We start from the raw sequence: 143,218 nt of genomic DNA, 5'->3' as shown, positions 1-143,218 counted from the left end.
TCGAGTCATAACCGAGTGACATTTTGCGCGGGGTTAGACCCAGACCTTGTATAAATTGGGCTCGAGTTTCCCAGAGACCGCGCAGCGAGGTAGAGCACATTCACTCTGTGACTGACGCTGGGACGCGACCCTTTGGACCCGCGCTGTCAGACGGCCGGCCCTCTCGTCTTCCGGCACGTTCCGCGACGAGCCCCCCTCGCCCCCCCCCCGCCTGGCGTTCTCCAGCGCCGCGATAGAGCGCTCTGCATATCAACAAACAGCCCTGTCAGCCTCCCATTGTGCCGGCTTCACACCTCGGGGCACTTGTGTGAAAAGACAGGCCGGGGGCCCGAGGGCTCGGGTCCGATTACCTGCGCTATCTGCGCGCGTGACAGGCGGGAGTGCGGGGAGAGTGCCATTAGCCCCCGCGTAATTACACATTCGCTGTAATTTGCACACGGTCCCTTACAGAGGGCCCCCGCGTTCAAAGGGGACGGAGGCTAGCGTAAGCTTCTCGTTGGCGAGCGGCCCGCCGAAGGTAAGCGCTAATTGCCTTTGAAAGCCGCGGCTTTCTGGCGACTGTCCGGCCCGCGTCCCGTCCGACCCCACCCTCTGCCACCTGTCCCGTACGCGTCCCGTCCGACCCCACCCTCTGCCACCTGTCCCGCAGGTGCACCCGGCTCCGGCTCCAGCCCCTGGCCTACCTGTGGCGCCGGGACCAGGAGGCGCTCCTGGGAGAGATGATATCATGTGACCTCCACGCCCTCATCATCAAAGTGGCGGCTTTCGGTAAGCGCGCGGGGGCGGCGGCCGTGCGGGGGTAGTGCCCCGCCCTCGCGCCGGCGTCTCCCGCCGGGGGCCGATCGCGGTCGGCGCACGTCCATCTGTCGGGAGGCGGGGCTGGGGGGGCGGGAATGGAAAAAAAATAAAATTAAATAAAAAAACGAAAAGCCGAAAATGATCAGTCAGGCTTCAGACGAACCGTTGGGGCTGGTGCCAGGGGCGAGAGAGAGAGAGAGAGAGCGCCAAAGTGGAGAACAATGCGAGGAGATAACAGGAGAGGCTAGCAGTTGGAAAATGAGCACGGATGATTATGTGCCATGTCAATGAAGGCTGTCAATAATGGCGCACGCCCCCATTGTCCTGGAAGAAAAGGCCGAGGGGTTTTATTTTTACCTTCTGAAATACCTTGAAACGTGCGGGGCGTGCAGCGAAGATTAAAATCTCGCGTGTCTCATTTAAGGTTTTAAATGGCTTTGCGAGAGGGAAAAGGGTTAATGTATTGTCACCTGTTTTGTGCGCTCGGCCGTTGTGGCACTTTCGGGGGAAAAAAAAAAAAAGTGGATCGAGTTACTGAAGTATTGAAGTAAGATAGCTTTTTTTTGTTAAATGGGTGTGCGCAGATAACTACCTGTATCTACTTAACAATGAAGTTGTTTTCTGTGACAAAGGAAGTGATAAACGATAATTGCTCCTTGATAGTTCTTTTTATTCTCAGAGTGTATGTCACAATGCGGACGCTTCTTTCTCGCGTGCGTCGCAGGGAACGCTTGTTGGGGTAAGTTGTCGTAAGAGGGGTCGGAGTAGAGCAGTGACAGGCCGCGCGCAGCTTTGCGAGCTGGCGTAAAAGAATCCTGGGGTCTTCTGATGGACGTCCCGCTTTTTGCCTTTTGTGAATGGCTCGGGTGTTAATTGTGCATAGTGTTAAACAAGGAGAATGTTTCTCACTACAGAAACTTAACAATGCGCCTTTCCGCGTTTGAAGAGGGAGACAAAGCGCGCGTAATTACGTTGAATCCCGGAGTTCGTTAGCAACCGCTTCTGGTGTCAAGTGTTAAAATGAGAACGCTCTGGAGACGGGTTTTCAACATGACTTTAAACTTTTTGTGAATTACTGAGATTGGCGTATTCAAACAGCGCTGTCAATTTACTCGTTTTTTCACGTCTTCCAGGGCAGAGCGAGCGCTTTTCTGGCGGTGGAGAGGTGGAGAGCCGCGCTCTCGTCTTGTGTATTGAGCGCCGGGGAGGCCACACTTTTTCTTTGATATGAATGATCATACAGCACATCTTATCTGTCCTGGGTGAATGGGGATGAGAAGAAGAGATGTAATTATGCTAATGGCTCCTTTTAGCTCACCTTCATCTGGTCGCCGAGACAAAGCCTCTTTGTGTCTCGCCCAGGAATGTTGCTATCTCTGAAACATCGAGAGTCTGGTGAAATTACCCCGAATAATCCCCCCCACCCCCCGCCCACAAAATCACCTTGCCTCAAAGCCCAGTCAAAGACTGACAGTGCCACTGAGCTTTCAGCCTTTTCTTAAGGCAAAGTCATTTAAAAGCAAATTCTCTGCATTTTTGAAGATTATAATGAGAAAGAAAAGCTACCCCAGGTTTCTGTTTCCCCCCCCCCCTCTCCTCTCTTGTCTTTTTTTGGCTACAGGTAAAAGGGTAAGATCTTATCGTCCTTGGTTTCTCACCTGCCCTGAGGCTGATGTAATTAGAAATGAGAGAATTGAATAGTCAGAGTGCTCTGGGGCTATTAGGCTCCACTCAAATAATTGCAGCTTTTATTAGAGCGAGTTAAGGCAATGGGGTGTGTTGTTATAAGTATTGGGTGACGCTGGGCATATCTGAGAGAAGGTTACTTGCACAGACCTCAGGTGTAGATTATAGAACGGTCTTTCCAGGTAAAGGGTGACTGGTGCTTTTAAAACACAAACCCTCGCCGAATCCCTTCTCACTGTTTATTGGCTTACAAATGCATTTGAGCAACTTACACTGTTCCACAAGTTTTCCTTTGGACGCTGCTTTTGGCGTGACTCGTTTTCATAATGTGATACTTTGCCATTCGTCTGGCACTGACAGAAAATAATTAGCAGCGTAATTTGAGTTTGAATCCTGTTTTTTTTTTTTACAGTCTGACAAAGACAGCTAAAATTGTGGATGACTCATTATCGTAATCATTGCTGTCCTTTTCCCCAGTTCATAGTACAACTTGAAAAAAAGTATGGCTGCCATAAAGTTTTCACAGGTACATATATATTTTTATTATATTATTATATTATATTATTTATTCATAATGTGTTCAAAAAGTTTTGTAAAAAGCACTTACAAGTCATTTTAAACATGAACATAAGGTGTACACATTGAACGTAAATGATCTTCAGTGGTCTAAAACATTACAAAAAGAATACCATACAAAAAGGACATTCTGTGTATTTGACCATTTTAACATCATTTTGATATTTTAGTACATTTAATAATGTTACATTTGAACTAACTTCACAACAAAGTAACTATCAGAGATTTTCTCAGATAACCTGGTGCAATATGTATATTTGTATTGAGTTAAACAGTAATGACCATTTGCAAAGTCATCCTTGTTGAAACTGTTTCAACAACCTTGAAGGAGGCAAATTTTGGATTTATGGTTTGAAAGGAAGTGACCCTGTAATCAACAGGAAGTGAAGACTTGTTGCCATTCCAGTGGCTCAGGCCATTCACAGTGGCAGCAGTACTGGAATGTTCTGTTGATGTTTGTGGTTTTAAAAGCAATAAAACATTGTGAGCCATACAATTGCATAGCAGTTTTGGCCTTGACATTGTTTAATTTCCCCCCGCTTTGGTTAAACAGTCTGTGGATTCTAATGGGTGCGCAGGAAAACTTAGCAGGTTTCCAACTGTGAAATGAATGCACTGTATTACAGTAACCAGAGGTGGATTCAGTAATATTAGGGCCCATTTCAAAGTCTTTACTTCAGCCCACTTCTCCCACCTGGGGCTGTTTTAGTTACAGTGCAGAACACTGTAACCCTGAGCGAATCAGTGCCATTTTCTCATCATCTCTCTTTGCCCTCATAGGAACTTATGTGCGGGAGAGAGAGAGAGAATGTTCGTAATAACTGCTTAATGCTTTGGCAAAGTGAATGCTGATTTGACACACAAGCAATGCTCATTGTGTTGAATTGAATTGATCTGCGAGGCAGCTGATTAGATGGTAAAAATGACCATTGCTGGTGCATTTTTAAATGTATGTGTACTGTTTCACTGCAAGCAAATTGTATGCATGCTTTAGAACTGGAGTGAACATCTTTCGCATTATGCTCTTGATGCTCTAGTGCATATTTTAACCAAAAGAGACCAGCCATACCGGGCAAAATAAACATCATCTACAGTCACTGTATAGTTTTAGGGACAGTGCATGCATTTTGTGGTAAAGCCATTAATATTACCTTTTACCACCAGAGCGTTATTACCCTTGACCTCGCTGAAAATTTAAGTGTAATACTGTGTACAAAATAGATAGTGGCCTACTGCACGTACACTCTATTTTTAATTCTTTATGTGCGTAGGTAATTCCCATAACAGGCCCCTTTTCTCAGAGTTTGGATTAGGCGCAGTAAGATGATCTTGCGCTTAAGGGGTATTTAATCACTTTTGAAAGTCAATACGAGAATGTAAGTAGTGCGCAAATTACAGTTATGCCTGTGTGGCTGCTTGCATTTTTTTTTTTGCAAAAGCACCACCATTGTCCTCAGTGTTGGGTGAGGAATTTTGTTAAGTATTTTTTTATACACATTATTCTTGTCTGCGACTGTCAGTCTCGCTGTGTGTGTAAACAGAGCTGAGAAAGTGAGAGGTGTCACACTGTGACAGGCCAATGGAACAGCCATTCTGTGTCGTTTCCACGGTGCCTGCTGTTTCCGTTGTTATTTTGAATTATGGCTGTCATTTGAATAGCTTTAAATCTTCACAGTATTGTTAATTTTATTTATTTTTAGGGTCAGCTCAGCTTACTCTTAAATGTAATGTGAAATATGTTCTGTATTTACGCCGTGGAAAGGCTGATTAATTTCTACTGTACATCTTTCCGCTGGTGTAGAATTCTAAAAGCACTATACCTTAATTAACAGGTAGGTTACCCTGGAGATTAAATGTGCTGTGTCACCTTGGGCCAAGTGTTAATATTTCAGCCATGCAGTCAGTGTGATTTAGTCTCTGGTATCATTTGAATATGTAAAACTTCCCTTTTGTGTTATTAAAAATGATAGCGTCATTAATATTTCTATTTATTGCCTTTGTCGTATCTCTTAGGACTTGTTCACAGAGGATAAAATCCTTGGAAGACCGGGAGATATACATCTTATGAGGTTATAATTGCACTAGTTTTTATTCATTGGATAAAAAGATTAAATTTCAGATGTGAAAGCATGTAGAATAATCTCCTATTATTCTACTTGCAGACTCTGAATTTCAGATAAGGACTCAGGACAAATTTGGCATATACCAAAATCTTATCGTCTCGTGTTGTTTTGCGTTTTTCCTCTCTTTCAGATTGGGTGATAGTGAATGTTATTGTTTTCAGTAAGGTCTTTGAGTGCGTTGTTCAAAGGATGAACTAGCTCACCTTCTAGCGGGAAGATGTTTATTTCAAGATTTAAAAGCTAAAATGTTACACATCAAGAATTCAATTTCTTTTCTTTCTGTCTGAAGGCTGGGATTAGAGCCAAGCTGTCAGGTGCGTGTCAGATCTTAAGAATATCCGTGAATGGCTGATGTTTCAGCACCGGTATTATCTCAGATCTCTCTTTTTATAATTTAGCTTTATGCATGAGGTGGGACAAAGAAGCAACTAAAAGCAATAGTACTTTCAATTAAGCAGGCAGATCTATCCGGGCTTTACTTTTTCTGCTTTTTTCTTACATTCTCTTGAATGAAGTGGGGGAAAGTGAAAAATTCCTTTGTGTTTCAATAATTGCTTGAGATTTGCAGGTCTAACAAGAACTTTGAAAAGATTATGAATTGAGAACATCTTTCTTTAGTTATACATTGGCTTTGAGGGCTTAAAGAGAACAGAAGGTTCTGTTTTTTTTTTTTGTTGGGTTATTTTTGCAGTTTATTGTTTAATGTATGTTATAAATAAAGTGCAAAAATAACAAAAAAACAGAAGCTTATGCTCTCTTTAAGCCCTCGAAGTGTATCTGTGTAACTAAAGTTTCACGGAAAATGCTGATAGTAATTGTATTTATTTATTAGTTTATTTATTCATTCATTCACGTCTGTTCTAACTTGACACTTCCAGAAGTTATTTGTGGATTGGGAGGCCTGAAATTAATTTCCTCACCGTCGTTCTGTCAGTTTGAAAGTTCACTGAATTTAATTGCAGTTTTATAGGATAATACATGATAGAATCCTTTTAAAGGCAAGACATTCTTTTTGTTACTCTGAACCCCATTTCTCCAGAGTGCACAGAACCTGTCCTTGGAGGCAGACAAATGGTTGCTTCTAGTGGGATTATTTGGGCTTAATGTGGCATAATGAGGGCAGGTAATTGGGTTTAGGTCAGGTTGTAAAACAGGTTGAGAAGAAAAGGGATGTGATGGTCATGTAAATGAGAGTGGAGTCAGGCCACATAATGGTGGATGAGACTGCTGCCTTCCTTTCGGTTGTGGGGTGGGAGTGAACTTACTGAGTTACGTTTCATTCTAGGACGTGTATCTTTTGCTGTTATCTGTGCAGGCTTTATTTTATGCAAATATATACTCATTTACAGCGACTGCAGGATTTGTAAAACAATTTATATCCAAGCAAAGGTATCTAAGCACAGGCTTCAGAAGAGGAAAGTGTTTTTTAATTTTGGTTCAGGCTGAGATGGTAAATTTTCGTTTGTGTTTGTTTTTCTTAAAATTTACATTTCCATGGTTGCCTGCTCACTGAATTGTAAAGTTCTGCGTAAACATTATAAAGAATTTAAAGGAAGCAACCCCACTCAAATAGATATAAGTTCCTCATATGTATGTATTACCTAGTGCAGAAGTCATTGCCCTGTACGTTTGTGTCTGTGACTGTCACCACAGACACAATGTCAGTCAGTAACCAGCATTGCGGGAGGGAGGGAGGGAGGGAGGTTTAATATCAAGCAAGAGTGATGAGGCTTAACTAAAGGAGCAATTGCTTAAGTTGGTACAATATTATACTTAAATTGACATGGCATTATGCTTCCCGGATTCTGAACCCTTTTGTCATATGCTATGCATTGACAATTTTTATAAATCCTTTAATCACCATAAATTCATATAAATGCACTTCATCCATGCACAGATTACAGTAGCGGAAGGCCTAGCCGTCTGGGGTCTGCACTCCACACCCATATCTCCACGGTAACATTGAACATCTCTCAGATTAGCTGGCTGCTGAGTGATGTGCACCTAATGTGCATTTGAAGTAGCGATGTTAGCTAACCTGTAACTTTCTGATCTGTCAGTTATTTTTGATCTACCTGAAATCTATGTACAGTTGCTAATGGATTTAGATGTAGTTGAATATCACAAATGGCGCATTTTAAAGTTGGAAAATTTAAATTTAGGAGTTGGAATTTGGATATTGAATTAAACTTCTGTGTAAACTTTCATTTCCCTTGTAAAGTGGCAGTCTCTCTAAAATGATACCTGACTCGCCAAACAAAAGTGACCGGTCATACTGTCCTAAAAATACAGTTTTTTTTTTGTAGATAGTCACTAGGGATTGGGCTTGGCATTGTTGTTGTTCAAGGTAAAATTGAGCTTGTGGTATCACATATGATAATGCTTATATGATAATAAAGTTGCCGAATTTTCAACATTGGCACTTATGTTAAATATTAATACATTTGTAAATATTTAATATAAATCTTTTTTCTGCAATGTAGAATTTATTTAATTACCTAACCAGATTTAAATCTTTAAGTTAAGATTCAGCTAGCTGGGCAACAGAATATACTAAATCGTATGGTGTTGTGTTCATCCACTATCATTGGTCTTTGCCTCCATTTTTTTTGCGATGTTATAGTTTTTGTACTGTGTGCTGTATATGAACTATTTAAACATTAGCGCTTTCCAGGAACGGGAGTCTACCTTGCCTGGCATCGCCTGGTCAAGACCCCTGGTGATATCGGGGCTGTGCCACCTCGCTCCAGCTAAAGTTCACATTTTGTATAATATTTTATTTAAGCAAATTAACTTAATGAACATATTAAAAAATCAACATCCTTAAAGCAAATTGAGCCATTAAAATTAGTTAAAAGGCATGACTAATTAAAAAGGATATTAAAGTGAATTGAATTTTAATGCCTTTTCCTTATTACCTTTGTATAGGGTTAAGATGAAAAGATGTCAAGATTAGATATTCTCACACTAATTAAGTCTGCTGCTCCCCTGGGTGGAGGACTGGGCCTCTTCGCTCTCCTACACCCCTCCTCTCCCCCCCTCCACCCCTCGTCTCCCCCCTCCCGCAGTTCAAACCCATTTGAACTCAGTTTTGAATTACTTCTCATGATAACTTGAAACATATTTCATGAGACCTGCTCCCCCGAGGGCTCGCGGTTAAGACGTCGACCTTTGGGGTTTTAACTTTTTTTTTTTTTTTAAAAGAGGGAAAAAAATAATCAGTCTTTTCACTGGAATAGTCCCCCCCCCCATTTTATAAGAAAAAACTGTTCACTTTCTCACATTCTTGGCACTGAAAAGTTGCGGCTTGACATCGGCACACCCACGCAGACTGCAGTGGAGCTTCAGGTGTTGTTGAGGTTTGGATCTTTGTAGCGATTTGTAGTGAGTTGGTTTGTTGTCGCGATCACAACCAATCAACGAATCGAGAAGCACAACATGATGTACCCGGTCAAGACTTAACTTTCCCATGCTAGTGTCATTAATCAGTGTGAGAATGATTGCCATTGCTGTATTGGACATGTGCACATACTGTATGAGTTTCCAACAGTTGTCTTTTGTCAGTCAAGCACATTTCAGTGTTTCTGATTGTAAGCATATTATTTCAGAGCTTTATTTGTAATCTAGATGTGTGCAGAGGCAGTGCTGTGTTTCTGAGCTGTAAAATGCTCTGAGTGTAGTTCTGTGAGGAAAACCCTTAAGAGAACGTGTTCTGAATCAGAAGAACCATAAATCATCTTTGTGAGGTCCTTTGACAGGGTTTGGTACGTTCAGTTTTGTGCTGTGCATTTTCATATGCTTTTCCAGAATGGTTATCGTCAAATTCCAACTTGATATACATTGTGAATCATATATTTTTGAAATTATATAAAAAATTATTTTATGTTAGAGATCAGCCTCAGATGCCCTTGAGTGCATTTCTTGTGGTTTATTGTTATAAAGAGAGGCATTTTGTGTAGATACGTACAGTCTGTCATGGCAGGTGATGCTGCCATTGTGAAAAGGCTGTTGTTTGTGTTCTGTAATGGCACTCGGTGATTGTGGCCTTGTCAGTCTAATAGCACTCCATTTCAGCCCATTGTGTCTGGGCTAAGCTTGAGAGCAGCCTTTAGTTCTGCATAGCTATTCAATGGAGCGTCACTGCTCTCAACTTTACTGGCAGTGCTTCAACAGACAAGGTTGTGCATCTGCATCGTAGGACTTAAGAACGAATAAACAGGAAGAAGCTTTGTTTTTTTGCATTCCTTTTCATTTTGTTTAATAGCTTATCGAATGTCTTGCAGCAGGTAATACTTATCTTGGGTGTAAGCAAGAGGCGTATGCTTTGTATGAAGAGCTGATTGACTCCATTATGTGGGGAAAGGTTGTAAGAGGCTGTAGTAAAATCAGGATTTGTTTCCCCAGTGATACATAGACACTGCACACAACACATACAGAACATCCAGGGTTGATGCTAATATAACATGGGCAAACAGGTTAATGGAAGTGAAGGGATCAGAATGTATCCAGTACATATTAACCTTTTGAAGAGTAGGTGTTTTCAAATGTTCTTTTGACATTCAACAAGTCAGTATTCTAGAACTCCATTGCTTTCGCTTGTCAGTAGTGATTGTGACATCATCATTAGAATGTTCAGTTAAGAAGATTCTAATGACGTGTTTGTGATCTTACTTCTCAAAGGGTTAATGCATGGAGTTTGTTTCCTTGTCACTGCTGCGCAGCTGAGCGTTCCAGGTTTGGGGGTCAGCGCGACCGTCTCTGCTGCGTGTAGCTTGGGGAGAAGTCTGAATACACAGCCAGGGCCAGCGGCCGTGTGCGCCGGGCTGGCCTCACTGAAGGGCAGGCTCCAGGAAGCAGAGCTCTGGCTCTTCTGTGCCAGCTCCGTGTTCCTACAAATATCTGTAGGCGCTGAGTCACTTCCACGCGCCGTTTAAAGAGAAAGACAAATAAACAGGATTTTTCCAGTTTACATTCGCGGAGGAACAAAACAGCGCTCACCGCTCAGCGCTGAACTGAAAACTGCTAACCTTAACCAAAGAGAGCCGTGCTCACAATTAGCAAAAGTCAAATAAATATATTCTGAGCCGAGTTACGTGTCTTTTTGTGTGAGAGATTAAAGTCCTCCCTGCCCTGTCATTTCCAATCACTGCTTTCTGTCTGTGGTGCGATCCTCTATTTCTGTGCTGTGTTCCTGGCAGGTCTGGATCCTGAGAAACATTTGGGGAGGTCTCTGGGGGAGATGGAGTCCTATCTCAAACAGGTGGGACGGAGCCTCACTCCAAACCCTGACCCCTGTCCTTTCTGTGTTTCATAATGATGTTACCGTTATGGAAATCAGATTACAGAATGTGTTAATCCGTGACAGGGTCACATAAAATCCCCAGGCCATGTACTACTTGTTCAATATAAAACTTTGAGCAAGTACAAAATGTACTGTATAAGAGGTGGGGCTTTCTATTCTTTATGAATAATGACCTTATGAGAAATAGGCTTAAATAAGAAATTTAATAATATTGTGCATTTACCCTCATATAATCAAGTCTGTTCTTCTGTAGTATACCATTTCATAATTTTGTTTCATTTTTTACCCATATGAAAACACAGTAAGCAAAGGTTTTCTCTACATGTTTATTCTTTCTACCAGCTTTCTCAGAAGTATGGAGTCCACATTTGTGGCGAAGGGGGAGAATATGAGACATTTACCTTGGATTGTCCTCTGTTTAAGAAGAAGATCGTAATGTAAGTGTTGCACTGAAATCCTTCGGCCTGCTATGAACTACACTGTGCTAGTTTGTGTGCTTTGTGTCAGTGTGGTGTGAAGCACTGGATCTGTTGCTCCTTTACACTGAGGGCAGGCACTTCACCCCAGAAAGACCCAGCTTACCTACATGTGTGGCTGTGCTACTGGACATACTGAATAATCATTGGGAATTTTTTGAGGAAAATCAGTTTGTTTAATATTTCTGATTGTAGGGGAAGTGGCCTTTGTCTCTCTGGATTATGTGTTGATTTTATTTGCTGCAGAGACTCCATGGAAACAGTGATCCATTCAGCAGACGCGTTTGCCCCTGTTGGATATCTGCGGTTCTCGAAGATGCATCTAGAAGAGAAGATGAACGTAAGTCCTCTGGCGTCACGCTCTTAATGACATTCAGGATACGGTCATTCAGGTTATTTATATTTGCTCGTACTATTTTTTCCTCCTTGCGTGGTAGGGGAATACTCTTTTCCACTGGCTCATCCTGGAAAGAGAGACTCACGCTGAAGCTGTATACTGACCGAGCTCTTGGGGGTTTTTGTTTTTTTTCTATCTCTGCTTGTCTCACTTAGACGTCTGCAGTATTCACCCGTGCCTCAAACTAGGCCCCGCTTAATAAACACGTCTGATCGCATTAAGGCACTTTGCGTTCAGGTAGGTGGAGGGGCCTCTGAGGCTTTGTGGCTACACCCAGATTGCTGTCATTCGAGAAAGCGAAGGAAAAGGTTATTCTGGCCCCACAGACAGAGCGCGCTGCCTCCTGATTGGCCCTTGCCAATTTGGACCAAATTAAGAGCTCTGAGTTTTGATTTTATTCCCCACTGTTCCCTGCTTTATGCATGACCTGGCAGCTGGAATAGTGCTTTGGTACTGTATTTTATTTGTTCTGCTTTGATGCTGTGATCAAAAATTCGGATGCAACAATATCATGAATAATCATTATTCTGAAATATCAGCTGAATGTTGCTCCTGAACATCTTGTCCAAATGTGTACAAAAATATAAATTCAGTACAGTTTCCCTCATGTGCATGATATCTGTCCTGCCATTTGACAGTGAATGCTCTGGTAGGAATGCATCAGAAACCCACGTGAGCTGTGTGAACCTACCGTGCAAGCACAGTGTGAAAGCCATGCATGACTGCAGGCGGTGCGGGCAAACTTTCGCTTGCAAAGATGTGCCCTGGAAATGCTAGCGTGTAAACATTGTGACCCAGTTCAGTCCAGTTACATTGCGTGTCGTCACGTCTGAAGTTGAATGAATGCTTCAGGAACTAGGGTGCTTTGCATGCATTGGTGAGATTTGGTCCAGGCTAAAGGCACCTTTAAGGATACTCCCATTCTGCCTGTACCGGGCCTTCTGGGTAGTATGAGTATGTCTGGCTGAAACACTTCTCAGATCCTGAGGACAGCTTTGCAGGCTGTGGCGGATAGTCAGAGGGGGTGACGGCTGATTGGCCATAGCCTCATCCAGGGAGGGAGGGATTGGTTTATTCAGCAGGTCAGTTAGGCGCATGCCTCCACTAGCAGGAAATGCAGCCCTCCTATGCAGTCAGGTGGTGGACTGCATGCAGCATGCGCATTAAGGGTCATGCACGCTAACCCTTAATCTTTAACGGGCTGAAAATGGTTCAGCCGCAAGACAGCCTAAAAAACAAAATAGGGCAAAAATAGTTGTGGAAAATTCTGTATTGCTGCCTACAGTCCCTTTCAGACCAGGGTGGGGAAGTCTGTATAGCATCTGAAATGGTTTCAGCTCTTATGCCTAAACATAACCTTATTTGCTGAGGCAGTCATTCATTTAATTACTACAGAAAGGACCAAACATCAAACTTATGTTATTTTAAATTCCAAATTTCGGGTCCAGAGGTGATTCTTAAATGTTTACACATCATTACGAACCTTAATTAATCATGTTATGAAAATATGTCATTGCCATTAAGGTTACTTTCTAAACTACTACTCTTTGATTATATAAGGTTTTTAAGGTAACTGTAGAAAAACAGGGCAAAGTAGTTCAGCAGAAAATGTATTTCAAATTAAATAAATGAAACATTTTTTGCAGTATACATTTCTGTTGATGTCATTATTCATCTTTCAAAAACATCCATATTTACATACCGGAATGCATTAATGCATCAAAATTCTTACACATTTCCCCAGATGAATATGTTCATGAAGAAATAGTGAAAATCGTTGCATTATTAAATGTTATTTCACAAATATGATAAACCGATCTCAGTCAGGTGAGTACATGTATCACACCGTGTATGTTAGAGTGGTTTACACATATGGTAATGTGACTGTAGACTGACCTTAAAATAAAGTTTATTTAAAAAATCCAGTAACTGCCCAAATAGGCCATTAGGATACTGGTGGTAGCAATGTCAGTGACCAGGCAGTCATTGTTATGTTTGGACTGTGGCATGCCTGTATTACTGATACACAGAGTGGTGATTAACACAGCGGTCAGCTATTTGGCCAAACACCTAAAGCTTGAATTATATCTCGGAGTGCTTGGGCATGATTTCAGGTTTGAATACATTGCGGAGATCAAAGGCGATTTGTTAGAAAGGCAGGTAGTAAAGCCTTTTGATTCAGTTCACGGGGAATTCTTTGTGGAAAACGCGGCCTGTCAAATGAATGGAATGCTCGGCTGCATCAAAAGGAATTCGGCTTCTTTTCGGCCTGAAATAAGGATTTATGGAGTTATTTCGTTGAAGCGAGTTTTCGTTCCTCTTAAGCACTTCCTGTTTCTGGCGGTGTTGTCAGCTGGACCGAACGCACGCGTGTGATTGACGATGCCGTAGTAAAGAAGTTAGAGCGCGGAGAACATGGAGGGAACGTGGGCAGCTGTCCCAGCTGCTTTTAAAAAGCATTACCGAGGTCCGGGTCACCAGGATTCCATTAATTGGATTTTGTTGACCAGTGAGTAATGCTTGAGAAGAATACACCTTGAGGAAGCCAAAAATGTCAGTTCTAGGAGTACACACAGGGGGAGAGGGAAAAAACTGTTTATTAGAACCGCATATTGGGTAAATCTTAAGCAACGTTGTATTTATGGTTATATTTAAGGCTAGTTTTAAGGCAGGGGTTTTCAACCTTGTTTGATCCAGGGACCTACACACAGGCTCAAAGGCATCCAGGAGACCCCCTGTCATAAGTTAAAAAGGGTTATATAAAAAAAGGTTTTTATTTACATGTAGTCAGTGGATATAAAGCTGGCAAGGGACCCCATACAGTGCCTTGAAGGACCCCCAGGGATCTTTGAACCCCCCTATTGAAAACCCAGGGTGTAGGAGGCAGTAAGAGCTGACAATGCTGACGAAGCTGGGGAATTCAAGCACTCTTACTTCACCAATGTCATGACGGCGTTCCAACACAAACTGCTTTTCAGAATGCTACTGTACTCTACATAGTCTCATTTATACTGGAGTGCTGAACACTGATACCGATTATGAGTACTGACTGAGATACACAAATGGTCCTGTGTGTGTATCTAAAATAACATTGTTACTATGTAACTAAAGAATGAGCAGTTCAGTGAATATGAATGTTCAACACAGAAGTTAATCTAGGTTTGTGAGTGATATATCCTAGTTATTATAGTTTAAGCGTAGGGTAGTCGTGCCCTTGTAATGTAAGCGAATGCATTCTGTAGATTTCAATCCAAGCCACACAGACTCACGCTGCATATTCAGAGCAGGGAGTGTGGGGTAGAGCCCTGATCTGGAGTTGCTAGCGAGCATGTTGGGTCGCGCTGGGGCTGCTGCAGCCTGTGGCTGGGCGGGAGGGCTGATGAGGGGCGGGGGGTTGGGTGGGGAGGGTGGCGATGGTGGGGAAAGTGTAGCCCGCAGCTGTGGTCCCTCCAGGCCCGGACCCTGCAGCCTCTCTCCCCACCGACCCCCCCTGGTGCCCCCACCCCCACACCAGCCAGGGAAGCGCAGGGAGATTCCCCCAGCCAGTGCCTGGGATCCAGGGGAGCACCTCCCCTCACCAGCAGTCCGAAACGCTGTCCGTCACGGTGACAGATCCGTACTGACATCACCACTGGAGGAAACAGCGGCGAGCAGGGGAAAGACGTCGCATCATTTGCCCTGAGTTAATGGTAGTCTAGCTATTTTATTTTTTATATCGCATAAAGAGGACTGAGGTATAATTAATTTGATTATCATATGGGCAAATACAGTTGACAGCGGGAGATTAAAGAAAAATGAAATATTTATTAAAAATGTACTGCACATGGAGGAGCTGGGGTGTTCTGCATGCCCGTGAGGATGGTTTATTTAAAAAGAAAAGGCAATCAAGCAAAAAATAAAATAATGAATGCATAATGCGCAGGTCTGGTAAAATCCCAAGCATGTCAAATGAAAGTCACACTTTTGAGTGATGGCTGAAACGATTGAATATACGGTATCAGAAAGCACCCCGTCTCTCTCCGTGTCATTTATGAATATCTTAGCATGTTGTTCTGCTTTCGTTCACCTCAGAGTCATTTGTCTTTGGACGTGTCAGATCAGAATGACACGGCATTGCAGTGGTGCCGAAACGTTCGTTTTAATCCATTTCATGTTTTCCTTTCTTTTAGCCCCTTTGCTGACTCTCCCGGCATTTTATACTCTGTTGCAGAGCTCTCCCCTGCCCCTCCATAGCTGTCCTTGCCTGCGATCCATTGACAAGCTGACTGAAGAGCAAGTGTATGCTGATGAGCCTGGCACACAGGGGGAAGCTACATCACACCCTGACCTTATGTGTCACAGGGACTGTGGTGAGATGCTTTTCCGCTGGTCTCTCACATTCCATTTAAACACAGTATTTCAAATAGGGCTTTTACCTTGTAGTGTTTTTTTTAAAAAATACTTTCACTATTACTATTATTTCACTGTTTAGTTTCACTATTTTTTACTATTAGTCTGCACTGTGTTGGCATTCAGGCTGATGTGATTATACAATGAATTGTTGTCCTTTTGGAAGTGTGTAGTATATTATATAATTTTAGTGTATGTAGGATCAATGTAAGAAATATTTCAGGTCACAAAACTGTAATGTACAACTAAATTTAAAAAGGGAAAATCAGTAGCTGAATGATTTATTACAGGACTATTGATAAATCTTTAAAATAATGCTATGTAGTTGTGAAGGCGTTTTGTGCAAAGGGAAATTATTATGTGAGTTTTCCTATATCTCTATTTTAAAATCACTGATCAGTGACAGCGGACAATCTCATTCAGTATTGTTCATGGGCATTTTCCACTCTTCTGTTTTTACTCACTTAAGAGATCCTCACTTCGTGTTCAGCCAGAACAGCACTGGGGTATCAGTGGCTCTGTGGCATCTCTGGGCCTCAGTGTGACCAACCAGACATCCAGAACCAAACGAGGCAAGCGTTTGCATCGCTGCAAGGTATGCTGGGAAAATATGCGGTGGAACAGGGTTGAAAGCACATGTCAGACGCGCCTGCGTTCGGAAACGACACACGACACGATCTCAAAATCTCTTTCCGCACGCGAGATTGTGTTTCTGGGCTAAAGCAGGGAAGTTTAAATAATCCATGTTCACACCAGTCAGATGAGAATGACAGATCTCACAGCCCGGGAAAGGGACGGCACGGCGCGGCTTTTACGGCAGCGAAATAAGAACAAGGTGGCGCTTCGAACGCAGCTTCTAGCCCTTCTCAAGGTTCAGCACTTAAAAAACAGTCGATTCCGGAACAAGGGAAGCCCCATTGTTCATAAGTCACTTCTGTATCTTCTTGTTGTGTTAGCAAAATGCACTTTTAGATGTATGCTGGGGATTAGATAGCGCTCTTTATTCAGGATCCCTGCTTTAAAGTCGGAGGGGAGCGGCGAGCGTCGGGGGCCCCGTCCGTCTGAGAGGCACGGGCGCGACTGTAAAACGAGGACAGACACTTCAAATTATGCGCGAGAGGAGTGAGGCTGTTTCTTCAAAACACACACTGGGAGGCCCCGGCTGCGCCTGCAGAACTTGCAAAGCGCGCGCTTTAGCAGGGCGTCTTTCTCCCTGGAAAAAAGAGAGAGAGAGAGGAGCCAGAGATGAAAAGCATATTTAATGTTTATCATCTTATTTTCGCTGCATAGCCTGTTCCGCGCAGAGACAATATTAAACAAGTTAATATTTAATGAACAACTTCTTTGTCTGGCGTAACCCGTGTGAAGCACAAAGGAAAGCCAGTGTCTGTGAAAAGAGAAAAAAAACAAACTTGATCCCTTATCTAACTGCGGTAAGGAAAGAGGCTTCGCACCGAGACCACATCTGCCCTGTTTCTCTCCCTATAAAGAACAGTGTCTGTTTCTGTTATTGCCTCTCCAGCGAGCGTAATTGTTGTACATTATATGCAAAATAGCTCAATAAACATTTTTTCGATACTATATTTCTGCCACTTCGGCTTGTCAGAAATCGATATTGGAAAATAGTATGTATTTTTGAGAAGCTGAAAATCAGAGTGTTGGCTCCTGAGATGAATGCGATCGACTTTTGGATTGGATTTTGGTCTTAGGTTCCATCATGAGCTCGTTTATTGACGGTATTGGGAATAGGTGGAATGGGTTGCAGCTATATGCGATGATGTGGTGCGTTGTTCTGTGTGCAGCTGAAGTGCAGAAGATGGGTTTGGAGTTGAAGCACATCGTCCTGGTTCATCTGTACGTGCAGAGCATGGAGAGCTTCAGTGCGGTGAACTCAGTGTACCAGTCCTACTTCGGGTTGAATCCCCCTGCCAGGTATTTTCATATTAACAATACATCAAGTGCAAGTTGCAATATCTATACCCCTCTCTGAATCCCTGCGTTTACCTGAAAAACATATATAGATTATTGATTAGGTAGTATTGTCTCTGCAACCAGTGGGACTTTGGTTCTAATCCTAGTGACACTGAACATTGAGTATAGTTAAAAAGACACAGTAGCATCAGTATGTTCCAGAAAAATTGAGCTGCCTGAACTGAGATTGTGTAACAGTCTGTAACCTAAGAAATTTTTTGTAACCAGCGAAATAAACAGAAGAAGGATTTATGCATAAAAGGATCTAGTGAAGGGTTATGATCTGGGCAGTGTGGAGCTGGCTGATATCGCAGTGCCCGTAGCCTCCTGGTGCTCTCCGTCCTGCAGGGTGTGTGTGGAGGTGCCCTTACCCAGGGGGCTGCTGCTTCAGATGGACTGTCTCCTCCACGACTGGATTGAAACCGCTCCGGATGACACCCCTCAGCACAAGCAGGCCATGCACGTCCAGAGCCTGTCCCACTGGGCCCCGGCCAACATCGGCCCCTACAGCCAGGCCATCCAGGTGTGAACCGCCGTCCCGCCGGGACCCCCGGGGCTCGGGGGCGTGGGGCAGAATCTCAGCTGAGAGGCCCCCCAAAAAAGGGAAAAAAACTAAATGGCTTCTCAGAACCAGGAGTCTAATTCCAGTTGAGGGCAAAGTGTGTGATTCTATATAACTGTCAGTCACAACTTTAGCAACAATTTTGGGTCTGAACCCCTGGTTCTCATGACCATAGGATTAGGGCATAATTTCCTGTGTGAGGCAGTACTTGTGCCCCCCCTTAAAGGGGTCACGTTGCCCGAATCGTGTCAGTAAACGTCCAGAAGTATAAGATTTACTGTAAGTAAGGAGAAGGTTTGTCATGAATAAAGATGGCTGAGAGGTAAACAGCACAGATGGCATTGCGGGAAATGCAGAGCAGGGCCGAGCCTCGTAATGAATATGCAGCATTGCCTGCACTGACCCTGCAAGCATGGGCAGAATAACGATGCGCTTGCTAGCGCTGAACACTGCGCTCTCTTTATGTGCCCAACCCTCCAACTGGAGCTGCAGTGAGTGGCTTTCAGATCCAGCTTTTCAGCTGTGTGTATGTATGTGAGACTGTGTGTGTGTGTGTGTGTGTGCATGTGTGTGAGAGGTAGAGAGTGTGAGAGTGAGAGAGTCTGTGTTGGTGTGTGTGCGTGTGTGTGTGAGGGAGAGAGAGAGAGAGAGTCTGTGTGTGTGCGTGTGTGAAGGAGAGACAGAGAGAGAGAGTGTGTGTGTGTGTGTGTGTGTGCATGTGCGTGTGTGCCTGTGTGAGTGTGTGTTTGCGTCTGTGTTCCAGAGAGAGATGGAAAAAACATGTATGTAAAGTCTGGGGGATTTTTAGTTAATCTCTGTTTAATACAAAAACAAATAGCTAATGCAACTCCAAAGGAAACCGCAAGTACTGCCAGTGTAGCACCATGTGCGGCCAGTCTGTGTTTACACTTAGGAGTGGGATTACATTCGTCAGGTTACTGTCAACAGTGCGAGTGTCCATCCCATTTCCACACGCATGAGCCTCCTTCCACCTTCCAGATGAGCTACAGTAAAACACTCATATCTGACGTTGAGTAGATTGCATTTCCTCTCCCAATGCGGCCTCTTCCTTTTATGCTGTCTCATAAATAAAAAGGATCTTAGGCTCTGGAAAAAAGGGTTTGAAATTTAGCCATTCAGATGACAGTAAATGTTTCCTGATTTTTTTTTGCCCCTTAAAATCCAGTGTGTCTCAAAGATAAATCGATCTTTTCAAGTGCCCATGAACAAGTTTTCGTTATACCTTAACCATTATTGTCTGTCCTTCGGCGCTGAATTTTACACGCTCAGGCAATTTTCCCCCCACCTGGTACGTTGTGAATGTGTGCTTGCTGCCCCTGTCTTATCTCTTAATTCTCATCCTCTCTTGTCTCATACGGTCATGATGGCCCCCTTTACATGACATGCGCTTCAGGTCCTGCAGGTATCTGCCATATAACTGCCTTCCCCCATGTGAAAGATTTAGGAAATAATCCTATTAATGCAAAGTATAATTGAAATACGTAGTAGGCAGGTTGGTGCTATTCCCCTTTTTTTTCCTAAAATTGCTTTAATTTTGTTGGAATATATCAGCAAACCAGTGAGGTCATCATATCACGTTTTTTAAAAGTAAAAATCACGTTGGTTCGTCTTCTGAGAGACAGCACAGTCTTCTTTTACTGACAACATTGTGAAGCTGAGATAAGTCGGGGTGTGATTTGTTACTACTGGGTTTGGATATACAGGCTGTCAGGGTGGACATGACAGGCATTTTATACCCGGCTGTCTTACTAGGCCTCTTTGCGTACAATATCTTACCTTTCGGCAGGTTGTACAGGCCCATCGCTCGGTCAGTGAGGTAAATTATGTTTTGAAAAGATTCTTATTTCTGTTTTGTTTTCATTTCCTAGATTTATTTAATCTAAAATATTTTTGTAATTATTTATTTATTGTTTGTAATTAGTTAAAATATTCACGCAATATTTGGCTGATACGGAATAAGGATTTTATAATAGCATAGCTTTAATCTACTTTTAAAATGATTTTTTTTAGTAATTGCATTTTTGTGATTCTGTTTCACCCTCCTGTCACCAGCTGAATGAGCTTTTTAACCAGTGCAGAATTCCACGGCTTCGCTTGCCTTCTTTCTTCCTGGTTTCTCTCGTTCTTCTGCGTGAACTCCCTTTGTTGGCATGCCACGCATTTTAGCTTTGAAAGCTTCTCTTTGCTCCCTCGTCTTCCTCCAGCCCATCGCTAGCAAAGTAGAACTTCCTGTGCAACCTTTGATCTCCAACCTGTGACCTTTAGTCTCCTCCCCAGAGATGCACCTTTGTGCAGTGGCAGTGCATTTTAATGCACCTTTTCTGATGCTTCATGTTATACTCTCTGTGAGTTCAGTTCTCCTATTCCCTGTACGATACCTTTCATAATCTTGCATTTGCAAGCCTTTTTTTGTCACCTATAGTGTTTTAGTTTGCTTTACCCCGTTTCCTATATCAAGTGTGAATGTTTCCTTAGGGGGGTGTATTGTAGTTAGTGAAAGTTGTCCCTCCCCTGTATTAAAATAATTTTTTTAAAGAAACACTGTTGAATGTACTGTTGATTACAGCAAGCGAAGTACCCCTGGGAAATTTGGTTTGCAATTGTATTTGCTGATCAGATTGTGAACGGGTGCCGGGGGGGCTGTTGGGGGCGGGGGGGCTATTGGGGGGGGGGGGGGGCGGTAGAGGAAGGCTTCGGGGGGAGCGGACCCTTCTTTCCCCCCCTGTAATTGGCGGTGGCAGCCTTTATTGTGGAATCCTCACGCACGCTCACAATTGGATTTGCAGTGGATTTTGAAAATTGTCAAAGTGGACTCTTACACGGCGGGGAAAGTGAACCTGACGTTTGCAATTAGCGTCAGAGCAGGGGCGGCCCGCCGCGGCGGCCCAAATTTAAATAATCTTCTTACGGGGGTTAAACGCATTAAAACAATGAGCTGGGCCGGTGCTGACCCCCCTGTTAGGGAGTTCAGGGGTCGGGTTAAAAGGCTCCGGCTCGCGACCCCCAGCCCGGCCGCGCCCGAACGACGGGATCCACGCGGGGGGAGAAAATACGAAAAGGATGTTTTCGCCAGTTTGGGGGGGGGAGTCTCTACTGGGGGAGCGTTACAGGCAGAGGAAAAGGGGAACTTCCTGTGTGGATTCACCGGGTTTAGAGGCTTCTGCGGGGAATTGGCTTTTTCCATACGGAAATAAAACGAAATCCTGCAATTAGAACGCGGTTTTATTTGAAGGCTTATTATCCCCTCTGAATACACCGCGGCCGTGAAGACAGACAGACGGACGGACGGACGTACGGGCTTTCCTCTTCCCCCCGAACCGTTCGGCGACGGCAGCCAATGGAAGCAGCATCCGCCTCAATTATCAGAGGGAGATAATTAGCTAGAAAAGCGCGTCGTCTGAAGCTTCGGGGAGGCCAGGAGGTTTTCATTCGGGGGGGGGGGGGGGGGGGGGCGCAGTGTGTACAGATTAATTAGGACGTTTAGCTTCATTTTTAATACAACAAAATTAATCCCATAAAAATTAGCGATCTCCGAGGAGCCGGCTGTCAGCCCCCGACGGTCCCTCTTTGGCGTGATCTATTAAAACGCTTTTATCCCGCCTCGCCCCCGTCGTATTTTGTGGATTTTTTTTTTTTCATAAACACTAGCCTATATACTTCATAAATGTCTCAATTTTCTAGTCTATTAACATTACTTCAGAAGCGGTTGATGAAAGAGCGGGGCACGCATGAAATAGTGCGCTAATAACAGGAAGTGCCGCGGGCGCGAGCGGCGGGGGGGGAGGCCGCGGTACGAGGGGACATTACCGGCCCTAATAAAAGCACAAATGATCATTTTCAATAATAGGGGCGAAAAACGTCGCGCTCGTAAACGAGCCGGTGATAAATGAGCCGCTGTTTGGAGCTCGTCGGACGCACGGGAGAAGCTCAGTCCACTGCTCAGACTCAACTAGTCACCTTACTAAAGTCAGTTATTTTTTAAAAATTTGGATCGTATGTTGTTACTATTTGATAGTTATATATGTTGTGGGGGGATGCTTCTCGATATTATTTTCCGTGCCTTTGAGTAAATTTCGTAATCCCATTGAGCTATCTGAGCTATTCGTTGATCCGTAATGGTGCTTGTGGGTCTGGTGACCCGTCTGTTCTTTGTCAGTTGTCTGTATGGGGCTTACTCATACCGTGGTATTACTTGCCCAATTTGAGGGGTCAGCTGCTGGCATTTGAACCTGTCAGACACCGCGCACACCTTTCAGAGCGGAATGTTAATACCTGCCCGGGGGGGGGGGCGAGGTGGACACCTGTTTAGGCACAGAGGCCCCGTACCTGGCCTGTCTCTCCCCCAGAAGAAGGAGAAGAGCTGAGCCGTAAAGACTCACGTGCCACTGGAAGACAGGAGGGGTACTGCGGCGTCGGTGCGGCGATTCGAAAGGAACGTTGGGAGAGGAGGGCGGGCCCCAGATGACCGTCCGCTACGGACCGAGCTTGGCGGGCCCCAGATGACCGTCCGCTACGGGCCGAGCTTGGCGTGCTCCGGGTGACCGTCCGCTACGGGCCGAGCTTGGCGGGCGCATCGTCGCCGCGCTCCGACCCGCAGCGGGTCTCTGAAGACCCGTGTCCGCCAGCGTGTCCCCTGCATGCGGGCTGTGCCTGTGAGGTAAAACGACTCCGACCAGCGCCCTGCCTCGTCACGAAAAAGAACAACCACCTCCACCTCCACCTCCACCCCCACCCCCTGCCCTGCCCTGCACCCACACCCTCCTAATCCCACGCCACAGAAAAAAAAATTACCCGGCTGACTCAAAACGTTCTCGCAGTGTTCCCGGAATGTTTTGTGAATGTTTATAACTGCACGGCAGCAGCATTGTGAAAACATTTTGTGTCAGCTGGGGAGCTGGAACAAAGGGAAACAGGAGCACGGCGAGCCCTGGCTGTGGAACTCTGGAGCGGGTCTGTGGAGCGACACAGGCCGCTGCCCCCACAGAGGGGGGCGACAGAGCAGACAGTGTGGGGGGAGGGGGTAGGGTCTGGGCAGGGGAGAGAAGGAGCCGTACGCGGCCGGGGCGTGTGGAAGGGGGTGGTGGACGGCAGGGTGAGAGGGGTAATTATTCGTCTCGCCCTGCACCCCCCGACCCCACCGCCCCCCCCCCCCCCACCGCGGCGTCCCACCGAGACTGACCGGCAGTGGCAGCAGTCATTTTGCGGAATCAGAGCCCATGTTAGGGACATTATCCACTGCCACACAGCGTTGTTAGGGCTGGTATTAGCATGTACCGGCGAGGACATCGGAAGGACTGGATCTGTCAGACTGAATCGCCTTCCCAGCCCGCGTCGCCCCTCTCCCCTGCCTCCCTGACACGGTCCTTCATTAATGGCCCTGCCTTGACAACTGATCCTAATTGCCTCTGAACAGCACTTCATGTATTATTGGTGCCTGACTGCCTCAGTGCATGTCAACAAGCCACAGGAAGGAGGACAGTATCGCTACTACCCCCCTCCCTCCCCCCCCCCACTGCCCCCCAACCTCGCTCGCTCGCACGCGCACGCACACACACACACACACACGCGCGCACGTACGTGCGCACACGCGCTCTCACGCCACTGCGACAGTCACCTAGCCGCTGAGGTTGCAGCAATCTGACCGGAGCGGCCATTCGGTGTCATTTGTTACTAAACCGCGAAAGCCTCCACCCCTGCTCTCACCCCACGAAGGGCGACCTCTAACCCCCCTCTCCCTCTTCTAAAATGGTGGCGAGGAAGAGGAGATTAGCATTCTTTTACACGGCATTTCTCGCGTTGGTGCGTCCCCTTGCCCTTTTCACAATCCCTCTCCGCTCTCCCCGGCGGGACAAAGATGGAGTCGAGCAGGCGAGAAACCAAGGGAGTCAAACACAAATACATAATTCAGCGCTCGCGACGTGCGAACGTCATGTGGCAGGTTAATCTGCGCGCTTTAATTTCTGTTGGAGAGGATTTCTGTAATGGCTGCTCTAACGTGTGCGAGCGTGTTTATTCTCTGCTTTGTCACAGGCGATGGCTGGCAGAAGAGAGGGAGGGAGAGTAATCGGCGATGGGCGATGTCAAAGACATTTTAAAAGCACTCCATTGCGGTGTCACAGCCGCAGATGTCAGGGAGAAGGCTCGGCCCATTACAGCCACTCAACAATGCCTGTGTTTGATGCGGCCTGAATCACCCAATCAGATGTGTTTTTAAAAAGGGGCCGATGTTGCCAGCGCTGTCGAGGACTTTCTCCAGGGTTCAATATGTGAGTGTTGGGGGCTGTATTGGAGGGGGGGGGGGTGGTATTGGGGCAGAAATGTGAATAATTGAACGATGGACACAGGTTGACAGATAGTGACCCCAGACCTGTGAGATTTCGGTCAGTAAATGTGTCCGTGTCGCCCCCGGACCACGGCGGTGAGCAGTAGCCGCAGCGCGTGGGGCTAAACGCGTACGCGGACTCTTTTTCCCGCACACCGCGCAGGTGAGGGGATGAGAGGGGAACGGACAGAGAGAGGCCAGGAGCGCCCCCCCCCCCTGCACGGGGGATTTTTACCCGAGCGCATGCGGACCCAAGTGCATCACAGGAAGGGGGAGAGGGGGGGGACGTTCGTACCAGCGAAGCGGGGCGGTGTGGAGGAGGCCCTGTGCCCCCGACACGGGGACAGGGGGGTGGGTTAGGGGGGAACAGTTTACATGGGAAGAGAACAGAAATAGGCGAGTATGGCCACCGCTTGTGCTGCTGGTGACATTTTTAATTGAATGCATTCCTCTGAAGCAGGCATTTGCTCTGCCAATCTGAAAAGTGCTTTAAGGGAGGAGGGGGGGGGGGGTGATTTGCCAGTGTAGGCCGTGTTTAAATTCTAAATTCTGTGTTCTGGTTTTTTATTTTACTTAATTTTTTTTCTTTTTGTTCCCTGAATATCGGGCATTTTAAAATGAATTCAGAGTCATTTTATTTAATTGTTCTGCAATTTCTATATATTCGGTTTGACAGTAAGTGATTCTGGTGAATCATAATTATCGGTTCCTCATGCACGGGTGGACTTGCATCGCAATTTTGTCTTAATTTATGAAGGAGATGTTAGTTTTAATAGCAGTAAAACTGATGGCTCGTTGAAGAGTTAACGTTTATGTCCCATTTACTTTTGGCTACTCATTTTGTCATTAATTTCTCATAGAGGGGTCTGTTTGAGCTGTATCTCTTAACCTGGGTCATTCATTTTTCATTGCGCGTTGTCATTTTTGCACATTTTACAGATTTACACGTGTGTTGTCAATGAATAATAGAAAACCTCACGTTTTAAGTGAGGATGTGGTCTAAATGTACTTGAACTGTATTGAAAAGGGTGTTGTACTGTGCATGGCTTTTTCATTGATATTAAATTGATTTTTTGATAACTGCCAAATGTAGGTTAGTGACATTGCAATTATGTGCTTAGTTTTACAGTATTACAGTGTGGCATATCCAACTATGCATTTTTAAATATATTTTATAACTAGGAAAGCATTAACATTTGAATTAAAAATTAAATTGATTGTCCATCTATTTTCTAAAAAGATCCTTCTTTTTTTACAAAAATTCAATTTTGACTGAAGCCATTCTCTACATTTCTTGACAGTTATGTCATTATGTATAAAATAGAGATGGTATTAAAATTTAAATAAAAAAAGATTGTTCACCCTACACAGAAAATTTGGTATACAATACTGGGACATATTGTACTACCATATAATAACATTGTTCTTGGTCCCATTTAAAATTATTTAATTTTGGTATGTCTCTAAATGTACTTAGCAGCATATGGAAGTAGCATAAAGGCAGTGCATTAATATAGTATGAAATTAAGTAATAATTATTACATCAGTTAACCCCTATTTTTATCACTTCGCTTTGCTAATGTACTAGTGGCTTCTGTTTATATCTTTGATATATGTGTGTGTGTGTGTGTGTGTGTGTGTGTGTATTTTTACCACAGAAAATATGCATGAAAAAACTAAGAAGATACTGGTTAAGAAGACAAATGCGTATTTACTGTATGAACATGGCTGAAGCGTCCCCTGTGAGCCCAAACCTTTTTCCGTGCAGTAATACTGCCATCTTTTGAACGCCTGCGGTACTGCCGCGAAGTTCAGGGAGACATTTTTGTTTTCTGTTTTGATTCCAGCCACCACCACCCCCTCCCCCCCCCTTTTATTTTTTAGATGTCTTCTGCAGGTTGTCCCCTTGGCTTCAAGCGGACCGCGTCACGTAACCTTGTAATGTCAAAGCGCCCCAGTCTTAAAATTGCCAGAGTGCTATCAGCTAAATGATTGCTTCGCAGGCCGATGCGGAAGGACTCTCCTCTCGCGAGCGGTCGCGTTCCCGATGTGACAGGCTGACAGGCCGGTGGAAGTCATCGGGAAGACAGAGTGCGCGTCGCTCATCGTGGATTCTCCCGCGCGCCGCGGCCGCACGTAGCGCCGAGACCGTAAAAAAAAAAAAAAACCACCCTGGGTCGCCTTTCCTGCCCCTTTTTTTAAAAACATGCCTGTCTGTGCCCAAAAAAAATTCACGCACAGGTGGGGAGCGCAGTCTTCTTTATTCAATTTCAGCAGCGGAAAAAAAGAGGAGAGGAGGGCAACAAAAAAAACAGGGTAGAGTGGGCGCCGTAAAAAAGAAAAGAGGTGGTCGCAGCTGGAAGTGGAAAGAGAAAAAAAAAAAAACTGGGGTTGAGGGTGTAGTTTCAGCATCATTCAATCAGACATCATGCCCTTCAGCTGAGGAGAGAGAGCCCTTCCTGGTTCCCCAGAATTAAGGAGATTAGCAGGAAGCGCATAATGCGGGATGATGGAATTTGTCATAATTTGCATTGTCCTGGAAAGATTCGGTTTGATAGAGCGATGCGTCTCGGAGCCTGTCATGTCCCACGGGCAGGTCGGGGCGGAGGCTTGGCAGAAATGATTTTTGCGATATGTGCATCAGTCGTAAGAAACCTCACAACCAATTTGTCAAAAAATCAGAGGTCGGGGAAGTTGAGGGCAGCGGGCATTTTGCCCTAACGCAAAGAGAAAACGCGCCATTCCATCATTTCCACATGATACCAACATTTTTTTTTTTTTTTTTTTTTGGTATTTGTATTTTCTGTTACAGTCGTTTAAATTTCAAGTGACCTTTGAGTTGATTGAATGCTTTTTGAAATGCATCAGTTGTCATTTTTATTTTTTGAATTTCTGCATTGAGAATGTTTACAGTGTATATGGAGTAATGCATTTTCTTTTTAATTTTCATATTTGTATGTGTGTGTGTGTAGATATATATATATGTATATATATCTACACACACACATGCACGCACACACAAATAAGCTGGCATGTCAGGGGTTTTCAGAGCTATCACTCTTGCTCTTGATTATGCTCACAAGCGGCAGATAGAGACGAATAATCAGCATAAAGTTGACAAAATGGACGTGACAGTGCTACTTATCTGCGGAGCCATCTCCGTGAGTGGGCATGTGCGGTTCGGACAGACAGGGAATACGCTTATTTACAGTAGCTTGGACAGAAGAAAAGGCCCCAATGTCATGAAAAGACCACGTTCTATTTCTGGACCAGCTGATTATGATGCCAAATCCATTTGATATTTAGAAATGTATTCTGGCAACAAACAAAAAAAAAAACATCCTGCATGCTCATTCTTCTTATTTTCGTTTCAGTATCCAGTTCTACTCGGAGTGTATGTTTGAAGAAGCTTCCCTGGTTCGGCTTTCTTTGTGCATCTTGTGCATGCTATTTATGTCAGTGTTTAAGTAACACTGATTTTGTGTGACAGTTGAGCATGCCGGGTTAGGCTCGAAGTGGAGCAAACAAAAAAAATAATAAAAACGAAGAGAGAAACGTGGGAAACAAATGAAAAAATACATGCTGTGCCCGAAGATGCTCTTGGTGAGATGAACAGAGCATTATGAGACATATTAGACAGAAAGACTGTGGTTAGTCTGGATATTTATATTTGTAAAAATTAGGTGTCAGAACACAAAATCTCCTAAGGGCATAGCACAACACGAGCCCATCTCTTACCCTCTTCTGTTCTGAGATGTGATTTGCTACGAATGCACTAAGGCTGCGCACAGGATTTAGCCTATTTCAGATTATTTCAGATTATACACATACCTAACACATTGATGTGCATTATGAAAGTCATATTTTATTTAAAATCCAAAGACAACATAACACGTACACTATCTATGGAATGAAACGTATAGTTTTTTTGATAATGTGCACAATGATTCTTGGGAGACATTGCTTTTGTGTACAAACAAAACACTAAAAATAATTTCATGAAGTCCACTGTTTGAAAGTCTGATCGAGGATAGATTTAAACATGACAAAAAAAAAGCAATGCATCCCAGTCAAGTGTACTGGAAACCTGACAATGCAACAACACCCCCTGCCTTCAGTCCAAAGCATTACATCTACAGAGGGCTCCCTCTAAATAATGGCTTACAATTTTTGTGGGATTTATTCACACTGTTATTATTATTATTATTATGTATGCATAATTGCATTTATTGCTGCTGTACACACATACACACCCACATGTAAACCAGATAATAGCATAACAACGGTTAGTATAATTGCTTGCTAAAACCAATCATCAGCGCACTGAAATATATTGGTCTCACAGTTCTTGGATCTGAAGGGTTGTATTGCTTAACTAAAAAGATGTAACTGTTGTGTGGTATTTTTGAGGTAGCGCTTTGTTTTATTAATGCAGTGAAACTGCTGTATTTGAGTTACAGATCCCTTGTTTAATTATGTATGAAGATTAAATGGAGAGGTGTCCATTAGCATATCTGATACAGTACAGAGTCTCAGTCTGTCCTTGGATTAGAGGGATGAGAAAGTCCACACCATTCACGAACGCTAGGTCTTTCCACAAACGTCCGACGAATGATGGGTCACACAATCTCTGTTTTCCGTATCAAATATAAAACTAACATTCACAATCGACCACGTATAACTTAAAGGTCACCTCTCCTTCCCATTGTCTCAACACGGATGCACACATGTTCACGTCGCTAATGCCTTGAACCGTTTGAAAAGCAATAAGCGGTGCACTTTGAGACATTACGGTACTTTAAAAATGCTAAAAGGCTGCAAAGTTGATTCCCCGAGCGGCGCCATAGAGCATTTACATATGTGTTATAGTTTGGATCGGCGCAGAGTCCTTGGGGCTCTCTGACCTTTTGGCACGTCATTAAGTTTATGAAAAATGATGGCGTTTAAGCCACGGAATAAAGGTCAATAAACCATGAAGCTAAAAACACAGATTTAATTAATGGTAAGCAGGCAGGCTTGCACAGGAAGCACTCAGACATTGCATAGATCACAGTTGCATCCTGGGCCTGAGGAAGTGTTTTGGGGGGGGAAAGGTCTGTAGTCCTCTCGGACTGTTTTCTGAAAAATATTTTTACTTCAACTAAATTTGCTATCTGTGAAACTTGAAGCTCGCTGCAGCAAACTCAGGATTTTATCTTGCATTGAACGTTAAGACTGCAAGGTGAACTTTGTTCTGACGGCACGTTTTAGCGAAATTATTTCAGTGTGAAAAGGGTATATTTAGGTCCACCGGTGAAAATGAAAACAGCAGACAAGAATTATCACATGGTGTCCGTTCAATAGCTGCAGTGCGGCTTTAGTATGTAGCACTGTGCATACGTTCTCATTATGCCGTTTATTTCCACTTTTATGATGGGAGGGTTAAGGTTTAGAAAGGAAAGAAAGGGAAGATGCTTTGCATTGCACGGCGTCTGGAAGTTAAATATCATATGCAGTTCTTTGGCCCTTATGAATATTAAAGTGTTCTCCTCATCGCCATTAAAAATGTATGTGGCATTCTGGTTGTTGATCAGGTTTAGGAGGCCGATGCAAATTGCACCGTCTCCCTGTCAACACTGACGATGAATAATGTAGCTGTGTTGTATATTCAGGGACAGACCATTGACAGTCAATTAACAAGTTTGATTGGTGTGTTAGCTCATTCTTTTGAACTGTTAATTTTATGTTAATAGTATTCCCCCTTTTTTTTTTTTTAGCAAGATTCCCATTTGCAGGTTCACAGCAAAAAACTGCGCTCCCTCTTTACCAAGAGCAACCTGAGAGCGAACCTTAATAATTGATCATTACACACCTGCTTTGTGAGGCTTAGGGAGGGAGGTTGTTTTTTTTTTGCAGTCTGGGGGCGCTTGCCGTGGCCTCTTTTGATATTCAAATCAACAAATGATAGCCTTTTTTAAATTTAAAGCGGTAAGCCCTTGTGATGGCTGGCTTGTTAAGGGATCCTCGGCACCTGTCTGACCTGATCGGGGCTTTGCGGTGAGAGGATCTGATGGCGTTTGATGGCTCATAAATGGAATGCCAATGACGATTTGTTGTTGACGTCTCCTCGCCTCGTCCCCTCTGATACGCCGGTGTTGATGCATCGCTCGTGCTTCGCCAAATAATGCCGGAAGGTAAATAATCCGGTGATTGATCCGGCAGATTCAAAGTGGAGAACCCTCTGCCCCCCGCCCCCACCCGCCCCCCCCCCCCCCCACCTCGAACACTGTCCTGGTAATTTGGAGCTGCAGAGGCAGATGCTGAAGATTCATCAAAGTTGACAAGTGAACCCAGCAGCTAAGAATCATGGGAAACCCATATGATTATGGAAATAGATGTGACCGTATCCTCCCCCAAGCTAAGCATTTTTGTTGTGCTGTTATTTTCAAATAATGTCTTACAAACTGCTGATTTTATTGAGGGGAAAATTTTGTTCCATACAGAACAACCGAGCAATAGAAAAGGAAATAAGCTTAATACTTTGTTTTTAGTTTTTGGTTCATGGTTTTGGTTTATGATTTTTTTATTCCATGGAATAATTTTGGCCAGATACTTTGTTGATGGTAAATCTGAAAAGAAAATAGATTAGATTTATTATCTTGTAAATATAAATAATATTGAATGTGTTATCCTACTCCTGTTTGTATCTGTTATTTGTTATATTTATTATTTATATTTTTAATGTATTTATTACTATTTTTCACAAAAATAATCACTGTATATTAAGCATACATATTTATCATCATGTAAAAAATATAAATAAATCCAATCCTCAATGTGCTTTTCTGATTGTCCAATGGAGGACAATTTGGGAATGGGCAGTGTACATTCTGAATTGTCTAGTAAGAACTACCCCTCCCATGAGCCATTGCAGTTGTATGTAAAAAATCAACGAATTGATTGTGTAACAGTCTGCTATGCTATTTTTGGATTAGGTGGCATCAGCATGTAATCATTGTTATTGGGGGAAATGTCAAATTCTTCACGGCCTTACCTTGTTGAAGATTTATGGATGTAGTTATTGTTCACTTTCTGTCCGTACGTGCAAGTGTATTTGGGTATCACTGAAATTCCAGGACCTGGAGACCAGAGGGTTATTGGTCCGTAAACATTGACATGATATACTTTGTTCTTCTTGGTAAAGACCTTTTAAATTTCATCATTCCAGTCAAAATGCAGCTTGATAAAACTTGTCACCACTGATGTGTGATGTTGATGTAAGCCACCTTTGTGGTCATGGACCTTTTTGGGTGTCTATATCAGTGGTAGAGTGGCCAGTGATTTAGTGGGGAAAATGGCTGACATTGTTTCGCAATGATGGTGGCTTAGCTGCAGGGGAGTCTCAGCTGGTTGTCTAAAATTGGTCTTAGTGCTTGCTCGCATTTGTGTGGATATTCCACGTAGAAAGGGAAGCGGATGAAAGCCGGTCTCTAATTTAAGAAGACGTAGGGGGATAGAACCCTCATTAGGTAACAAAGTGAGTAAAGGGGGTGGGGGGGGGGGGTAGGGAGGGGATTAGCGCATGTTAATACCAGGACTTCACATTTTACACCCAGTAATCTGGTTTGAAAAGACGTTTCCTCTTAACGGAAATCAGGTAAGGACCTCGTTTCGCGCGACGCATCGATTGATTAGGGCCGGGGTGGTCCCTGCCGAGGTCAGAGACCGGCTCGCGCCGCGGTATTCCCCAGTTAGCGCGTTGTCACTCTCGGCTGTTTGCATTGACCACCGCCTGCTGACCGGGGTTTGATTTTCTGAGTTCAGGAGTCACCTGATCCGGCACGCAGCCTGTGACCTCTGAGATGCCATGGATCGGTCCACGCATCCCATTGCATTAATCAGATGGATTTTTGCTCAGCATTATTGAGCCTAAGAACATACTTTAGCAAGCGTTTATCTGCATTTCTCAGCTAATTATCACTATGCTAATTACACGAGCGGGCGCGGACACACTCGCGCACACACACGCTCATGCAAAGCACCCTCACGCAAGTGCACATGCATGCAAGTACACACACATCACACACCCAGACACACGCAAACGCACATGCGACACACAGCTATACCTTACCATTTTAATTGTGCAAAATATGCATTCCCAGTGATAATGTAACGGCAAAATGTGTAAACTGTTAATTGAGAGTGTGCCGTTCAAATACAGGCCAGTAATTCTTGCTAATTTAATTGTTACACCTCTGTGCTGCCTGGAATTGTGTTCATAATACCCCTTGATACGTGAGATCACAGTGGAGATGTGTTTAGTGTAATATAATGAAAAATTCCCCGGTATCAAAGGAACAGAATTTTTAGAGGGTAAAGCTGTATTAAATCATTTTCTTCTTCCTTTTAATATTCTGGACTCAAAACATCCCAGCTGAATTGCATTCATACCACTCAGCAAGGGACTTGCTTTGCCTTCAGTGGTTGAGTGAAATGCCAGTGTGAAAATTAATTACAGACTGTCTGTTATTCTAAAACCAAAAGTATCCTCAGCCAGCTTGTCCCTGCTGGTGTGTCAACTTGGAAAATATAAACAAGTTGTAAAGTAAAATGTTCAGTGTTGAATCAACTCTTACAGATTACATATGGTTCCTCTTGGACAAATATGTATTCTGTTAGAACTTCGAGTTGAATTAACACTGGGCATTTTACGCTGTGGTTTGGTTTGTAAGAACATGAAGTATCATTTAAGCGCAAGACTTTTGTTCTCTAAAAAAAGAATAAAGGGCTGGTACTGATATATTGCCTGAAGTACAGCACCATGATTGAGATGCAGTAAGTCTTCTGGACTGTGGGAGTATAGGATGGTGCTTCAGGCGATGGGCTGACTTCGGGAGAAAGATTCTCTTTCTGTAAAGCGGGGGCTGCACAGCTTGGCTTCACAGACCAGTGCTCTCACAGAGTGACCCCTGACCCCAGCCAGGAGACCAGCAGTACTTCTCTCTCTGCTCAGAGAGCCCAGAATCCCGAGAACAGAGGCCGTCACAGGTTTCAGAGTAACGAATAACTTCCTCTGTGGAGCTCCTCCCTTTCCTCGGCTCTGACACCGGGTGGCACGGGCCCGAGACCCGCGTTAGCGTAGCACTGCGGGGAGCTCCGACGTTCACGAAAGATGACTCGTCAATTATCCTGCATTTATGTAAATCTCCCACCTGTCACCTCCCCGCCAGGTTTTTCAAACACACAACAAATGAAGAAACAAATGTTTTATTAGTTATAATAGTATGATCAGTGGTGTCTGCTCTACTTCATATTTAGCGTGTTTGGGCATACAGTGTCACTGTGTGTTCCATAGTAATGAAACCAGGCAGATGACAGTTAAATGATCCTTTAGCATAATGAATCTGTGACAGGAGCTTACCGGGGGTGTTTTTGGTGTGTTCCCCCCCCAGGTGGACGAGGCGGTGTTCTGCGCGGGACAGATCGCCCTGGTCCCCTGCACCATGGAGCTGGCGGAGGGCGGGGCTCTGAGGCAGGCCTCCCTGTCCTTCGCCCACGCGGAGCGGGTCCTGGCGGCCATGCGCGGGGGCCTCGCCCTGGGGCACGCGCTGCAGGCCCACTGCTACGTCACCCGCAGCCGCCACGTCCCCCTCGTCCGGCACGCCTGGCGGAGGAAGCTGGAGGAGGAGGAGGAGGAGCTACGCGCCCGGGTGAGACGGAAACCGCCGTGACGGAACCGCCCTCGCCCGCTGAAACCGGGCGCGCCTGGCGAACGCTCCGTCGGCGTTCTCAGCGCTCGCCCCCCTCGGAGGGGCGGGCGCGGTGCTATCGGCTGTAATTACAGTTCATCCGCGTAATACCCGCGGAGCGGCTGCCTGGGCACGGGCCCAACGCGCCGCGGCTTTCCCCGAGAAAAGGTGCGCTGAACGCCAGTTAGGGGCGGCGCTGATTGCTCTCCCACGTCGTGAGGCTGCGAGTTCATTGGCTGTGTGGTCCTGATGGGGGATTACGCGGCGTTCTGCCCGATTCTGCTCGAGTCTCGCGCGCGCGCCCGTGAGCCGCCGAACCGCAGATACCGTCCGGGGCGCGTCAAAGAGCGCGTGTAGATTTTAGCGGGGGCGCCGCGAAACGAGAATCTCTGTTGGTAATCTACGCAAGACACGTTTAATCTTCCAATGTGTACACGTTTGGCCCTCTAAGTCCCATCCTGACATGTCTAAATTTGACGTAAGAAGGTGTGTTTCGTTATCAACCGCTGTCGCTAAGTCTCCCCAGTTCCATCACAACCCTAGCCCCGCCCCCCCCAACCCCCCCACCCCCAAAAAAAAAAAAAAAGAAGCAAAGAGTCGGCTGATATTTACCAGCGCGAGCGCTCATGAAAAGTTTATGATGGGGGATCCGCTGGTGTCTTTGATAATATGGAGCGTGGCACGGGAGCAGATGTCTTCCTTAGAGCCTCCCTAATCCTTTATCCCCTTTACGGGGCTCCGCTCAGCCCTCTGAACGGCTTATCCCCTCTCCCCCCGGCGGCCCGCCTCCAAATCGCTAATAAGAGCGCGGGCCTCCACCTCCAGCGCTAATCTGCGGAGCCCAGAGACCGGAGGGAGGCGGGCGGGGCGGCGCGGGGAGGCGCGGGGCGGCGCGGGGCGGCCCGCCTCTCCAGGCCACCTCGCCCCCGCGCTCTTTTGGGGTTTGTTAAGCGGTTTACTCACTGCTGGCTGTCTGCGTGAGCGGCCCCCCAAACGCCCCTCAGACTCGGCCCGGCTCTCTGATCAGTTGGGCCGGGGAGCGGGGTGCGCGGTTCAGCTTCGGTGTGCCGTCCGGCTCGCTGAATTTGGGCGCGGTGCCACTGTGTGGTTTACCTGCTCTGTATAAGGGCAGCTTTATCACCAGAGCTGATGGGAAATATGGTTATAATGCCAATTAAAATGCATAAATCGATTTATAAACATGAGGAAAGATTTTTTTTCACATGCAAGTGAATGTTTGCTTAGCAAACATCAGCTTTCTGTAATGAGTTACCTTTCAGTTTAGTTTTTTATTTTTTTAATTTGATGTTCCATACGAAAGTCTCTTCAGTTTCAACAACAGTTCCCATAATCATATTTGAGAGAGAAATGACTGTAGGAATTGACTGACCACCTGTTTTATACATACAGGTGGTCAAAATTGGCCCCTTTTGAGATTCCAATCAATATGAATTTGCTTATGTTTGTCAATGACTGATATAGGAAGGTAGTTGTTGTATTGTTATAGTTGTAGTATTGTAGCTATAGTTTGATGCTAATGAATAGTATGAATAAAGACAGTTGATTAAAAAGACAGTTGAAATTTAAAACAAACATATTTTATTTTGTATCAATTATACACATTACTTTTTAAATGTAACAGGGTTGGACTTCCAAATTGTTCAAATGTAGTCTTTTGAATGTATCTCTCAGATCTATAGTTAATTCTGTATGGTTACGATCTGGATGTATTTAATATACATAATTCAAAAGGAACAATATCAGAAATACCATTTTTAAATGTAACTTGTACAGGATAGTCATTCTGCCATGCTGAGAGTGAGACAGTGTTGAAGTGAGAGAGTGTCTTCCTCTGGCCTGTGTTTGGAGAGGCAGCGAGAGCAGAGTCTTTTTCCCGCTCTCCCAGGCTGGGTGGATCCCCACGTCCTCCATTTTATCCCCCTCCCCGTGAACGCCGTCTCCCCGGGGTGGGGATTAAACAAAAGGCCTCTATTCATTTGAAGTGATTGTAATGAGAATATTTAACACGGGTCAAATACAGATAACAGAACTCATGAGACGGAGAGGGAGGATTTTACCTTCACACTGCTTTTTTTTTAACCATGTGAATGTTCCTGTGATTAAAAACAACAGAAGCATTTCAACTGCCTCCTTTTATCCATTTAATTCTTAACGTTGTTTTTTTTACATTCATGCATTAATACTGCATATGTTTATCTTATAGTTTTCTCAAAGGGGAATATTTTAGGGCAAATGTTTATCCAAGCTACCGGCAGCCTGTGCCAGCTGTAGCTAGATACATGTCTTCATTATCTGATTCATTGGCAGCTTACATGCTGGTTCTGGCCAGGTTTTATACACAGTTAAGACGGCCTCAATATTTTGAGAACATACATCGATGAAAAAAATGCATCACTTCTACTGGCCGTATTCTTCCAAACACGACCAGAACTGAGAGCTGCGATGCTGGGGAAAAATCGGCCAATTCATGCAGAACAATCTTTGATAGAAACACACGAGTGTGTGCCTGCGTACTCTGGAAGCCTTGCCATGTTGATGCTGTGCGCTGATAATTTCTCTAATCAGGTGGACGCGGCAGCCTCGTGGGTTAATTGGGAGCACGGCGGAGTTTGTGTGTGTGAAATTGTGTTTGCGGAGCGGCGCGCCGCTGATGAATGCGCGGGGCGGACCTGCGTGTGTGTGTGTGTGTGTGTGTGTGTGTGAAGCGCACTGAATCGTGGGGAGTTTATAATCGAGCCTCACGTCTGTAATGAGAATCGCACTGAGAGAAGGCTTCAACTTTTTTTCTTTTCTAAATAACGTTGGCGGTGAATTTTTTGGCTGGACCGCAACAGCGGGGCCAGCCCTACAAACGCGAATGTCTGTAACTGAGTGAGTGACTGACTGACTGAGTGATAAAGTAACACCGCGCACGTCTGTGACGTCGGCCGGTTCGGTCCAGCCATACACTAGGTTTTAACCTGGTCTTGTTTGTTCAAGTGGCTGCATGCGGAATTGCTCTGCGAGTTTGACTTTGTGGGTGTGTGATGTGTCTACTTTGAGAGAGGGTATTCGGCTCCATGCTGGAATAAGAATGCAGCTCATCGCGTGCCGTTCGGCGTGTTGCCATAGCTGCTGCCGGTGTTGACCGACGCGGGAGGGGACAAGGCCGGACCGCAATGGCGTAACCGCGGCGATGGAGTCACGGTCCAGTTAACGAGCGTCTGAAACGCAGGTGACCCGCGGCACCCGGGCCGCGTACACACACACTCAGAAACGGGCTCTTGTTTTCTTTAAACGGGGTTAAAAGGAGGAGCTCGGGGGGGGGGGGGTTGTGGGGAGCCGGCTCGACCGTCTGTGGCGGAGCGGCTTTTAGGGGGGCCCCGGCCCGCTCCAGATACGCTCTCCGGCGAGGTCCACGTGTCTAAACACCGAGGGGCCCCCTCTCTCCCCAAAACCCCCAGCGGGGCCGTCTGGAGGGAGCCGTTGGAAGCACAGTGGCGGCGGGGACGCGGCGTGGGGGGGGCAGTTTACACACACGGGAGCGCGTAAGTGAAACCGGGGGGGAGGCCGGTGGCGGGCGGCGCGTTGAAGGCGTCCCGCTGGGCAGGAAATGTAGGGGAACTGGCTGAGCGCCGGGGCCATCAGCTCCCCGCTGCTCCCAGGCCTCACACCACTTCCTTATTACGGTGTTTACCGTTCGGCTTTCACGCCTCTGCGCCAGGACCGCGCGCGCCGAGCGTGGGGCCGAGGGGCGGGGCCGCGGGGGGGGACTGCGGGGGAGGGGGCACGAGCGAGCGTGCAGGAAATTCTGGTCACCGTGACGATACTGCCTCACCGCTCCCAGTAGCCAACTGCAGTACATGGAAAGGAGAGGGTAAAGAGGGAAGAGAGTGAGTTGTAATGAAGCGCGTAGGGTGAAATGCATTATGGGTCCTTTACCGTGGAAGCGGCCTGGCTCTCAGCTCTGCTGTATATCAGCATTTGTCATCTTGTTTTATTAGATGAATCTGATAAAGGATTCCTGTTTGAGCAGGGAGGCGGCCATGGAATGCTTTCAAGGCTGGAAAAGAACCGTACTGTGGAGAATCGCACTGCGGTGCTAAAGTCAGAGATTGCACTGAATTCTTATATAATCCCTTCTCCCTCCCTCCCTCCCTCCCTCCCTCTCTCTCTTTCTTTCTCTCTCTCCCTCTCTCTCTCTCTCTCTCTGTGCGTTGGTGGTGTCAGTCCTGCTCTTTTCTGTCTGAGCCCTTTCCTTCGACCGAATGCCCAGCGCGTCGACGCAGGCAGGTCTCCGTGGGTAACGGGGCTACTGATTTAACCGCCTTCGAAAAGGTCGGAAAAAGCAGGGGAAAAAAAGACAGGAAGTTTGCGCTGGTTTGAAGGTCGCGACCCGCGTGGAGCTCCAGTCCCGTTCCTTCCGCAGACGCTGCCTGAGCACCCAGGGCCCACAAAATGGCCTTTAAGCCTGGCTGAGCAGGGCCCGTTTCTCACCCCCACCCCGTCTTTCCCCTCACTTAGAGGGGAATGAGTATTGACAAGGGTAGAACTCATCCCCTGCAGGAGAATACCTTGCTTCTCTTAAGTGCTAATATAACATTTATCTTGGTGTGGGTTGGGGAAGGGGAAGGGGAAGGGGGGGGGCGGGGGGGAGGGTGTAGCAAAAAAAAAACCACATTGAGAGATGGTTCTGACACCCCGCTCAAATCAAACGGGCCTCCGCGATTTCATCTTTTTCTCTCTCTTTTTCTCCGTATAATTATTCATTGTGAGCCAAGCTGCACAATTTTGCGGGGCGGACGGGGGGGGGGGGCGAATCCATCCCTGTTTTTCGCCGCGCTCTCTCTCTCCGAAAAGCTGAGGCGTCTCGGCCTACGGCGCACAATTAGGCCTTTGCTAAAGTTTAATCTGGAGGTAAGTGCAGCGCTCATGCAGACGGTGGAGTGGGTCACGCGGGCCCGCGTCTGCTGGCTGCCAAAGTGGCGCTCGCGCTCTTGTCAATAATTTTTGTGAGTGAATCTCAAAATAAAGTGTATGTAACCTGTCATTATTCTGCACTTACGAAGTGGGGTGTAAGTGGATGAAAATTGATCCCGCAAATTGAAAAGGAGGTTAAGTGTTTTTGCCCTATCGACTCCAGACAAAATGACTGTTTTATAAAATGTTCATTTCTCCCCCATTAGCAGGTAAGGCTGCAACAAAGTATTATTTGAGGGCCGCATTGAACTGCTTGAGGGTAGAATGTATTTCATTGCCGATAATGGCTTTCTTGCAGAAAAAAAAGATTTTTACTCTGTAGATTAAATCATTTAGACCCATAATGGCAGCTGTATAATAGGTGTATGCGGTGAAAGAGTGTGGAGTTGCCAAAATATGCCGAGAATTTCCATCTTGATGACATCAAAAAATTCCTTACAGGGGATATCTCAGGAGAGGCAGACATACTTGATCGAGTGTGTATAGAATACCCAATGCAAGTCTTTTTTTGGGGAATAATGGTTAGTCTTTTTTTGGGGGGGGAAATATGCCTAAATGTAAGTTATGTAACATATTGCATGTGCTGTTTTGTTTCAGATCTTAAAAACCAATCTGCTTCCTGTCATGTAAATAAAGCATCGATTATATTTTAGCGGTTTTAGAATGTGAGCAGGTGTGGATGTGCGTAATTTGTAACGTTAGCTATCCGTGTCTTAGGAGGAATCGTACGGCCAGGAGGAGGCTCAGTGTGGCCCTCTAGTGGTGGTTGTGGTGCCGCGCCTGCCCAGGGGTGCGGCGGTGGAGCTGCACGTCATCGCTTCCCAGGACGACCCGAGGCAGAGGTCTTCTTTCCGCGCGACCACGGAGGTGCCGTCCGGCGCCATCGAGTGCCAGGCCCTGCAGTCCAGCACCCGCCAGTGTGCCACCCTGTCCCTCTCCCTGACCCTGCGCCCCCCGGGCCCCGGGACCGCCCAGGAGGAGGGGCTACTGCAGGCGCTACGCGACGCCTTTTGGGACGCTCTGCGCAAAGTTGGCCACACCCTCTCCCCCCTGTGTGCCAGAACCTTCTATAAGCACGACAGCGCCCTGGCCAGACAGCTTGCGGCAGGTACACCGTCCCAACACAGCTTATGTGCGCTATGCTAACGTTAGCATTGTGTTTGTTGGCTGCGAAACTACGGCAGGTAAACCGCCCCAACACCGCTTATGTGTGCTATGCTAACACTAGCGCTGTATTCATTGGCTGCGAAACTGTTCCAAAGCCTTTGAGGACCAGCTGCTGTCACGGTCGATTTTGCTTTTGTCCTGTGAGCGGGTGCGTTCTCGCTCTCGAGCGCGTACTGAGAGCTTGTGAGGGCTTCGCCACCGTTCCACTTTTTCGGCACCGCGCTCTTTCCCCTGCGACAGACCCGAAGGGGTTTCTGCTTCTCCACCCGGGCAGAAAGAATGCTCCATTGTGCTATTTTGTCCCAAGAGAACCCTTCTGTCCTGAAAAAAGGGACAACCGAGTCATTCATCACCAAGGCATAATTGTTATGTTCTCCTCAAAACAATCAATTAGTGATTTGAATCCAAGCCAAGCCGGGAATTTCGCAAGCCTTTTTCTGCCTCAGCATAACCTGTTATTATGGTGGAAATTAAATTATGTTTATGATGAATATAAACCATTTGTTGGCTACCCACACATTTATTTACTCGGTAACATAATGCTAACACTCAATAATTTGCCGCTGCATTTCACATCAGGTTATTCCAACATTTTAAAGTGACCCCACATGCAGAACAACAGTGCTGTTGAGAACATCATTCTTACTGGTTTCCTTACCAGTTAGAATAATACAGTGTATAAACAGCTTCTGAAGGTCAGTGATTAAACTCATGTTTTTAATTAGTTTTTTTTTCATTCCAAAGTTGCACAATGCCCATAAATTAGCTGGATATTTCTGTGTGAACTGTTTGTTCTACTCAGTTTTAAGAGACGCCAGAAAAAGGATATAAAAAACAATATGAACATGATGTACATCCCGTGTACCCACAGCTGTTGACTGAAAAGTGGAAACGCCTGGTGACAAACAGCAAAACAACTGCAGTTATTTTTAACGAAAGAAATATATCTGCTGTTGAAAAAGAAAACATTCAAAGAAACACCATCGTAGTCTTATTTACTGAGCACTCCATCAGATGGATATTCAAATATCCACACATTTTAAATATCATTAATATAGACCTAAAACATATGGCATTTTTAAAAATACGTGTATTATTATTTTAATTTTTTTTCAGCAAACCAGACGCTTAGAAATCATATAGCACCCCTCCAGTGACCCCCAGAAGGGAGCCTTTGGCACAGTTTATGGGTCACAGCTTTTACTGACTGCCTCCCAGAAGTCAGGCCACTTGATAGAAAGCGAGGCGGTCGGCCTTATCGGTCGCAGGGGATAACACGTCCCCTGTGCTGATAGAAAGCGGCGATCTGCTTCCACCATGACAGGACGTGATTGTGTCAGGATTGCGGCTGATCAGGTCGCACCAGTTATCCTACCTTTTGTTCATGAGAAATATTTCAGAGACCCAAAGTTATCCTTTTATAATTGGGCTGTCTGCGTCATGTGGGCGTACATTTCTTTAAAAAAAACAGGTTTGTTTCGCCCACACACAGTACATACTTGGAGGCAGGTATGTGACAGATATTTTTGGTCATTTTTTTTGCAGTCAGAATCAACTGTCGCCATTTCACAACAACAGCCTAGTCCAGTTCAGATCAGAGCAGTGAACTGAAATCCATCCACGATGTTTAATGGGTCCACCCGCACTGTACTGTCATAGATTCGCACAAACACGCACATGACAGACGAACACACATGCAGACACATGTGCTGTAGTTTCATGCGTGCACACAGAGTAACCAGCACATAACTGACAGACACACATGCAGACACATGTACAGTAGTTTCATACATGCACGCAAACACGCACAGAATAGACTGACACATGCAAACACATGGACTGTAGGGTCATACATGCGCACAAAGAAACACACACACACATAACAGACAGACACACATGCCCCGTATGTGGCCCCACAGAACATGGATGATCTTCGCTCCAGGCGAAACAGAGGGAGAATGGGTTGGACCCAGGGGCCAGTGTTTTCAGGGGCCAGTGTTTTCAGGGGCCAGTGGTTTTTTTGTCTCCTGGCTTTCGTCCTCGTTAGCAGCAAAAACATGGCGCAGTCTAGGTTAGCAAACATGCTCGGCATGTTTAATCTGAGTTTTAAAATATGGCTGCCATGCATACTGAAACCTGATATGTATTCTGTATTTATCACGCTTTAGGGGATCATTAAGTATGTTCTGTATTTGTAGACTCATATTGGAGTACTCTCCCGTCTTTATATTTGATACAGTGAGCATTTACTTCCTGAAACATTCTTTTTTGACATCGGCAATTAATATGACACCTCAAACTCTGCACTAAGAATTTCCACCTCGGGGAATTTATTTATATTCTGGATTGGACCAGGTTGCACAGATTGAGATGGCAGAGTACTGGAGTACGTTTGAGAGTCATAATTAAGGCCGCCGTGCTATCAACATCAGAGCGTTAAACCTTAATTCCATTTATCTGTTAAAAATGTAAAAAAAAGCATTTAGGCGGAGTTTCCGGTGTTGTGAAGTTGTGGTAAAGAGCCGTAGCGAGCCGGGAGAAACGGGGGGCAGAGAGAGGCGTTGGCCGTGCTCCCCCGCGCGGGCCTACAGGGGGCTAGGAGCGGGGCGGCGTTTCGGGCAGACGCGGTCCTCTCGGGAGAGAGAGAGAGGGAGAGTGAAAACGAAGGCGCGTTTGGCCTTTTCCGCCACACTGTTCACTCACCTCAGCTCTAATGAGCGATTTCCATGAGCTGATGCCTGCTAATTGCGCCCTTGTTTACCGGTTAATTTGAAACAGTTTGAGACGCAGCGTAGCACGAGCTGAAGCACTGGCTCTGGGCTCTTTCCCTCCTAAAAGCCCCTTACCCCCAGCAGGCATTCGCAATTTCGCACAAAAGCTTCGCTACCCAAGCCCGTAAAAAACAGTGCTCCCCCCCCCCACGTTTATTTATTTATTTAGAGAGCAAAACGATAATGTCCCAATAAAACAGTGGTGTCGGCAGTTATAACCCACAGCCCTTTCTCTCAGAATGAAGATTTCACGCTGCCCTTTTTTTTTTTTTTCCCCGGCGCTGTTTGATTTGAAGCAGAATAATGATGGTACCCTTGGGTTGACGGTTTAGTTCCATCCCATTGCTAATGTGATTGCTTTTAGGGTTCCAGTAATGGCCCCTGACCAGTTGTCCTCTCCAAGCCCCTCCCATTTGAAGGCTGGGGGGGTGGGGGGAAGGGGGGACAGGGCGGAGGATTAACAGTGTCTGTTAGGCGTCAGTTTGGTGGTTGAGTCTGTGGGGCAAAACTAGAGGGCGCCACGGGATATTTAAGCCCAGTGCCGAGGTGCTTTAACTCACTGTCACCTTCAGAGTTTACACCAGAATGAATCTGTCATGTGAGTACGAAGATAAAAAGTCATAAGTAATAAGGTCCTGCTGCAGTAATTCATTTTTAAAATATAAATACCACATTTATTTTATCCAGCATGTTGTCTGCTGTTGATCTCACAAGGGCTCCAAGTCCTGGAGTGGGTTTCACACACCGGAACAAAAAAAGCGTTTTTGAAATGAAAGAAACCCGTCCCTTTCATTAACTGTGTTTCAAGCCAGCATTAGATAATTATCCAGTTTGGCCACTTTGAGGTCTGGACTCGACATGCTGAGCTTGCTTTTGCAAAGGCGGGTAGTGCTTATTAAATTGTGCAAAACAGCCATTTTAACCTTCCCCAATGATTTCAGTCCACATGTACACCCTCTGTGACATGGTTCTGTGTTGTAGCTTTCTTTTTAGTGACTGAAGTTACGTTACCTACATAATTGTAGGTTGTGCGTGTTTATAAATGTGTAATAAATCGATGACAGAGGATGTGACTCACCATCGCTGTTGGACTGAAAGTGTGCGTGTGCCTGAGTGTCAGGGTTCACTGCTGCTGGCACAACTTTTCTTAAAGGAATGCTCTCGCGTTCAAGCAGGCAGTGACTGTGTGTTAGCGATCAGTGAGCACAGACTTCCCCCGGAACATTCTGTACTGACCAGGAGGCAGTGCCAGAGCTGGATAATGAACTCTCCACTGCCATATCCACTGTTCATCTGTTACTGCAGCCACACCCCCCCCCCCCCCGCCAAAATCTCCCTCCCTCCTTCTGGCAGAAAGTCCCACAACATGCAGAAGATTTAGATCAATTCAACCGAATCCCCTTCCCTCCAACAAACAGCTAATTTAGTCTTAACAGCAGGCTGCTTGCTGGTTTCTGTTGTATGTGTGTGTGTAGTGTGTGTAGTGTGTGCTATTATATGCTGGGGGGTGGGGGGGGGGGTTCTGGGAGACTGGGCCCACAGTGACCATATGTCTCTTCTGTAGGGAGGAGCAGGGTGGATAGCAATCTGCCTAGGATTTCAGAACATCAATAATTTGTGAATAGTTGTGTGTTCCCCGGTCGAAGGGTTAAGTGCAGGCTTTGTTGCGGGGCACCTCTTTGGGGAGGGCCCTGGACGGACCCCGGTCTGACACTGTAGCATGGCCTGCTCTTGGTGTTCCTCTTCCTTTTTTTTTTTTTCTTCCTTTGAAGAGCTCAGATTTTCAGCTCAGACCTTGTGCCTGACCTCAGTGCTCCAGTTATAATGGACAGCGTAATTATTCATACAGTACTGGCACAAATTATGGAAAAACTGTGCTTAAAGAACAGGTTTAAAAATTTTATCTGTGCACACTCTTCTGTTGGTGTTTCTTGGAGGCATTTCCATCAGTATAAATGTATTTGAAACAGTTATCTTCTTGGCCACAAGTGTTAATGACTTGATGTGTGGCCATCAGTAATTTGAAATTAATATTTTTCTTTGTATGAATATTATTTTATGTAGAAAAATACTGGACAAACAAATACACGTTCAAGCTGATAAAAGTTCCAACAGTAAGATACATATTAGACTGCACAATTATGTAAATTTATAAACTATGTTTATAAATGCCGTGTTTCTGTAATGTGTGCCAGTACTGTGTATCCTTGTGGTAATTCTGTGTATCTCTCCTTAGGCCTGACGGAGTGTTTGAAGGACACGCCTGACCAGAGAGGGCCGGCTGTGGCGCTCGTTCCGGTCCTGGACCTCCCTGACTCCCGGATCCTGCACCTGTCCTGCTGGCTCAGTGTGTGAAGGGGAAACTGACCCTCACAGGTCACAAGCACACCTGTGTGTGTGTGACTGGGACACATCCATGATCTGAGCCTTCAGCCTACACGGGGATCAGAGCAACGTTCTGGAGCAAGTTACGTGTGTGTGTGTCTGCGTGTCTGATCATGGGCGTGGCCGGGCATGCGTGCGTGTATGTACGTGTGTGTGTACGTGTGCGTGTGTGCATGCATATGTGTATGTGTACATGTGTGTGTGCGTGTGTGTATGTGCGTGTGTGCGTGCGTGCGTGTGTGTACGTGTGCATGTGTGTACGTGTGTATGTGTGCGTGCGTGTGTGTACGTGTGTGTGTGTGATGCATCTGCGTGCCTTCTCGCGGGCGTGGGCGGGCTTGCATGCGTGCACACGCGTGTACATTTCCGTCCGTGTACATTTCCGTACACGTGTACATTAGCTGTGTAATCCGCTCCGTCCGGAGTCAGCAGCAGCTGCTGCTGGGGAACAGAGAGGGCCTGTCGGGGGGAATTTCGGCCTGCTGGTCTGGAGACCAGCACACAGGGACCTGCTGCTTCCCAACACCCAGCATCTGGGCATTTCACATCCAGGGAGACGATCCTGGATCCCATCCCCTGTCCCTGGAACAACACCCTAATAAAGTACTCCACCACCACCACCACAAAGTCCGTCTGTGTGTGTGTAGAAACGTATGGATTTACTTGCTCTCTCCTTTTATTTTGGGGTGACGGGGAGGCGAGGGCGTCTTGTTTGTTTCTCCGCTCATGCCTCGCCGGGCTGAGAGGGGTTATTATTCTGTAATGGGCAATCAGAACCAAGCACCTGAAAAGATTAAGCCTCTTCATGTTCCCTATCGATTCAGATTGCGTCTGGTTAATGGGAGAGGGGCTGGTGAGCGCGCAGCTGCGGGGCAGGCTTCCTCGCCGGGAACAGAGGGGAGAAAACGGCGCCATTAACTATTTCACTGGGAACATTTCTTTTCTCAAAGATCATGAACCGTATTGATGAGCTCAATTGGAATGCATCATTACTTCACTCATTCTCTCCATTGTACTTGAGCCGGGCCGGCCATCTTAGCGGGCTATTGATCCGCGCCCTGTCAGCGCGGTGTGAGGGGTTTTTTATTTGTAAAAAAAAATAAATAAATAAATAAGAGAGGCAATAACAGGCTTTGAGGGTTTATTGAAAAATGCCAAAAACAAGCGGGCAGATTGCCTGAGAAAAGCAGCGGCGGCGTAAATAAAGACAGACGTGTTTGTGAGGCCCGCGCGTCTCCACCTTCCCGAGGCGGCGCAGAGAGCGCACGTTCACGGCCTTCTACTGGCTGCGCGCCCTCCCTGCGGGGGGGAAGGCCTGGGGTGGGACACAGGAAGTGGAACTCTGGCGTTACAGCGTTCTGCGGTGATACAGGGTACCGTAACAGCACCCGGGAGTGTGTGACACGCGCGAGCGGGCGACCATGTTCCTTACACCTTTGTAAAACGGCAGCGTTCCTCAGACAGGAGCCGCGGGCTAAAAACCTCCGTGCTCTCCGCGGTCCGCCACGCCCCGCCTCGAAGGCCGTGTCCTTGCAGCGTCTACACACCGCGCCGCTGACTGAATGTAAATGATCGGCATCCTGCGCGCATGAACGCAGCGTGTGTCTGATTTCGCAGCGGCTGTAAAAAGACCCACAGCCGGCATGGTATGCTTATTCCTGCTGAAGCTAAAGTTGTCCTTTCTGGGCACAGAGTTGCCCTCCAGCTCTTGTCACTGTGAAGCAGCATGTTGACTTTTTTTCTGTGCTCTACATGCTGGAGGGAGCCTGTTCTGCCGTGGTACTGTCCCGCTGGCACCAGTCTTCTGTCCATCATAAAGAAACATTTCCCCTTCTCTCCCTTTCTCTATGTCTCCCTCTTTCAATATGTGTCTTTATACTAAACTATTGCCATATATATTTATATATATATATATATATATAAGGCAACAGTTTGTGGCAAATAGTAATGTCTGTGTTTCAAAGAATCCATTTCACAAGGAATGGAAGCTGCTGAGCAACTGACCCATTCGGTGGTGTATGTTGCCCTCATGTGGACAGAATGGGAACATATTCTGAAGTGAACCCAGTATGTTTCTGCACCCATTTTCTTCTTCATCCAAGCTGAGAGTTGATATTTAGACTGAGATCCATGTGAAAATTTTAGGGGGTAATGTTGAAGTGGGGTTTTTTATTTTTTATTTTAACATTTTTTTTAATGAACAGTGCTTGAAATCTGTGCCAATTTGCGCCTGCCTTTGGGTCAGAAAGAGGAAAATGGCAGACTTGATATATTCCCTACCAGGAACAGAGGAAGAGTTGTGTGGATGTCGGCTGCTGGCCTTCATGTGAACCTGTAAAGGTGCTAACAGTGGGGCTAGACTGAGTGCCAGAGGACACAGCAGAGAGCCCCGATTTGTGCATTTGCTGAACTCTTCCAAAAGGGCTTCGTACCCCTGTGTCCGACCCAACCTGGCCTCACCCCGTCCTGCACTGTCCTGTTCCAGAGACGCCCCCCATCCATGAGAACTGACACAGTGCGGTTATGTGGTTGCTGCATAGACATGAATATTCATGAACATTTGCGTATAATATATATATATATATATTTTTTTTTTTTTTTTTTTCATGGTTTGGTCCATAATAGAGGAATAGAAAAATTGAAAATTAGGCATATAAAATTTTAAATATATGATGTCACAAGTGAATTTTTTTAAAGTATTAATTCCTCACATGATTTCAAAGAATTCATTCCATACTTACGATAAAAAAAGGAATCAATTTACAGTCAGAAAATGTTGAATCCATTATAAAAAGTTTCAGTTAAGTATTTTATTGTCTAACTTTTTTAAACCTCGGACTGCCCATATCACGCTCCACAAAGTGTGTTAATCATCCATGAGAGGTCAAGAGGTCAGCACGGAGTCCCCAATGGACTTAAGAAACTTGATGCTCCTCACACGCATGAAGAAAAAAACAACAAATCTGGACGCCACTGGTCACATAGGCACCATTGGAAGCTCATGTTCATGGAGAGACAATCGTCTTCACTGCAAGGAGTGAAGATCTGTCTGGATGAAGAAGGATGAAGACTGTCTTTCTGAGTCTGTAAAAAGCAGATCACTGTCTTTTTCAGGGTTCAGATCAGTGTGAATGCTGTCCTTTTGAGTTTAGAGTAGGGCGAATGCTGTCTCTACGAGAGCTCTGAAGGAGCATGACTTCTCTTAGAGAGTTTGATGGAGAGCCCTTGCTAGGCCAGGCGCTTGTTTCACATGCAATGAGGCAGCGAGGTCTCTGATTGGGAGGTCTCAGACATTGAGGGCGTGACGGCCGGGGACGCATCACATGAGGGCTGGCATAAGATGGCTTCACACAATACAAGGCCCTCGCACTGTGCGTATGTGCTCTGAAAATAACTGAAAAGACGATCATCTCTCTAGATGGGCTGAGAAATAGTTTGATAAGTCAACGCCCGCTCAGAGCTGCCTACGTTCCAGTGAAAGAAAACAAAAAAGCAAGTCCAAATCTGAATGGCTCAAAAGAAACAAAATTAAAGTTTTGGAGTGGCCTAGTCAAAGTCCTGACTCGAATCCAATAGAAATGCTGTGGCAGGACCTGAAACAAGCCATCCATACTCAAAAACCTACAAATTTGTCTGAATTAAAGCAGTTTTGAAAAGAAGAGTGGGCTAAAATTCCTCCACTGCAATGTGAAAGACTGGTATCAAATTACAGGAAGCACTCGTTTGCTGCTATAAGGTGGTGCAACCAGTTATTAAGTTTAAGGGGACAGTTACTTTTCACGTGAGTGACATGGGTGTTTGATAACTTTCTTCTTAAATAAATGGAATAATAGTTTTTAAAAAATGTGTTTTGTGCTTACTCAGGTTCCCTTTGTCTAATATTACATTTTGACTAAAGATCTAAAACTGTGAAGGCTCACAGAGAATATGGACACAGGGATCAGAGATCACACAGCCAGGCAGAGGTAAGTGAAATAAAACTTTACTGAACACATTACCAGAAAGGAACAACAACAACAAAACACAGTAAACCCGAAAACTACTTCTTCACGGCACTGTAAATTGTCATCGTGAACAAGCAAATGTCAAAAAAAATAATGACACACAACTTCACTGAAATTTTTACATTTGGTAAGCCAAGGAAGAGATACGCTGTTCGCCATTTAGAGTTATGCTGAGACTTGATTTGATTCAATCTCAGAATATGAGAAACCTTGCTAGGGAGGCATTATTTAAGATACATGGCAGACAGCGGGCAGTCTAATGACAGAAAAGTGTCTGAAAGCTGAATGCAACACTTAACATGGCTGTCAAACCTGACCGGTCAACTCGTTACATAAATGGAATATTATAACGCACTTCTCTGTGTAAACACTGGAGGGTGCTGTTAGTCCCATGTTTTAAATCAAACACTCAGTGTTTTTGTAGAAACACATTATTCACTATATTTTATCAATAAGGTTCTCTTCTCTGGCTCAGATAGTATCCATCTCCTTAGCTGTGTTTTGCAATGTGGGTCCAGTAATACATGATAAAGGTACATCACCACTGTTTTTTTAATTACATTAATTCAATTACGAGTTTAGCCCTGAATTATGTTTGTTTTTATATGTTATCAGTTGTACAATGAGTCAGTTGTATGTATAGTATATCATTTGAAAGGGTATGTTTTTAAAGCAGATATAAATTGACATGACTTACTTTCTATGCTTCTGTGGTTTAGGTAGATAGCTACCTATCTATGTGTACATGTCACTCTTGTGGGAAAAAAAAAAAAAACATTCCCCCTTTAGAGCTAGTCTGCTGGGTTATTTTGGTGGACAGTAGAATTTAGATTCTGGTTGACTACATCAGTGATCCTTGATAGCACCCTGGGGGCATTTAGTAAGTGATGTATTGAATGGGTGTGATAGCTTTACAGCACTATAATTCAGAACCTTAGCACCAACCAACTGTGGTGCAGCATACAAAGTATTCAGGCTTACAGTACATGTAGTATACAGGTAAAAGGTGCATCCTTCTGTAAAGGATTTTAGCTATAAGATAGAGTTGACTAACATATACTAAATATGTGTCTTGTAAAACCTGGATTTAAATAATACATTAGCTTAGAGTATAAACGTTTCCATATGCAATTCTGCCTCCAAATGGCTTTTAAAACTTTGGCCACAAGCAACAATTCTGATGTAATTTGTGCCTTTTTTTTCTTCTTCTTCTTTTTTTTTTTGCATGCAATAATATATGAAATTGATTAACATTGGTGGGGTGGGATTATTAGCTACATTTTTAGAGATGCATTTTGGCAAGCCTATGAGTGGAAATTAGTAGTATTATGTATGCCAAATTTATATGATATACATTATGCATTTGTATATTCTTGTTACTCTGGCAGGTCATGTTTAGTCTAGCAGATTTATTTATTTATTTTTTTCAGTTTCTGCAGAACTATTAGATACATTATATATATAATAGTCCTTAAAATTGCAGTGAGTGAGTTTGCAAATAGGATTCACTTTATCACTTATTTCAAACCCACTGTTTACAGAATTAATTGTATTCTGATAAATAAGGTTGGATGGGCTGCAAGGGCAAAACAATATCAGAGACTTTCTCGGGAAGTTCAGTTTTATTTTAAAATGTGTAAAGCTTCTATTGACCAGCAATATGGAAGATGGGAAAGTATTTATTACGATACACCGAGTAAAACCCATCGAAGTTCCATTGCATATAGTAGCCTACCATAGCTCTAGTTTGAGGTGGTAGGAACCTATGTGTGGAAACCTTGTTTCCATCTGGTCAAAATAACCGGATGGACAATTTGCTATTTGTTTTGAGAAATGTTTACCATCTTCAGGTTGGTCCGTTTTATAATTAAAAATACGCGTCTTTGGCGGAGATACGGACATCACATTGGTTGCTCAACGGCGAGTCTCTGCTGTAATCATGTATTTGTCATATAGTTTTCAAATGGATCCGTACTAGCTAGCTATTGTATTTCTATTCCCAAGCAAGTTGTCAGGAACAGCTGATAAACAAGCTAGCTAACTTACCCTAATCATACTCAGATTGCTGTAAATTTACTCTGTGAAATGTCGGAAATTATAGCTTCCTCATCTCTTAGTTTGTCTTGTTTTACGCATCCGTGCTATAATACACATTAAAAATTCACAGATTGAGAATGTATAGGTTGTAGCAAGATCGGCTTCAGCTAGCTGCGTTATAGCTTTAACACTAAACAAAATTACCACTATACTCAACAGTTAAAATCAAAAGGTTCTTTATCTCTTTGCATATTCTTTATGACCCCACCGCCCGTTGTCTTCTAGAATGTTGCATTTTTTTCCACCGCTCAGGACCGCTTTCAAATCAACAATTACTGTACTTTAGGTTAGGCATCGAGATGTAGCCAAGTTAGTCCAGTGGTTCCCAACCTTCGTCCTGGGCCCCCCGTGTGTATGCAAGTTTAAATTCAGGCCAAAATTGCAGCAGTTTTAACTAGCTGTTAATCTTTTTTTAGGTGCTTTTCGTGTTTAGAGGGATTATTTCACTTTCAAACACTTTGATCATCACAATACACTGTTTTCAACTTAATCTGCTGGAGAAATCAGATGACCTTTTTTGTAATGTACGAGAACATTGTGTTATTGTCAGTCTTCTGTAAAGCATGCTGATAAATAGGCTTGTTTATTTAGTTATTGTTGTTGAACCGTCATCTACTGCATATCCAACAGTTCAGGACGATTTGGGGATATACTCCCGATGTCTCATTGCAGCATAACAAAATATTAATTTAATATGAATTCTCTGCTGGAAATAACTTCACATTTGTCATCTCTTTTAGAGTGAATTTATGAAAGCAAATGAGCAACCAGTAGAATCCAGGTATGGTGGAATTCACCTATCACTTAATCTGTTCTAGACATCATTCCATACGCATCAGCCTTCCAGAAATCTGGGTTTACCTCTTTGGTACTTGGTTATCAGACTATCAGACCATATTATTCAGTAGGCACTCCTCTGGACATAGTTTACTCTAGACTCTTTTGTAAGAACCGTGGGGTGAACCAGATCCTATATAACAGGATGACTCATTTTAGACATTTTAATTGCAACTGGGTGAAATAGGTTGCATTTATATACTCTTCCAAATTAGTAAAAATGACTGGGTGAGCCAGGTCCCATAACAGGCAACACTGTCATTTATTGAACGCTTGGGTGAAGTAGGTCCTGTATATGCAGTGTTCTGCTGCAGTGTGCTACTCATATACAGTATGATATATAGACTATGTATCCTTTTTGTAATATTTGATGGCATAAAGCTGTTTAAGTGTGTTAATATAATTATTTGATGTTCATGGGAATTATGTATGGATGAGTGTGATATATTTTAACTTGTGCGGATTTTTATTTCCTAGGTCTGGCTTGCAAAACTGGATCATGAGGAAGGCAGCACAAGAGGCTTTACTCTTTCACCTGATCATCAATTAATCATCAACCTCTTAGACCAAATGGCACCAGAAGTATCTGTTTAAAAATGCCGATCCGAACAACTACTTTGATTCCGTGAAATCTGCTTTGATTTCTGAGTAGGATGATGCCATAACTTTGACATCTGCCACAGAACCGAAGTGGAAAACTGGCACGTGGCTAAAACCGAAAAGAGCAAAATGGCCCATCAGTGCACCATTTGCCTCAAGATGTTTAAGTGTGCATCCAAACTACAACGGCATCATCTCATCCACACTGGGGAGAAGCCATTCATATGTTCAGTGTGTGGAAAACCCTTTCGGCAGGCTATACATTTAAAGAGGCACCTAGAAACACATACAGGAAATACACATGCATTGAATCCCTTCACGAGCAGCTGGGGGAAATTTGAATCTGTTGGTAGAGTTGAACCTGCATCTACTGCATATCCAACAGTTCAGGACGATTTGGGGATTAATTATACTCCCGATGTCCCATTGCAGTCATGTGTCTCTTCTGAGGTGGATGAGCTGAAACAGACAGTGCAACCTGGGGACTATGTTGTGGACTTAAAGGCTATTGAACAACCTGAATTCAAACTCATATCTCCTGGTGGTGGAATAAATACTGACTGGGAATGTCTCAGTGGAAAAGACCCAACAAAGCAAATACTGCAGGAGCAACACATCAGTTCCTCTAGGGTGGAAAATGCAGATGCTGCCAATGCTGACAATGTCCTGCAGTGTGCAGTTTGTTTGAAGGTCTGCAGTTCCCCTTACCAGCTGCAGAAACACCTACTTGTTCACAGCAGGCTCAGCCCCTTTGAATGCTCTGTATGTAAGCAGACTTTCAGTCAGATGGCACAATTAAAATTACATTCTCAAACACATGCTCAAGCTGATTCGCCTCAAGATGTCACTGAGGAGTGCTCGAGTCCAGCTGCTGAAAAGGTTTCCCGGGGTAGCACTTCTATAGGAAAACGAACAATAAGCCATCAATGCCCAGAGTGTCCAAAATCCTTCTGTTCACCTTCTAAATTGAGGAGACATTGCCTTACTCACACTGGTCAGAGGCCCTACCACTGTATAGAATGTGGAAAATCATTTAGGCAGCTTGCCCATCTAAAAACCCATCAGGATACCCATAGGACCGTACTAAGCGGCCAGGCCCCTTTGTATTATGGAGAAACAGCTGAGGCGAGTAGGTTCAAGAATGGAAACACTGACAAATATCAACCTTCAGACAGTGAGCCGCCTTCTTTTTGTTCATCACTTAGCCTGCAAAGTCATAGCCCATTGGATTCTCATCGACTGTACGACACAGGAATTTCTTCCAACGCTGCCTTTACCCAGAGGTCTTTTCAAACGGAACAACAACAAGTAAGCGCCCCGGAGTCAGAAACCATGAATGAGTGGAATAGTGAGGAGAGCCGGACTGCGGTGAAAAAGGCTTTTGATGAAGGCAATATAAAGCAGCAGAAGTGTCATTTAACCCCTGAGAACCTGAAACCCTTTCAGTGCCTTGTCTGTGGACAAACATTCTGTCTGGCAGCTAATTTCCAAAAGCATCTTTGTAAGGACGCAGACCAGGATGAGTTTGTTAATCAAGGAGAGGACATGGAGAGCAATTCATCTCCATCTGTGCAGCCTCATCAGGAAATGAAAGAGCATCATGATTCTGATCGCAAAATGACTCTGCAAACCAATGAGGCAAATGCTCTTGACCTCAATATAATCGTTAAACAAGAACACTGGCCCTCAAGTAATAATGAGGAGCATGTTCCAGCACCAGATGTTATAGCGTACACTACAGAATATCAACTGCAGCCAGCATTGGATAACACAAAGGCTAAACATCTGGAGCTTACAAGGAAGACCCACCAGTGTGGTACATGTCTGAAATGCTTCCCAACCCCATACAAACTCCAAAGGCACATACTTATTCACACAGGACAAAGACCTTTTAGCTGCCGTGTCTGTGGAAAGAACTTTAGCCAGTTGGCACACTTGATGTTACATAATCGCACTCACTCTCGTCCAGAACGTATAAAACTGAAAAGGACTAACGTGAACAGTCACCCATCTCCTATCCAAATTGGATATGACCCAGTTTCTTCTGGATCAGAATTTAAATTTGATGTTCCTATGCAGGAAAATGTACCTGAAAATCCTGGATCAGAAGAGCCTTTTCTGATGAGCACTGACTTTAATTCACCTTCAAAAACAGTACTGGATCAGGACAGTGTAATTGTAATTCATGATGAATCTCTTGATAGTGAGAGGAAAGATGGCCATATAAAGCATCAGTGTTCACTGTGTTTCAAATTCTTCTCTTGTCCTTCTAAACTTCAGAGACATCACCTGATACACACTGGACAGAAACCATTCCGATGCACTTTGTGTGGGAAAACATTCAGACAGGCCGTACATTTGAAAGTCCATCAGCAAACCCACAACAAGTGGAGACCATTCAGGAGAGCTTTTCAGCAGAAAGGGGTTGTTGACATAAACAAGTCTAATGCATCCAGACAACAGCACCAGAGTACTGAGTCTATCCTCCAAGAACAGCTTTCTACTGAACCTCAAGGTGATCTGCCTATTTCTGATTGCCTGGAAATAACAGGGGAAAAAGATTCAGGTCCCAAAAGTGCTACTTCTGTATGTGGCAAAGGTGATCTTACCATGCACTTTCAAGGCAATGAAAGTGTTAAATCAGAAGAATGGCATTCTAATAATAATGGTGGTCTGCAAAGTACAAATAAGGATGTGACATCAACTGAGCTGACCTCAAATGACAGTGTGAATGAATGTGAGAAAGTAAAAAGGAAGACCTATAAGTGTGTCATATGCCTGAAAATTTTCTTGACCGCATTCAAACTCCAGAGGCATAACTTAACTCATACGGCACAAAGACCTTTTGATTGCTATGTTTGTGGAAAGAAATTCCATCAACCTGCACACATGAAATTTCATATTTGCAACCATAACCAGCCCAGATTTTCTCACCAGAGAAAAAATAATGAAAACAATGACTTATTTCCCTTGCAGCAATTTGAATTTGACAGAGTGTCTTCTGAAATGCCATTAGAGTCTGATCTTACTCTGCAGAAAACCCCTCAAAGTTTTGAACAAGAGAATCCTCTTGAGATTAGTCTTAGTCAGACTGAATCATCAGAAAAAGGCTTGGATCAGAACAACGTCCTTGCTTCTGAGAGGAATCACAACCATAGAAAACACCAGTGTTTGATCTGTCTGAAATACTTCTCATGTCCTTCTAAACTCAAGAGGCATCTTCTGATACACACTGGGCAGAAGCCCTTCCGATGTATTCTGTGTGGAAAAACATTCAGACAAGCCATACATCTGAAAGTCCATCAGCAAACCCATAACAGATGGAGGCCACTGCAGAGAGCATCTCGGCAGGATAAGGTTGTCAATACAGACATACCTCATGGTAGTGGGAAGCAGCTGAATAGGCCGTCTATCAACCAAGGACAGTGTGTTTTCAGTAGTGCTCCTGAGAGTGATATGATGGCAGCTAAGGAATCAGAAGATTGGTGCCATAGTAGCAATGATTTACAAAGTATATCAGATGAAGGGAAAACATCAATAAAGGAACACCCACTGCAGTTGGATTTGCTAAACGATGCAAATAAATGTCAGACACTAAAGAGTACGACCTATGAATGCATTACATGCCTGAAAGGTTTCTCAACCCCATCCAAACTCGAGAGACATATCTTAACTCATACAGGACAGAGACCTTTCAGTTGTTATGTCTGTGGAAAGAAATTCCGTCAGCTTTCACACATGAAATTCCATATCCGCACACATAATCGGCCCAGAATTACTCTGCAGAAAAAATACACTGAGGACAGTGACCCATTTACCACGCAAAGTACTGAATATGACAAAGTGTCTTCAGTAACAGCCATGGAGTCTGACCTTTCTCTGCAGAACACTTTTCAAGTCCTTGAACAAGAGAAACATCTTGATACTAATCTTAATCTGAGTTCACCTTCAGAAAGAGGAATGGATCAGAACAGTCACCTTCGTACTGGAAGGAATAAACGGCAACGAAAACACCAGTGTTTGACCTGTTACAAATGCTTCTCGTGTCCTTCTAAACTTCAAAGGCATCTTTTGATACACACTGGGCAGAGACCCTTCCAATGTATTCTGTGTGGAAAAACATTCAGACAAGCCATACATCTGAAAGTCCATCAGCAAACCCACAACAAATGGAGATCACTGAAGAGAGCATCTCGGCAGGATGAGCTTGATGACACACATACATCAAATGGTGGTGGGCAACACCTTCGCTGGTCATCTAGTTTCCAAGGACAGTGTATTCTCACTAGCACACCTGAGAGTGATGTGATCACATCTGACTGTTCTCATCAGGAAACAGTGGAGGACCCAGATATAGACCACAAAATCAATTCTCCTGAGCCTAGTCCTGTGAATACACTCGCAGTCCAATTTGATCAAGATACAGTTGCAGTACCTGGAGATGTATGCCCTAGTGATTATGATTCAGCAAGTATGCCACACAAAACAGCAATATTAACCAAACAACTACAGTTGGTATCAGAAGAAAACATAAATGCTTGTGGGGAACTGAAGAGGAACACTTATCAGTGTGTTGTGTGTCTTAAGTGTTTCTCCAGCCCATCCAAACTACAGAGGCATATCTTGACTCATACGGGACAGAGACCTTTCAGTTGCTATGTTTGTGGGAAGAAATTCCGTCAGCTTTCACACATGAAATTCCATATCCTCACCCATAATCGGCCTAAAATAACTCAACAGAAAAAGAATTTTGAGAATAGTGACACATTTACCTTACATAAAAATCTGTTAGATAATGTTTCATCAGTAACAAACTTAGACTCTCATTTTCCTCATCAACAGGAGACTCCTGAAAAAGAAAGGGATGAACCTCTTAAACTGAGCCTTAACCATGCATCTTCTGAAGCAGTCTTGGACCATGACACTGTTTTTAGTCATGGGAGGAATCGTGGCAATGTAAAACATCAGTGTTTGATCTGTTTCAAATACTTCACAAGCCCTTCAAAACTTGAGAGACATAACCTGATACACACTGGGCAGAAACCCTACCGATGTGTTCTGTGTGGAAAAACATTCAGACAAGCCATACACCTAAAAGTTCACCAGCAAACCCACAACAAGTGGAGGGCTTTCAGAAAAACCGTGCAGAAGGAAGAGATTCACACAAGCAGATCCAGAGAGCAGGACGAAGCAGAGTGCATTATTTCCAGTGTTCCTCAGACTAGTTCTGTATTAAAAACAGACTCAAATCTGTTGCCAGGCAAAGAGATTGTAGATGATGATATCTGTGCTGTTGGAGTAGTGCTGGAGGAGCATGAAAATCAAATAGATGCAGAAATGAACACTGGAGCCTTCCAAGACACTCAGTACGATAGTGCCCCATCACAGCAAAAGAGTTCTAACCTTGTTCCCTTGCTTCAGACTCCTTTTAAATGTAACATTTGTTACAGGACCTTTAGACAGTTAAGCAACTTAAAAACACACTATCTCATTCACTTAGAAACTCATCCGGTAGAAAACTGTTTTCCCACGAAGAGTGAAATCTGCCAAAAGCAGCTGAATTGTGGTTTAGAAGAAGAGGATCAGAAAGTCAACTTGGCAGTGAATCAGCCGGTCTATGTTTCCTCCACACACCCTCAGAATCCCACCCTGGAAACTGGTATGGTATCAGGCCCAAACAAAAGCAATGCAGGAGATCAGGCTTCACAAGAAGGTTTTGACACCGATGGAAAAAGCTCTCGAAGAGGAAAAGGAGACTCCGATTGCAGCATTCTTTCCCTTAATGGTAGTATCCAAAACTCCAGGTTTCAGCACAGTACATCAGCTTTACCTAGCACTCAAGACGATGAGAAAAACTGGGATAGATTTTCCCCAGTTGATCAAGAAGAGTCGGACTGTGTAATTATAGAGAGTAATGATGAAAGTGCAGGAGCGAAATCTCCCGTCAAACTACGGCATGCTAATGGGAACTCGGAAATTAGCCGTTTGAGCAGAAAAGATTACCAGTGCCCTGTATGTTCAAAGTGCTTCTCTTCGTCTTCTCAGCTGCAGCGGCATTCTCATACTCATACAGAGAACAAACCATCTAAGTGTCCCTTGTGCCTAAAGGAATTTATGCAACTATCTCTTTTAAATTCACACCAGTGCACACACAAAGATAGGAGAGATTCTGGCCAATGTAATCTGAGTAACACAAGGCAGTCAGAAGAACAAGATGGACAAGAATTAGCTGTCTGTGATGAGAGCACTCATTTTACTACTAGAGAGCCAGTGATGGACAGTTGGTATCCCGTAACGCCTGACTATACCAGTGATAACATCAGTTCAGTGAACAAGGACATGTCTGGTCTCTCCGGCTTCATGTATGTGAGGAAAGTAAAACACACTAGAAAAGCCTATCAATGCACAGTTTGTCTGAAGAGCTTCGAAAGCCCTTACAAACTATCAAGACATTTTCTCATTCACACAGGAATGAAACCTTTCAAATGCAGTGTCTGTAATAAGTCATTCAGACAGCTTTGTCATTTGCAGAGTCACCAACGGACTCACACAGGGAAAATATTCAGGGAGGTGCTGCAAATGGACGATGGACATGGGTTTGATCACAGAGAGGACTATCCTTCACAGAATCTGGCTTCTGAAGCACATTTCTCTACCACTCCAGTTCAAGAGGCAAAGCAAAGAGATTCATTGCATCTGCCAGACTGTACCTCATATCCACTCAAAACCAGCACAGACCACAACCTAGCTATAAATGACAGTTCAGACGATTTGACAGAGAACATAGCCTCAGGATCAATCGGAATACTGCATATAATCCCAGATGCTGAATTAGAACTCAAGATCAAACAAAGCAAGAGAGACCATAAGTGTTCTGAGTGTCAGAAAAGCTTTACGTCCCCTTCCAAACTTGAAAGGCACTACTTGATCCACGTAGGAGAGAGACCTTTCAAGTGCTCCATCTGTGATAAGGCTTTCAGGCAAGCAGCGCATCTCAAGGTTCACCAGCGAGTTCACGATAAGATGTCAGAAGACCATGGTTCATTTTCAAGTGAAATAATAGACAGCGGGGATGACAGACATGACTTCAGTTACACGCACGTGATGAAAGACATCTCTGAGACTCGTATTAATTATGGGATGAGCGAAGATGTCGGAAATGGACAGGAATGTCAAGTTGCAGGTGTGGAGGTAGCCCTGGAGTCTGAACATTGTGACGAATACTGGTGCGAGCCTCTCGGTGGGCTGTTCAATTGTGAGGACTGCAGCCAGTCCTTTGTCACAAAGAGGAGGCTGCAACTGCACAAGTGTTCTAAAAGTAAACCATCCGACTCCCAGTCAAGCTTCTATCAATGTGCCATATGTTTCAAGAACTTCAGGTCTCCCTACAAACTGAAAAGACACTATGTTATCCATACCGGTGAGAGGCCTTACAGATGTTCTATCTGCAAGAAGACCTTCACTCAGTCTGGCCATTTGAAAACACATGAGCTCAGTCATAAATAGAATAACAATTCTGACACATCTTTGATACTGTAGGTAATTGCCTTACCTCATGTGATGTAAAATGTGACGTGCAATGTCAAAATACTACCTGACTAATTTTAGCTTGTCTTCCGTGTTCTTTACATGGTTTAGATTTCAAGAGACTTGCAAAAATTGACATCAGGAATAAATTAATGCAATATTTTTGTATGTAACTTTTTAAAAAAAATTATATGTGTAATGTTATAATTGCCAAATCAGAGTTGTAACTATTTGGGAGGAAGAAAGTTGTTTGGATAGTTGAGTTGAGATATCTCAAATGTACATGATTATCTGACGTTGCTTGTTGTATTTTAACATTCATTTAATTCACTTCAGAATATAAAAACATATTTATGTCGCAAATGTCCTTTATTATTAGATTTTTTTCTTGTTTTTGGATAGTTTTTATTATTGAGAGGATCCAGGGCTGAAATCATGTAATCATGCTTGCCTGCCTAAGCTACCTGTTTTTCCTGCTCCAGCAGAGCTGTGATTGAGCTTTTAACTTAACACTTATCTCTATGTGACGTATTTACATTTAAGGTGCTACAAAAATAGGGTCTGTGTTTGTGAATATGAACGTGGTTGTTTATTTAACATATTTTCCCTAATTTCTCCCACCTGTCAAAGTTAAGTACATGTTCCATTACTTGTAGCCACTTATGAACCTAAAAAGAACACTTACTCAATAAAGTGAAGTACATTTTTGTATTACTTATTTAAGGGGCTGTCAGAAAAAACATCTGTTTGCAACAACCTGTGTCTGTGAAAAAGAACAACTCAAATTATCTCCACAACTCAAACTCTCTCAAGTGAAACTAATACACAACACAAAAGTCAAGCATACGTCATGGGACCCAGGACCAACTTTAGATTATTACGGTTCTAAGCCCCTCTTTGTCCCGTGACAAAAATGGGTCTTCTTTAAATGTTTTGGCCACATTCATGAGATCTGGTTAAAAATAGTCAGCCCCTGTTATCACTTACCAGAAACCATCCAAATCAGGTCTTCATACAGATGTGGTTCGCAATGAACAAATATTAATGTAAAAAAATATATGAATTGCACAAATATTAATGTTTTGTATAAAATACATTTCTCAACCTTCAACGTTCAGTGTAGTATTTGATTTGACATTTATATTTCCCACACACCTGTGAATGCATGAGTTGCACTCCAAATTTATTCATACCCAGATGACTGTATAAAATGATTGATATGAGTTCTATGCTGAGAAAAAATGAAAAATTGTATTATTTTATGCAAATACAGTTGCTCAGAGAAAGTTGGTGTTTGACAAGTATTCTTTTATTCCCAAAAAGATGTGTCACTGTTTTTCACAACCCTAATAGTGATTTTAAGTAAAATTCAACAAAAATGAATTGAGTATTACACTCAGATGAGTCCAAAGAGTCCAAACCCAACAGTGGGTTTAGTGTGAGAAGAAAGACATGTTGAAAATAAAGTCATACAAACTGTGAATAGGATCACAATCTTTAGTTGTGGGATTGCTTTGAATGTACTGGACCTCAGGCTCTTTTTAAGGTCAGTGAAATCATCCAGAAAGTGCTAAGGCTATTTTGGCTAAAATCTGCTTGGCTCTGCCAGGCTGCAAATGGATCTTTCAGAAAGGTAACCGATCCCAATCATACCTCAAGCCGAAACAAGAAATGGATAATTAACTACAAAAATACTGAGAGTATAGATGGGCTAAAGCCTCTTTAAGAGAGGCAGCAAAACCAGAACTATTATGGATGAACACTGAGGAGAGATTGAAAACGCCAATTTGGATAACCCTGCCCTGGCACCTCTAAAAGACAGTCAAGATGAATTTGCAGAGAATGGCGGGATGCATAAAATACTAGCTCAGTAAACATTTGAATTGTGTTAGAGTGACCCAGGTTATATGATGGTCAGGTCTTGTTTGCAATGAGTTGTTTACATTAAGCTTTTGAAAAAGATTGAAAGACAGTTTATTGAAGGATCTGATACAGTATTGAGTTCTCAAACTTCTATGAGACCACCACAAAGACATTCTTCAGCAGCTTTAGTGGTCGTTAGGTTTTAACCAATTGATTAAAACATCTCCAAATCTAGTTTGTTAGTGTACAAGTCCATTGAATTTGTTCCCACTGTTATACAATTTTGAATGAGCTGAGTTAGGTGTTGGAATGCCACCCCCTGACCCAGAGATATAGCCCTTTATAAATTATAAGTCGAAACAGTCCTCGTGACCAGTTCTGTGATTTAGCATTTTACAGCTCAGAACATGTATAAACAATAAATGAAATTAAGGAACGAAAATAACTCGCAACGCATTCAAACTATTGGAGAGCATTGTTCAAGATGCGATATATACTGGAACTGATTGTGTTCTCTATGTTGGAGGGGGACACATTAAATTGTGCACAGGAAGTGCATCGCGCGGAACGCGTCGTTTGAACGTGAATGTTTTGTAGTAGCATGCTGGCTGCTTTATCTAGTTTGCACTGAGTGCTTACCGCCAACAAGGCTACATGTAAAGTTACCGGGGGATTTTGAACTCGTCCGCGTAAGTTTTCTTGTTGTCATATTTTGTTGTATTGTCCTTTGTAGAAACATTACATGACGATAGGCAAAGTTCTAACTGCTTAGTTAGCTAACAAGTTCTGGTGTGGTTAACTACCCTACCCTAGGCTAGCTAGCTAACTAACTTGATGACCATATTTTGAAATTGGCTAGCTAGCTAACTACGTAGCCAACAGGTGTGTTTACTTTTATTTACGCAACATAGCTATTTCCGCGAAATGTTACAATTGTACAAATGCTATATAGCTATACAGTTTTAGCTAGCCAAACATCTAGCTGACCTGCTAGTGTAACCAATTGAGCACCGAGGATAGCACATGGATTGAAACTGTACGCTGCAAACAAAATGCATATCAGACGCCTTCCGTTAGAAGGAAACATGCATAGAGCTTCATGTCTTGTCAGTAAATTTATTTTGTCAATTAGCGTTTTATATACTGCGCATACGTTTACCGAGTTTCTTTGATTTCAGACAGTCTGTTTCGCAAACATGGAGAAAGTCACGTACATGAAGAAGACGTCTGCGCCGTCTGTGTCCCAAATCAATGCAGAATATGTTACACAGGTACCCAGAAGTCACCAATGTTTAACGTTCAAGTTCTGTTTTTCAGGCGATGTGTCAGTTATACATGCCATCAAATTAAGTCTGATTAAAGTACATGTATCATTTCATTTTCAAGTTTATTGTGCTGACTTCCTGTCGCCTTTGAGTCGTCTGTAAGTTTTCCGTATTTGTTTACTTAACCGAGGTACACAGTGGTTTTACCGACTGTCATTGACTTTGTGAAGAGTAATATAGCGTGGATTGACATTGATGTATCTGTCATTTGAGGTCTTGGTTGCATTTGTCATGTTATTGTTCTTGCTTTCAAATTTTCATGACTGCCAAGTGCTTTTTTTTTCTTTTTTTAAAGGACATGACATGTTTCATCTCATGTAAAAAATAAACTACCTGTAATTCTTTTAATACAGCTGGCAAATAAATACTGGGCACCTCATTCCAAGAATAAACTGCCCTTTGATCCAAAGGTAGGTTTATTTAATATTTTTATATCTCACTGACCATGACACTGTAATTGTTATAACACGGATGCATGGTGATTTATCCTTACACAGGTCATGGAGGATATCTACCAGAAGGAAATTCTGCAGTCCAAGTGAGTTGGCCCAATCAGGCAGAATTTTGCCAGGCCTTTTGCTGTGATTCTAAAATAGTTGTTTGGTAAACTTCAGAAAGACTTGTGTAGTCACGTACTGCAATTTGGAGTACTGTAGCAATGTCTGTAATTATTTGTGGTTTTGGATTTTTATTGCTCTTTCTGGTACTATTCCCAGGTTTGCAATTAGGAAAATCATGCTCTTGGAGTTCAGGTAAGTGTCAGTTTATTTTTGAATTGTTGACTACTGAGTTAGAACTGGAAAGCAGTGATGTGATGTGAGTCTGTACTGTGTCTCAGTCAGTACCTGGAGAATTACCTGTGGGTGAACTACGCCCCGGAAGTGTCCAGCTATGCCTATCTCATGACCATCTGCTGCATTGTCAATGAAAAGTTCAGAGAGAATGTTCCTGCCTGGGAGGTAAGAGACTGTTCTCTACAGGTGTTATGCTTGATTTATGTTGTCGTTTTTTAAGCTGATGACAGTGGAGTATAATTATAATGAAAGCAGATATGGATTTAGCACCATTTAGTGCTAACCAGATCCCCCCCCCCTTCAAGCTGTACTGTTGTAAGTAATTGTGTTGGTTTGTTGTGCACATTTTGTAATGGAGCCAGTTGGAGAATTAATCAGGCAAATCAGTTTTTTTCATGGTGTATTGTTTTTTTATAGTGCCATTTAGATTTCAGTGCTTTACAGAGAAGGCGGAAGTCCCCTCTACTGTTGTGTGTGTGTGTGTGTGTGCGCACATGCTTGCATCAATTTCCCAGATGCTCAATGATTTGTGATAATTTTCTACAATTGGTTTAAGTTGGATATACTTTTTGGATTGTATATGTTGTCAAATTATATTTGTTGTCTATTGAAAATATGTGATATTCCTATAAATAAGAGTGAACACTGCGCATACTGTGAGTGGATCTTTATTATAACAGAAGTGTTACAAGGTGAAATTGTAAACATTGCAGCTTAGTATCTGGCTGCAACACTTTTTCCTTTTTTCTTTTTTACAAAACGAGAGACAACTTATGTTTTCTAGATGGCTAATTACATTTTTCTAAAAAATGTATATATATTTTTTTACATACATCTGTTTAATTTTTCTTTTATATGCAGTGTGCGTTTGTCCAACCATTTCCTCAATTTCTGGTTCCCAGGTTTTTAAGAAGAAACCCGAGCACTTTCCGTACTTCTTCAAGTGTGTGATGGAGGCGTCGCTGATCGAGGAAAACGCCAGCCTCTCCCTCCGGGAACAGACGGTGCTGCTGCTCTTCCTCGATCACTGCTTCAACAGTCTGGTACGTGCGGGAGGAAACTCTTCACTGGGCCTGTGCCTCGGTGCTGGGGCTGGGAGATGCTCTGCCTTTGTGTCTGAACATAAATAATTAATGATTCTCACAGCTTCTTCAGCAGCCTTAGTTGAATTAATTCATTTAAAGGAATTTGGATCAGGGTTGCCTACACCTGCCAATCCACCGGGTGGCCACTGAGTTTAAGCAGTATGTTGCAATCCCAGCCCAAACTGAAGTACTCTTTTTCCTTAGAACAAAAAATAAATGTGGTGAGAGTTAATAGGAATTATTTTATATTTCTAATTTATTTCCATCCCATTGGCGAACTTGTGCGCCCTTCTCTTCTTATGTTAATTTAAGAGATTAAGTTTTGCCGTTTGTGACAGGGGAAGGTCTTTTTAATGAGGGAAAATTACTTAATCTCATTAATTGCATTTTTACATATAGCCATTACTTTTCCAAAATCCAAATGTTATTTATGTTACACAGGGCTCTATATTGTTCCCATTTTCAGAGAATTTGCCCCTAAAAATTGATGTGTGCTAACATTGATAAATAATTTAAGAGCACATCTACTACTTGGGATGCAGTGGTGTGGTCCCTATAAAAAATGTAGGCATAAAACTCTTATATTATTAGAATCTACATAATAGTCATAAAATGACTCATGAATTCTGCAGCCACCCCAGAAGACAATCCAGTTGTGGTTATAAATCAGTTTTTCTCAGTGTCTCATTTGCTTTCTGAATCCTTTATCTAGAGAACTTGAGTTCTCATTCAAGGGAACCTCAGGACATGGTGTGTTATACCCATGGTGGGCTCATTTTTTTTTCTGCCACAGGAAGTGGACTTGATCAGGGAGGAAGTGCTGCGGCTCTTCTCCCCACGCATGTGGACGTGTCTGCTGCCTGTAAGTGCGGGTGATTTTATTAGGCCTTCAAAACATGCAGGAAGAGCAAATATTGGATATGCAGTATTTGGTAAACGTATTTGGTCTTTTATGTTTTTGATATTTTGAGCAAGGTGAGCAACAGTTTTATGTTATAATTTTTTTAAATGCGTATCTGCAGATTAAATGTCACTCTTGATGTTCCTTGTCTCAAGCACTAATTTACTTAGGAAAATGGCGAGCATCATTGGGCTGAATGGCCTGTTCTCGTCATTGTGTTATGTTATGTTATATGTTCAGCAACGTTTAAGAATCCTCCTGCATTTCCTGTCTTAGTCCCGCCTCCAGCTGGAACTGAAGAAAGTGCCGAAGCTGCAGAAAGTGTGGAAGTCCGTCAAGAAGAACTATGACAAGATGGACGAGAAGGCGGCCGCGCAGTAAGGCCGTTTGTCCTGACCCCGTGGCCCTGCCACAGCGCGCTTATTCGCTGCTGTTTAACAGAAAGAAACAAACGACTCTCCCCATTATTAATTGCATGTCCTTTGTTTTCCAGGGCTAATAAGGAGAGGACATTTCTCTCGTTGCTCATTAAGAAATTCCTGGGAGTTCTGACGTCAATCTCACCGTCCGGTAGGCTTTGTGATTTATGGTTTTATAATTGCTGAATTGCAGCGTAGGTGTCATCGGTGAGGGCAAGTTATCCATCATGTCATGCAAACAGCAGCCCTTACTGTACAATCGGATGTCTAGTAATGGCTACTTCTGATTGGGATATCTAAATGAAAAAAGGAAAATTTACCCATGCATTGTTTCGCTGCTGCCGGAACAATGATTCAGTCTACACCAGGGGTGTCCGATCTTATCCAGAATTACAGCACCTGATTTATCAAGACCTTGGTTAGAACTTGGTGTTTCGGTGCTACGTTAAGTCAAAAAACTGCACCCACACTGGCCCTTTTCAGATATGATTGGACACCCCCTGGTCTGCAGTATCTGCATCAGGGTACCTACAATCTTCCTTGCTTGTTAGTTATTATAGGTATTAAGTCACTGGAAGAATAGATACCACGTATGTGTACAGTATAATTCCCCTTCCATGAATTAAATTTTCATCACACTTGTGCAGATGTGAGCATGTCCTGCTCCAGTACTCTCCATGCCTTCTGTGCTTTTAGTTGAGTATTTATTGGTGGTGTGAGCTGCCTTTGAGAACGCTGGTCCCAGCCGCAGGCTACCCACGGCTGTTCGGCTGTTTGTGTCGAGCGGTAACGCAGGGCGACAAGGCCGCCCTCGTCTGCACTGTAAGAATAGGCCAGCGTCCTGACGCTCAGCGGGGGGACGTCCCGCTGGGGGAAGACTCTAATCCCTCCTGTCAGTGGGGGGACACGAGTCGCCCAGCGAGGCCCCGTCTCCCAGCATGCCTCTGCTCGAGACGAGCGAGAGAGGGCGGGGCCTCGGTGCTGAGGTCACTCCTCGGCTCGACAGGGATGCTCAGCACGGGGGCCGGCCCATGTCCGCACTAGTTTGTCTCAAATGTCAAAGTTCAGATCCCCCCCATCTCTGGCTCTTAGCGTGATGGTTTTAACTCTGCTGTTTGTGATTGGTCCGTGTGAAGCACCAGGTCTGAGCTCTCCTCTTTCCCGCAGGGCCCATCTCCATGGAGAAGGTGCATTATTGCGAGAGGTTCATCGAGCTCATGATTGACCTCGAGGTAGGGGAAAAAAAAATGTACTCATGTGTTTGTGTATATGTGTTGAATGTGGAATATGTTTATTATATATGGACAACATCTGAGTCAAATTAGCTGTTACTTGTCTTTGTACATAATTACAGCCAACTCTACGTTCAAGCTGTGCAGCTAGAATAATGATTTATGTAGTGCAGCTTCACGCAAACTTGATTTCCTTGCTTTGCACTTAATCTTGTTAATTAAGGGCCTCTTGATTATTCGGTGGGAAGAATGGCACCCCTCTGCACTGCTTCTCACCATTCTGATTGTGCTGCTATGACCCAGCCGTGTGAAACACTGTGCTGTTCCTGTAGCAGCCCGTCTGAAAGGGGATCTAGTGTTATGGTTCTGCGGCAGTAGGAAGGCTCCTTAATATCTCTGTCTGGCGTGGCCGTCTGGCTTTCCTTTGCAACACTCAGCCCCCAGAGAAATATGCGAGCAGTGTGTGAAATATGTCTTCTCTTTGTTTTCATTGGGCTTGAACTTGAAGCAAAGTTCATTCTGCCCATTGTTGTCTGAAATGTTTTTGTCGAGGAAGCTTTTTAATTTGTTAATCTGACTGCTTCAGCAGTTTTTGTACCTTATAATGTATCCTCAGCTGACTGAGGCTCATTGATAGTAGCTCTTATGGTGCCCTCTTTCTCAAGTACCGGTTCTGTGGGGTACTCGTCTGCTCAAGTTGTCCCAACGTGAATCGGCCTAATCCCAAATGTGTATTGTCCATAAATCTAATTGGAAAATAGGCAAGCTTTCAAATTCCTTAGTATTGTTAGATGTGACATCGCTGAAGTTGAAAGTTGTTACAACATTTTACATCCATAAATGCACTCTGTTCATAGTTAGAATGTTCTATTGCTTCTATGGAGTCAGAGCATGTCCATCATAACCCAATGGTAATGACATCACAAAATGTACATTGCATGCTGAGAAATGCCTCGAGGTGCATCTGTGGTGTTGATTTCCCCCTCCACGTCCTGACAGGCTTTGCTCCCAACGCGGCGCTGGTTCAACACCGTGCTGGACGACTCGCACCTGGTGGTCAGCTGTCACCTGTCCAACCTCCCCCGAAGGGAGAGAGAGGGGCATCTCTTCTGCCAGGTGAGGAAATGATGACTCTGGAGTTTCATGCGCATCCTTAATCTTTACTGTCAGATCTTAACAGGTTGCAAGTAATTGAGAAATATCTAGTCGTCTTACGGTCTTTATGAAGGAAGTGCTGTACGCAGTACATTCTGTGATGCATCTCTTAGTCATCTGCTTTAAGAATTGATGTAAGTAATACAGTTACCGTAAAAGGCAACACTGAAAAGCCTGCATTGCAGCACCCTCTTGCATCTCAGAACTAAGATCACTGCAGAGATCTAACTTGTTGCATGAGTATGTTGTTTTAACCCTTGGAAGAGTAGTTTTTTGGAATGTTTTTTTCCCCCTCAGAATTCTAAGTCAGTGTTCTAGAACTTTATTACTTTCATTTACCAGTATTGATCGTGACATCAGCATTAGAACGTTTAGTTAAGAGCATTCTATTCACATATTTGTGATCTTATACCTTAATGGGTTAAATGTATACATGGATGGCTCCATAGATATGGGGCTCAGGACTCCTTCTGGAATAGACACCGGCTTTGTCCATTCACACAGCTTATGTTCATGCTAATGATGCGCTAATGCTACGTGTCATGTACCTGCAGCTGCTGGACATGCTGAAGTTCTACACGGGCTTCGAGATCAACGACCAGACCGGCATCGCCCTCACGGAGAACGAGATGACCACGCTGCACTACGAGCAAATCACCTCCCTCCAGGTAAACAGGCCCCGCCCCCTGGCACAGGCTAGGCATCGGCGGCTCCGCCCCAGAGCGGTCGAAGCGTCCCGCGTGTTTACGCTGAGCTCCAGTGCGCCGAGGCTTTGGGGACCGCGGGCGGCGGCGGCGGCGGCTGCGTTCGTACCGTAATCGCTCAATTTGGCCCTGCGTCCCCGGCTTTCTCTAATCACATCCGCGGAGAGCCCCCGGTCTGATTAAAACCCGCTCCCCGTGGAAGAGTGGCTGCGCGGGCAGATGTTGGATTAATAAATTCAATTAGGGAAATGGAAAAGGTTGCTCGCATCGCGGTGACGGTCGTCGAGCGAAACGCCGCACCTGCCTCCGCTGAGTCTGAGCCCAGTTTAAATGCAGATCAGCTGAAGGTAATGGAGGAAGCTAATGAATCAGGGGCACTCCCCCTCATCCAGTTGTGTGTGTGTGTATGTGTGAGTGCTTGTCTGTGTGTGTGCGTGTGTGTGCGCGTGTGTGCGCGTGTGCGCGCGTGTGTGCGCGCGAGTGCGTGAGAGTGTGTGTGTGCGTGTGTGTGCGTGTGAGAGTGTGAGTGTGTGTGTGTGAGAGAGAGAGAGAGTGTGTGAGAGTGTGTGAGAGTGTGTGAGAGTGCGTGAGAGTGTGTGAGTGATTTATCTGAACGAGGAGGGCGCTGATGTGTTCATATCTCTTCCCCCGGCCCAGAGGGCGGCTTTTGCCCACTTCCCCGAGCTGCAGGACTTCGCCCTGTCCAACGTGGCAGCCGTGGACACACGGGACTCCCTCACCAAGCTGTTCGGCCAGCTCAGGTATGCACCCGTCTATACCCCTTTATACACATACACCACAGGTATGTACCCGTCTATACCCATTTATACACATACACCACAGGTATGTACCTGTCTATACCCATTTATACACATACACCACAGGTATGTACCTGCCTATACCCATTTATACACATACACCACAGGTATGCACCCGTCTATACCCATTTATACACATACACCACAGGTATGTACCCATATACACATACACCACAGGTATGTACCTGTCTATACCCATTTATACACATACACCACAGGTATGCACCCGTCTATACCCATTTATACACATACACCACAGGTATGTACCTGTCTATACCCATTTATACACATACACCACAGGTATGTACCTGTCACTATCACACAGTATACCGTCTATACACATACACCACAGGTATGCACCCGTCTATACCATTTATACACATACACCACAGGTATGTACCTGTCTATACCATTATACACTACACCACAGGTATGTCCACTATACATACACTCCAGGTATGTACCATCCTATACACATAACCACAGGTATGTGCCAGTCTCATATAATTACACTCCTCAGGTATGTACCCATCTCGTATACACATCACCTCAGGTATGTCAGCACGCACCTTCACAATTCAAGGTGTTTCCACATCTCATGTACATGTGCTGCTCAGCCGTGTCCATATGTCATATACCTTCACAACTTGAGTGTGTCGATATCTCATGTACAGTTTGTACATGTCTCACGTGCACATCTCACATGTGCTCGTAACTCAAGGAGGAGCCTGTGTGTGTGTGTGCGCGATGCCCTTCATGTGTGTCCAGCCTCTCCACTGTGTCGTCAGAATGAACTGTAGCGCCACTGACCCGTTCTACCCTCCTGCTGCTGAACCTTCACATCTCTTCTTACGGTGTTGAGCAGATGCTTCCCTCCCTGTGTTTATCTGCGTTTCATAGGGAGCGCTGGGCAGAATGAGAAACTAGCTCTAGGCTTGCGTAAAGCCCAAAGGCTGCGCTGCATTGTTGGGTCCAGACAGAAGCATGCAGCGTGTGTTCAGTGGATTTACAGGGGCTTCCAGAGCGAGCTGTTTGATCAGCTGTGTTTGGTCGGGTCACGTCAGTGGCTTGCCTCTCTCTGTCTTTCCTCCTCTCCATCTCTCACTCTCCCCACTCTCCCCCTTTCCCCCTTTCTCATTCTCCCCCTCTCTCCCTTCTTCCATCTCTCATTCTCCCCCTCTCTTCCTTCTTCCTCTGTCTCTCTCTCTCTCTCTGGTGTTCCCACGTTCTGTCATACTGCCTCACACTCCCACCTGACCTGTGACCTTTGACCCAGTATATCAGCCCTGCTGTGTTCTGTTGTATTTCAGGTCCCCCAGTTAAGTGCACAGCACACTGTCACATGGCTGGGAGTTTTAAATAGTGCTTGGGTCGGGGCTCTCTGGGGTTGACGGAAAGCCGTGGCATCCGAGCTGACATTCGGCTTTGCGTAGGGTGAGCGGCTCTGCTGAGGTAAGGGTCATTAGCTGACCTCAGATCAGGAGACACGCGGATGCTGTCCTTTAATTTATTTGGCACTGAGGGCTGGTTTCCTGCCCCGTGGCACGTCTAGGGGCTGATCTGAGGACAGCCACTCGCCCTAACTGGACGTGAGCGTTTTCGGGGCGGGGCGGGGGTGGGGTGAGCCCGGCCCTCGGACGCTCGCGCGTCCCGTTTGTGCAACACCGACGCAAGCATCAGTCACGCAGGAGGCTCCGCATCACAACACCTGTCATGGGGAGGGGGGGGGGGGGGGGGCCTGCGTCAGAGGCACAAAGCGCTTGTGTCATCACAAGCGGGTCTGATTACCCTGTGCCTGTGCGCAGCGCGCTCCGCCCAGCGCGGAGAGATGCAAATTGGGTTTGATTTCATAATCCTGCTGCGCCGCGCCTCTGCGGCCCCTGCTGACGCCGCACGGCCGCTGCGTCAGAGCGGCGCGAGGATTAACGAGCGTCCGGGGACGAGCAACCGAGAGACGGCTCGCGTTTCGCAGGCGCTAACGTCGGCCTTTCCCCGGCTGTCGCAGCCATTCGGACGCTGCGACGTCCCACAGAGGTTTGCCGAGGTTTCTGAAATCCCGCTGTTCTCTCTCGTTCCCGCAGTCCCAACACTCTCCACCAGGTGGCATCGTACCTCTGTCTCTTGCCCGAGCTGCCCGACGGACAGGACACGACCTATGAGAACGAGGTCCTCCTTGAACTACTGGTAGGTGATGGATAAAAGACCCTCTGATCGAGCAAAGCTGTTTGTTGCTCACAGGATGGCCAAATAATGTGTAGAACCAATGATTAAATAGATTGTTTGCCCACAAAACAAATACAGCGTATTAGGATTAGCATGTCTTATTAGCAATCTGTTGTTTGTGAATTTGACCTTGAAATGCATCTACTGTTGTTCTGGTTTGTCAGTGAGTGGACAGCAGTATTAAAGGGACACAAGCACAGCTCCCGGCTTAAATGTCGTCTGCAAGTCCGCTTAACCCCCCCCCCCCCCCCACTGTCTGCCGAACCCTTCCGGAAACCCCTGCCCTAATTCAGAGGCCCTCCCCGCATTGTCATCAGGAGTTAAAAGCCTGACCTCTTTTAGGTTAATGATGTACTTGGGCCCTTTTAAAAAAGGCGGAGGAGGAGAGCACAATAATTATCTCAAGGTATTATTTCATATTGTTTCAGCCAATGACAGAGCACTGATTTGCGTGACCTGGGTTGCCCTTGGCAGCTGAAATTTCAAAGACTGTGCTCTCGTGTCTGTGGCCAAGGCAAATATGACAGCAAAGCAGGTTGCAAACAAGAATCTGAAAATGTTCTTTGGCAGGTGCAGTGTATTTTTGGTATAGTGTAAGATTTTTACAGTCATTTTACAGGTTATGGGTATGCTACTACAAAGTTAAATGGAAATATATGGGGATTTTTTTGTTGCTTGCTGAGTAGATGCACTTTTCCAGGGCAACTGTTCTAGAGTACTTTGCATATCATCTATTTATACGGCTGGATATGTACTGCAGTTGAGGTCACGTACCTTGCTGAATAATACAGTGCTGGTGTCCTACCTGTGAATTGCGAGCCCAGGCTACTGGTGCTTTTTCACGGCCCTTAAAAAGTATTTGTTGATGATTTTTGTACTCGTTGCTGCCGGGCAATGCAGGGGCCTGAGGCAGATAATCAGAGACCTGCCTTATACCCGCCCGGGATCTGAAACTGACCCTGCGGTCACGAGCCTCCTGTCCTGAGCTCAGCTGAATTCAGCTGTGTCAGAGGTCTGCCCGGGAGGTGTGAATGTGTGCGCTCTCGCTCGCTCACTCTCTCTCTCTCTATCGCTATCTCTCTGTGCCTCTTTCTCTTTCTCTCTGTCCCTCTCTCTGTGCTCTCTGCCTCTCTCTCTCCCCCGCTCTCGTTGCTTCTCGCTTGCTCCCTGCCTCTCTGTCTCTCTCTCTATTTCGGTTTCTCTCTCTGCCTCTCTATCGCTGCCCCTCTCTCTCTCTCTCTCTCTCTCTGTGAGAGGGATGATGGACTTGGGGAGGGGATGGGGGCCCAGAACTCATTTGCGTAATTATGTAAATCTAAATGAAAATCGCTGTAAATGAAATATCTTTAATCTGTGCCTTTGGTTGAGAAATTCCAATTACAGTAATGGATCAGAGCAGGAGCTTTAGTGCGGCTACCTGAATCCCCTCCACAGCCATGTGCTCGGACAATCTTGCACTTAAAATTATCTTTAACTTGCTCTCCTCCTGTCTAGCTGACCATATTTTCATGAGAGTACAAATCTGTTGTTAATTTTTTTTTTTTCCCATTTGACTGTAAGTGGATTGGCATGAGCATCTGCGTTTCCGCTGAGCTTAATTTTGTGCTGTTCCCTTGCCTCTGTCCCGGCGGGGAACAGGGAACAGTGTTCTCCAGGCATTGTGCTTTGTTTTTTATGGCCTGCTGTTTAAACTGGCCCCTGCACTGTCCCGAGAGACCTCCACTGACTGTCCTGACCTGCAGTACAGTGCCCAGCAGCAGGGCTGTTAGCTAAGGGCTTGTGACCAGGGGGTTCTGAATTTGGATATGGGTTGGGTGGGGTTGGGGGATGAGTGGGGTGATTTGGGGTTGGGGGATGAGTGGGGTGGGCTGGGGTTGGGGGTTGAGTGGGTTGGGGCGCACTGCACGAAGTGGTGTTTTACTGTGTGCCCCCATTCATTTCCTGTTCCTGTACAGGGGAGGTCACAGTGGGTTCTGACGCGGGACCCTAACGTTTGTTTCAGGTGTCGCGCCACGAGAGACGAACCTCCCAGATCGAGCAGCTAAACCAGATGCCCCTGTACCCCACGGAGAAGATTATCTGGGATGAGAACATCGTGCCTACCGAGTACTATTCGGGAGAAGGTAGGGGTTCCTGCCTGAGAGGGTCTCCCGTGATCCTTTCCTGAGCTCCTTAAGAAGCGTTTTAAAGTCTCTGTTTATCTTAGCCCTGCGAATCTTGCCTCAGGACCACTTAGTTATGCTGAGATGGATTCTCCCAGAGCACTTAAGGCAGCACTTGTTGCGGTCCCAGAGTGAAACCTAATGAGGGGTGCTGGAGAGACTCGCAGCGGTGCGAGTGGTAGCGCCGTGCTCTGTAAATATTACTCAGTGAGACGTTATGGCGGCTCGGCGAATACTGAGCGTGTGCGCTCTGACTCTCCCAATCGACTGTGGGATCCGCAGGTTGCCTGGCTCTGCCCAAACTGAACCTGCAGTTCCTCACTCTGCACGACTACCTCCTGAGGAACTTCAACCTCTTCCGCCTGGAGTCCACCTACGAGATCAGGCAGGACATCGAGGACGTGGTCTCGCGCATGAAGCCATGGTGAGCAGTGCAGAGATTGTTGGCAGCTGTGGGGGGGATTTTTGGGGATTGTAAACTGAAGTATTGGGGGGAGCTCTGGACCCCAGGCGCTAACGGTTTAAAGGAATTCTGGGAATTTCGTTGCTTTGCTGTACCATGAGCCAGTGCAACACCAGGCTGACCTCAACAGTGCAACTGTGAGGAACCAAGAACCCTTCAGTCTTTTGTGCTTCATTAACCATTTAAGGTGAAAGATCACAAATATGTCATTAGCATGTTCTTAACTGAACATTCTAATGCTGATGTAACAACTGCTACTGGTAATTCAAAGCAATGGAGTTCTATAACACTGACTTAGAATTTTGAAAAAAACATTCCAAAAAACCTGCTCTTCAAAGGGTTAAACACTAGTGATGCACACGTACCCACAGTTAGCAGGCGCAAGGGGGAGTGGCAGCCCTCATTCTGAGTGCGTATTGGTGCGCGTCTTGCAGGCAGTCGGAGTACGGGGGCGTGGTTTTCGGAGGCTGGGCGCGAATGGCGCAGACCATCCTCTCCTTCTCCATCGTGGAAGTGGCCAAGCCCAACATCGGCGAGAACTGGCCCGCCAGAGTCCGAGCTGACATCACCATCAACCTCAACGTGCGGGACCAGATCAAGAGGGAGTGGGAAGGTCGGTGATCCGTCTCCGCTGTAAAAGGCCTTCCAGGAAGCCCATAAAAATCTGACGCTCCGCAGTAAAACTGTAATCCAGGCCTCTTCTTCCTTGACCTGTCCTTTGCCAGCTTTATGTGCTCTTCCTCTGGGAATGAGCCGCAGCAGGTCTGAGTGCATGTTGTCACTATTTAAACATGAGTTTTTATAAACATAGAAATAATAATCATGTTGGCTGTTAACTGTTGTTCGTTTAAGGTTCATGACCTGCTCAGATGACTCTTAGCCTGCACTCAAAGGTTGCATAAGCGCAGTGGTCTTGCAGGTCATTTGCCATTGTCAACACATTTTAACATTTGTCTACCCTTACAGATGAGTGCCTTGATTTTAGATATAGTTAAATTAAATGGCCGTGTTGCATACAGTGCCAAGGCTGTTGAGACTGTCTAAATTTCACATTTTTCATTGTAAGTCTTGTTGGCATCAATAACAGCTGGGCTTGAAGACCGCTACATGGCAGACTTGATTAGTACAATATATGAATTGCTGCTTAACGGACGACTAAATAAGATAATGGATTTTAAATATACCATGGTCATTTGCATAGCTAGAGTGTGAGGGATATTAACTGTTTAGGCGTTTCCTGACAAACTTTCATAAAGTTGATGTGTACACTTTTCATAATGCTAGTTCCCCAGAGAATTTCCATGAGGGATGCAGTTCTGTTTATTCAAATGAGCTGCTTAGCTTCTCTACCTCTTAGCTTAAGTTAAATTTCTCTCACAAACAGCTCTGCTGGCAGTGAATTTAAGGTGCTTAGCTCTAGCTCTTATTACGCAGTCAGTTTAAAATATACTAATGAAAAGCCTTCTTAATTCAGAAAGTAAGACGACTTTGCATTCTAATCTGTGCAAATGTTTCTGTTTTGAAAAACTACGCTAAGCAGAAATCTGGCTTGATTAGAAATAAATGTAATAAAATAGATAAATAAACGTTTAGGTTGTGTCTTACCGGTTGAAATGTAAAACAAAAAAAAAAAATGTGATGCATTTATTCAAGCTTCAGGAAAGCATACTATAAGATGGGTTTAATTTTTTTTTTAAAAGGTAAAATAAGCACTGTGAATGATGAACAGATCTGTTCTGTACTGAAGGACACTTTCGAAACTGAAACCGCCATTTTTCAGCATTTATTAAAGTCGCTGTGCCCTGTGCAACAGTGGTAGTGGTGCTGCTGTGCAGTAACTCCTCTGTGTCCCAGGTGGTTGCAGTGGAGAATCACTCGTTCTCTCTGCATAATCAGACCCCCCCCATCCACCCCATCCCCTCCTTTTACGCCTCTGTGTTCTCGTTCTCCTCTTTGTCTTTGAGTCCTGGAGGGGAGTGTAATTCTCTCCGCCCCCCCGCCCCCGCCCCCTCCCTGCGTAATCACAGCTTCATGTTTTAAAGATCAGCGGGTGCTGACGGGGCACGCCCGTAACTCCTCCCCTCTGCGCAGGGCTGCGGAAGCACGACGTCTGCTTTCTGGTCACGGTGCGGCCCAACCTGCCCTACGGCACGCGGCTGGACCGCCGCCAGCCCTTCGTGGAGCAGACGGGCCTGGTGTACGTGCGCGGCTGCGAGGTGCAGGGCATGCTGGACGAGAAGGGCCGCGTCATCGAGGAAGGTAGGCCACGCCCACCACCCCTCCCCCCTGAAGCTCGAACGTGACTCACCACAGTTAGGATGGGGTTATCGGAATTAGGGGTGGGCCAGTTTACTGGAGTAAATGAGTACTCGGCAACAGATTCTTACACATTTCAGGGAAAAAAACCTAATTGGAAAATCAAAAAAATGTTTTATTTTCCTTTGAAAAATAATTGCCATAGTAACGGGTCAAAGGATGTATGGCCTTCGCCTACCGCTCTCCAGTCTGCAGGCGCCCATAGTAACGGTTCAAAAGAAGCTTTTATCTAATCAAAGACCGTTGCTGTGCGAGCTTCCCTTCACCAGAGAGAATGCTCTGCGACACCTTTAATCGGGTCTGCTGCGGTAAAGTGTGCTTTAAATGTGAACAATACAGTACTTGAGCAAATGAAAAGGCATATCCGCTTGCAATCATTTCGAGACGATCGGAAAATGTCCCATCCCTAATCTGAATATCCTAATCTCTTCCACTTGGGGTCTTGTACATACACATGCAATAATCCCATTGATTATTCAATTGGGATTTTGACAGGTTGTGAATCTTAACAAAATGAAGATACATTGGCTTTTTTACACCAGATATGTTTTTGACAGCTTACAGTAGCTTTTTCAGCTGTACATGCATTGAAGTGTGCTCACAGCGCTCATGTGTAAGAGCATTGAGCCATTAAGAGGCTCGCTGCAGTCCTGCAGTGCGTTTCAGATCCCCTAACTGGGCCCGTCCTGTCCCAGTATTGGCCTGTCAGCACATGAGGGGCTCGCGGTGTTGGTGACGAGCGTGTTGAGTTGACGGGGGCAAGCAGCCTGGCTGAGTGGCTGTGAGTGAGAGGACTGACGGTGCTCAGCAGGAATCAGGCACAGGTGTCACACAGCAGGCCTCTCAGTCAGTGTTCTAGAACTTCACCGCTTTCAGTCACCAGGAGTGATTGTGACATCAGCATTGGAATGTTCAGTTTAGAACATTCTAATCATGTATTTGTGACCTCACACCTTAATGGGTTAAAAAGCCACCAGAGAGCTCGTTGTTTTTATCATCAGCACAGAATGTATAGCGCTGCTGATTGGCTACGGTCTCTTTCTTCCCCACCCCCCCTTCATTGATCACCCACGTCATCGTGTTGAGCTCTCAGTCGTCCTGATAAAAGTAGAATAAAGTTAAAAAACCGCCATAATGTTGTGTCCTTGGCCGACCGGCCGGCCTGGTGGGACGGGGCCTGGGGTCAGTCTCAGTGCAGTTCCCAGCAGTTTCAGGGCACGATGAGTCAGAGTCACCCCCCAGCCCATGCTTATCCCTCCTTATGCAGCCACGCAAAGACCTCTTCTGTCTCCTCTGATCTCACGCCATCAAAACTGCTCGCTGTTGGTCCTGATCCAGCTGAACACAGGCTTTCTGCAATGCTCAGTATCGAAGGCCCTGTGCGAATAAACTTTTTCAAACTCGTGGTGGTGCAGGTTACTAGGCCAGAGCACTTGGGCAGTACTGAACTGGTACAGTCAGTATAAAAACTCTGTTGTGCACCTCAGGTGCGTGGTTTCTGATTGGACGATGGGTCAGATTTGAACTCATCTCGGTGTTGGTCGAACTGGCTTACGGTAACCCCAGTGTTACCGTAAATCACTCTGGCAGTTTAAGGGTGCTCCTGGAGGCGACCCAACCAAAAAGAACCTGGCGAGCTACGTGGACCCTGTGCCTGCTCTCCGGCCCGACCTTGTCCCTACGCTCAACCCCGGCACTGCGCAGTCGTTTGGGGAGATGGGGTTTCAGCGAGGTCACAGGGGGGCGTTCTCCCGTTTCACCACAAGACATTCCAGCGAGGCTGTGCCGCGCGGTGGCGGGGGGGGGGGGGGTCTGCCCTTAAATACTCGCCGACAGGCCGCTGAGTGGCACCGCTGCCCGTGGCCTTCGCCGTGCGCCTGAGCGGTATTAATAGACGGTAATGTGCGCTGAGGTGGGTGTCGTGCTCCCTGGGCCTGGAGAAGAGCGCTGAACATTTCAGGGGGAGGGGGGAGGACACTCTGCAGATTATATTGTCTTCCAAAGTTGTCTGAGTACCTGGCATCACTGAGTACGTCTCCGATGTCAAGCCAGTTCCCTATTACTGTGTCGCAAGCACTGATGCACAGCCGATATCTGAATGTTCCAGTTCTGGTACAGCACTGATGCACAGCCGATATCTGAATGTTCCAGTTCTGGTACAGCACTGATGCACAGCCGATATCTGACTGTGCCTGTTGTTCTACAAACACCGGCTGGGCATTGGCTCCAGTCGGTCCTATTGCAACCCCATGTGTTTCTAAATGTTTTCATTATGTGTGTGTGTCTCCAGTTTGAACCATTTAGTCCAGTTATCTGGAGCAGACCTGTTTGTACTATGCAGGTATCTGAGAAGGTTGCTCAGGGTTACTAAGGCACCCAATCAGCACAAGCACATATCTTGATTCCAGGTCTCTCATCAATGATTTCGACCACATCATGTTCTCATTATATGCTGTGTTAATAGCCCGTTCACACTGAAATGTTGAATAATTATTGTCTGTCAAATACTTAAGCTAGCAAAAGTTTTTTCCAGAAAATGGATGCCTCTGACAATGCTATGTACAAGTGCTTAAAATTTTTGTTTTAAACTTTCACAGCTTCAATGGTAGTAATATGTTTATGACCGAATGGTCTTCTTTTCCCCATCGAGGTCCCGACCCCAAACCCAAACTGAAGGGCGACGCCAGAACCTTCCGTGTGTGGCTGGACCCCAACCAGTACCAGCAGGACATGACCAACAGCATCCAGCACGGGGCCGAGGACCCCTACGAATCCTTCAACATCATCATGAGGAGGAAGCCCAAGGAGAACAACTTCAAGGTCGGTGTGAAAGCCTCCCTTAATCCGCTCCTCCAGGCGGGGGGGGGGGGGGGGCCTTGAGCCGTTCTCCCCGAGCCCCGGTGATCAATCTCCCCCCTGACAGAGGCCTGGTGCCCGGAGCCAGGCCGGGAGTCACGCAAGCTCCCACCCGTCCCCCCCCCCCCCCCCCCCAAAACGCCACGACTGTGACCTTGTCCCATTCCAAGCATCCGAAGGCCTGCGCGTCTGACCAGATCAGGTTACGCTCTGAGCGCAGTCTCTGGCTTTGGCGGCCTCCTGAAAGTGTCGCGTCTTCCCTTCAAAGGGCCCTCCAGAAGCCATCCAATCAGATCTCAAACCAGATCTCCAGGGAAACAAAGTTTGTTTGGGACAGCAGGGCCAGTTTCTCACACAGCAATGACAGATCCGTACCAATTGATTCATTTAGGCTGCTAAATTGGTTCGAGTCGATCTAAATGTTTCAGCAGGCATTTAAAGTATCCCCCCCAAACTCCAGATTAATCTAAATTGAGAACTTAACCAAGTGGAAGGAATGCTGGATTGTGTACAGATTGAGTTTTCTGAATCGACTTGAATCGTGCTGTCTCCAGGTAAAGGGAGGGTGTATTTTCTCTGCAGAGGTTGTGCAGGGCCTCTGCGCTTCAGACTGTTTTAGTTTGAGCCGGAAGGCTGGGGGGGCGGGCATCAGGCATGGGGCATGGGGCATGGAGGGGGGGGGGGGCAGGTCATTGCGTGCGCTCGTTTCCACGGCGCTGCTGGCCAGACCTGAGCCTCCCACTCCGCACCGCGGGGGGAAACCGTCACCGCGGCGATAGGAGACAGCGGCCAGGTCCCCTGCATGGACTGCGCCTGGCCTAAATATAAACCGGGTAAAAAAAAATCAGCATTGATCCTCATCCAATCAGACAGGCAGTCCTCTGACCGGCCATCTCTCTCCGTTTCTCCCCAGCACCCAGGCTGTGTTTGGTGCTCCTCCTCTCGCCCCTCCCCGCCTTCTCCTTGCTGTTTAGGAGACCTCCCTGTGCTCCTTTATTTCCTCCAGGGCTCATCTATATGAGCAAATTCAAGATTTAACTGTTGTTTGGTTTCGCTTTTTTGTTTTTCTGCACAGTCATATTCCTAATGATTGGTGACTCAAGGTTCCATTGCTGAAGCATGTAGGCTGGATTTTGTTTGTATTTGTTTCCCTGTTAATGAGATTTAAATGTTAATCAGTGGGCATGTTTGATCAGAAGAAAATGTGCGATTAGGTTTCGCCGGCAGGCAGTACAATGTCAAATGGAGCACAAATCATCCCAGACCAGTCCCGGATAGTCAGCATAGCCTTGCGCTGTCTGAAGCTGTGAATCTTTGGAGCACGCTGTGCATTTTAAAATCAAGACTGGTTTAATGAGATTGGCTTAAAGGCTTCAAAATAATGTATAGAACCCTAGCCTTATGAATGCATAAAGCCTTAGTTTCAGTCTGAAGTGGGAACAAAGTAATGAATAAAATAAGACCCTCTGAAGTAATTGCTTACCGGAGGGAAAACGAGTCACAATATTGTTGTTGATTTTCACACCAACCGTGCTGCCCCTGACGGTCTAGTAAATGGTAGGGCTGGATGTTGGCAGGAATCTGGTTGCGCTCTACACACGCGTTGGCGAGTGGGTATGGTGTAACAAGGCTTCATTGCGTTCACCATAATTATGTCAAAAGCCCTCGTTCTCCTCAACGCAATACAAACATGAATGTTTTTCAAATAAATAGGACTTGGGTTGAGGTGCACCAGGAAGTAGAAGCTAGCAAATGGCTCAAAGGTCAACGTGTCTGCTTAAATGAGTCATTAAAAGTGGGTTCAGCGGGGGCATAGCGCTCCACTGGATCACAGCGAAACATCGCAGCGCGTTTGAGTGGTTAATGCCGCCACTCCTCCCTCTGCAGGCGGTCCTGGAGACCATCAGGAACCTGATGAACACGGAGTGCGTGGTCCCGGACTGGCTGCACGACATCATCCTGGGCTACGGCAACCCGGGCAGCGCCCACTACTCCAAGATGCCCAACCAGATCGGCACGCTGGACTTCAACGACACCTTCCTGTCCATCGACCACCTGAAGGCCTGTTTCCCCGGCTACGATGTGAAGGTGACGGAGGAGAGCCCCGCCCTGCAGGTCCCCCCCTTCAGGTGAGGGTCGGCGGCGGTGTGTGAGTGCGGGGCGGAGCCTCCCGTGGATGTGTGCCATCGTAATTAAGCGACCGGGCTCCTGTTCAGGCATTGGCAGGTTTAATTCCCTGGTTGGGAGCCTTGCTTAGACTGCTTCAATAAGTGTCCAGCCACGTAAATGACTAATAGATGGATGGAAGGTTTTCGTTCTTGGATGATGGTGGGGGGAAAAGAGTGCATCATAAAAGTCCTGTTTCAACTATCACTGACAGATTAGTAATAAAAATTGCATAGTTATTTCATTATATTTAATCCATAAAGAAATTGTAATCTTTTAGAATGCGTAGTATTTATTTTAACCAGCTGGGGTTCTACAAAACAAAGTTAATGCAGTAATTTGTGTTTTTTAATGTCTGAATGCGAATCGGTATGTATACACAAAAAAATCTGATAGTATAATGTTAACAACAGCTCGGTTTACTTATGGATCTGAATATCTTGCGATAACTACTGGAAGATTACCCCTATTATTCCATTAAAAATAACAACATTTTTGATGAATTTATCCAGCCTTATTTTCCAGTGCAAATTACTTCTTAAACCCTTTTACGAAGGAACTGATGATCTATACACATTTATTCATAAAGGTTTATACAAAAACTTAGCGAACGTGTTTGCTGGTATCCTCTGGTCACATGCTGCAAAGGAAGATGGGACATTGAGAGGTGCATTTACCATATTCTGCCAAGCAATGCCATTTTTAATGTGCAATGAACCCTGCATTTCTTAATTGCAGTCTATATTGTTTTAATGAGTCATTTATATGCAAATGGTCATAGTTGTTTACAATTCCATGCAATCCCGTGAATGACAGGCAGGGGCACATTGTGAGGTAAAGCTTCACTGCTTGGCAAATCAGCCCCGTTCACAGTACGTAATAAGACTGCATTTGTATGTTTTTGCACAGAACTTAGGCTGAATGCGTCTCCTTCACTTTTCCTGCAGGATCAAATTTCCGGAGAGAAGCGTGAAGGGGAAGAAGCGCAAGGCGGACGAGGCCGAGGAAGGCGAGGCGATGGAGGAGGAGGACGACCGCACGCTGGTGGTGGAGCCGCACGTGATCCCCAACAGGGGCCCGTACCCCTACAACCAGCCCAAGCGGTGAGCAGGCAGAGGTCAATGGGCGGAGTCAGGAGGCCCCGCGGCGTCTGTGACTCGCTGAGGCGGAACGGAGCCCCTCCCACCCCACACCCCACCCCACCCCACCCCACCCCCACGCTCGCAGCTGCGGTCGGGCTTTGCCCTCGTTCCAACCAGTCAGGTCTCATATCCCTCCACCATGTCCACGGGCCCATGATGAGCCACCTGCCTGTGGTGAAGCAGAAACTGCCCCCGTTCGGCCCTCAAAGCCCCCAGCACACGCGTGAGATTCCACCTGGGAGGCCGTCTTAGCAAGCCCCCTTGCAGCAGCATGTGCACTTAGCGGGGCACCCTGCTCGACTTACTTACACGACGTCCGCAGTGGCAGAACTTGTGCGCCCTTTGGAAGTTCTGTTGCCCTTCTGCTGCTGCGATTTGTCAGTTTTCCCCTCGTCCCAACAAAATGCCTGTTTATTTTTAAATCTGTTTTCGGGTTACTTTTCTTTATGTTTACAGAATTAGCTTAGTTAGCGATGTGGCCCTTTGTGACTGTCCTTATCGGCATTACTGCACATAGGCAGGTAAAGTAGGGCACGTAGAACTGTCACATTTAGACGTTCACTGTTATTTCATTATTTTGCTGCTTGTGTGAGAGAATGTATTTTGAAGTGGTCTTTTGTCATCGTAAATGTGTTAAACGGATGTTAATTCACACTTTCTTAAGTCTGCTTCTCTTTGATATTGAAATTAAGCTGGAACAGCAGTCTCATTGGTACCAGTGGGTGGAATTTTCTTCACTGAATGTTTGAAAAGTAAATGTCGACTGAACTGTATTGCAAATTGTCTATTTTTGCTAAGACAAGTGTTTTTTTTGTGTGTGTTAACAAAAATGTTTTGATCAGTCACTTAATGTTCATTAACATTTTATCTCAACAGCAATACTATCCAGTTCACGCCGACGCAGATTGAAGCTATCCGGGCAGGGATGCAGCCAGGACTTACAATGGTATGGATGACCTCTTCCTAAGGTCGTCGCTCGTTGTTGTTTAAGCCAACGCAGACCAAACGTTATGACTACGCAGTATTGCCTGACATCAGTTGAAGTCATGTGATCGAAAAATATGCAACAGCACGGCTTTAGAGCAGGTCTTATTAGCGACGACTAATATGCAGTGCTGGGCTGGCATTATCTGTAAAACTGCTTAGTTCACCACCATTGTTCATTTCTGAGGTCTCACAAGTTCAGTTGGCTTTTCTCGTTCTTTCCCCTTTCAGAAGAAAGGAGTTATTTGTTGTAAAATTTATACATAAAGGGAAAAAAATTGTCCCTGTTTTTGAATGCCTAAAATACCGTCCTATATATACTCCTGTCAATGTGCTGTTGACTTGCATGATGAATGTATCGGCTCAGGACTGCTTTGACCTTGCGCGTGCAACAGGAGTGAGTGAAGTGGGATAAAACAGGGACCAGCTGCAGCAGTAAACCAGAGCACGCGGCTATCCAGGACACCGTTACCGGGAGGGAGAGGACCGTCACTGCAGTGGGCACCTCTGTCGCTGGCAGAGATTTCGGATGGAAACACGTTTATCGGGGATTGGTGTCTGGCAACAGGCTCAGAGCGCTATTAAGTAGCCGCCTCAGAGTAAATATGGCGGGCCGGCTATCAGCAGAGCCGTAAAGCACGCTGACGGACGGCGAAGCGGCGCGCGCTGGGATCATTAGCGGGCGAGGGAGGATTCCTGGATTCCGCACCACCCCCCCCCCCGGGTCTGTGCCCACTGTAATTAAAGGTGGGGGGGGGGGGTGAGGTTTGGGCTGTGCGCGGTAGTGTGATTCATGGAATAGGCTCCCCCCTCCAGTGCTGTTTAAATGAGAAAAAGAGCGTGCGGGGCGCCGTTCATCCTCCACACGTCCTGCCCTGCTGCGGCCCCCACACAAAGGCTCCGCCGCCCCTGGGATTTAGTGCTCCTGTAGGGAACGGCCGGCTGCCAGAGCTTCACCTGAAACACACCGGCCCTGCAGCGCCAGCCGCTCGCTCTTATTTCACTTTTATTATCTACCAGCCGTCCCATAAATACAGCTCTGCTGCTGCTGCTAGATCACCGTCTGGATGAAAGCTCCAGAAAAGAAACTTATTTCTTATTTTTCTTTTCTTTTTTTTTCAGCACTCGGAGTGCTTTTTTGTTTAGTAAAACAAGCAGCTAGTTCCAAATAAGGAGCAGAAAGTTGTCTCACTGGCCCGTTTGGTCCCCCTGAGTTGTTATCCAACACCCTCTGCTCGTGTTCATTATGGCTGGACGTCCTCACAGCTCGAATTCAGCTCTGGAAAAGCGCTCCTCTCTGATGTATCGGGTAGAAGAACGCACGACTGAATGAACGCACGTTTGCAGATGCGGGAGCAGTTCTGAGTCTGTCAGGCTTAGGGCGGTGTTGTCAGAACAGTATGTTCTACAGCGTGGTGTTTCTGTTACCTGACCCCACGCTCTTCCTCCTCCTCTTTTTAAGGTTGTGGGACCTCCAGGTACGGGGAAAACTGACGTGGCTGTGCAGATCATCTCCAATCTCTATCACAACTTCCCAGAGCAGAGGACGCTCATAGTGACGCATTCCAATCAGGTACGCTGTTCGTCCAATCAGGAGCGCTGTCTGACCTCTGTTTGAGGCCAGCTGGTTACTGCTTTCTCAGTGACATTTCAAACTTGTCCGTGGCTTGCTTCGTAATGAAGTTTTTTCGTTTGCGTTTTCGAAGGCACTTCATTAGAACAGGCTGAAACATTGGTCCATTCATTGTTAGTCGCAAATCGAAAACAGAAAATCCAGCTAGTAATGAGAGTTGTCGGATTGATTTAAATTAAATGTACAAGTCGGGCTTAGAATGGATGAGTACAGACAAACAAGCTTGCTTGCTTCATAGTTTCAGTGTGGTCCACGACAACACCTTTTAACCAGCCTCATCTTTAGGCAATTATCACTGCTTGACGATGATTGTGTTAGAAATGTTTCTGTATACTAAACTTTCCCATCTTTCAGGGCGTGTTTGTGCTTAATGTTACATGTAGGATAGCTTAATAATTAAGACTGAACTCCCTGGTAAATCAGGTTGTTTGCCCTTCTCTTTCTCACGGTTTCCACCTCTTTTGCCCCAGATTGAGCACCTACACATCTCCACCATTTTGATTTACTTTTCCGATGAAGTCCCTGACTTAAAGCTTAGGTCACACATCAGCCATTGAAGGCGAACCATGTGAGAACTGACAAATATGTAATAATAAACTATAAGATCTCGGTAATTAAATTTACCGCTGAGCAGTTCATAAAAAAGTAATATCCCAAAATTAATGTTTGCATGCAAATGAGATTTCTGCAGTGAAAGTTTTGTACACGCAAACGTAAAACACAGTTTGAATTCCAAAGGCATGATGAGCATGGATTTTCAATAAAATAACACCTCCAAATAAATTGGCTGCAATTCAGCTTGCCGTATTAACAAAAGCTAGTCTTAGTTAAATTAGTCGTGTCGTTGGCTGAATGTACCAATGCAAAATATAAACCACACGAACGGTGTAATTACCCGAGAGTACTGTGTATGCCTTTAAGTAACCTTGTTGACAAACTGGGCTGTGTTGGAGGCCATTATTGTTTTTTTTCCTGCCGTTTCATTGCACCTCCCCCTCCCGTTCATTAATTATTCAGGAGGAAGTTTTTAGCAGAGGGAAGGGGTATGCTGTCAGCCAGCACTGCTTTATTTGTTCATTTCAATCGGCAGAAACCTCCATTTTGAAAAGCCTCCTCTGTGTACGGTATGTTCTGTGAAGCAATGTTCCCTCCCATGAAGGACAGCTCAAAATCTATGTCCCTCCACCCCCTCTTCGCCCCCCAAGGACAGGCAAGGGATGATAAATATGCTCAGAGACTTTGTGTACAGAAACGGCTTGCCTTCTCTTACTGTTTTTAAGGGAAAAAATAAACAGTGTAAATTGTGAGATACAGTTAATTTAGTTGGATAGCACTTTGTTTCATGTAAAACTTTTTTTGGCTGTAAAACTGAACTTGCATTCACGTAAACAGCAATAAAATATGTCTGTCTTTGAAATGAAAGGACACTTCTGGAGTATTGGGAGAGGCTTTGTATATTCGGTGCACCTTTGCCATAAAAGCTCTTAGGTGTGAGGGACTTATTTCAAGCACAGTTGAGTAAGTGCGTGCGATCGCTCCCTCTCTGGCGCCTTTTTAATGGAAATCCTCTGCTGGCCTAATTTGGGAAAGGCCTTGGGCAGCACTGGCCGGGCTGGACCCCTCCTCCTTGTAAATCCATCCTGGGTTGTGTGGAAGGGGTTTGTGTGGAGTAGCAGCGGGGCTTCTGTGAACCATACCCCCCCTCTCTCCCCCCCCCGCCACCCCCCCTTTCCTTTGTCCCTGTCACTCTCCCGCAGGCCCTCAACCAGCTGTTTGAGAAGATCATGGCGCTGGACATCGACGAGCGCCACCTCCTGCGTCTGGGCCACGGAGAGGAGGCGCTCGAAACCGAGAAGGACTTCAGCAGGTGAGAGGGACAGGTGTTCCCCAAAAACTCAGAGAGAGAGACAGACCCCGACACACACGCACACCCACACACACGCACGCCCAGCCAGCTGGACGTATAATTAGTCAAAGCAAACACTGTGACAGGGCCACTCGATACCCCCGTTTGGGCCTGCACCCTGGATGTGTTTATCTTCATTAAAGCCTGCACTCTCCAGACCTCCTGTCTCAGCAGCCAGCCCTCCTCCTCCTCCCTCCCCTCCGGCCATTTGAGCCCAGCTGGCCTGGGGGTGTGCGTTAGCCCAAATGGGGTGCTGGAATTAAGCGCATATTAGGAGCTCTATCCGCACGGACACATTGGGACGGGGAATGGCCTTCGTTTGAAAAGCTGGGGGTTCAAAAGCCATGCGGTTCGTCACGTCTCCTCAAGACGTTTTATCTGGTTTCTCGGTGCTGCGCGTGGGAATTTCCTGGTGCTCTGAAGGAAAATGCTCGTTAAGCATACTGTATAGCGGCCTGCATACTATTTAATCCAACCACTTCCAAAAAATGAAATTAAACCCTCCCTGCCAGGATTTAAAAAATAATGAAAATACTTCATATTTTATGTGTCGATGTACAAGTGAGTAAACTCATTTCATTGTAGTGATTTACCTATAAAGTGTGCTGTTTTGGTTGTATCACTGATTTTGTCTTCTGCAAAATTCTGAAATTCTTCAAAGTTCTCCAAGTCGATTTTAAACCATGCAAGTAAGTTGAAACTCCCCATCACTCATTCCAACATTAGCTGTTCAGCTGTCGCCAGGCTTATTTATTCATATTGGAGCAACATCGTTAGCAACCGGTTCAGGTGCAGAAGGTATTTCATCAGGGGTTGCAGAATCTGTTCCCCCCACTTCATTTATCCGCCGCGCGTTCCCGCCTGATGGAAAGCAGGCGTTTGAAGGGGCGAGATTAGCGCTGATGAATGGGCGTGGCTGGGACGTGCGTTTTCGGGGGGAACGTGATTGCATTATGCAGATGCTGGGAAGCTAGCGCAGCCGGGAGCCCGCGATGCTAACGATATTCAGATGCCGTCGAATTTCCAGCTCGAGTGCGGAATGGCTGCAAATTTAATTACTGCGACATAAAGTGAAAAATGAAAGCCTTCTCCAATCACCGCGAGGGGGGTTTCCCGCAGTGCGAAATTGGTGGCTTTCGCTCTGAAGCCGAACGAGATCTACTTGATGTTTCCTTAAGACAAATTATACACACGTTAAAAGAAGGAATGAACGAGAAGGCGAGGTTTGACTTGCTCTGGAGAAACTGTGCGCTCCAGGATAACGCGGGGCGTGCCGATTAGAGATGATCTTTCTTGGCCAGGGCAAGGTCAAGGCTTTTAATTTAACACGTGCTTAGTTCTGTTTATGATTCATCAACTGAGCGGCTTAGCATAATCTTTAAATAGTCCTACCTCAAGTAATTCTCCCTCCTGGCATTGTGTGGCATCTCCTGGTGACACATACTGCCACTCTTACTGACAATGTGTGCCTGTGGGCAGTCTTACTGTCAAAGGTTGCCTGCAAACTGGGCATATTTCACATATTTCTTGAACTTTGCATTAAATATGAAGCAGCCAGCGATGTGCGTCTTGGGTGTTGAGGGATCATTTTTAGAGTCTTTTTGGGCCCAGTGCAGAGAACAGACAGGTCCAGAAGGTCTGTCTCTTGCTGTGATCAGAAGCCCTTCTGACACGTAGGCCAGTGTACCCTCAGCCTAGCTGGTGCAAGGGCTATCATGGAACCACATTGATTTGTAGAAGTTCCTGATCAAGGCTGTCTGGTTCCCACTTAATCATTATTTTCTGATATGTAATGATTGTTCCAGTTTTATTCGATTTATTTGCGCTTGTGTATGTGTATTTGTCTGTGTATCTGTTTATTCTCACATACATGTGATTATGTGTACAGTACATGTTATTTTATGTATCCTGTGTGTTACTGGAAAGTTCTGATGCCCGTGTTGGTGATAATGCACTTTAAATAAATGTGACTTTGACTGACCTAGCCAGGCCCATCACCTGTGTGAGCAGATCTGTGGTCTGACCGTGGAGTCAGGGGGCCAAGACTGCAGTCTCAACGCATCTGTGCAGTCTGCTTCCAAAAGGAAACGGAGCTAATCTCCAGTCTCAGGGCCTCTTGCATGACACGTCTCTAGTCTGAGACACCTGTGACCTGAGCGCTCACACGATGGAGCATTCACAGTGTTGGTGTCTCAGCGCCTGAGCGCTCACAGGAAGGAGCTTTCACAGTGTTGGTGTCTCAGTGCCTGAGCACTCACAGGAAGGAGCATTCTCAGTGTTGGTGTCTCAGCGCCTGAGCACTCACAGGAAGGAGCATTCACAGTGTTGGTGTCTCAGCGCCTGAGCTCTCACAGGAAGGAGCATTCACAGTGTTGGTGTCTCAGTGCCTGAGCACTCACAGGAAGGAGCGTTCACAGTGTTGGTGTCTCAGCGCCTGAGCGCTCACAGGAAGGAGCATTCACAGTGTTGGTGTCTCAGCGCCTGAGAGCTCACAGAAAGGAGCGTTCACAGTGTCGGTGTCTCAGCACCTGAGCACTCAAGAAGGAGCGTTCACGGTGTTGGTGTCTCAGCGCCTGAGCGCTCACAGGAAGGAGCGTTCACGGTGTCGGTGTCTCCGCGCCGCCGCTCACTTCCTGTCCCTGCCCCCTGTGTGCAGGTACGGGAGAGTGAACTACGTGCTGGCTCGCCGACTGGAGCTCCTGCGGGAGGTGGGCCGGCTGCAGGAGAGCCTGGACGTGCCGGGAGACGTGTCCTACACCTGCGAGACCGCCGGACACTTCTACCTGTACCAGGTAAGGGCGTGGCCAAAAATCTCCACACCTTACTTTAACAAAAAAAACCTTTTTTCAACCATTTCAACCTTCCTTTGCATTGCAAAATAAGCTGCATTTGTCCACCTGCTTTCCCAGTCAGAAGTGGAGTTTCCGAAATAGTTTTTTGACAATCAAGCATTAGCCTAAGATTCCCCCGTGCGGGCGAGCGAGAGCAGACTGCTTTCTGCCTGGCATTAGAGCGAGGGATTAGAGGAGGAGAAAGAGGATTCTGAGCGGAGTGCTGGGTAGCTGTCAGCTTGCGAGCGGATAGCTTTACAGCGCCTGGGCTTCGGGGGGGGAGGGGGGTAGAAGCTGAGCTGTCAGTAAGGGAAGACGGAGAGCTGGGCCGGGAGTGTTGGCACCCCGCACACTCTGCTGGGATTCCGCACATTCTCCGTCTGACGGAGGATCTGCGTTGTTTATGGGGACCTCCTGGTGGGCCCATGCCAGCCCTTCCCTGGCCCCCCAAGTCTTGTGTGTGTGTGTGTGTGCGCGTGCATGCATGTGTGTGTGTGTTTTTAAATGAATATTTATAGCACATTCTCATTTTAATGTCTCCAGGTCCTTGTAAGGGGTTTGAAGGAACATTGTCTTAAAACTTGTACAGATCTTTATCTTATTTGTTGCTTTCTAGTCATGCTTTCGATAATTCTTTCATTTTATTTTGGTGAACAGCACTGTTGCCTTTCTGCAAGGTGGTGTCGAGTTTGAGTCCCTACTGAGGGCCTTTCTGTGTGGAGTGTGAATTTCATCGGCTGCTTCGGTTTCCCCCCCCAGTCCAAAGCCATGCGGCAGGCTAATTGGACAGTCTAAATTTCCTTTGGGTATGAGTGTGTGTGCGAGTGAACGGTGTGTGTGCCCTGTGGTGGATTGGCAACCTGTTTAAGGTGCGCCTTGCATACTGCATGCTGGGACAGGCTCCAGCACTCCCCCTCCCCCGTGACCCTGGCTGGGAATAAGGGGTTTAGAAAGTGGATGGAAGTCATTCTTCCAGGGGAAGCTGATACACTTGTGAACTTTATATCGCGCGCCTAAAAATATCGCTGGCCGCTTTGAACATGGCGGTGAGATGGCAGGAGGCCCAGCAGAAGGGCCTCCGGAAGAAACGCCGCCAGGGCTGATGATGATGATGATGATGCTGATGATGGTCACATGGTCTCCCCCCCAGGTGGTGTCCCGCTGGGAGCAGTTCACCAGCAGGGTGAAGCCCAAACCGGGCCGGCCGGTGAGCGCGGGGGACGTGGCCGACTGCTTCCCCTTCCACAAGTACTTCTCCAACGCGCCCCAGCCCGTCTTCAGGGGCCTGTCCTACGAGGAGGACATGGACATCGCCGAGGGCTGCTACCGCCACATCTGCAAGATCTTCACCCAGCTGGAGGTAAACGTGTCACAGCCGGAGCTGTGTCGCCATTGGCCGGCTGTTAGGGTGGGGGTTGGGGGGGGGCGTGTGACATTGTTTCCCTGCTGGGCATGACAGTGAATAAAGAACAGTGATAATTGAACAGGCTTTCACCCCCTCGCACCAAACGCCGCCCCCCCCATCGCGTGTGTCTGTCTCTTGTCATTGGAGACGTCACGTGTGCGTTCTCACGCTCCGGATCAGCAGTGTTCTCAGGAGCAGCCTGCCACAGAGCGGTGTGCGTTTCTACGGGATTTTCACGCAGTGTTCAGCTGTGTTTTATTGTGACATGGCCCCATTATCCAAAAACCACTCTGATGACTGCTGGCCTTTATGGTCAGAGCAGGTGCTTCTCTGCTCTCTTCTCCCTTCCATTGCTCTTTTTCTTGTTTTCCTCTGTGCTTTCTCTCCGTCCGACCTTGTTTCCCTTTTTCGGCCACATGCTCTACACCCCTTCCTGAATCTCTCTTTCCTCATTCTCACTTCTCGCTTCCCCTTTTCTGTCCGCTCTTCCTCTCTGCTTTCAACCTTCTCTTCCTCTTCTGTTCATTCGCTCTCTCCTGCTCTCTCCCTTTCTTTCTCTCTCTGTCTCAGTGCTTCTCTCCAGTTCTCCCTCCCTCTCTATCACTGCCTTTCCATCTCCCTCTCTCTCTCTCCCTTTCTCGCCCTCTCTCTCTCTCTTTCTTACTCAATCTCATGTACGCACGCACACCAGTAGCACACACAGGCACACACACACACCCTCGTCTCCAGGCGCACATGTAAGATTATAACCCTCCACACACTCAGGATTCTGTTCATTCCTGGTGTAGCCTTCACCCCTCAGCCAGCCCTGTCTTTATATAGAGATAACAATAATATTACAGATTTATGCCGTGAATCTGAAGGCCTCAGAAAGCAATAAAGAAGTTATTGCTTTGAGGTAATATCACAACACGTATGTTTGCAGTGATTTATGATTGGTCTTCCGTCCCGATATAGCAGCGTTGGAGAGAATCCCTGCGCTTCAGCGTTTCGTGTGGATGTCAATTCCGCGACGGCTGAAATCGTGTGCGTGCAGCACCTTTTGTGGACAGTGACTTGGATAAGCGTTTACTGGAATCCGTGCACATTTCCTTCGCCGCTTCCAAAGACCAGTCAGCCTGCAGTTTTTAGTTTTTTTTGTTCGGGGTGAAACGAAGCAGACGCGGTCGCCTCTTGGGTTCCTCGGAAGCGGAGCAGCCGCATATTTCTTTCAATCTGCAGCCCCCCCCCCACCCCCCCACCCCACCGCCCCCCGGGATTGGACAGGCCTGGTCTCACCCTTTAACCACCGAAGAGCCGGGGTTAAAAATAACCTCATAAAAGCTGCATGTTTTGATCGGTTAATATTAATGCTGGAATAGTAACAGATGAAATATTAATGCCCCGGCGCCCTCGAAAGCTCTCCGGGCCTGAGTGAGCGCGAGCGCGACTTCCTGAAATAGCGCCGCTGGTCAGCCGCCGTCTCCTAGCGCCATTAGCGCGTAGCGGTTTCCGTGAAAGCGGCGCCTCCTCTGACGGAGCCATGATACCCCCGCGCACCGCGGTCCTCCCGCCGCCCAGCCCTCGAACCCGCCGCGCTGGCCGGCCTGATTCAGCGGCCGAACGCGCGGGAATCCGCACACCGAGGCCGTGTTGAGCGAAAGCCAGCACTGCTGTTGCCGGGTCGTGTGGCCCCGCGAGATCCAAAGTGGGGTAGGGGGAGGGAGAGGAGTGTTATGCGTTTTTAAGATGTGGGGGTAGGCTTAATGAGCCCTCAAGCTGCTTAGCAGGAACCAAAATCTGGAATCCCTGAAGGGGGAGATTCTTTCACTGGAAGAGTTTCAGTTACTCATGTAGGTGTAGTAATTAACGCTTTTTACAAAAGGGAAAAACTCATCGTGACACAGGCTTGCTCTCTACCGTGATTATCCCATCTACACATGAACTGTGAATAAATGTGGTATGAAACATTGTTATGTTCATTATTGTTGATCAAGGAACTTCATTTTGTTAATGCGACCATAACATCAGGCTGGTTATTGTTAAACTGAAACCGAGTCTTATTTTCCTGTGTCTTTATATTTATTTTCAGTTTTTCAGTGTATTTCGTATGTGAGCTGGATTTTTACATTTTCATTTTACTCGCATATAAAAATACAAACTGGCGATCATTGGCAGAATAGTTATTTGATTTGTAAGTGACCGTGTGACCGTACATGGTGCCCTGCGGTTGTCTCCTGGTCACTGTAATGACCGGTCACGGTGTGAACCCCTGGCTCGTGTCCCGCAGGAGTTCCGGGCCTTTGAGCTGCTCCGCAGCGGGCTGGACCGCTCCAAGTACCTGCTGGTGAAGGAGGCCAAGATCATCGCCATGACGTGCACCCACGCCGCCCTCAAACGCCACGACCTGGTGGAGCTGGGCTTCAAGGTGAGGGACTCTCTCTCTCTCTCTCTCTCTGTCTCTCTCTCTATTTCTCTGTCTCTCTCTCTTTCCCTCCCACTCACTCTGTCTGTCTCTCTTTACCCTCCTCTCTCTCTCTCTCTTTAACCCCCTCTCTTTTTCTCTTTCTCTCTCTCTCTCTCTCTCTCTCTCTGTCTGTCTCTCTCTCCCGCTCTCTCTGTCTGTCTCTCTCTAACCTCCTCTCTCTCTCTCTTTACCCCCCTCTCTTTTTCTCTCTCTCTCTCAAACTCATATGCGCACACCACATGCATGCCCCACACACACCACATATGTGCACGCACATGCATATAAGCTCACACACGCACACACATAGATACACACACAAGTAAAGTCCATTTCAGGCTCAGTAACAGCTCTTGAAAAGGGCAGTAATCAGTTGAGCACCAATCCCAGGGTGAGCCTTTGATTGACGTAACCAGCGCCGCGACAGACGGTCACAACTGCCCCTTTCGCACAAATCACCACAAGTGGACACAGCTGTCCGGGCTGGTGACGTCACTGTTTCTTTTTCTGTTCCAGTACGATAACATCTTAATGGAGGAGGCCGCGCAGATCCTGGAGATCGAGACCTTCATCCCGCTCCTGCTGCAGGTAAATGAGTCCCCCAGAGACTGACAGAGACTGACAGGAGCTCACGGGCACCTGGGGGGGGGGCAGCCACAGCTGTCACAGCTTCTAGTCACGCAGGTCTGCTCGGCTTCATTATGTTCACACTTAACGGCCAGAGGTTGTTGTAGATGTCTGTGCGCCACTCCAAACATGAACCCGGCCACCGCGGCAGCCGTTTGTGTCACCGCCAGCCCCTTTGCCTGAAAGATGGCTTGGCCGATGCCAGCCGTAGCAGCGCAGAATACATTACCATTAGAGAGCACGCCCCCCTCTTTCCCTCGATCGCTCCCCCTTTGAACGGCAGGAGGTTGGTGGAGCGCGGCAGGGTTCGGACCCCAGTCGCGCCACCGCGGCCGTCCTCCGTACTTACCGAATCGGCGGGGTGAGATCGGGACGGAAGCCGCCCCGTGCTCTTGGGCGCGGCGGCGTTGGGTTAGACGGCACGGCAGGGTCACCGGGCGGTTAATGAAGGGGAAGGAGAATGTAATAACAGTGGGAAAGCAGATGGCCTGCGAGCCGCGCTGGTGGTGAGGGATGTTTGAAATGTGAGCCGGGCCTAATGTGTGTGCTGCCCGCGCGCGGGGCCCCCGGGGCTGCGGGGGGCTGGGGCGGCACGTGATCAGGGCGAGCCAGCTTCTCTCCACGCACCCCTGCCACACGAAGGAGCACCGACGAGAGAAACCGCCAACGCACACCCAAACAGTCGATACAGGAACAACGCCACACCTCTCCCACACACACACACACGCACACACACACTCACACTCACACACCCATACATAACACAGCCCCCCACACACACACACACACACACACACACACACACACCCTGCCGTCTCCTCTCAAACGCACACGGTGTGCTTCTGCTCTCTTGTGACTTTGAGAGTTCATGGACCAGCGTTTTTTTACGTGACTCTGCTGGAATGCTGTTGCTCTCCCTACGTCATTCACATCTACCAAACTATACGTGTATGTGTCTATGTATGTACGTATCTGTATATACATATGTGCATGCACATCTAAATATATCTGTACATGTCTATATCTATACTCACATATTTGTCTGTAAATGTATATGTCTGGGCAGGCTTATGTAATTGGTCTCAATACAATGAAGACATTTATTAATGAGGTATTGCTGTTAGCCTAAAAATGATACAGTGATGGCCAAGACCTTAATTTCTTCTGTCCCATGACGCTCTCCACTCTCACCCTCCCAGAACCCAGAGGACGGCTTCAGCCGCCTCAAGCGCTGGATCATGATCGGGGACCACCACCAGCTGCCCCCCGTCATCAAGAACATGGCCTTCCAGAAGTACTCCAACATGGAGCAGTCTCTGTTCACCCGCTTTGTGCGCCTGGGCGTGCCCACCGTGGACCTGGACGCCCAGGGTCGAGCCCGGGCCAGGTGAGGGCCACGCCCCTTTCCCCCGTCACGCCCAGGGGGCCGTGGGGGTTTGTGGGAGGGTTCTGACTGTGGTTTCAGGTTAACCCTTTACGGTGTGAGGTGACAAATATGTGATTAGAATGTTCTTTGCTGAACATTCCAATGCTGATGTCACAATCACTGCTCTTAGCTGAACATTCCAATGCTGATGTCACAATCACTGCTCTTAGCTGAACATTCCAATGCTGATGTCACAACTGGTGACTGAAAGCGATGGAGCTCTAGAACACTGAAGTGACTGCCTGTGTCTGTCCCCCAGCCTCTGTAACCTGTACAACTGGCGCTACAAGCAGCTGGGGAACCTCCCTCACGTCCAGCTGCTGCCCGAATTCCGTGCCCCCAACCCGGGCCTGGCCTACGACTTCCAGCTCGTCAACGTGGAGGACTTCAATGGCGTGGGCGAGTCGGAGCCCAACCCGTACTTCTACCAGGTACGTCCCCGGCCCCACCCCTGAGGAGGAGGGTCTCCTCATGCAGTACGCGTCCTTTAATGATCCATTCACATTTAACTATAATGGATTGTTTATATGATGTCTTAACTACCTGGCTTTTTTACAGCAAGTGCTGAGAGAATGGGGGGAGGGGGGCAGGGTTGCTGTTTGTCATGGGAACAGCCTTTTTTTTTTTTTTTTTTTTTGTGCATACGAGTGCGTTTCCTGAAGCCGCTCGTTGTTCTAAGCGGGACCGCGTGCAGAGGAAGTCATGCGTCTGCCCGGGTCACATGAGACCCGGCGTGTCACTTTTTGGCGTTTGTCCAGCGCCCTTCAGGGGGAACAATTGCGCATCTCCCAAATTCCTTCTCCCTCAGAAACGCAGCCGGGCCCAGTAAGGGGGGGCAAACGTGTCCCTGCGGTGGGGGCGGTGAAGATGCGGTTCGTGCTATAAGAGCTCGCGGCACGCTACGGCTACCGGGGCCAGGCTGCATGTCACATCCCCAGCTCTTTATCACACCCCGTCACATCCAGCTCCGCCCCCTTTAGTCTTCATCTGGGCTGCGTGTAAAACTGCCTCTGATGGGCCCGGCTCCCCTCAAACCGCCGTTTGTGAAACGCATGCTGTTACTTCAGACTCTGGTGGTTTGCTAACGGGAGTTGGGGGCTGTGGTGTGTGTTTGCAGGCAGGCAGAGAGGGCTGTGCACTCTCCCCCAGCCCGGCAATGAGCTCATTGTTGATTCAGGCTGTCTGTGGCAATGGTTACAGCTTAACCGTTCTTCCCTGGGGAGGGACGCAGACAGGGCTTCTCCCTGCCCCGCCCCCCCTCCCTCGCCCGTGCATTCCCAGCCGCATGCCAGTCCCCCGTCATTACGCTCAAAGTGGTGCCATGCTTTAAGGCGGCGGCATCTCCATGGTTACCAGGATCTCCGATTTGTGTTACCAAGGCCAAAAAGCCATCGAAATGCCAGCTCTGCCGGCATGTGTGTGTGTGTGTGTGTGTGTGTCTGTCTCTGTGTGTGATGGGGTCATGTTTGTGGCTTTGTTAGATGATTGTATAAGCTTTGAGAATGCGGGGAGATTGAATGGCAGATTTGCACTGCGTTGTGAGCAGGTTTAATATGTGACCATACGCATTAACCGCACACATTACCCGGCCATGACCTTAATTGTCACTGTGGCGAAAGCAGTTGTCTCTCGCTGGGCGCTGAATGAAGTGTACAGCTTCTGCCTTCCAGCAGCTTCTAACATTAGCGGTATGTAAATCATTTTCCGCGAGTTTACATATTAGCGAGGAATTTCCTCAGCGTTCTCCGCCTCATTGGTGGATTATTAATGAAATGAATTCATATTCATCCAGGTAAAGCTCACTGGGAATAGCACCCCCTCACCCCTGTCAGCGCTGTTGATTTGACACATCTGGCCGTAAAACACAGAGATTGTTTCTATAAATTATTACTGGAAGCGTTAATGAGAAGCTTTACTGGAATTTAATTGAGCGCTCATGAATAAAACATAGTGTTTGGATCTTTTTTTGTGACATTTGGAGGGCAGAGAGCTCTGAAATATTGCTGCAGCTCCTCTTGTTGGGGTGGGGGGAGGGTGGCCTTAAAGTCAGTGAGGCTGACGCGCTACCAGAGCGTACTCCAGCAAGACTGACGCTCTACCAGAGTGAAACTGACACTCTGCCACAGCGAGAATGACACTCTACCACAGTGAGGCTGACGCTCTACTACACAGAGAATGACGTTCAACCAGAGTGAGACTGACGCTCTGCCGCAGCGAGAATGACGCTCTACCACAGCGAGACTGACGCTCTACCACAGCGAGACTGACGCTCTGCCAGAATGAGAACGACGCTCTACCACACAGAGACTGACGCTCTAGCAGAGTGAGGCTGACGCTCTACCACAGCGAGACTGACGCTCTACCACACAGAGACTGACGCTCATCCAGAGTGTGGCTGAAGCTTTGCCTCAGCGCTCCTGGGCCTATTTTATGAGTTCTTCTGTCAGGGCCTCTCTCACTAGATTCATTACACTGAGCTTTTACAGCACGGATTTGTGTTGTAACACGGTGGTGTGCTGTACACAGTCTGCATGTTTTCCTCCATTCAGCAGATATTATGTAGCCCTGGCTTCTTTACTTTTCTGTTACAGACGTCAGTAGCCCTGCTCTTCTGCATGTCCTCATACGAACCGTGTGCAAACCGTACTCTAATTCAGACTGTCTGAAGCTCAGGGACATGCGAGGGTTCCCGTGTTGGGGAAGACCCTGGCTGTGAAAGGATCCAGGTGTGAACGCTGGTGAGGCGGCAAAGTGCCAGATCTGGAGAGAGCACCTCGATGCCTCGACATAATTTTTTTAACAGATACATTCTCAGGAATATGTTTTTTGGCTGAATGAGTCATCCGTTTAACAGCTGAAAGTGAGGCCCTTGCTGCGCTGTTCAGGCCTAAAAGCTTCTGAGAAGCCTCGCGATCTTGGGCCGTCCAGAAGTGACACCAGGCCCTGGTCTTCTCGCTCGTTAGCGTTTTGGTTGCCGTGGCGATGAAGCGGCTCTTGGCTGCAGGGTTCATCAGTGAGCTTGAGCGCAGCGCGTCAGACTGCCTTCGCCGCCGTCGTCAGTCCTCGCGAATTCATCCGCGCGCATGCGTCTCCTCGCGCAGCCGAACAACGTGCAGGAAATGCGCATCGTGTGATGGGGATTCATCTGCCTCCCCCCGCCCCCCCCATCATCACGTCTGTCAGACGGAGAGCGCGTGTGGTTGGAAGTTCTGCCGGTCGGCTCTCTTGCCATAGATTGCCGTAATCAGAGTTTGTCAGTGTCCTTTTTGTGAGATGTAATTACTTAGCTCAGCGGCGAGCCAGATGGAATCCCTGTTTGTTCCCACACTGATAAAAAAAAAAAAAACGCGTTACCATTCGCTATTTGGATGCGCGCTCTTATTATGGCATGCTGGAGAAGTCACATTTCCGCTCCGTCTGCATGGTAACAAAACCCTGGAAAGTGTTGGGTGTGTTGGCTTTATTTTTGGCATAAAACCGTTACTATTCACTGTTTGGTTGCACGCGCGCTCTTATTATGGCATGCTGGAGAAGTCAAATTTCCGTTCTGTGGATGTGTGATGGGAACCCTGGGAAGTGTCAGGTTTGTTGGCAGCCGTCCCTGTGGAAAGTGGGATCTGCTTTTCGGAGGAAACGTTTTTTTCGAGCTCGCAGCCCTGGAGCTCACTGCGTACGTGTCACATAGCCGAGCCATGTTTTACTGGGCTAAGGAGACCCGATTTCCCAGAAAGTGCTCCATAAAACGCCTCATTTCTCTCTGTATTGTGTTAAATGGTGTATGCATGTATATTGCCCTGAATTTGTTTTATGTATTTAAACCTTATTTTAACCTCAGTCCCAAATTGCCGCCTCCTCAGAAACAATGAAAGCTGAAGATTTATACTGGACCGTTAGTCAAGGTATTGCATTGCACTGCAGGTATTTAGCAGACGCTCAAATCCAGAGTGGCTTAAACAAGTGTTTTACATTGCATCCAATTATACAGCTGGATGCACTCAAGCGGTGCAGGCTAAGTACCTCGCTCAAGGCTACTACGGCAGTGTTCTCCCCGGGAACTGAACCTGCGATGGTTCCAAGACCGGTTCCGTACCTACGGTCTCCAGATTCACGTGACATAATTATGCGTGATATATGAAATGCTCTTGAACTGCTGTGCAGTATTAAATGGTACATGATTCCTGTATGTCTAAAAAGGAAGGTTTCCACATTTCATGTGTAAAATGGCAGTTTTTATTGCCGCTGAATGTGACTGTGTGGATGTAACGCTCTCTCCTATTGGCTGCAGAACCTGGGGGAGGCGGAGTACGCGGTGGCTCTCTTCATGTACATGCGGTTGCTGGGATACCCGGCCGAGCGAATCAGCATCCTCACCACCTACAACGGGCAGAAGCACCTGATCCGGGACGTCATCAACCAGCGCTGTGCCGGAAACCCCTTTTTCGGCCAACCCAACAAGGTGAGCCCCCCCCACCCCCTCCTCCTCAAAGCAAATGGCGTCTACGCTGTGCATATCGATCTGTTTAATGGACGACACCGCTTGTACAACCGTGTAATGTTTAAATTGGAAGTTTTCCGGTTTAACACGGTCAAAATGGCTGAAGGGGATTTGGTGATGTTGTGAATGTCATTTAGCTGGATAGAAGCTCGTATACTGCACTATACTGCAGGCTGGCTTTTAAAACCTCAGCCGCAGTGTGTAAAAAAGCTGAACTGCATAAGGTGTGATCTGTACTGCTCAGCCCTTTCTTATGGGATTCAGACGAGGCTGCACTTTCCAGAAATTTCATCGCAGATTGCAACCGCTTTCTGTTAAATAAAAGTATTTTATGTGCGTGTATGCTTTATATCATAGATGTGTGTGTATGGGTGATTCTTTTATCAGCTAGTTTGTGTAGCGGTTTACATTTCCTTTGGTCTGCATTCCACAGTAGCGTAGTTTTTCTCTCAGATCAGCTTCCTCTGTCTCAGAAGCAGGCGAAGCCGGCTGAAGGAGAATACCAGCAGTGTAGAAACGCATGGCGTGTTTTTTGAATGGCGGGAACGGGTAAATTAGGTTAGCGGTAAGAACGGCGCCGCGTCTGGGAACTCGGACAAAATGCACCCAGTGGCTCAGAGACCACGCGCTCTTCATTACAGTGGCCCTGACGACCCCCCCCTCCCCAAATTATGGCCTACTGTCCCGGTTAGCGCAGCCCACCCCTCCCTGGTGCTGTTGGATTCTGCAGAGAGTGACTCTGGAATGCATTCGCTGTAGAAAGGGCATGCTAGCGTAGGGCAGCTGTGTTGCTTCTAGTATGAAACTGTAGACAACTGGGCCACTAGCTGAAATTAAAAGCGAAATATTTGTGCTTAATACTATGACGCATATAAAATGTTCTTCAGTTATATTTGCAAAGAATAATAATAGTCTAGATCATAAACTTTAATGCTGATAAAGAATTTCTCTTGTGACTCTCAATATAGGCTTTAACTGGCCCTTTAAGAAACGCAGAATCGCATTACTCCTCACTGTGCGACAGTGATCCCTGCATGGTGCTGGGGAAATTAAATTGACATTGATAGAATCCCGAACGCACGCGATAAGGTTAATCAATCTTCCCTGTTTCATATTCACAACAAAGCCGTGGGGAGCCGGGCCTGGACTTCAGGAGCCACAGTGGAAATCAATCGCCTCTTTCCCGGAGGAGGGGCCTGATTTCCAGGAAGCCTGCGGGGGGGGGGAATGTTTAGCCAGTTTACCAGTCTGAATGGAGCTAGACGCAAGGGGCAGTGATGTCTGTTTCATTCCAATGCTGATGTCACAATCACTGCTGGTAATTGGAAAGCAATGGATTTCTACAACACTGACTCAGAATTTGGAGAGAAAAGAAGGAAATCCTTTAAAAGGGGAGAGACGTACACTCGCTCAGTGGCTAACGGGGGAGAGATCCCGGGCTGTCGGAGGTGGGGCAATCGCAGGGCAGCTCGGTGACTGGGCCTCCACACACACAGAGGTCTCAGTGCCCAGGGGAAAATGTTAGCCGTTAGCGTCTCGGGTACCTTCAGGCGTCCGCGGATCATAAATTAGGCAGGGGGAAACGGCCTAGTCGCTCAGCAAGCAGAGACCCAACAATAAATATTTAAAATTGCTGACCATCTGCTGCGATGCAAAACGTCAGTTTTGTTAGCGGGGCTAGAAGAGAAGAGACAGGGAGGGAAGGCTAAGTGGTAAAGAGCAGGTCCAGGTTTTTCTGTTTGCTCCATTATAGTGCTGTACGGCATTGAAGGGGACTGCTGTGGTCTAATATGATACAGTGGTCCCAGCTCAGTTAATCTCTAGAATCACCATGCAGATGTGTGGGTGTAGCAGGTGGTACAGAGAATGAACACTTGATTTTACTCTCTTACTGTATTTGCTCTGAAAGGGATCATCAGTAGTCTTTAATGCTCGTGAATATGTGCACGGTGATATCACAGCACATCACCGAACTGACCTGGATCCCTGATTTAATGTAAAGTAGCCGCTTATTAGAATGCTAAAGCAACGCTGCTGCGAACCTTCTTTCTGAATGCTAAAAATAGGAACATGACCATCTTCCTCTAAAGGAAAAATGAAGCGACGTATGGAAATTTATGCTCCATTTTTTCCTCCTGCAGGTTTGAGTGGGCTGCAGCGGGGGCCCACGTAGGAAGGCGATCAGAGGGGGGGGGGGGGGTGTTGGAATGCATCGCTGCGGTATCCGAGCTGACAGATCGAGGCGTCTCACGCTTTCCGAAGGACATATTGTTGCTTCTGGTGCTGCACCTGTTCCGTATAGCAACAGGGAGCTTCAAATGAATATCGTTCTGCTTCTTCTCTCTCTCATGTCTCCTCCATAGGAGATCCAGATAGCCCGCCTGTGGGACTTAATGCCGGTGAATAGAGCGCCGCCCCGGTGGGAACAGAGCGCGGTGATTTATTTAAGGCTGATCGGCGCTTTGCGTGAGCCGAACGTCCCTCACCAGCGCCGCAAACGCATCGATCTGATCTGCAGGCGCGGCACGTCTCCTCTCATACTCGCCTCTCCGGGTCCTCCGCAGGTCTCCCCTCCCTCTCCCTTCCAGGAGGAAATGCAGAAATACAGGCTGCGTTGGCCAGATTCAGGAGGACAAATGAAGCCGCAGAGTCGTGCGCTTTTGCTGTCCTTCATTTTCCGAAATGCAAGCGGTCGGGTTTTAAACCGTCTTTACAAATGGTGCTGATGATGTTGCCCGATCTCCCCCCCCCCCAACCCCGCCCCCGCCCCCGCCACAGCCAAAGTTTTGAAGACTCAGGTAAACCTCTGGATGAATATCCCTAAGCCTTATCCCCGCCAGGCAATGTGGTCTGACACGATAAGGGCAACAACAAGCCCTGATCTGCTGACCTGGGAGTCAAAAGGAGCTAGGAGCTAAAGTTACGCACTCTCAGACATTCACACTGAAAATCCCCTTCAGCAGGCCACCAGCGAGGCTCACCAGCTCTGTGGCTTTTGGCTGCCGCGTTTCTGATGAACTTGCCTTCTCGCAGGTGACCACAGTGGACAGGTTCCAGGGCCAGCAGAACGATTACATCATCCTGTCGCTGGTGCGCACCAAGGCCGTGGGACACCTGAGGTAAGCAGCTGCATTGACATCCCCGCTTTTTATTTTTCCTTTTATTTTACTCACTGCTGACAAGCACTCGAGTATTAGGGGCCCTTTATCAGTGTCGCGCTTGAAAGGATTAAAGAAAGGAAATAAGAATAATTAAGACGTCTTCAGAGCCCGAAAAGTTCTCTCTTAGTCATAGAAACGAAGGCTTCCTTTTTGAGACGAGAAGGATAATGTGAGTTGCTTGGCGGATATCTCCTACAGAAAGGAAGTAATGTCAGTTTAGTTTTTTTTTTTTCTTCCCCCTCCTCCCCCCACCATCTGTGTTGAAGGGATGCTTTGCAAGGAAATGTTGTCCCGAAATACCCAATAAAAGAACGAAGATCAAAGCTTGAGTAGCTTAAAAACAAACTTAACTGTACGGATGGAAGTTTTGCCTAAGCCCTCTGAATGCTGACAGGAAGGCTATTGTTCATTCCCAACCTGCCGTTTAATGCTGATAGGTTTTTTTAAACACAATACATTTTTAATACCAAACTGAACACCGACACCGCTTTTCAGCGCGGCTAACGCAGCGCTCGTGTATTGTGTACGTCTGAGTAATGTGTTTATGAGACGCCTGACAGCGTCTGGGGCTGGGCTTACAGGCCCCGGCTGAAGAGAACGAAGCCTGGACATTTTCAGCTTTACGAATGCTTCACGCGTCCGTATCTGTGCTCTGTTAGCTTAGCGTCGCTAAAGCACTCCGACAGGCCCCAAACGCTAAGCCCTTTCCTTAAAACCCCCCGAACCGCAGGAGGAACGCGCACACCGCCCCGTCCCGCCCCGCCAAACAGCTGTCGCGCGGTCCGGCGGTCTGGCGGGCTCCCGTTATCGGTCTCGCCGCATTAATCACCCGGCCCACGTCCTGTCGGCGGATTACGTTTTCCCCCTCTCTACCGCGTACCGCACAGCGGGGGGGGGGGGTCTGTTTAATCCCTCGGGTTGTTTTTTTCCGCGGTGGACAGGTGGGGCCGCCCGCTCCAGGTTAAAACGGCGGGGTCGTGACACACTTAGCGCACTCTGGGCACGGACCTCGCTGCTGAACACCTTCCGAAACGTTAAGCGCAAGGGCGGTTTGTGAGAACGCTCTGCTAAACCAGAGCGTTCGCTAGGCTTACTTGCTGTTGGCTTGTCCTGAACTTGGTCAAGATGCCAAAATGCATTCGGATATGGGCATGTAAATCAGCACTTTGTGTATGGGCACCCACCCCCCGATTACATTGACTTCTCCTGGACTGTGTGCACGCAGGGAGGGGTACAGCAGCATGGGAACAGGAACCCCTGGCCTCAGGGGTGGGGGGTGTGGTGTGGGTGTGGGAGTCAGCTGCCCTGTAGGCTGCGTCAGTCTCACCCGAATTAGAATAGAAATGTTCTTGTGCTGCCCCCTGTGACGTACGCATGCAGGGCGCTGTAAAAGATCTCTATCCACCGCCTGCTGTCCGTCAGGTTGTCTTGGTCTGTAGTTTTTGCTTTGGGTGGGTAGTTTTCCTTACTGTTTTACATGAGCTCTGTCACAATCAGTTGGATATGAGTTGCTGTTTATTAATGTTTTTTTAAAGCATTTTTTAAGCTTCACCTGATTTCATTCATTCAGTCTTTATGAGTTGAAACCGGCTGATTCATCAGATTCTGTCCGCAATTCCCTCTTTCGCTCCCTCGTTCAGTTTGCTTTATTGGAATGATAAAAATATTTCTTAATTCTCTCCCTCCTTTTCTTTCTCATACACACACACACACTTGCATGTGCACACACTCGCTTGCGCACCCACACACACACACACAGAGCTTCCCCTCCTGTACAGAACACCCCACATCACAGCCACTGATGGCATCCAGCTGTCATGGCGTGGGTGTGGGTGTGGGTGTGTGTGCGCCTGCCTGTGTGTGTGTCTGCTTGCACTGCAGTATCGCCACAGTGCAAACTATAGATTTATATATTCTCTCCCTTTACTCAAAGCCTTGTTCTGGGCACCTTGTTTATAGAAAAACAGTATTGCAGGACAGTAGTGCTGCATCACTATAATGCTGAACACAGTGCTGTATCACTGTAATGCTGAACACAGTGCTGTATCACTATAATGCTGAACACAGAGTGCTGTATCACTAGAATGCTGAACACAGTGCTGTATCACTATAATGCTGAACACATCATGCTGTATCACTATAATGCTGAACACACAGTGCTGTATCACTGGAATGCTGAACACAGTGCGGTATCACTATAATGCTGAACACATCATGCTGTATCACTATAATGCTGAACACAGTGCTGTATCACTATAATGCTGAACACAGTGCTGTATCACTATAATGCTGAACACAGTGCTGTATCACTCTAATACTGAACACAAAGTAAATAAGGGAAACAAGGTTCTCGTGTTCCCTGTGTGGCTACAAATACACACCCTCTTTTTACAGTTCTGATGGCCGCAAATGAGTTTAGTGTGTAATTAAATCAAGTTTGAATGTGCTCTCTTTAGAATGCCTTCATCGGATTATGGGTTGTAGCGAAAATCCCAGCATCCATTGGTGTGTAATAGAAGATGACTGATACAGGCCTGGTATTCAGAGACGGAGGGTGGGGGGGACCAGGGTCCACTAGACTGTGATTGTGTATTGTGTATCATTACAATTTAATTTGCATATATACATTATCTGACTCCAGTGAGGTAAGATGATAATCTGAAACATTGGAGTGTGATAGTGCTTTTAGTGTATATGGATGAATTTTAAACAAACAAGTGCAAATTGAATTGAAATGTGGACTTCCCCTAAATATCATCCCCTGTATGCCAAATTTCCAAAATATCATGGCATTTCCCAGTTTACAAAAGTCCAACAATTCCAGTACCAGTCCTACTGCAACCATTGGCACGATACCAGTAACAAGGGAAAAAACAGAATACCAGCAAAATAATTTGCAGTCTCACATATTGGAATTATTTCCCCTTACTAAAGTTCTAAGTTGGAATGAACCGTACGGGGTTCTTTGAATACTGCCGTCGGGTTTGTGTGGAAGACTGGACTCTGCGTTACCCATAAGTCTCCTGGTGACTGAGCGCCTTTGCACTGACCTGCACATAGGCAGGGCTGCACCGGCAGGCAATACTGCGCACGTGCTTATCGCAGTTCAGCGCATGGGTTGACGTGTCGAGCGCTGCATGCGTTCTCATCGCAGTTCAGCGCATGGGTTGACGTGTCGAGCGATGCGCGCGTTTGCGCTGCTCCGCTGGAGATGCAGGTTTCGTTCCCCCCGCTCTTCCGAGGAGCTCGGTGGGCGAACATCTGTTGGACGTCTATTTTTAACCGGCGGGTGGCATACGGCCGATACCGAAGCGCGGCGGAAAGGCGGATGAAGCCGGGCGAAGCGGCGAACGGCGGCGTGAGTGGCGGGGGCCGGCCGAGTCTCCGCTCGCGCAGAGAGCGCCGGCCCGGCCGTCGCCGGGGTTAAAATTAGAATTCAATTCGGTTCAGACTCCCGCCGTCTTATCGGCCCGGCTGTTTAACTGAAACGGATTGCCTCTATTAATGCGCGTATCCCCAGGGCCCGCAGAGCCGGCCTGCTGAGGCTCTTATTAAAGAGGCAGGTTATAAATGGGAAATGCACAGTATTCCTGACTGCGGGAAAACTCACCGCTAATCCTTTAATTCCCGAGGATGAAGGGAGAAATGTCCTGATTCCTTTCTCCCCCGTTCTCCTTTTCCTCTTTCCCTTTCACCCTCACCTTTCCGCACCCCTCCCTCCCGCGCTCCCCCCCCCCCCCCGCAGGGACGTTCGGAGGCTGGTGGTGGCCATGTCGAGGGCCCGGCTGGGCCTGTACATCTTCGCGCGCGTGTCGCTGTTCCAGAACTGCTTCGAGCTCACCCCAGCCTTTGCCCAGCTGACCGCCCGGCCCCTGCAGCTGCACATACGGCCGGACGAGTACTACAGCCCCGGACGACCGGTGAGACTCGAACCCGCAGCTGCCGTTCACATCGCTGAGCTCCGTTCTCAGTAGGATGCACGACGGTATTTATTATGTTTATATAGGTGAAAAGATGAACCTTCATTGTGAAAATGCTTGCTGTCACAAGACCTGTGAAGAAAATGGTCTGTGGCAGGCTGGTGAGGGTCGAAGGTGAAAGGGCAAAGGGGAGCTGGTGTCATATGGCTGCTGTCTGATCCCCTTCAGCGAGCAGCCTTGTGACTGAATGAGGAAGTCTGACCACAGCTTCTCTCCTCTCCTCCACTCAACGTGTGTGAAGTCCCAAAGCGAAGAGTCTGGCTCACGCAGGGAGAGACGTGTGAATATAAGTGTGGCCCGGGTTTGTTTTCCCTCTGACGGAGCAGGGCAGTCATTTCTGCAGTGTCAGTACCCACAGCAGCAGGAGGAGGACGGGTCGGGCTCATCTTGGCTGTGACTCTGTAAAACAGGGCATGCTGGTACTGTGCCTCCCCTGGCCTAAAACACCAGAGACCTGGGGCACTGTGAGCTCCCCACTGCTTCTGTTCGGAGAGCCTTAAAGCAGCCGGCATGAACAAGATGTCTCGCTTCCTATCTCCTTCTGCTGTGAATCTGGATAAAGACCCCATGCCTCCGCCTCTCTCTCGAACCCGGTCCAAGTGCACTGGACCGTGTGCTGCTTCTCCCGTCAGATCTAAGCTCACTTAATTGGATTTGAATACCTGACTGGGTTTTACAGCACTTAGCAAGAATCAGCTTTTATCTCTGACATTTATGATGAATGTGTGCCTGCAAGTTAGCTCTGTTCATTTGAGCCCGTTTAAGGCAATTAATGGAGAAAGCTATCTGGCTTCATTGAAGAACGGTCATTTGGTGTTCACTGGTGCCCAGAACAACTATTTTAGCAATTAATTATGCCCAATTAAGAGAACCATGCCAAATTTAAGGGGCTGGTAATCAAAATTTTGGAAACAAACCATCCTCTTTTGGCACAGTATTTCACAAAGACCATATAGCAAATTAATGTTAAGTTTGTCAGATGAAGATTAGTGGTCAATTCACATCTGTCAACAGCTCATTACCTAAGAGACAAGCTGCTGTGGATAAAGGTGTGGTCAGGTGAGAGGGGAGTGGTCAGAGCAAGGCCTGATGGGATTTCTCATTTTTTACCTGTCTCTAGTTGGAAACCCGCTCCTCCCACCCTAATCAGGTGATCAAGAACATGCCGGAGATGGCCAATCTGGTGTACAACATGTACATGCACATGATCCAGAGCACACAGCAGTACAGACAGGTAAGCTGCTCACAGAATCCTCCAAGCTCCGCCCGAATTCTTCAGTTATTAACCTGTGAAAGTGCACTTGGTTTGTTTTTACAGTCTTTAGGCTTTAATTCCGGGCCAGAAATAGGCTCTTTGCAGAGCAGTGACTCCCATTCACTGATAACGAACGACTGAGAGACTGGTGTGTGTGTGTGTGTGTGTGTGCGCGCATGTGTGCATGCACATCCACATCTCCGTTTGCAGCAGGGATGTGAATGAATGAATGAATACACAGTGGCACATTGACGGCACGGGGCTTGATTAAATTGTAAATGAAATTGTTCTGCTTGACTGGGTCTCATTTCTCAGTCAAAAGGTCTTGGCTGCAAATCCAGAGCTGTGGCGTGCGGCAGTGTCACTCCTCACTGTTAGCAGGGCAGGGAAGCCGTTCCACCCGCTTCTTAATGACTGAGCAGAGCCGCGTCTGACTGCTGCAGATTCCAGCCAGCGCTTACTGTCACTCAGCTTTGCTGTTTTTTAAACGAGCTACTGGAAACATAACTCTCTCTCTCATTCCCTCTCTCTCCCTCTCCCTTACTCTCTCTCTGTCTTTCTGTTCCTCCCTCACTCTTTCCCTCTTCTGCTTTCTCTCTCTCCCTCTTCCTCCTCCCTTCCTCCCTCCCTGTGTGTGGCAGCAGCAGGCGCTTCTCCCTCCTCCAAGCCAAGTGGAGGCTACAGCGGCGGAGGCTGCAGACGGTGCAGCCGAGGATGCGCAGACGCAGCCGGAGCCTGAGCAGATGGAGCAGACCCCCAGCGGGGAGCAGGAGCCCCAGAAGAGCTCTGAGGGGCAGGCTGAAGAGGCGACAGAGGAGAAGCAGCAGCAGCAGGAGGAGCAGCAAGAGGAGCAGGAGCACTCCACCATGCCCGAGCACCCCGGCAGAGACAGTGACAGTGAGGACAGTGGAGCGGAGGAGGGGCCTTAGGCTGCTAAACCCCGTCCCTCCACTCTGACACGCGAAGTGAACTGCCCAAACCATACAGACCCGCCCCTTCCCCCCTCCCCCTCCCCCTCCCCCTGCCCTCTGCCCTAATGGAGCAGCCCTGCTCTTTCAGGAGTGTTTTTTTTCCCCCCTGCGGTAATTATTGGAAAGAGATCAGCTTCCTACGAAAATGAAACCATGAGTATGTTCAGTTCTTATTCTGAGAATGTCTTTTTGTGTACTTTTTTAAGTAAAAGGTTAAAAATACTTCCTGGGTATGGAGTATCGTCTTTGATTTCTGCCTCTAAAAAGAGTTCAGCCGTTGGCTGTTGCATCGACATACTGCCTCATGGTGCTTTATTGTAATGCACGCGACAGACGAAACCACTTTACCCCGTAGGCCATTTTCATGACCTGCCGGTGCTGCGCTCTCAGTCCCTGTCTCTCCTCCGTGTCCGTGCTCTAGGTGACCATCTGTCTGTGCATTATCTAGGAAATGGCCGATGAAAGGCGCGGGCAGCGCTGGCTGCCTGGCGTGGCCCTGGCCTTGGGCCATCTATAAATACCTTTTTATGACCCGTGCAGACATGCGCTCGCACACGCAGAGGTCCCCTCTCGGCCTTCCGTGACTTTGATCCGGCGACGCGGTCAGGGACCCCCGCGGGCCCGGCGGACTCCGAGCTGCCCCCGCCTCCACGTTTGTAGGTCAGCCACCGGCCCTGAGTGCGCTGGAGGGGGGACGGCCATTCAATAATTACATCACCCCCACCTCCCCCAAAAAAAAAATATTCAGGACAGTGTGCAGTGAAATATGTAGTTATTTGTGTCAGTGTAATGCTGTATCACGGTAAAATGAAAAATTCAACGTGACAGTACAGTGGTCGGTTTAGATGCTGTCTAGCTGTCAGACACAGACAAGCACCCCATAATAATACAGTAAAAAGTGCATTTTCCAAAGCTCTTGATTACAGATAGCTGTGTCTGTCAGCAGAACTTTGATCAAATTGGCTGAATGTAGTTTACCAAGGATAAGCCAATTGACTGACAGAGGCCAAACTGAGAAAACAGACCGTCTGTATGATAGGAAGGTACTTCCAGAATTGTTGCTGCTAGCTAGCCAAGTAATTTCAAAGCATGGTCAGTGCAAAGCAGTAGTGGTCAGCCCACTAAAAGCCAGCCAATAGCCTGTAAGATGGGGATCATAAGACATATTTTAGGCTTTATGATGCAGATGAAGCATGCTGTGGGATACAATACAGAGCTCATAAGACTTCACACACAAGCATTACAGGCATGCCGCAGCAGCGTTACATACCACTGACATAAGTACCCTTTACTCGCCAATGATGGCATCACAGCCATAGTTTAAACACAGGCTTGACAGAGGTGGGGGTTTCCCACAAATGTCGAAGGTTTTTAAAAATGCACTGAGAGGGTTCCGATGGAAAATGTGAAAAATACTTTGATCCCTAAATCTGCAACTCACAATATTATTGGCCAATCAGACATTGATACTCTCCAAAATGGTATTAGCTTCCTTACTCAGATGCATAAAATCTGCTTAATCTCCGTAATGGGTGAATGCACTGTGTTTCTTCAATAATTAATTTTTTGCTGTCTGGATGCGCATTAATGGGTACCTGTTATTTGCCGTACATTTCCCAGCAGATAGAGAATTTTTACAGTATGTTGTCTTGTACTCAGTAAGGATAGAGTTCAGCTACTGGTCAGGCACATCTACTGTGCTTTATATCGAGAGAGAGAGAGATAAACAGAGACAGACAGAGGGGTTATTGCTGGCATACTTGAGCAAAGTGGTATACCTCCGCTATTCTAGTAATAAGAGCAAATTATTTTTTCTTAACATTGCAACAAAAAAAAAGGAATAAAGGTTTAGCATGTGATTGTGTGTCCATGGTCACCTATACATACATACATAAAAAAATATGAAGAAATGTAGGGATGCTTACTTACACTGATGCTTAACACTGAACTCATTACTGAACAAGTGCTCAATTGATAGTTGCGTGCGTGCTTCCACGGGACGCCTTGCTTAGACCTCCCCCTGGCATTTTTCACCCATACTGCACTGCTGCAGTAAATCAGTGGTGCCAGAGAGGAAGTGGCTGTGGTCACGGACTCACTGAGACACACGTGAGACTCGCACAGGAACGAGGGGATCCAGCCGGATCGGATTCTGACACACACCGCTCAGAAACAACATTTAACTAAAGGTGAACTTTTTCCCCCTCAGCATGCTAAAGCTTTTTAATGACTAGCAATGAACTGTTCTTATTTTTTCCTCCACAGGTTGCTCTGTTATAAACATTGTTCTACTCAAAGAACTGAAGTATAACTTCAACTTTAGCTTTGAGTTAGTCAGGCAGTGTTTAGCTTCAAAGTGATGCTTTTTTCTGTATTCATGGGTGACTTAAATGGGTTGTTTTGTCAACAGAACGTCTAAATGGAGCCTAGCCTCTCATGCAGCTGTTACAAACTTTGTTATGCTTTGATTTGGTTTGTGTTTTGTTTTTCTTCCTGGTTCTGGTCTGATTGTTAAATAACTTCCTCCACTCTTCATGAATGTGGGACATTTTCAAAAATGTATTAATTGTATTTTTGGTGCTCTGGTGGGCATAGCATCTGTGAGATATTGCTGTGAATGTGTGTTCTGTTTTGGTGGGAGTTGCCCCGAAGCACAAGATCACCTCGAGATTAGCAGCGTGATGGCGCTTATAGATCCAGCTGATGTAAGAGGAAGTGACTGAAAAACAGGAAAGGGAGAGCTTGGCACTGACTTGTAGCGGCCGATTAAACAATGGCCCGTACTGTCAGATCAGCCTCAGACCACATTCCCGCGAACAGCTCAGCTGTGTCATGAATCCCAGCTACGTTAGTTAAGTGTAGCTGAATTAAAAGCAAATGCCCCGAGAAAAGTGGTTCTCCGCAGAGTAAATAAAGGTGTCAACTGAGGGGAAAAGACAGAAGATTCCCACTGATAACAAAATTCACTTAAACTGCACTCCAGGGATTCGCAATAAATTCGTCCAAATAACCAGTCGACTGCAGGCATTTGGATTTTAATTTAGAGAACCCCATGATGTGTGGCAAGCACAGCTGCTGTCAACCTCTCGTTTGTTTGAAGCAATCCAGGCATTGCTGTCTCTCTGAAAACATTTCGATTCGTACTCTACTTGTGGTTCATTAGTAAAGAGACAGCATCATCCATTTTTGGGTTCACGAAACTTCTCATTCCCCTTGCTACTATTATTTCTGACAGGTACGCCAGGATGATAGCTGGTTCTGTTTGATAATCTGCAATCATGGGGGAAATATAAACTATTTAATTTTCTCTGGCTATATCATTAGGTTTCTATACGTTCTGACAGTCTGCCCTGCCTCCTCTTCTGCACGCTGTGCTTTTCCCCCCCAAAGCAAATCCAGCTCTCCTCCGAGACACTTCTTTATTGAGGAATTGATCTGGTTTAATAATCTCACGAGCTGCCTGAAGACAAAAAGAGAAAGTTTTTCTGAGCACCCAGGACTAAATTGAACTTGAAAATACGGCAAGGCATTAACAGAAATCCCTTGAGGACACATCACAGGACAGCAACATCAATGGGGAGAAATCTGATCCATCTGGAGAAAATGCAGAGTGTTCTATGTTACCCATATTAAAATAGACTATATTTCCTAAACAAATAAATCTGATGTTATGTTGTAGATCTTTTTAGTCTTTAACAAGCAAGTTCTAGCTCCAGTGAAATAATTCTGTGAAAGTCTAAAGCCAGTTCTGGCAACTATACATTTCAAGTCTACATTTTTTCAGTTCCAAATGCAAATGCAGATCCATATGAATAATATTTTCCCAATACTTGGCATAAAAACAAAGCACTAAAACTCACAGATAAAAGGGATACAGTGTTGTTGTTTTTTTTTTTTCCTTGAACTCAAAACTGAAGTAAATGCTCTGATCCCCTTCCTCAGGTTTTCTCCCTGTGTGTGTCTGCCCGTCCAAGGTCAGAATGTCCAGCTGTGGATCCTGCCTCTACTCCATCGTATGGCTCATCATCCTGTTGGCCCTGGCCTGGCCCCTCAGCATATTTCTGGGTGGGCTGTACGGATTCATCGCCCCCCTGACCACCTGCGTGGGACTGGACCGCCTCACCGACCTCCTCCTGGAGGGGGCGAACCTGGGGCGCACCTGCGCCCTGAACGTGAGGCACGGGAGGCCGCTGTGCTGAGGGAGCGCCGCGCTCCGGCTCCCGTCTCCATGGAAACGCCTTTCCCCTGCGCAGACGCCGGCGAAGACGAACTCTGCGCATTTTGACGTCCATTCTTAGGTACCGAGATCATTCATTGTTCATCTGAAACTCTACAGACTGCTCCAAACGCGAACACCCCTTATCAACATTAATGGTGCATATCGACATTATTCATGCTTTTTATAACTTTGAATGACATTTCTTGTACTCATGCTGTTTTGTTTTAAGTGAAAATTGTTTATTTACCTGTAGTGAAGATATCTGTTAGTTAGAACAAGAAGTTGTACAACTTCTAAAGAAAATAGACATGGCACTTTATGCTGAAAGGGCTTTAAAACAAATGTCTCATATGCTGTACATTTATTTAGGGTGTACATGAATATGATCATCTTACTGAAACACGCAAATTATATATAATCTGCAGGTTAGTAAACACTGTTGGGTGAAAGTAAGTGGTGTTACCCTACTATAGCTATGACTGAAGTGTTGAGGAAAGGTTTCAGAAATTGTTAATGTTAAAACGAAAATAAAGAAGCGTTTGTAACTGATGAACTTCGACTGTTTGTCCTCTCTCTCGTGTGGCTGTTTTGTGTGTCAGCCTTATTTCTACCAGATTTACAGTTGTGTGGAATACCGGTAGGTAAGGTAAGATGGTTGATGATGCATGAGCATGGTGAAGGTGCGCTTTCATGTGAAAGATGTGTCTCTCACAATATTAATTTCATAGGGTCATAGGCTCAGGGATGGCGTACAGTATTTTTTAAAAGGTGCTTTTTTTTTTTTTAAACCCTTCGCTTTTTGAGTATTAAAACATTGTCGGCCAATTGCAATGAACAGAGCAGGAGTATAAACTTCTGGTTTAAAACCATGAATAAAAACTGCATCAGCTGCTTCTAATCCGTGCACTAGGAAGCAGCTGTTCCAGTTGTGCTTTTCTGGTGCTCGAGCGATTTGAACCTGAAACTACTGCGAAATTTATTTCAACTGACAGGTGTTTGGGGGATATTGGTAATCTGTACTTAGAGTCATTTTTTTAACATAATGACAGAGTAAGAACATAAAATCAATGTTACTACTCTGAAAGCAAGCCTGCAAACTAAATACCATGCATCTATATTAATCATTAGGCAATCAGAAACCTTTCAGAAGGCATTGTGTGTTCTTACCCCTTCCTAGAACCCAGACAGAATCCCACTTAGCCACTGTGGCCTCACAGAACCTTGACCGAGCCCTGAAAAACACAGCATCAGGAACACCACGAACCAAACCCTGCAAAAGAAAACGGCTGTAGATGACAATAAAGCACCAAAACTGCCGCATAACATCTTTGCCAGCTTCCGCCTTCCATCTCGGCTTATTCCTGGAGGAGAGAGAGGCCTGCCACCTCAAGACACGAAGCCGCTTTGCGGTTCAGAGGTAACGGATAACGAGAAGGGGATTTCAGACGTCTGCTGTCGACGGCTTACCTGGGCACCGGGGAAGGACCAGGGCAGGCCGTCTCCCAGCTACCTACAGAGTAATAAAAGAGAAGAAGGCTGGAGCCATGATCTTAAAAAGGTCACTGAAGGTGAAAGGCAACGTTCTAGTGCCTCAAATAGAAAATGATAATGAGGGTGCCTTTCAGAAAATGTTAAGAGCTGTTCCACTGTAGACATACGGTGGACTCTGTAGTCTAGTGGCTTCATTTTTATTTAAACACGGGGGGGGTTGTCACATCTGTGTCGGGTAACTGAAAACAGCGAGGCATGACTAAAAGAACACAAAGACTACCTATCACTTTTTCCCAAAAATATTCCTGGTTTTAAGCACTTTAAAATCCCCTGTAGGATTTACCCAAAACGCGGCATTCGTTTCGGCAGTCACTGAGGAAGCTATGCATTAGCAGATTAAACTATTCAAATATGATTCATGAATATTTCATTTCAATTTCAAAGCACTGTTTAACCTCATTTTCCCTTACTCTTGCTACTGATTGATACACAGAATGACAATGATTCTCTCATGCGTTGAAATGCTGTGTCTTGAGCGTTCAAAGTGTGTTTGATAATAGGGCTTTGTCCCAAATCTTCAGATGCAATATTTATATGATTCCCACAGGAGATCTAGTTAGATTACTTTTTTGTAAACCCAGCTCTGCTCTCTAAGACCCTGAGGGCAAAGGCAACAAGCCAATATAGCCTGACTTCATTTTTCATTTTCAAATTTTTTTTTTTGTTGCCGAATCCTTGGCAACAAATGGAAAGCACCCCGGATTGGACCAAATACAGACGCCCAAGCAAAGTGATAAACCGATGCAACGGAGGCTGAAATTCAGCACTGGTGGTAAATATTTAATTTGGACGCAGGACTGGGGCTCGGAAAAAGGCGAGCCCCTCCTCACTGTGCTGCCACGCAGGGTGGGGGTGGGGGTGGGGGGCCTGAGAGAGAGTGTGTGGAGTCCAGGATCCAATTAACCTCACATGGCTTTTTTAATTCAAGTCTCCTACAGGCACGGAGGACCTACTCCAGTCCTGCTGGCTCAAAAAGAGGATAGGTTAGTCTCTGTCTGAAGTATTTTCAAGAGAAAACCCACAGGCATGAGAGGTACCATTCTCCATTTGTGGTTTTACCATTTGATTGGTTATTATAGGCACTATTGTGTAAAATGTACATTATTATTCGCAGCTTAGTCTGTAAAAGGAAGGAACCAATTTTATAGAGATGTACCAGAAAAGCATATTCAATTTAAAAGCTGATTCTTACCATTCTTGTAGATAATGTAGAATGTTGACATTAGCATACCAGTCATTTTTTATAAACTCTAATTGTGCTTTAAAAAATGGTGATTTGCGAAGCAATTTGAAGCATTTTTGAATAGTGAAATGTCCTCTGCTGCTCCAGTTTTATTAAGTAGTCTCTAAAATCAAATAAAACAAACTCGGCCACGTTCTCAGTGTACATTACAGTTGCATCATAACACAAGACCTACATGCAGTCAGGACAATGAGAGCCCATCCTTACAGCAGCATGCAAACAGAGTTTCACCCAATGAAACTGGGGCAATGCACATGAAATCATCTCTTGCAGTCCAAGCACTTATATCACATGAATAATTTGGAGATTCCATGGGAGTTATGAATGATCATGTTCATAAGCTGGGTGTAAGCTTCTGGTAATTGGTCCTCATCTTTACAGGCCTCTGACGTGCTCCTGTTCTGGATCATAGAAGCTTTCATCGCTTCTGAGGTGCACATTACAGGCCAGTGAAGTGTGGATGAAATCATCAGAGGTACAGCATAGTGTTCAGTGACTGAGCACTTGAGGCCATTCATGTCCCGTTGGTGAGAAATTATCGACAACACTGCCAACTGGGCCCAGTTATTGCCCACAGCACCTTCCGATTTGATGCCTTCAAGCTAAAGCACATTTATGGTAATTCTGCCATTACAGTGTTTCAGTAGCGAGTCCTGTTCCTGATTAGACTGTACATACCCTCATTATCTTTCCATCATTCAGTTTATATTAAAAGAAAAGAAAAGACAGTATTGAAGGCAAATACAGTTCTGTACCATATGGCTTCCAGGGTGGAAAAGGAGAAAATATATTCTATACAAGCTTTTTCTATTTTTTGCCTTCTGTTGTCTGCACTGAAATTAGGAAATTTGCATTTCCATCACACATAGCACATGTGTTTAATAATGTGTAATATTTTTGTAGAGGAAATAGGAATAGCTCTCGTTTTATCATTTTAATCTTAAACCAAAAACATGCTTGGTCTAAACGAGTTTCCAGAAGTGGTAGATGTTTCCCCGTTTTAATGAAATTCTGATAAATTTTATTTTATTTCATGCCAAGTCTGTCATAGCTAGTTCACAGCTGTTTGTGTCCTCAATGCCTTTTGTCATTCCGTAAGTCGGAAAGTAGATCCTGCCAAAAAAAGATCCTGTCATTTCTGTCCGACTTGCGACGGTATTCCTCATGTGGAAATCACAGCATGATACTCTTTGAACTGCTCCCGTTTTTTTTTCTGTGCCCTGGCAAAGTGAGGAGTCTTTCACACCACTGAATGATTCACACGTAGCACTCTCTCTGAGCCAAGCCAAGCTCAATGAGTGACTTAGCTTCTCTTTCCAATTATAGATACCAGTCAAACACATTCACCTCCCAGGAATGCAAAACATATGCACAACACGGCAGACGTGCTATCACAAACAAATAAATAGCTGCTTATACTGTCCACCAGTTACTTCCGCAATGACTGAAACTCACAAGTAGCGTAGTTACGTCTTCTGACAACAAATAGTTGCCAGAAGACGTAATAAGAAAATTTAATAAAATAACAGAAACAAATGAGTAATTTAACAGTATTCAGAAACACATCCTAATGGATCTACAATAAAGGCTTTGTTTTCATAAAGGCACTGCTTTACCCTATTTAGAATCGTAACAACAAACCGTAAATCAATGAAACTCGCGAATATGGTTTATAAAACGGTAAAATGTATTTACTGAGCTTCAAACTTACTGGTTCATCTGAAAGTGAAACATTGTCTGTACAATCCATTGACATTAATTCATTGGATTCATCATGTAAATCAGGGGTGTCTAATCTTATCCAAAGAGCCAGTGCAGGTTTTTGTTTTAGCCCAGAATTTAGACATCTTATTCTACTTATCAAGGTCTTGTTTGAAGACTTATTATTAGTCAACTAGTTGAATCAGGTGTCGTAGTTCTGGGTTAATGCAAAAATAAAATAAAAATATTTTAAAACTCAGCCCTTTTCATGATTGGACACCCCTATTCTAAATGCATAAGCTGTCAGGAACATTTACAACTTTCCTTGGATTTATGATCCCAAATGATGTAAACAACTTATAAATAGGAAGATAGCAAACGGAGATGATTCACTATACCAAGGACAGAAATGTTATGACCGGCTGTATTAGACCTTAGAAAATAAGATTTGAACAGAAACGCGTAACGCGCTGCAGAAAAAAATTATTTCACTGTTTTACTCTAAGAATAATAAAAGACCATTTGAGGCAGACAGGAGTTGAATGTCTACAGAGTAACGGTCAGCTGCTGAAGCCAGCTGTAATGCGCACGTGTTATTTCCATTTGGCAAAGCTTAACACTCCATCTCGTTATGAACTACTTTTGTCTGGAACAGCCTAAAGAATGTCATAGTGTGGCAAGCGTCATCTCAGGCGCTTTGGAGATATGAAAAATAATAGACATTACTGCCTAAGAGTATATGAATATTGATAAAGTATCACTTGAATATGATATAGACACAATGAAAACAATGAAAAATTGCTCCGAACATATTTAATCAATTTACCACTATAGTTTATTCACTCTTTGAAAAAAAAAGCATAAAAACTAATAAAAACTGTACTACAGTAAGTCTGCATGTTTTTAGAAAGTACCAGTGTTTGAACTGGACACAGTGACTTGCGCTTATTCAACATGTGATAACCAGGACACAAGAGGTATTCCATTGCTATCTTTCGCTTTCAAATTTTATCAGTGCTCCCTCCTTTTCAAGTATTAACTATGAACAATTAAAATGAATCAAGCAAGCACCATTCAGAGATAAGGAAACTGTGCGTAACACATATGTGGAAACCTCTTAAGCTAAATCAATTTCACTTATTTAGCTTACATTGTAATTATTTCCTGATGTTCCTATCCAATGTACAACTTGTAAATTAATGTTCTGTTGTAAAAGCCTATTGCTAGAGAACAATATTGCAATCATTATTTGTGCAAAACACCAGTTATGTTCTGCCACAAATATTTGCGTAGACCTGTCAGTGCTAGTAAACTAGGAAACGTGGTAATAGGCTGCTTTGAAGATCAGCATCTTTGTGCAAAATGCACACCATCATAGGACATATCAGTACCGACTTGAAGTATGCTTTTGCCGAATTAAACATCACATTTCACAAGACCCTTTTCACTGTCAAATCTATGTATTATTTTACTAATTTATTTATTCTTGTACCCACGTAGAAGCTGTTCTATACCACCCGGACTGCTCGTGGGGGGCCCCTGCCATACATGGGCTGCTCTCTCGTAAACCTCGCGCTGGACTCTCCTCTACACACCATTCCATTAATGGCCTCGCGTCTCTCAATGGCGCGAGAGCTACCAAATAAGGAGACAGCGGTCTGTATCACCCCCGAGACGTTCCCTTCCACACTGTCGCTTGTCAGGGTATAAATGTACGTTTCCTCTCAGCCCACTACCTCAGCCTTTAACTCAGGACGCGGCTACAGGTGCTGATCTGGTGAGTACACATGTCAAAGTTTGATTTTTCAGACTAAGAAGCTGCCATACTACCACAAGGAAAGGAGTCGTGCGACTTTCAAGATTCACAATGGACTATTTGTAGCCTACATTGCAGTTATGAGACAGTCATCGCTTCTTAATGGACCTCCTTCAAAGATGAATTATTTTATACAACTACTTTCACTATAATGTATTTTATTGAGAAGAGTGGAGGTCTTAGGCATCGCGGTATACCTGATTATCATTTCTACTTTTTATTGGATTATGTAGTACAATAATGGAAACGAGAAAAGGGAAACGCCAACGGCAAGATTATAGATCTTGCACACATTGATCGATTCACAGAGTTATGATTCTGGGAAATAATTTTATTTCAGTTGTAATACTTTGGGTATTCTGTAAAGAAGGAAAAATTGATAACACAATAACCACCCATTACTCATACTGCAATAAGCAGCAGACTGCTATTGTTTCTTGGGAGGGCCTTTGTGTAATATAAAATATTTCATACAAAGATAAAATTTTATTGTAATTTATTTTAATTTCCTGGTAGTGACAGTCACTTTAGTCCTTTTTCCAAGAAGGCAGCAATTTACCATTTTAACTATATCACATTACTCCTGCGTGCTGTCTGTAAGTTTGCTACATCAACATTTACCTGTAAATTGTGTAACATCTTCATATAGCAGCCTACTTGTCCATGTTGTCAGTGAGTAGGGAGCACTTTAAGGGAACCCTTTTATGGTTTAAAGCAATTAAAGACTGTCTATATCCAGAAAGTGTCTGTTTAAATAATGCTATACGTGATACCTGCAATTTTTGCTTCATCAGATCTCCATCTGACACCATGTGCGACGACGAGGAAACCACCGCTTTGGTATGCGACAATGGCTCTGGTCTGGTGAAGGCTGGGTTCGCTGGAGATGACGCACCCCGTGCTGTCTTTCCATCCATCGTCGGTCGCCCACGTCACCAGGTACAGTTCGGTAGACTTCAGATAGATGGTGGAGGGGCTAGCATATGTGTTCTGCATAATACTATGGACTGTACTCACAGTGCACTCCAATCAGAGGCAGTTCTAGAGACTGAGGGGGGAGGCCCTCGGCAAAAAAATGGCATGGGCCCCTTCTGACCTACTTCCACTGTTATTGTGTTACCTAAAACCCAGCCCTGGAGGCCCCCGAATGCTTGGGGCCCCAGGTCTGTTCTGTACCTTACCTGTTCAGAAGATTTTCCTCTTACTCCTGTTAAAATACACTTTTAACTAATGAAGTGTCCTGCAGCTACATTGTTTATTTTTGCACATAATGCTTCACTGTTCATATACAGTAAAACACAATTGTTTTATTGTATGCAACCAACAATTATCACACAGTTTAAAAAAATGTAAATTAAAAAAACATACTAAAAAGTGCTTTTTACTTTTTGTCTCCTAGGGTGTCATGGTTGGAATGGGACAGAAAGACTCCTATGTTGGTGATGAGGCTCAGAGCAAGAGGGGTATCCTGACTCTTAAGTACCCCATTGAGCACGGCATCATCACCAACTGGGACGACATGGAGAAGATCTGGCACCACACCTTCTACAATGAGCTTCGCGTAGCCCCTGAGGAACATCCAACCCTGCTTACAGAAGCCCCTCTCAATCCCAAGGCTAACCGCGAAAAGATGACTCAGATCATGTTTGAGACCTTCAATGTCCCCGCCATGTATGTTGCTATCCAGGCAGTTCTGTCCCTGTACGCCTCTGGCCGTACCACAGGTGAGAAGCTACTATATGATTCTTAGCAAGTGAAATTTAAATGTTGATTGTCATGGGATGCAACGGTAATTGTATGCCCTGTTCAACTTTGAAATATTGCCTTAAATTAATCCAATACCATAATTTAGGTATCGTGCTGGACTCCGGTGATGGTGTGACCCATAACGTTCCCATCTATGAGGGTTACGCTCTCCCCCACGCCATCATGCGTCTGGACCTGGCTGGTCGTGACCTGACAGACTACCTTATGAAAATCCTGACAGAGCGCGGCTACTCTTTCGTCACCACAGGTATGGTGGGTGTTGGTTTCCGGACAATTTAAGAGCTCATCCGTAAAATTAACGGCTTTAAAAATGCTATTAAAAATTGAAATAAGTTCGTTTATTTTTATTTTATAAAAACATCTATTCATATGTTCAATCCTAACAGCTGAGCGTGAGATCGTACGCGATATCAAGGAGAAGCTCTGCTACGTTGCCCTGGACTTCGAGAATGAGATGGCCACTGCTGCTTCCTCATCCTCCCTGGAGAAGAGTTACGAGTTGCCCGACGGCCAGGTTATCACCATTGGCAACGAGCGTTTCCGTTGCCCCGAGACCCTCTTCCAGCCGTCTTTCATTGGTGAGCATCGCCAACAATCACGATTAAATGCGTTAGTCTTCAGTTGTGCGCAATGGCAAAATAGGCTAAGATTTCCGTGCATTCATTAGATATAGGCCTACTAAAAACCTGTCTACTGAAATAGAACACATTTGGGCATGTATCAAGTTTCAATGGATTGTACATGACTCAGAGCCTGCTGTGGTGGTGTGTACTCAGCTGCTAAGGAGCTGTCCACTTCAGCACCTGTTAGCTCTCATCGAGCGTGGCCACCTGTTCTAACAGTTGAAAATCACGTGTGTATTTCTGCGGGGGATGTGCAAATTGACAGCCTGCGTTCCTGTCCCTTGCCACAGGTATGGAGTCTGCCGGTATTCACGAAACCACCTACAACAGCATCATGAAGTGTGACATCGACATCAGGAAGGATCTGTACGCTAATAACGTCTTGTCTGGTGGTACCACCATGTACCCCGGTATTGCTGACCGCATGCAGAAGGAAATTACCGCTCTGGCTCCCAGCACCATGAAAATCAAGGTAACGTTCTTCATTTTTCTCGTCAAACACGATATTAAAATATTCCGTTTTGCGGAATTAGAGAATGCACATGTGTTTACGGAAGTAGCTGTTATTGAATTCTAACGCTAGTTTACCGTTTTAGATCATCGCCCCCCCTGAGCGCAAGTACTCTGTCTGGATTGGCGGTTCCATCCTGGCCTCCCTGTCCACATTCCAGCAGATGTGGATCAGTAAGCAGGAATACGACGAGGCTGGCCCTTCCATTGTCCACAGGAAGTGTTTCTAAACGAAAATTTCCCCCAAAGTTACCCCCTTCCCCTCCCTCTCCCCTTCATGCCAAAACCAGGCTTCTGGCGAACCCAGACAGCTTCCCTTGAATTATTTCAATGTACAGTTTGTTTACACACAAGTGCAATTTATATATGGATATTTATTGGTTTATAAATAAAAAAAGACCCGGGACTTGCAACGCACTTTGTCTGGTAGTCTAATTTCCTTACTCTACAGAGCATTTAGGCATGGAACTTTTCACTCTAATTTTATTTTATTATTATTATTTTACAAAAAAATAAATAAAAACCCTAACCTACTACTTTAAAGTAATTTTCGAAATGGTATGTTGCTAATTTTGTCTTGTCTGCTAATTGATCTGGCCCCATCTGGCAAAGGAGGAGGAGCACACGCGATTCCAAAATAAGTATGTTAGGATTCCAGCGTGGAGAAGGTTCACAAGCCATTATCAGTGAGCAGTCTAGGGTCTCCAATCTGGGCAGCTGTTGAACTGGCAGTCTTTTCGCACGCGCACAATGATTTATTCTCGTTGCGTCAATCAAAGACCAATGGATTTCCACATTACGTATTTTGCATTCCAGACATTCTGTATTGCAGACACGTTGGCTACCAAAGGTGAATGGGTCCATTTGAATCCCATTATTACACTGCTTATTTTTTACGATGAGCTGTTCGACGGATGTAGGCTATCCAATGTGAAATAAATTAACATGTACTTCCAGCCACAATAATTTATATTCTGGATATTCAATAGGGATTGACACTCCCTACGAAGGTTTGCGCGTTTTCTTTGAATATGCAGTCGGTGATCCTATGAAGAGTGTAGCTCGACCAGAGGATATCAAAGTCCCCGAGGAACGATGTAATACAACAGAATCATATTAATTAGCCTGAGTGCGTGTTAATCTGGATGTTGCGTCTAATTATTTTATGTTAACTCTAAAGAACACAAAATATAAAATACAACCCATGCATAGAATACCATAGCTGTAATCCAGCGCGTACTCCAACAAAGTCGAAGAGAACGTTTGTCACAGCTTGTCACCAAATGAGTTGAAGGTTATGAAAAATTTCATCTCAGATTATTAAATGCTACTGCTGTGAGATAATTCTGTATAGGCTACGATCATATAGCCTAACATATATTTTCATTTCCGTGACATTAATAGGCAGACGTTTAAACACATTTGCTTCTACTGCATGACATGCATTTAAATAAATGGCTGTATGTGGGGAAGGTGGTCACGTGATAGACATACAGTAGCATGCTTAATCCGCAAGAAAGCCTACATTAGTGTATCAATACATTGTTCGGAGGAAAAAATGCCAGGAGGGGAGTCTATGGTGTAAATAGTAAATTTAGTGAAGTTCAACTACTCGAATGTGTTTTTATCCACATTTTCTCTGCAGTATCATCCGCTACTGAGGGGAAAGTTTTGTCATTGGAAAAAAGGTGTATTTGTAAACTGAAAATGAAAAAGTAAATATTTAAAACTCAAAACAGATTAATTTATTTGTCCGAAAGTTTTAAGTTTTGCAATTCAATTATGTGTTTATACGTGTGTGTATTTCCATTTGCTAATTTGGTGATTATTCGAACACCTTCAAAACGATCTCAAAGCGCATAAGCTAATAAACTTATCTCTGCCTTAAGATACTCTAATTACACGCCATGTGAACAGTCTCTCTGCACTGTGGTAGAGTTGATCGGATCTAAAGGCGGAGCCAGATAATTTGTTGCTATTTTTGAATATTCACAGGCAACCCCGTAAAGCGATTAGTAGCTCGGGATAGCACTTTTCGCTTTGTCAGAGCACACCTATTACGATATGGGTGCTTGCTACAAAACAGTAGCATGGTACGATGCACAAGCATAGACTACGTAGTCACACGCGTAATCAAGAACATCTGTTATGCGAAAGCCGGATCGTGATCATTACATTGCGGGCAACAAGTAACTATTTTAGAAGTCGCTCAAATAAATTCGTGACACCACATCTTGACCCGTAGCCTTAGGACACATCGCGCGTGCAACCACACTTCTCAACTGAGTTTAATCGGTTTCATCGAAATCGGATATGATTCTGCCTGACTCAGTAATTTCTGTGTGTTGTAAACCAGAAACACCCCTGGCGCATTGAGCTTAACACCAATCATTTTATTACAGATTAATCTCGGTTCGTGTATATATTTGGAGAATAATGAAAATGAGAAATCCTGGTACTCTGGCCGCTCTCCACCAACCTGTCTGTGCGTGACGCAAGAGGAGACTACTTAAAGGGGGATTAGCGCTGGCAAGACATTAAATCCAACCTCCCTCCACCCAGACACCGCACGACCCATCAACCTGATCTGAAGATCGAAAATAGGAGGGCTTATACTAATCAGCACTTCAGACTCGAAGACAAGCAAAAGTGTGGGATCGTCGAGTGAGCTTCTAACAGAGACGCGGAGCAGAAGGGGGCAGCCGCAGCTCTCGTGATCAATGCATTTGCCAGATAAAATCGGAACCTCTGGAGAGTAAAACAGGAAATAATAACATTTCATAGGAATTCGTGCAGAGTGCTGTGTGCTCTCGTCTCCGGATGAACAGAAATGGGGGAATGGACCATCCTAGAGCGGCTGTTGGAGGCTGCTGTCCAGCAGCACTCCACTATGATAGGAAGGTAAGAGGAAAGTGTCTAAAATTACATAAAGTACAAACTATATTTATTTAAGAACTGGTGTAGAAAGTCAAAAAACGATGCTGCCTGTTGTGTGGAAAAACGGCGGACACATCCGAAGACGGGGTTATTGCTTGATCTGTTAATTTATGTGAATTTCATTGTATTCGTGTTCTGTGAAATTCACATAGACAAAGCGAGTTTCAACATAATACATAATTCTGACACACAGGATTCCCAAACGGTCTGATTGTTGTTAATGACATCCACATTTCAAAAATAATACGAGTAACACTTTGAAATATTTAACATGACAACATATTAGTATTGTGCTGGTAGCCTACAACCAATGCAATGTAAACTCGAGCTGTTGTGTTCAGCACCGGACAGCTCCCAGCTGAAATGTTTTAAGTTGTCTCTGGTTTCAAACCATATCAAAGCGAAACATAAAACCAATACACATGTATTTACCGTATGATTGTTTGCTTTTTATTGTTTGTTTGATTTTAGGATCCTATTAACGGTGGTGGTGATCTTCCGGATTCTAATCGTAGCGATAGTTGGAGAGACAGTCTATGATGACGAGCAAACCATGTTCGTGTGCAATACATTACAGCCTGGTTGCAACCAGGCATGCTACGACAAGGCATTCCCGATCTCCCACATCCGATACTGGGTGTTTCAGATCATTATGGTGTGCACCCCAAGCCTCTGTTTTATTACTTACTCCGTCCATCAGTCTGCAAAAAAGGAGCGCAAATATTCCACCGTGTTTCTGACGTTGGATAAGGACCAGGATCCACTGAAGCGCGATGACAGCAAAAAGATTAAAAACACAATTGTAAATGGAGTACTTCAAAACACGGAAAACTCAACCAAAGAAGCCGAGCCTGACTGTTTGGAAGTCAAAGAGATACCAAATTCGGCCATGAGAACTACTAAGTCAAAAATGAGGCGGCAGGAAGGCATCTCCAGATTTTACATCATCCAAGTGGTTTTCAGAAACGCCCTGGAGATTGGGTTCTTAGTGGGTCAATATTTCCTTTACGGATTCAACGTGCCCTCCGTGTACGAGTGTGATCGATACCCCTGCATAAAAGATGTCGAGTGCTATGTTTCCAGACCAACGGAGAAGACCGTGTTTTTGGTCTTCATGTTTGCGGTCAGTGGGTTTTGCGTGGTGCTGAATTTAGCGGAACTCAATCATTTGGGATGGAGGAAAATCAAAACGGCGGTAAGAGGCGTGCAGGCGAGGAGGAAGTCCATTTATGAAATTAGGAATAAAGACTTGCCCAGAATGAGTGTTCCGAATTTCGGACGCACTCAGTCAAGTGACTCCGCGTATGTGTAGCACAGAACCACCAATGAGACTGTGTATGATGTACAGAGATAATACGAAAATTATAATGTAATGGACAATATCACTCGCCAGATACGTTTCATGAATTAGGCGAGTGGATGTATTTTTATCCATTCGTTTTTTTTCCTTTGTTTGTTTTTTGTTCTTGTTTTTATTTCTTTTTTTTTATTTTTAGACTATAAACAAATGTGCGTTGCACGTTTGTTCGACTTATTTGTTATATTGCACTGATGCAACTTTTTAGTAACATTTATACTCTGGAAAACGCTAAATAGAACGCACATGAAGGTGTTCACGTACTTACTCGCTGTAGGCTACACAACCGATCTAGGAACTTGAAGAGTAAATACTGATTGCACTAAGTTGTGAACATGGGGAGCCATACATTCCCAATATGTGCTGTTGACGGTGTTTTTTAGACCTTTTCCACCGATTTTACACATCATTCTATTCAAGCGACACAATACACATTAGTTATGTTTGAAATACAATCTATACTTCAGATTTATATATAAATATATAAATCAATTCGGACTATGGATCGACCCAGTTCAAATACATTAGCATTCTACATGTTTTTGTTGCCTGTGTTCGCACCACTGACCTTAACGTATGTAATCATTCCATTGCTATATAACCGAATTGCAAAACAGTATCGGGTGGATTTGCTGCAAACGCTAACGTCTGTGACATCCTTAATTTATTATACACCAAAAATGCTCTCATTTGTGAAAAGTGTTTTCTTGCTTTCGTGTAATGAAGTGCCATACTTGTACATAAACATATATATAAATATATACGTACATATAAATATATGACTATAATATACTCTTCATCATTAAGCTAATTCCCTGCTTGGATTATGCTAAATGCTGCCCTAATTTTGCTTTAATTGTATTTGTTGTGATTTAAAGGAAAACGCTATCTTAAATTTTCTCTCTCTCTCTCTCTCTTACTCCCTCTCTCTCTGTCTCTCTCACACGCACACCTCTGTTTTACAGATATATGAGGGAGGAAAAATAATTCCTCATCTTTTTATACACTTGAGGGAAATCTGTTTATTCAAGGCAAATATGGAAAACAATTCCTGATAGCACAAGTTTTGACTTTAAATTAAAGTATGGGCAATACCTGCCCACTCTGGTGCTATAGTTTTTCCAGTGATGATTTAAATTGTCAATGTAATCAAGACAAAAACTAAGAAAGTTTTTCTTTCCAAAAATAAAAATGAAATTAATGTACACGAGAGCTGTGTGAAGTGCAATACTTTTAGTTAAATTAAAGGGCAAGTTCTTTACATGGAAACTGTGAAACTGAAAGTGCTTCTGGTAACTAAGGAAATGTCATATTAATGTAGACCTGTTTATGCACCTTGAGTTCAATGTCACAACCCAAACTACTGTACATAGCAAAATGCTCAGGGTTAAATCAACTCTTACAGAGTATACTTGCTCCCTATCGGACTCGGTTAATTAAAGTCTTTACTCTGTAAGAATTTAATTAACACTAGATATTTTCCCTCATATCCACCTTGTTATTCAGATCTTATTTTTTTAAAAATCCACAACTAGCTCAACTTATGATTTCTGGTCTTGTTAGTAACAGGAGCAATATGGCTATGCCCGTTAAATAAAGAGGGTGTTTCGATATGGCATGCGTCTATGTGCTTAAGGTAAATTTGCCTGCCCTGATAGAAATGATCTGAAACTTCAGACTCTTCTCTGGCTGTCTGTTTTGCTGACATTGTAGATTTGCCACACTGCCATGAGCTAACAGATGCCGGACGGGTCGTTTCAGAAGCATCCACTGCAGGGGCTCCAACTCGATGCCGCATCTATTTGGGAGTCGGCCCCTTTTTTTCTCCGTACCCACTTCCTGTGCTCAGTAGCAGGTGCGGCGCATCTCCAGTGGAGGCGAATGGCATCCGCACTCTGTGAAGGTCACCAAAAAACTGCAGAGCGCCCCGCCCGCACGGAAAACTAGGCTTCGGGGGCTGCCCATCCTGGATCACTTCTGGGGGAGGGCTGTGAGGGGCGTTTGCTAAGATGACTCGGCAACCTGCAAGAAAATCAAATAGCAAGACTAACGCATCAATCTCAAACTCAGTTGGGACATGAATTTTCTCCTAAACAAAAAAAAAAAAAGGAAAAAAAAAGAACCGCTTGTCTGCTTTCTCCAATGGTGCAATGGTGCAATGCTCTGTCACTTGATGCTCTCTCTCTCTCTCTATCTCTATCTCCCTCCCTGTCTTTCTCTCTCTCTCCCTCCCTCCCTCCCTCTCTCTTTCTCTCCCTATCTGCTCATATAATGCTATGAATTTCATGAGAACTAAAATAAGGTCTAGATACAATTACATTCCCCACTGTTCAGCATATACGGCACCTGAGAAAAAAATGAAAGAGTATTAAAAGAGCTTTTTACTATACAATTTACTACATGTTTCTGAATGCAGACAGAGTGTACATGGTTCTTGTATGACAGAGTTTTTTATTCCTATGCTGTTCTATACTCCTGCAATATTCATTTCCATATTTTCATGGCTACTTTTAAATGCCAAAATTATTGGGTTATGTATGAATGCAATTATGCATGCTGTGGTGCATTTTACATCATTTCAGCGTTAGGAGGCTTGGTTAAATATTACATGGTACCTGTATTATCTCTCTCCCTCTCTCTCCCTCTCTCTCTCTCTCTGTCCCTCTTTCTCTCTCTCTCAGTTTTTGATTCAAAACTAATTAAACAAATTACAAAAAGATAAGACACTCAGGCTGTATTGTAATCATTAATCCAGGGGATTACACTGACAAAACTGTAAATAAATGCAATGGATGAGCACAACTATTTGTAAGGATACAGTTACACTGAACGTTCTTTAGGATCATCAGTCATAAAATGTACGTATTTACGATTTACCATTTTTACACATTACGGCCTGTTCATTGATTAATAATGTATGTATATATTTAAGAAAAAAAAACTTATCTGAAAATCTGTGAGAGCTGGATAATAACATTCACAATAATGAACATCTCTGTTTGCTATATTTCAATGTTTTTTTTTTTATGATTGCAACTCAATAATCAGTTATATTTGTACTGGACTTCAAACAAGAGCTAGGGCCAAGCACAAAATATGTGCTGCATAATGCAAAATGTTTTTGTTAAAAAAACCAAGCCTCCAGCTGGAAGCAGTCTTCCTGTATATATGTTACATGGATGGATTTAATCTGGAAGAAGTACTGTGAATTAAATCAAGCCTCTCAAATAATAAGAATCTATTTATGGAGCCTCTGCAGTTATTTACAGAACTGTGGTTTAATAATTTTCTGCCATGATATATATATATATATATATATATATATATATATATATATATTTGCTGATTGTTGAAGTTGTTGATTAACTATAAATAACGTAGTCATTTGTGGTTTGTGATATTGAGAAATGTTTACTTTACCTGTGTATTTGGGAAGAAATACATATTACAAAGGTCAAGAAGCTAAAACATGAACAAACCAAACACGTTTAAAGTCATTTAATCAGCATTGAATGATCTTATGCTACCAAAGAACATAACATAGCTTGAAATACCATGCACAATAATCAAGACTAAAAGTTAAAACAATAAAGTTGTTTCACTATTTAGTATGGACATCTACAGTTCAATATAGAGAGGTTAGCATTAAGCATCATTTTAACATGAGTAAATTTATCACAATGCTTTATGTGTAGCTGATTTTACTGTATGGTCCAATAGATACATCTTCCCACAGTAGAGGATAAACCCTATGCAACAAATAACAGCAATAACAATATGCATTTGATATATTTATTTTCATTAAACAAAATGACCTGTCTGATAGTGATGTGCTTTCTGTCCACATTAATATCACCTTTAGAATACCACAGGCTCAATGTTTTTTTAGTTACATTATTTTGTCATTTTTTCACTGGCAAACTATTCTGTTAAAATGTATAGGTGCTGTAAAAGAAATCGTCACAGAATCGGATTATCAGTCGTAATGGTTTAATTATTTGATTAGAACTCAGAAGACGATCAGTCATGATGGTTCAATTATTTGATTGTAACTCTGTCAACACCATGCAGTACGCTGTGTTGGTGTAATAAGTAGGATTGTCACCCAGCATGCATCGCCCCTGGAATGAAACATGGCAAGGCTGATCCTGTACGAGATAAATAAGGTGGTGGTCTGTGAGTGTGGTGCCAGCAGAGTAATTATCATTATTATCTTGTTAACCGGTTTGGAACGGTCACAGTTGTCACTCAAGAATATAATAATTAATAATTATCATGCCAGCAATTTTTTTGTAATGTATGCAGGTATAAATATGCCTGCAGGAACTGTTATTGATCTGTTTGTGTGTTACTGCCAAAATCAAATCCACATTCCTTGTACTTTTTCTTTTTTTAACTTTTTAATTTTCTTTGCTTTAGACCCGAGATATATACTTCAACTCGGGCAGCATTGCGGTTGTCAAAAGAAGGACAGGCACAAGCTCGCAACGCTGAAAAATGCAGCTGGCTGCTGATCCATTATTTATGAGCCTCTGGCAGCAGCCACGCCAGGCGAGGGGCTCTGAAATACAGAACTGAGGAAGGTTGAGCTGAGGATGTTCACAGAAAATCAAAATCATATCCGCACCCAAGACGGACACCTTTGTAGGTGCGTAGACCTGCTCGGAATTCAATTTGTAAAACGGTCTTGGAAGTTGGCAGCGGTGGGGGAGGGAAAGAGACACTGAGGTCAGCCTAATCCCACGCGTTGACCTTTATGCAGAAATCCTGGTGCCCCTTGGGAATACACTGGCTGCACTGGTATAGACATTTTTTTAAATAGAAGGATAGCTGCATCTTGAGAGGGACACAATATGGAGGGATAATTTTACTACAACTAGATGTGATGTGATCTACAAGATCCAAATAATAAAATATTAACAATGTAACGGGGTATACGTGTAAAAAAAATTATATACATCATAATATTATATATGTTATAAGGAAAAACAATTGTTTGTCATCTGAAAAGCTTTGTAAAAAGTAGAATTTCATAACTACTACACAGAGCTCACATTTCCTTATTTTAATTTCATGCTTAATTTTAATTAGATGGATTTTTATTCATGCTTCTGTTTTGGATTATGAATATGAGCTGATAGTGAACCTGACAGAATGTTTGCTGTTGGTGTTCTTTAGAACTCTGCCCAGAAAGCCTGCATGTTTCTCCCACACAACATGCATATTGTCTGGTAAAATTGTATCCCATTGCTCTTTAAGACCACAGCATTCTGAGAACTAGTACAATACTGACACTCACTGTGTTACATGCAAAAGCCACAGAGAAAGAAAAACCATTACATCACAATCCCAAATGAAAATACAGAACAGATCTGATATCATTAATTTCAGGCAATTATTTAATTGCTTGGACCGTGTGTGGTGTAATGACCCTAGCTTTGGGCTGTGTATCTGCAGGAGTCTATGGTGAGACAGTGCTGTTTATCCTCTTTAACATGTACCTTATTTAAATTGTTTCAAAACATGAATCCAATGCTGTGTTTGGGTTAATAGAATGTGTCATGGGTGAATTGTGTTGAACCCTGGGATAAGTAGGTGAAGTAGGATCAGTTTATCTTATGAGGTTTGTATTATGTGTGTAGCCTATTTGTGGCAAGAGGTGACAACTATATTAGTCTGTCACATATACAGAAACACAACAGCAGAAGGAAATACTCTATAAGATATTATTGGCCCTCTCTTTTCTGATTATGACATCTTTGTTGGTTTTAATCATCCGAAGGGAAAAGTTTTGCTACAGGGTAGTATATTTTTTATTCTGATTTTGTGGCATTAAAAAGTGAAAGCAAATATATATATTTTTCAATTATGCACAGGTCTTTTGATCTTATAAGCCAGAGGCAAATGAATTTGTCTGGTTGCACAGTGTGGAGAATTCTTACCTACTACATCTTATTACATCTTCTGAAACAAAATGATAAATGTTGATTTTTATAAGAGTTGATACACAAGTGCGTAAATGCATACACGATGCACCCCGCAGAGGAAATATAGATTCCAGGCCATTCGCTGATCTCAAAACGCCCCGCCCCTGTCCTCAACCGACACCGAAGTACCTGCATTACACCTCTTGGAGCGGTGAGAAAGGATCTTCATGCCATGTGATGTGCCAATCACCGGGATGGGTGAGTCAGCCATAGCCAGTAATCACCAGCGAGAACCAAGATGCGGCCAGATTAATTCTTGAGACCAATTTTAATACGCCGCTGGATTATGAGGATATGATTGCATTTATCTCGCCCGGTCTGCCACCACTGGGCACAATTATTCTTACTGCACCTTAACTTTTGAGTGGTTTTGCATCAAATCAGATGCAATCATCCCATCTCAAACCGATTTGCGCCAAGATACAAAAGTAATCGAGAGATAATCCCCGTTAATTGCAGTGAAAAAAGTGATTTCCTTTGTTTCTGTATTAAAATGCATCTCTCCATGCGAGGCTTTTGGGAATTATGTTTCACTGAAAGCTTAGGACTCTTTGGGTTTTCTGTAAATGTTGAGTCAAGTCTCACACTGCTGCCACTCAGGATACAGGGAAGGGTCTTTCATGTGATATAATATTTCACACATAATTTACACATTAAACAAGACACTGTATATCTTTCAATAGGTGGTGACTATATCTAATGCATCAGAGCACTAATATTTAATTTCTCTAAAATGGTAATGAGAATATGCTTGACTTTTTCCTTGGGTGAAAATAAAATGATTGTTGGCTGAGCTCTTTTTGTATTGGGGAACAGAGAACATTTCCCACTCAAAAGAGCACAAACCCCTTTTATAATGAAAGGTGTTGCATTGTTTCAAGGTTGCAAACTGGCTGAAGAACGGTTGCATATCCTCATTTCAGATTGGGGCAGAAACTAAAGGGCAGGTGTGAGGAAGCATAGATATCATGTCATCATCAAGACACAAAGAGCTTCAATACCATGTGACACTTTCCTAGAAGGAGGAGGGCACACAGGAAATTAGAAGTCTGTCTGTAACCATAATGGCCTTTTGAAAATGATGTGTTGAAAATGTTTGGATCGATAACAGGAAAAAAAAAAGTCCAGAAAAATTAATTATGTAGCTGGTTTTCAGTGGAAACAACAAGGTTTCTCATCTCCATTGTCTGCAATATACTTTTCATGACCTTCTGAGAGCCTGTGACCTTGGCCCAAGGGCGATAAGTAGCTGTGAAGGTGAGCAGCTCTTCTGTACTCCAGTAGAGGTTCATTTCACAGGAAATTTGAAAGGAAACGATCCATTAGCCCTCGTCCCGTGCAGCGCGTCCGTCTGTAATTTCCGAGGCTTCACCTGCGTGCTGCTCCGGCTGTTATCTCTGGCAAGTGGACGAGGCGGGTCGATCTTGTTCGCTCTTGATAAACATGTACGTTCCGCGCCATTTGGCGGCAGATAAAAATCAACGAACAACGTGCCTTAATCAGCCACAAAGGTGACGGCTGTCTAATGGGATTAGAGCCAGCCCCGAAGACACAGGGCACTCTGGAGCGCTGTAATCACCTGCAGACAACTCAAGCAGAACGCCATTCAGCACGCTCTAAATTCAGTCTGATGTGCGGGGGTCGGGGGTCGGGGGGGGGGGGACTCTGGGAAAATGATATTGCGTATATATGAGTTTCTCAGGTACGTTAATGATATTTCTAATTTAAAAACCTTGAAGGAGTAACGGGAGCCTGGATTTTATCTCTTTCTTATTGTGCTTTAATAGCCATCAAATGGTTCCGTATAGTTTCCAAAATTCACTGTTCCTCTACAGACAAAACATTTATATACAAACATTTTCCTCGATTCTCCTAGATATATGGCCGTATTTCTGGTGATTTGATATATTAGACTTTGTCATATCTCCTGCCCTCCCTGAATTACATGAACGATATTTAAGATACATAATCTCCACAGAAGCCTGAGTGCTAAGTGTTTCAACTTCAAAACTGGATTTTATCTGCTCCCACTGCATTGATTTTCCATGCTCTTTTAATCGCCGGCAAACTCGCTCCCTCTCTGTCTCTGTCTCTGGCTTTCTCAAGCACCATTTATCTCCAAAGATAAAGTTAAACTTGTGAATCACACGGCCTCTTGTGTAGTGCAATGTCTTAACTATAATACCCCAGAGTGCATCTTAAAGGGGATTCTACTGTAAACAACTCTTTCTTCATTCGAATATAACATATGGAGACATAAATGCTGAACTGATGTTTATGTTAATAGCAGGCAGGTATTTCAAGAAGGGGAATTACTGTGTTAGCTGGATAACTGCCCTAAGTAAAACCCGGAACCCTCCCAAATCTGGAACATGGACTGACGTAAAAAGAGCTGTTCCGGGTTTTACTCGGCACAGTTATCCGGCTAACTCAGTAATCCTGCTTCTTCTTCCTCCAGATCTGGCAGTCTATTTGTCTATTTTTCTTTTGAATCTACAGTCTGCTCTGCTTAGCAATGTGTGAAGTGATGAGATGTGTGATGTAATCGGGTCAAATGAGGTTTAATTTCATCCGCCGCCATATTTCTTTGGCCCTCAGTGAATTTCTGTCTGCTGCTGTAGAGTGAGCCGACACATGCCATACAGTTGGCGCATGGCCTGATGCACAGCAGATGAGGCCAGCAGCCAGTAGACCAGAACATGGGTGGAACACGAGCACACGTATGTGCAGAGGAAGGAAGGCATATACAATAAAATACTGTGACATACTCTTTCGATAATACATAGCTGGTATGCGTCTGTGTTAAAACATGCTGTAAAGCGATAGTTCTCAGTCTGCAAATTTGCCTAAGCCCAAATAGCTCATTCATAAATAATATTTATTTTCCTGTCATTGCAAAAAAAAAAATGGTCCCGATGGTGTTTAGTGTAGTGTCAACAGATTCCTTTTTTACCACATTGACAGGGCCATAAACAAGCTTTGTTAGTCTGCAAATCGGGCCAAACATATATGTAAATGTGCCTTGGGACGAGAATAACTGTAGAGCATATCTTTAGTCAGGTAATACATACAGTAAAGTTCTTTGCTCCAAGCTTTAATTGACTTTCTTTGAACTATAATTAAAAGAAGGAAGGAAGAACATGATAAATGTCCCTGTACTTGAGCACTTAAGAGTGCACCATATATCAGTTGTGAAATAGACACAGACTAGGGCAGCCTAATGTTTTGTAGCATTAATATATTCTGTTTAAGAAATGCCCTCTAAATCACTGGCTTAAAAAAAACCCTAATGCTAATGCCTCATATAAGTTGTTAATTAGACTGCAAAGTCTTGAGTAGTGCATACATCCAACTGGGTCAACCACAAGACACTTTGCGCTGTAAGCTTCTTGAAATTCACATCAAATTCACTTCATCAAAAGACTCAAATGAATCCACCTAATCTGAAATAATCTCAAATGCTCAGATTATGGTCAGGCAAATTCTCCAGTCAGGCAACAGAGACACTCCTATCCCCAGTGATACCCAACACATTTCTCTTACCGCTTACCAAGATTAGAGAGAACAAGCATCCTCAGAATAAAACCCAATGCATAGTGAGTGAGGGAGAAGGAGGAAAAGAAGCCAACCAAGGTGGATGCTGATGTTGTGGAAACCTTCAAGAAATGGCCTAATGATATTCTGGGATCAATGTGCTGCTGGAAAACACAAGCAAAACTTGCTGAACGGCAGCATCTTGGGCTCTTACCTCATTTATATTCTACGGCGCTGAACAGGACAAAACCTTGGTCAAAAATGTTAATCAACCAGAATGAACGCTATATGCATTGGTAACAGAACATTGTTCTCCCTTATAATTCTGTTGTAAGTATCCATCATTTTAAGATCACACGACAGAGGAGATGTCATTGACACAAGCCTGCAATGACCACTAAAATGACAGGAAGACATCGCTGTAAATAGGCAGCAATGTATTTGTGTTCAAAATCATTTACAAAAATCATAATTTATGTAACATTGCAAGAACAACAATGACAGTGATAACCCTAATAATCTCCATTATTTTTACCATGCACCATGGTATGAATTATTGGTAATTCCAAAAAGAGCTTTGTACAGTGATTCACATCAAGTCTGTTTTGGGAATTGTATCAGACTTTAGCAGTCCCAATTGTAGGCAAGCTGGTCTCCCTCCAAAGAGGGTTTTATGGTCACATGACAAGAGCGAACAGCTGCTAAGCTGCTGTAGCCAAGGCAGGGTGGGGGAGGTCCTGAACAAGGCAGCGGTGCTCGGTGTGCATGAGTGTGTGTGTGTGTATGTGTGTGTGTGTGTGTGTGTGTATGTGTGTGTGTGTGTGTGGTGTGTGTGGGTGTGTGTGTGCGTGTGTGTGTGTGTGTGTGTGTGTGTGCGTGCGTGCGCGTGTGTGTGTGTACGTGTCTCAGTATGTCTATGTGTTTGTGGGCATAATGTATGACAAGTATGAAATATTGAATGTTTGTATGGCTGATGTATTTAATGCTTGAAATTCGACCAAAAATCATGGCTTCTCGTGTCAGAGAAATACAGAAAGGCAGTCACACCAGTTTTAACCATTCATTTCAAATCACGGGTGACAATGAAGTGACCTGCACAGCCTTCTGAATGGCATGCACGTGTGTTGCGTATTGTTTAGGAACAATCTAACGAATCCGCTCCCGTAGCAGGTCGATCCACACAACCACATTTCAGAGTCACACGTAGTGTATGATCATTTTCCTTCTGTACCGCTGTGCCGTGTTTTATGCAGCGCTGAACTCCAGGTTGTGGTGTTGTTAAAGCACGCCCGAAGGTAAGAGAACAACAGCTCGCCATTTTATATATCCCACAAGCCACACAGGCGACGTGGGCCGATGGTAAGGGCGAGAACAGACCGTGTCGCGCGCAGAGTTTGCTTTATGACCTGCTCGGTCAACACTGGGAGTAGATTGCGCCTCCTTCATTCGTCTTGTAGAATCCCGCAATGTGCTATAAGTGCATAATTAATCTCCAGGAGACCTTGGGCTGAAGAAGTCAATCAGGGCTGCGGTCTGGAAGATTGGAAATGACTCGAGCACAGAGAGGTCTCCGTGAACCGACGGCTCCCGTCCAATCAGGAGACCCCGTAGCGGAACACTACGGGGATGAATAAAACCGCCTCTTTTCACCCCAGCATATGCCGCCCAGTCAAACCAGTCAGCGCACACCAGTGCCTCAGAGTTGCAGGGCGATGCCAAGGCTGCCCGCACACAGGAGAGGCCCCCCCCTTTGTTCCATTCCCTCCCATCGAATTCCACTTAGGCCCGTGATTCATGTGCAGCCGGGCCTATTGCCTGCAGCGCCCGTGCGAATGGCTGGTGAAATTTATTCCGGGTGCATTTGGGAAGAGGGCCATCAATCGCGCTGCGGGCGGGGGGGCAGCGGACCCGCTCCGTTCTCACGTGCTTTCTGATTATCCATCACCACGCCAATCTTTGATTGCTTAACCGAGGCCCGTTCTAATTATGATTTTCTCTTATGAAAATGATTAATCTTTGGCGGGACTGGAAACCCCTGGGGGACAGGTGCACATCTGTCGAGGTCCAGCCCTTCCCCCTGACTAACTGGGAGGATCCCCATTTCCTTACTGTACCTCCCGAATCCTCTTCAAGCAGTGGTTTTTTAAAAAAAAATATTTTTGACGGGCTCTTCTTCAATAGGAATTCAGTGCATAACCCTTACATTATTGCAAGCTTGCTGTTAATTCTGATGTGACAGGATAGTCTTGGATGAGTGTAGTGTTTTGTACATTGGTTTTACATTGCCACATTCACTGTTTATCTGCAGAAATGTATGGCTTAATTTCTGGTGATCAGATTCTATAAACTTTATGAATTCTATTGCCCTAGCTAAAATTGCTACTGTCCTAAGCCTCACCAAGTGTCAAGTTCTTTATGTCTGTTGCCTAGAAACACCCCCTCCCCCCGTCTTGGTCTCAGTCTCTGCCTCTGTCTCATTCTCTCTCTCTCTCTCACACACACACATTCCCTTTAACTCCCTTTAACAAATTTTTGAGCACCATACTGTGAGTTCACACATATACCACACGATGACACACATATGCATATGGACATACAAATGTGTAAGTAAGCACTTATGTTTCTTCTTCTTTCTCTCTCTCTCACGCACACACACACAGACACACACACACACGCGCACACACAAACATCCCTCCTCCATAAACATACACACGTACACAAACGCTCACACAAACGCACACACTGCGCCCAAACGCAGCCTGATCCGTTGAGCCGCTGTCTACGTTGGTTTGCATTACCGGGCTGGATTTAGGTCCGTGCACAGCGGCCCAGCGCCTCCTTCTTGTCCCCTGTTTCAGTAACAAACGCGGCTGAAATAGACTGTGAAATTCCTGCTCAAACATTCATGACTGTGAACCTGCATTACACCGCCTATTGCGTGTTCGCGGCCTTCATGAATAAAACACATCGCCGGGACACAAGATGGAGAGAGCGGTGTCACACAAGCTCATCCACCGGGGACACTTATCTAGACCTCCCCGCCAGAGTCAGACGTGACTTCATCTGCTGTAATTCCACTAATATAACCTCCCTGGGGCAGACACATCCTCAGTCACGCTTAGGAAATAGACTGCGTGTTGGAAATGATGCGTGTCGTACAAAAATGGCATTCGAGAAATGAATGTATACAGTGGAAATTGCCTGCCTGTAACCCACAGTGTGGAGTGCATGTAGGGCTATGGTCCTGGATCCATCATGCTGTGTTTATGGCAAAAAATAATATATAGCTACAACAACACTCAGATTCTTTAGCAATATTACTCATATTCAGTATGCTGTAAAATGTCAACAAACTAGGCCAGGGTTCAATCTGCTGATTCATCACCCTACTTTTGTAGATTGCATTGATTGCAACATACTTCAACCTCCTTAAGAGTCTTTATTTCATTTTGGAAGTAGTTTGTGTGTCATACTGCCTTTAGACAATTTATTTTCTGAAACACTTTGTCTCCACAAATATTTTTGGTAAGATATAAACAGTATATATATATATATATATATATATATATATATGATTTCCCAGAGATTAAACGTATATTTGAACATCATATAAAATAATATAAAACTAATAATTTTAGGTATGAAATACAAAAATATCATAATAATAGCATTCCAGTAAATCCAGTTTGAAATATGCTGCATGTTAATTATCATATGCATTTTTTTCATAGGATCATATAGAACAAGTGTATGTTCTATATGATCTTATGAATTGGATGTACAGCATTGTTCTACAATACGCCACTGACTTTTATAAGAGCTCCATTAGAGATGTCATTAGGATTGCGCAGTAGGCCTTACAATGTAATTACAAAGCTGAACCATCACATTCTTTACAGTCAACTGTCGTATTACATTGCATTACATTAGAATCGCTTAGTAGACACTTTTACCTACAGCAGCGAACAAATGTAAATATTTCTTTACCTTATTCCCTTCTGACAGGGGATTTCGAATTAACCACAAACAATCTTTTTTCTATAATTACACATGTATTTTAGATATTTAGCAGAGGCTCTTATCCAGGGCGACTTACGCAACTCACATTCTCCACATATAATCAATGCATACGCGTGGATGTTTACTGAAACAGTCCAGGTTAACTACCTTGCTCAATGGTTCAGTGGCTGTGTCCCACCTGGGAATAAAATCTATATTCCCAATCCCCACAATCCTAGTTCCCTAACCATCTAGACTGCTGCCTATTAGTTAGCACAGAACCGCAAAATAAGTTAAGCCGACAGCTTATTTATGTATGTATGCATGTATATACGTACAGCTGCATCCGAAACAGCTTCCTAAGTACTGCATCTGTCTGTACTGTATAATAAGTATACTGTGTACTGTTGAGTATGCAATGGGCAGTATTCAAATGTCTTACATAATATTTCCCAACCGTACTGCGGAAGTGTCGTAAGACGCTATGCCCTGGCGCAGCCATGCTCACATGTTG

General features: G+C 45.2%; 5 protein-coding genes across 12 annotated transcripts in view; all 5 read left to right on the top strand.

Annotated features, from left to right (window-relative positions):
- Positions 1–46,274, top strand: part of dph6 (diphthamine biosynthesis 6) — a 68,342-nt gene extending 22,068 nt beyond the window's left edge. For all 3 annotated transcript variants that reach the window (XM_064321619.1, XM_064321637.1, XM_064321628.1), the window contains exons 5-15: positions 650–768; positions 10,382–10,443; positions 10,828–10,922; positions 11,208–11,301; positions 15,569–15,707; positions 16,217–16,342; positions 17,550–17,679; positions 18,067–18,241; positions 34,055–34,312; positions 40,049–40,439; positions 45,506–46,274. In XM_064321619.1, coding sequence (XP_064177689.1) covers positions 650–768; positions 10,382–10,443; positions 10,828–10,922; positions 11,208–11,301; positions 15,569–15,707; positions 16,217–16,342; positions 17,550–17,679; positions 18,067–18,241; positions 34,055–34,312; positions 40,049–40,439; positions 45,506–45,624 — 1,708 coding nt within the window. In that variant the 3' untranslated portion in view covers positions 45,625–46,274. The remainder of the gene's footprint in view (positions 1–649; positions 769–10,381; positions 10,444–10,827; positions 10,923–11,207; positions 11,302–15,568; positions 15,708–16,216; positions 16,343–17,549; positions 17,680–18,066; positions 18,242–34,054; positions 34,313–40,048; positions 40,440–45,505) is intronic.
- A 5,175-nt stretch (positions 46,275–51,449) lies between these two features.
- LOC135247777 (uncharacterized) lies at positions 51,450–61,437 on the top strand. Of its 2 annotated transcripts, XM_064321594.1 has the most exons (3): positions 51,450–51,578; positions 52,496–52,536; positions 53,070–61,437. In XM_064321594.1, the coding sequence occupies exon 3, from the start codon at positions 53,322–53,324 to the stop codon at positions 60,696–60,698; it is 7,377 nt and encodes a 2,458-aa protein (XP_064177664.1). In that variant the 5' UTR covers positions 51,450–51,578; positions 52,496–52,536; positions 53,070–53,321; the 3' UTR covers positions 60,699–61,437. The 2 variants fall into 2 exon arrangements, with proteins under 2 accessions (XP_064177664.1, XP_064177673.1); XM_064321603.1 differs by lacking the exon at positions 51,450–51,578 and having other exon boundaries at positions 52,314–52,536.
- A 1,663-nt stretch (positions 61,438–63,100) lies between these two features.
- On the top strand, positions 63,101–116,232 carry aqr (aquarius intron-binding spliceosomal factor). 4 transcript variants are annotated; one of them, XM_064321565.1, is made up of 37 exons: positions 63,101–63,271; positions 63,765–63,853; positions 64,261–64,317; positions 64,405–64,445; positions 64,624–64,659; positions 64,746–64,866; positions 65,604–65,744; positions 66,580–66,648; positions 66,964–67,064; positions 67,181–67,257; positions 68,274–68,338; positions 69,338–69,454; positions 70,048–70,161; positions 70,855–70,958; positions 73,097–73,199; positions 75,241–75,361; positions 75,683–75,824; positions 76,298–76,476; positions 77,955–78,122; positions 80,830–80,999; positions 82,923–83,164; positions 84,149–84,304; positions 85,220–85,289; positions 86,790–86,900; positions 88,718–88,827; positions 91,523–91,658; positions 92,848–93,057; positions 95,372–95,509; positions 96,062–96,133; positions 97,372–97,559; positions 97,858–98,029; positions 101,884–102,054; positions 105,127–105,212; positions 109,000–109,174; positions 110,355–110,468; positions 111,131–113,649; positions 115,403–116,232. In XM_064321565.1, exons 2-36 carry the CDS (start codon positions 63,779–63,781, stop codon positions 111,416–111,418), a joined length of 4,440 nt encoding a protein of 1,479 aa, XP_064177635.1. In that variant the 5' UTR covers positions 63,101–63,271; positions 63,765–63,778; the 3' UTR covers positions 111,419–113,649; positions 115,403–116,232. The 4 variants fall into 4 exon arrangements, with proteins under 4 accessions (XP_064177635.1, XP_064177653.1, XP_064177644.1 ...); XM_064321583.1 differs by having other exon boundaries at positions 63,761–63,853; positions 111,134–113,649; XM_064321574.1 differs by having other exon boundaries at positions 63,761–63,853; positions 115,435–116,232.
- Positions 116,233–121,815: 5,583 nt separating this feature from the next.
- LOC135247736 (actin, alpha cardiac muscle 1) lies at positions 121,816–125,307 on the top strand. Its single transcript, XM_064321528.1, has 7 exons — positions 121,816–121,951; positions 122,785–122,929; positions 123,390–123,714; positions 123,843–124,004; positions 124,144–124,335; positions 124,671–124,852; positions 124,977–125,307. Exons 2-7 carry the CDS (start codon positions 122,801–122,803, stop codon positions 125,118–125,120), a joined length of 1,134 nt encoding a protein of 377 aa, XP_064177598.1. The 5' UTR covers positions 121,816–121,951; positions 122,785–122,800; the 3' UTR covers positions 125,121–125,307.
- A 1,773-nt stretch (positions 125,308–127,080) lies between these two features.
- LOC135247745 (gap junction delta-2 protein) lies at positions 127,081–132,425 on the top strand. Of its 2 annotated transcripts, XM_064321548.1 has the most exons (3): positions 127,081–127,791; positions 128,299–129,022; positions 130,898–132,425. In XM_064321548.1, exons 1-3 carry the CDS (start codon positions 127,721–127,723, stop codon positions 130,919–130,921), a joined length of 819 nt encoding a protein of 272 aa, XP_064177618.1. In that variant the 5' UTR covers positions 127,081–127,720; the 3' UTR covers positions 130,922–132,425. The 2 variants fall into 2 exon arrangements, with proteins under 2 accessions (XP_064177618.1, XP_064177611.1); XM_064321541.1 differs by having other exon boundaries at positions 127,083–127,791; positions 128,299–132,425.
- Positions 132,426–143,218: the final 10,793 nt, after the last annotated feature.

Source organism: Anguilla rostrata, chromosome 1 (genome assembly GCF_018555375.3).
Source record: "Anguilla rostrata isolate EN2019 chromosome 1, ASM1855537v3, whole genome shotgun sequence".
In the NCBI taxonomy this organism is placed as follows: Eukaryota; Metazoa; Chordata; class Actinopteri; order Anguilliformes; family Anguillidae; genus Anguilla; species Anguilla rostrata.
This window is presented reverse-complemented; position numbering and strand designations above follow the sequence as displayed.

Coding starts and splice junctions, on each gene's coding strand:
- LOC135247777 (XM_064321594.1), top strand. CDS start 53,322: ATGGCCCATCAGTGCACCATTTGCCTCAAGATGTTTAAGTGTGCATCC.
- aqr (XM_064321565.1), top strand. CDS start 63,779: ATGGAGAAAGTCACGTACATGAAGAAGACGTCTGCGCCGTCTGTGTCC. Junction 76,477..77,954: donor GATCAAGAGGGAGTGGGAAG/GTCGGTGATCCG, acceptor CCCTCTGCGCAG/GGCTGCGGAAGCACGACGTC. Junction 98,030..101,883: donor CCAACCCGTACTTCTACCAG/GTACGTCCCCGG, acceptor TATTGGCTGCAG/AACCTGGGGGAGGCGGAGTA.
- LOC135247736 (XM_064321528.1), top strand. CDS start 122,801: ATGTGCGACGACGAGGAAACCACCGCTTTGGTATGCGACAATGGCTCT. Junction 122,930..123,389: donor TCGGTCGCCCACGTCACCAG/GTACAGTTCGGT, acceptor TTTGTCTCCTAG/GGTGTCATGGTTGGAATGGG. Junction 124,005..124,143: donor CTACTCTTTCGTCACCACAG/GTATGGTGGGTG, acceptor CAATCCTAACAG/CTGAGCGTGAGATCGTACGC.
- LOC135247745 (XM_064321541.1), top strand. CDS start 127,721: ATGGGGGAATGGACCATCCTAGAGCGGCTGTTGGAGGCTGCTGTCCAG. Junction 127,792..128,298: donor CACTCCACTATGATAGGAAG/GTAAGAGGAAAG, acceptor GTTTGATTTTAG/GATCCTATTAACGGTGGTGG.